The sequence below is a fragment of the Rhinoderma darwinii genome, chromosome 3 (assembly GCF_050947455.1).
Source record: "Rhinoderma darwinii isolate aRhiDar2 chromosome 3, aRhiDar2.hap1, whole genome shotgun sequence".
Classification (NCBI taxonomy): Eukaryota; Metazoa; Chordata; class Amphibia; order Anura; family Rhinodermatidae; genus Rhinoderma; species Rhinoderma darwinii.
In genome coordinates, this window is record NC_134689.1 from 166,029,569 (window position 1) to 166,173,747 (window position 144,179).

Below are 144,179 nucleotides of genomic sequence, written 5' to 3' on the forward strand. Positions count from 1 at the left end.
CTTTAGAGAGAAGCTTAAAATTATTCTTGGCCCGGCAAAAGTGGGCAACCTTATAAATGACAGGGAAATGAATTTTATGCTGACGGAACACCCACAGACAGCAACCTTCTACAGTCTCCCAAAGGTGCACAAAGGGGTAACTCCCCTTAAAGGCCGCCCTATTGTGTCGGGGATCAACAGCCTGACGCAGAATTCCAGCCTATACCTGGACCAGGTCCTTAGACCTTTTGTGGTGTCCCTGCCATCTTATGTGAGGGACACCATGGATGTGCTGAGAAGGTTGGAGGGTATACGCTGTGATCATGGTGTGCTGCTAGCGTCCCTAGACGTAGAGTCTCTGTACAGCTCCATCCCACACAATCACGGATGTAGAGCTGTTGAATACTTCCTGAGGGACAAAGGAACAAAGTACCAGGCCCATAATAAGTTCATCATTGACCTGCTGAGATTTGTCCTAGAACACAACTTCTTTTTATTTGATAAAAAGATCTACCATCAGCTCCGCGGGGTGGCCATGGGCAGCCCTTGTGCCCCCACCTTTGCCAATCTATACTTGGGATGGTGGGAAAAGGAAGTTGTGTTTAGTGAACTAATGGATAGATGGTCAGCCTATATATTACTCTGGATCAGATTTATTGATGACGTGCTGATCCTCTGGACTGGCACTAAGGGGGAGTTTCAGGAATTTGTTGAGGTCTTGAATGCTAATGAGCTGGGACTCTTTTTTACTTCTGAAATCCAGGATACTAGAATTACGTTCCTGGATATTTTGATCTCCAAGACGGATTCTGGAACCATACAGACGAACATGTACCGCAAGGAAACGGCAACGAACAGTTTGTTGCGCTGGGAAAGTTGGCACCCGACAAACCTCAAAAGAGGAATACCGAAGGGCCAATATCTCAGGGCACGCCGAAACTGCTCGACTATCACCGACTTCAGGGTCTCTGCACGGGAGCTGGAGAACAGATTTAGACACAGGGGATACCCCAGGAATGTACTAAAAGGGGCATTTCAGAATGCCCTGGGCTGCAATAGGAATGACCTCCTAAACCCTAAACCGAAAAAAATGGAAGAGGAATCCATCAGGATGATAGGTAGCTTTGATTCGGCGAACATTGAGGTGAGGGAAGTCCTTAAACAATTTTGGGGTATCTTAAAAGCTGACCCGGACGTAGGGGACCTGGTGGGGGATTACCCTCTGATAACATACAGGAGGGGACGCAACCTGAGGGATCGTCTTGTTCACAGCCATTTACAACCGCAGACTCAGGTCAACACTTGGTTGAAGAGTACTGAAGGGACCTTTAGATGCGGGACATGTAAAGCTTGCGAGTCTGTATTGTGCAGTAGGAAATTTACGAGCACTAAAACTGGAAGAATTTTTGACAACAGGTCATTCATTAATTGTAAGACGAAAGGAATTGTTTATCTTATCACATGTAAGTGTGGTCTACAATACGTGGGTAAGACTGGTAGGGAGTTCAGGAGGAGGATTCGCGACCACATAGGGGATGTCAGAAGGAAAGTGGACACCCCGGTGGCGCGACATGTGTGGTCATGCCATGATGGGGATTCCACAGTTCTGGCCTTTCAGGGAATCGAACACGTTAGACCACTCCTGAGAGGGGGGAATCTGGATAGAAAGATTATACAAAAAGAGGCGGAATGGATTTTCCGCTTGCAGACCATCAATCCTCATGGCCTGAATGAACAAATTTCCTACTCCTGTTTTCTCTAATTTTGGGGTATGACCGAGCGCCCTAGTTGTTTTTTGACGGGGCGCCTCTGGGCAACTATAGGGGGTCATTTAGTGACTCTTTTCGGAACAGCGCCCCTTGGTTGTTAACATATCTATCCTTACTGGTCTTGTATGGGCAATCTGATCTATGATACCCAGGGCCGTTGCCATTCTTAAGAACTCTGTGGCTTAATGTGTATCTACGGTGCGGGACAACGTAGTCATTGATTTGACAGTCCGTGCCCCGAGATTTGCCCCTGGTGAGTGCGTTATGTCCCACTTGTTCCTTCAATGTGCCTGGTTGCGTGGGACAGTGGTGGTGAGTACAGGAGGGGAACATGATCGTTACCCATTCACTCTGTGTTTTTGTCGATTGACATTACAGGAGCCGCGTTTAGTGTCCCCTGGTTACTATGTACACTCGTGTTGTCCGGACGCCCTGATTGGTCGGCAAGAAGGAGGCAAGCCGCCTCCTGCACGTCACAGCTGTGCCGTGTCGAACTTGGATTGGCGGCTGCCCCCGATGACGACGTCGGAAGGGCGGGCTCTTAACCTTAAAAGCCCATGATTTCTCCGGCGCGTGTGCGGCCAGTACATCAGAGCCGTATACGTGGCTGGAGGTTAAAATAAGCACACAAACAGTGCTATCCAGTGTTCTATCTTTAGAATTTAACTACCTATGTTTATCAATCCCTAATGAGGTATTGCTTTAGTGACAATGCTGAAACGCGTAGGATCTTGATACATTGACATTTTTGGCAAGAGTGTAGCGAATCAATATATCATAAATAGGGAGAGTTAGTCCTGGGTGTTTTGAAACATACCATTACCCTGGACACTTCCCTTTTCGTCTAGCACTTGCTTATGCCTGTTTTCTTGGAAGTAGTGGCTGGTTGAGCCATTTTTAACAAATTGATAATAAAAATATTTTAATCGTTCTTTCAGGCGGTGAATCTACTAATTAATGTTTATGAACGACATCATATATCGAAACTACAGTGAATTTTTGTTTGTAATATGCTGTAGTCCCTGATGTAGGGTATGGCTAGTATCCATCTAGGATTTTATTATTTCCACTCACGATGGAGTTATGAAGCAATTTCAATGAGGTTCTACTGCTACCATTCTATATGTGCTACATCATATACATAATATGAATATGTATTTAGTACTAACTTGTTTCTCGGAGATCTGTGAAATTCCCTAAGTTAAAGTACTCTATCCTAATGACAGACTCTCTATAATAGACCACTGTTAAAATAAAAACCTGACTACATTAACATAAGAGACACAAGGTGGTAAGCATGGAAGAAGCCTTGATGGCAGGCAGGAACATGTTAATGTGCTATAGAAGGAAGACAAAGACATGGGCAAGAGTAAGGGTATGTTCACATGCTGTATTATCAGCCGATTTTTGGGGGGTAAACGCCTCGAAAAATGCCTGAAAATACAAAGGCTGAGCACCTCCAAATATCTGCCTATTGATTTCAATGGGAAAAACAGCATTTCGTTCTTACAGGGCATTTTTTTTTACGTGGCTGTTTGTGTCAATATAAAAACAGCTCCAAAAAACGCATCAAAATACGTTTGATGCTTTAAAAAATGGCTGAAAATCAGAGGCTGTTTATTACGCTCTGTATTTTACAGCCCTTTTTTACTTTAGAGTGTGAACATAGCCTAATAATGCAGTGGTCAGTCATTGAAAGTGAGTGCATTAGACCGAGCTGTAGCATCAGATATGAACTCACAGAATCCACTGGAACCCATATTTACCCCATCTACAGTCTGGAGAAAAGTGGTTTTCATGGCGCAGTCAACTGCACTATTGAATCCATCAAATAAACAGAAACCTTACAGAACGGAGACAAACTGAAACCATTAGCAACAGAAAAATTACCATTGAAATCAATGGTAATGCAAACGGAACAAATGGTTTCCGTTTGCCTTTCCGTTGATGGGTTCCTCCGACAGAAAGCTCCAACGGAACCCATCAACGGAAAGCGAACGCTGATGTTAACAGGCCCTATGAGATTACATGTTGTGGTCAATTCTACAAGCTGATTGGAACAATCCAGCAGTTTTTCCCTTTGGTTTATTTTATCTTTGTATTGTTCTTTGTATTACTTCTATACATGGAGGCTATTTATGTCATGTTTTATTTTTTAATGCATCTAAGTTTTACAGAATTGTTCAACATATCTAAGACTTTTGCATTAGCCAAGTTATAATTATATTGATCTGGTTTTGGTTCAAAATAAATCACAATGTGTTTTTATTTTAGCAGCGCACACCACAAAACAGGCTAAACCATAGGATAGTAATAACAGGTTAAATCAAGTCAATTAAATTCATGTGACTGTCAAACGCTGTTATAGTAGGAGCAGAGCTGGTTGTACTGGTACATATTTCTGTTTCCCTCCTAATTTCTGTCTCTTATGGATTTGCTCAGTACAGATCTGTAATGTAGTGTCCTTCGCCTGCTATAGAGGCACATAAGTTTTTTTTTTCCTCATGGTTTCTGTATGAATCTGTGACAACAAAATTAGGGCATATTCCATCGCTTGCCATTTTATGGTGGCATATCTCCTAGGGGAGAGAAGAATACAGTGCCTCATGGAGTGTCTTTGGGTCCGTGACAAAGACATGTAGACTCCGAGGACTCAATGTGTGTATTACATTTCCGAGCACAGCATGAGTTCTTATGATGTTTTGTCCCCTAGCTAAAAGCAGCTCCCTCTTAAAAATGTGTAATAGGTTTCAAAGAGGTGCAAAAGCTTTTTAATTTAAGGGTATGTTCACACGCACTGTTTTCAGACGTAATTCGGGCGTTTTACGCCTCGAATTATGCCTGAAAAAACAGCTCCATTACGCCTACAAACATCTGCCCATTGCTTTCAATGGGATTTACGATGTTCTGTTCCCACGAGGTGTAATTTTACGCATCGCTGTCAAAAGACGGCGCGTAAAAAGATACCCGCGACAAAGAAGTGCATGTCACTTCTTGGGACGTTTTTAGAGCCGTTTTTCATTGACTCCATCATCCGTAAAATACGCAGCGAAAAACACGAGTTGTTAAAAAAACTTCTGAAAATCAGGAGCTGTTTCAGGCGAAAACAGCCCCGTAATTTCAGACGTATTCTGCTACTGCGTGTGAACATACCCTAACAAAGCAGCAGTAAAATATATAAAGTAGGCTTATGTAGAGGATTGATTACACATTTTAGAAAACAGATGCACTCCGTGTCTCCACACTTTGTCAGAAATAAATCATTTGAGGGTTGTTGTTTTTTTATTCTTCTATGCCTGTACTACCAATTTCTCATTATAACCTCCACTGGTAAGTGCTGGGCTGAAATGACAAGTTCTGACAATCCATCAGCCTGATTAGACTTGTTGTTTATACAAGCTTGTATAGCTGTAGAGCTGCAACACTGTCATTTCAGTACTCTGGTGTAATCTATACATACTTTCTTGTAAAGAAAGATTTACATACAGACTATGTTTGCACCTTATACATAGTAAACAGAATGTTACCCACAAAGAAAGGAAGTTCTTTCACTAGGCTGCACATATGTTCATGTTCCTGCATGGATTTCCAAAATCCGTTATCAGTGCAGGGGAATAAGCTAAATATGAATACACGGTGATAGACTGATAGCACCAAGGTTACTGTAAAAACAGGTAATACCCAACATGTGCCTATATATAATGTAATAATTCTAGTGTCCTGGTAATACACACTCTTAGATGAAAGCCCTCAAACTAGATCATAAGGCTCCTACTAGAGATGACCCTGTGGTCAGATATCCGGTAGGACATGAAGTTTAATGAACCAGTCTGTATGTGGTGTAGACTAATGATCCCAGTGAATTTCTCATTTTGACCTCAGACCTATAATAATTTTCAGTTATAAACCTTCTCAAAAGACAATATGATTCTGCAATTATTTTTTCAGTAGGCAGAAGAACATATACTTTCATTGTACAGGGACACCAACTCTAACAAAAGTGAAACATTGGCCAACTAAGACCCCTCAAAATAATATCCTATACAAAATTAGTATGTCTTCTAGTAATGTAAGAATTTACTGTATAGTGCTAATGCAAAAATAATAATGGGAAAATAATAGGAAAATAAGCTTGGTGAAAATCTGTGTCCTCTGTGGAGGTGAGTGGTCTTTACATATCTATATCACATATCCTCTGCTAAAAAAAAAAAAAGCAAACTACAGAATATTGGGAATGAATGCAGAAATGCTGTGTAAACAGTCTGTTGTATACCATAAATTACCATTATTAATAACAAACTAAAACATGAAAAATGCTGGTAGAAGGGCAATGATCACTGTTAATGCAGGTATGAAAAATTATGGTGAAGGTAGAGAGTGAAATCTATATAACAATCAAAAACCAGAAATACAAAAAACAGGTTAGGGGTAAAAGTTTTGCTGCAAGGACAATGAAAAACAAAAATCAAACATCACAAAGATAGTGTTGATTCTTTATTGATGTGTGACAGGTAAACATCGTACATGCACTACGTTGTACACATTACTCTGTATACAAGAATTGAAAGGTTCATGACTGTGGAACTTCGAAAAGCCAGATGATAAAGCTAGAGGTAAAAAGTAGTAACTGGAAATTCGATATATAAATTTATACACATTAGATCGGATTACAATTGCTTCACATCTTGTAGTACACACATAGGAAATGATACATAAAACAATAAAAATTGAGTCCTACTAAAATGGTCTCTATAGCAAAGTGAGAAACTAATGCCACACATGTAGCCTCAATAGGTTTAAGGGGAGAATACCTAAATGCCCTATTTCATAGACTAGGAGATATAAAAATACTGACCTGTAAAACTTAGCCATTTAATTTCTGTGGCAAGCTTTAAACAGTTAGCCAATCGGTAACTTGGCCGACAATTATCACCTTGGACTCTCCCATTCAGCCGAATGAGCATGCTATATCAAAAACCACTGGGACAAGTAGTTGGCAGATACTGCTTCCACGGAAATAAATGTTCTTAGGCAATAATCCAATCTCTCCAGTTTCTTGCTAGGGGGACTTCCTAGCAGTTCTCATAGACATTAGATTGTCAACAGATTCCATCAAAATCCATGTGACCCGCCAACACAAATCTAAGGTCTATGGCCACTTAAGAAGCAAAAATGATAAATGACAAATCTCTGAAAAAGTTTTACTTGCATTATTTGGACAACTGAATTAAAAAGAAACTACAAATAACCCGCAGTGGAAAGGAAATATATCAAAATGACCCATATGTTCTGTATAGACAGAAATCTATTATAATGGATATCTTCAGCTAAGTACCCAATGCTAGAGGCATATTAAAATAAAAAAAATAATTAAATATTTAGCATACTGCAAATATATCCTAGAGTTCTTTCCTATTTATTTATTTTTTTTTTTACTAAAGTACAAGGTTAAAGCATTTTAAGGTGATATGCGGGTAATATTTAATTTGGAAAAACGGTTCTAGTAGTATCGCTTCTTAAATTCTCAGTAAATAGGACTACACGTAGAAACACAACCATATTCTTTTAAAGAATATCTAATCCCAATAGTTAACCTCAGAACAAAATTCCGGTTTGCCAGGATTTGCATTTTTGATATATGAATTATGATAATCCAGGTACATTCTAAGGCTGAATTTTAAATACCATGATATTTTTAGGAACGTTCAATAGGGTAAATATAAGCTGATAAAAACACAAGGGGGTTGCAAAGTTTTTGCCATTAAATCTTGCCATAGATCTTCCCAGACCTGATCAGAATTTCTGCTGATTTCCAGTAGTTATCAAGACACTGGTCGATGGATGAAAGCATCGCTATAATTCTAAGATTTGTATGCAGAAAGGATTTTTTTTTAACTGCCAGTAGGCTCTCAGTAAATATTCACAAACCTCCTCAGTACCCTCAAAAATCCATCAAGAGAAATAAAGTACATAGAAGGCAGGGAGGAGGGGGATGCAGCTGCAGTTTTTTCTCTTTGTGTCTGTAAGACTGCATGCTGTGAGATGGGAAGAAGATCATAAGTGGGAAGACATCTGACTGCTTGAGTGCGGAGCACGGCACTAGCATCAAACCCGGAGTAGCTTACTCACTAGGCGGGCATGGAGAGAGAAAAATAGCATTTTACAAAACACAGATCAGATTCAACATTTCTGGCTGCAGTACATCTAATACATATCTATAGCTGCATAAGGAGTGATTTATTTTGTATAGTTATACTATAAATGGGTATACATCAAAATATATTAAAAGAGATGGCAATGGTGTTCGAAAATTATGCATTGCTGCAACAAGTATTTTATCATCTATTTTATTTTTATAGCGCCAATATATTTCGCAGCATTGTACAGAGATTGTAATGACTCAACACGGTCCCTGCCCAACAATTTAAACTCCAATTTGTCCTACTGTATCAGTATGTTTTGGAGTGTGGGAAAAAAAACAGGGTTACCTGTAGGAAACCCATGCAAACATGGAGAACCGACAAACTCCATGCCGATGTTTCCCATGCTCAGATTCATACCAAGGACTCCAGTACTGCAAAGCAACAATTCTAACCTCTGAGTCACCGAGCTGTCCACATCTAGTAGCTGATTATACGCTACAATAATAACCTTTATCAGTAATAACAGAGAAATATGTAAAAGCTGGTCCAATACTTCCCCCAAATGGAACAAATTTTAACTGGGCAACAATTATTAATTTTAGCACCATAAATAAAACAATTATAGTAAACTATCAGCACATGCTGGCAGATTGTTAAGAATAATCTTTACATCTATGGCCATCTTTACTGTTTAACAAACTGCAGTTAACAACAATAAAGAGTTAAATATTGTTGGTCTTGCACATTTACCATATGTGACAACTACAACTCAACTGCACTTACAAGCCATTAATCATAAAAGTGAAATATTAACAGTATCATAAACATACCACCTTAGACACCTCAAAGACCCAAGATATTGATTTAAGTATCTCTATAAAGAATGAATACCAAATCTCGCATACAAAAGATGTTTTAAGGGTTAATAAATGATAGCTTCCTTGAGACGTTAGATCTACAACATGAATCTGAAAAGTTCTGGGCCTTATCATCACCAATACATTTGTAGGATGCCTAAAATTGCCCCTTTCTGGCTGTTAGATACAAGTTATTGCCATAGCTTGCCAGCTTTAACGTTGGGAGTCCTGAGATTTAAACACATGAATTAAAATCAATAAGAAGAGGGACATGTGAGAAAATAAACCGGTGTGAAAGTATTTGGTAAAATGAATGGGGAGGCCTGCAAACATACCTAAAGGGGTACAGTGATAAATTAAACTTCGGACGAAAACCGCTTGAAATAGAAAAATAATACACTTTACTAGTTGTTCATTATTAAAAACTCTGCAGCTGTCCCCCCTTCCAAAAAAAAAAACGGCAACTATATGTAAGCAATATGGCCACGTTGAAGTCATCCAGTGTCTTCGGTGATGGACAGCAGCAGAGCTTTTAATGAAGACCAATGTATATTCTTTGTATATTTCAAGCAGGTTCTCATCCACAGTTTATTAATCTCTACTTCAAGACAATCACGTCCTGCTACAAAATTATTGATATAAGCGTATATTCACATGTAGTGACTAAATACGTCTGAAAATACGGGAGCGGTTTTCAGGCAAAAACAGCTCCTGCTTTTCAGATGTTTTTGTAGCAACTCGCATTTTTCGCTGCGTATTTTACGGCTGTTTTTGGAGCTGTTTTTCAATGGAGTCAATGAAAAACGCCTCCAAAAACGTTCCAAGAAATGTCCTGCACTTCTTTTGACGAGCCGTCATTTTACGCGCCGTATTTTGACAGCGACGCGTAAAATTAAGGCTCGTGGGAACAGAATACCGTAAAACCCATTGAAAGCAATGGGCAGAAGTTTGTAGGCGTATTAGGGGCGTTTTTTCAGGCGTAATTTGAGGCGTAAAACGCCCGAATTACGCCTCAAAACACCGCGTGTGAACATGCCCTTAGAAGCTCACTACATATCCAGTGTGTATAGAAACGATGATTGGAAAGGTCACTAGTACTATAAGGTAAGGAAAAAGTACTGCGTATGAGGCAGATTTACAGGAAGTCCACATCTGACCTGTGTGTGTTTTATATACTATGGGAAATATGAAAAATAAACTTTATGGATCTACCGAACACATATTTAGAAAATAGAATTAGTTTTATTTTCTGCATGTATATAACTCTCACCATTTTTGTATCTCAACATTTTCAGGGGACTAAATGTAGAAAGATCTACTCAACCTCAGCTGTGTGACTTCTGTTATGATCCACTTTGTAACGTCTTTTTAATAGGAGTTTGGTAACTGGATAGAATAGAACAGCATGCTCCGCTATCCTGGGCATCAAATGGAAAAATGACAAAGTGGGTAAAAGATTTTCACTATTATTTGACCGGCAATGTCGGGTAATAGATAATTACTACGTGGATATGGTCATAAACATTGGATCTAGTGTGCCCCATCATCTGAACTGCATAAAATACTTTACAATCACTGAATACTACAATGTTATAAATGGGGAGCAGGGAGCTCCTCATAATGTAGAACAGCGTTATTGTCTAGCATGGGAACCATTTCCAGCTACCATCCTAGCAAATCTCTGTATACAAACCTTAGACCAACATCCTTTGAATTATTAACAAGTCCACAGGGACTTTAGTACACCTTAAAGAGGCTCTGTCACTACATTATAAGTATATTGTACATAATATGATTGGCGCTGTGATGTAGATTACAGCAGTGTCTTTTATTTAGAAAAACGATCATTTTTGACGGAGTAATGACCTATTTTAGCTTTATGCTAATTACTTACTTAATAGACAACTGGGCGTGTTTTACTTTTTGACCAAGTGGGCGTTGTGGAGAGAAGTGCATGACGCTGACCAATCAGCATCATACACTTTTCTCCATTCATTTACACAGCACTTAGTGATCTTATTAGATCACTATGTGCAGCCATATACACACACACTAACGTTACTCAAGTGTACTGAGACTTAATAGACATCACCCCCAGCCAGGACGTGATGTCTATTCAGAATCCTGACACTTCGCTAACGTTTGTGTGTCATTTACAGCACAGCACATCGAGATCACGCTGGGCTGTCATTTACAGCGTAATCTCGCGAGATTACGCTTGCTGTGCTGTAAATGACACATCACATTATGTAGGAGATAGGGCACTTATAATGTGGTGAAAGAGCCTCTTTAACCCCTTCCCCCTGCTGGCATTCTGGGCCCTAATGTCCAAGCCATTTTTTAGATTTTTCCATTGTCACATTCGAAGAGCTGTAACTTTTTTATTTTTGCGTCGGCATAGCTGTATAAGGTCTTGTTTTTTGCGGGACGACTTGCAGTTTTTATTGGTACCATTTGAGAGTAGATGCGACTTTTTGATCACTTTCTATCACATTTTTTTTAAGTCAGGATTAACAGAAAACAGCAATTTTTCCATTGTTTTTTATTTTATTTTTTACGGCGTTCACAGTGCGGGTTAAATAATGTAACAGCTTTATAGTCGGGGTCGTTACGGACGCGGCGATACCAAATATGTGTAACTTTTTTGCTTTATTGTAGTTTTTTTTAATAGTAAAGCAGTTTGTAAGGGGAAAAGCTGGGTTTTTCATTTTTTTTTTTTCACTTTTTTTTTTTATTAACTTTATTAAACTTTTTTTACTTTTTTACTAGTCCCACTAGGGGACTTCCCTATCCTCCGATCGCTATTATAATACACTGCAATACTTTTGTATTGCAGTGTATTACTGCCTGTCCGTTTAAAACGGACAGGCATCTGCTAGGTCATGCCTGCGGCATGATCTAGCAGGCATTCGCTGCAGGCAGACCTGGGGGTCTTTATTAGACCCCCGGCTGCCATAGAAGACACAGACACTCGGCGATTTTATCGCCGGGTGTCAGTGAGATGAGAGGGAGCTCCCTCCCTCTCTCCAAAACCATTCAGATGCGGTGCACGCTATTGTGCACCGCATCTGAAGGGTTAAACAGGTGAGATCGATACTAATATCGATCTCACCCGGCAGAGCAGGGACGCCCCCAGCCCTCAGCTGCTTCTGGCAGCTGAGAGCAGGGAGATTTCACGGCTCCCTGCTCTGTTTACTTTATTCTACAGCAGCGACGTAGTTTGTCGGCGCTCTAGAATAAAGCCCACTAATGACCGCCGTAAAAAGACGTATCGGCGGTCATTAAGGGGTTAAATCATTAAGTCCGAGTTGCAGATAGATCAAGGTTGGTCAGTTATATAGACGTAACATAGACAATACTGTTAAAAGCAGCAGCCATAAAAATTCAGCATTATGACCAACCCAACCCAAAATGGCAGAACGATTTAGTAGAGCTCTATTTATAAATGGATCACCAATGTCTTTTTGTTTATAAATACCAATAGAGGACAGCTCGAGAGTAAGATAACTTTAGAGCCAATATTTAACACCTCCTCCTATCTGTATTTCATGGTTTGTTTTTTGTTATATTGAATGTATCTAGAAACACATAAAACAAATATCACATTGTTTAAAGCATTTAATTTATGTACATATTCACATATATAACCACAACTGGCTGTATTAGTATCCTAAATGAAAAGCAATCATAAACTCTATAGGAAAAAAGGGGTGTGAACGGTCATAAGGGAAATCTGTCCCCATATTTTCCCATCACTTAGACATATATTGTTGTCTTGTTCTATAGTAAAGTATATCCTATACCAAAATGTAAAATATATATATACTTTACAATTCAGTGGTGCTTCCTTTAAATATATTGTAAAATCTATAGCGATCCAAATAACCATCTAAAATAAAACTCTAATATGTTATGTAAATATAAAGAGAACTTAGAAGTTCAATCTAAAAGACATGATCATTTGTCAACACTGAGCAGTGTGGTGCAGAACACACAACTAAGTAAAGTACTTATCCTTATTGTATAACACAATGTTTTTGCTAACACAGCAGCAAGCTGCAGATGTATGTGGTCATTTTGGGAACAATCATCTTAACACTTAAGCTGAGATACAGGGAAAAGGAACAGTAAATATATGTTTGGCCATAAAATGTACCAGTATATATGGAATTTGCAGATTATGTGGTCAAAGTATAAGAAGCGCACACCATATTTCCTAAACCTCAATTTTGGCATTTGGTCTTAGAAATGACTAAATATTTACTAGTTCCATGTTTCATTATAGACAAGAAGCTCGTTCTTTCCAATATTCAATTACAATGTTTCCTAATGAAATCCCAATGACAAGTTTGATTTTTTTTCCCCCGCTTGTAAGGAAATTAGAATATTGGTTCTTGCTCAAACCATTACACATAAATCATATATTACTTCAATAATAATTAATCGAAAGGGGATTTTCATCTTGAGCCACTTCCTCCCAAACGACTGAAGGCAAGTTATCGGGTGTCCCTTAGATACTTCCAGACCCAAGTATATCTATACCAGCATAAGGAGTATTGTAATGCAAATGTATTTGTTTTATTTATACTTTGCTATATTCCATATGCACTCACGTCTTGATGGAGATCAGATAGCTTTCCTTCAGCTGTGTCGGTGAATGACGCACAAGGTGAATATACCTTTTACTACCTCCAGGATTTTACAGAAGTGGTTTCTAATTGCCTGTTCAGAGAAAGTCAAGTATCTGCTCAATGTATGAAGGCCAATTGTAGCTTCTAGTGTAGTATAGTGCAGTTCCATATATCGAATTGCAACAAGGATGTGTATTTACCTTTTTTATTACACTGTAGAATCAATATAATTGCATGTAGAACAAGAAACATTAGAGGATAAAAAACAGGCAACAATGTACAGAATACATTTTAATAGGGTTATATTCTCTGGAATACCCCATTACATCTTTATGCACCCTGTAAAATGGTGTTTCAGAGTAGAGATTACATTGTCAGGCTGGGTTTGTGAGAACAATATAGAAAGCTGAACGTTTCAGTAGAGTTGCACCTGGCCGATGATTCATTCATCTGGATAATAGACATTTCCCAGGACCATAAACCACATTCCACTAATCCAAGAGAAATAATACGCTTACAGACTTTGCATTTATCTAAATCTGTGCTTTGTGCCACCCAAATACAAAGACTACACAGAATTTTAAATATCAATAAAGTCAGGAATCATTTTAAATTATATATATATATATATATATATATATATACATATATATATACATATACACACACACATATATATATATATATATTCTACATATTTGTTTTACATAATTGCAATGTTCTTATAACACTTTATAAACAAATACCGAGCAATTTCTGCCAAATTACTGTGTACTACAGAACATCAACCGGAAAAATTATATTAGATAAAGATCTATTCTACCAGTGGTATCATTTTAGACAATAATGAATAGCAAAAACTAAAACATGTAAAATAACAGGGAAATACATGTTTTAACATGAAAACATATGTTACAAGGCACATTTACAAGCTGCAGCCATGTTCTTTGATGTTTGGCTATTAGGCTTGTAGCGAGGGACAAATACACTGGACTTATCATCTCAGGTAAATTTACAAAGTCGAAGAAACAAATCACAAAGTTAGGATCTACCTATACACAAAGTACTGCTACCTACAGTTTCATAAGAAAGTCTAATGTCTATGTTTAGGTATGTTGAGCTGAGCTTTCTAATATACTACTTGCATCTCAAGGACCACACATTAGGGAGGTCTAGTGTTGGTGTACACAAACATATTATAACAGCAAGTCTATGGACGCGATGTCTACACAGACCTCATTACATGTAGTGTGCCCACAGAGTGTTGTATGGATGGTGTGAGGCTATAGGACAAGACGACAGTAAAAAGTACAATAGAAACGTTCAGAAATGTATGTGCTAGAAAATTGTAAAAAAAAAAAAAAAGATTCATAGAACTACTTTAGGTATATTATATTGTCCACAAAATATTACCCTGTAAACATCTACTGTGTGAGTTAATATGGTCAAACTGGAATGGACTATATCCTCCTAGGCATATTAGGCATGTTAATTACAGCATTTTTAGATATTTTATTGTTATTGCAATATAAACGTGAGACCCAAAGGCATTGAACCGGTACAGGTAAACAATTCTGACTTCATGGTGAGCATCAATTACTCAATGTGTATATATATATATATATATATATATATATATATATATATATATATATATATATATATATATATACACACACACATATATACACACACACGCACACAGTACCAACGCTGTAGCAGAATTTTGCTTTCAGGTAGCGTTACATGGGGAGAGGACAATAAACAGACAAGTATTCTGTACACTATATATAGGACATTGTATTTAAGCGTCAATCGCTGCCCCATCTATGATTGCTGTATTAACAGAATGTGGATGGTTTTGAAGAATATGAGAAAATAAATGAAATAGATTTAACATGTAAAGATTCCGAATCTCCAGACATGAGACATTCCTTTCTAGTGACTGGGTTTACATTCCTCTTCATTCACCCTTTGTCCTCGGGGAATTTCTCTATGGGTGGGGCTATTCAGAGTGGCCATTATACTTTTCTTAGGTACACTTGTCTTACATGCATTTAACAAGATATACATATTTCGTGAGTTGTCACTCCTATCATAAAATGGGAAAGATTATGTGTCCAGATAAAAAAAAAAAATGAACTGCACAGGATTATTAAACTTTAACGGTCGCCAAATAATAATTTCCCTGACCGTGCAAAATCATTTTCGTCCCAAAGATCTATAAACCCTCAAAATTCGGTGCAATCTGTTACCTCTCACAACAGTCTGTAAATAATAAATATACAATTTTAGTATTTTATAAAATTTAGAAAATCATTGGGTACACCCCTTCATCGAAGAGGTTGCCTTAAGATCCCCTTAACTAAATTTCGCCCACGACGCTACCCCCTCACATCTCAAGAAAAATCAGTAGTGTTGTTTCGACAGCAAATTGCCAAACTGTCTTCTATCTTGTCAGCTGGCCAACCACTTTCAGAAGGGTCTTATTTTCTTGCTTTAGCTGTTTATTTTCTTCTTCTATATCATCCAAATCCTTAAGAAAAAGAAGCATTCAGTAAAATAACATTCATTTGGAGAAACGGTTTTGGAAAAGGCAGTCTACTAAAATACATAACTCACATTATTTAAGAAGAAGAAATATTAAAAAGTGAGGGATAAAAGGATAATAGAAAAGCATTATAAAGCAAACACTGAGGGCTTTACAGTTAATGCCATACAAAATACTCCGCAGACTACAAGCATAACTAATATTCCTTCATGTCTTGTAGTGAGAAATTCACAATGCTTGAACTGATATTTTTTTTTGCAACAAAAGCATGAACGAATGTATTGTGTGTGTCTATTACAGGTCCTCTCTTTTTGGATGCTTTGATCTGGTCATTAGACTTTGACATTGCATCACTCCTCTTTGTTGTGAATAACATATTCTGACTAATTGTTAGTGTCAAAAGCAGTGATAGAATAGAATGCATGCCATTTTGAGGGAGCCTTCTCACTCATTGATCGATTTGTTGAAAACCCTATATTGATCCTATCTTTAGGGTTTTAGATTTTAGAACCTAACTGTACCACCATTGCAGGACAGTGCTGTGTTTATCTGCACACACATCTTCATACAGCATTTACTGTACACACTGAAAAGCATGTTCTAAGGACATTCATACAGTGTACGGTAAGGGCATACATGTGTAACACATATATATATATATATATATATATATATAGAGAGAGAGAGAGTAAAAAAAAAAACAATCAACACTCAGGGTCTAAGTTGTAAATGACAAAGAACTATTACCTACCCATTAATAAGAGAAGGATGATACTGTTACGACAGCACATAGCAGCGGAGAATACTGGAAATGCAATTAATACTGTAGCATATATGAAGATGATAGCAGCCACACAACAACAACTAAAAATAAATGGCTGGCAAAAATCAGGACTGCATAAAAGGATTTGGGAACCAAACCAAAAACATATCCCTTTCTAGGGCACAGATTACTAATAGAAAAAAATGGTAGGGTTGAAAGTAAGGAGGGGAAAGTTATAATCCCCATCCTATTATGCTCATTACTTTGTAATCCCCTATCTACTTTTATGGTGTTAGCTTAAATTGGGTAAAACTCGTCCAGGCTTGGGGTCAGATTTCCGATGTACCGGTGTCTTTCTGTGCAGCATTCTCAGTAAGGGCTGTATTTTGTAAAGGCACCAAGGGCTGGTGCCTAGGACAGCAGAATTTATAGGCCAGCACTATAAACATGAGTGCTTTTTATTTTATTTTTTAAAGCAGCTGTTGCCACCTCCTACAGATACAGTTCTCCTTGCAGTTATCAGCGCGTGACCCATACATTACATGTCACAGCCAATCAACCAATGAGTAGCTGTGTAGTTGTGACATGCACTGCTTTACCTATCCATACAGAGACTTATGTGAGTGCATTCTTGACACGAAGGAGAAACCTATCTGCACGTAAGCTGCCTTTACAACTCTTGGCGCCCCCTTCCCATGATGCCTGCTACCCACACTGCTTCTTTGCACTTCTCTTTTAGGACAGAGCTTAGTGGCAATTGTGTGTGTGTGTGTGTGTGTGTGTGTGTGTGTGTGTGTGTGTGTGTGTGTATGTAAGTATGTATTGCGTGTGTATGCATGTCTATTTAACTTTATGTAGTGAGTGTGCACAAAGTATCACATGTCTTCAGTATAAATACGCCTGATCTGAAAGGCCCCTAAGTCTACAACACCACTAAGCAAGTAACATGAAGACTAAGGAGCTGTCCAAAGAGGTTAGAGATAAAGCTGTGGAGAAGTATAGATCAGGGTTGGGTTATAAAGAAAAACATCACAAACTTTGAACATCCCCTGGAGCACCATTAAATCCATTATAAGAAAATGGAAAGAATATATCATGGCTACAATCCTGACAAGAGGAGGCTGTCCACCAAAACTCACCGACTGGGCAAGGAGGGAAATAATCAGAGATTTAACAAAGACACCAACGACAACACTGAAGAAGCTCCAAAGATCCACAGCAGAGATGGAAGTTTCTGTCTATAGGAGCACTATAAGCCATACACTCCACAGAGTAGGTCTTTTTGGAAGAGTGGCCAGAAAAAAAGCCACTGCTTAAAGAAAAACATAAGAAACACGTTTTGAGTTCGCCAAGCAGCATGTGGCAGACTTCCCAAACACACGGTAAAAGATGCTCTGGTCAGAGGAGACTGAAATTGAATTTTTGATCCATCATAGGAAACGCTATGTGTGGCGCACACCCAACACTTCACATCACCCCAGGAAAACAATTTCTACAGAGAAGCATGGTGGTGGCAGCATCATACTGTGGGGATGCTTGTCATCTACAGGCAGTAGAAAACTAGTCTGGATTAAAGGAAAGATGGATGGCAGTAAAAACAGGGCAATTTTTGAGGGAAATCTGTTTCAGTCTGCCAGAGATTTGAGACTAGGACGGAGGTTCACCTTCCAGCAGGACAATAACCCTAAACATACTGCTAAAGATACAGTGGAGTAGTTTAAGGGAACACATTTAAATGTCTGAATGGTCGAGTCAGAGCCCATACCTCAATTCAACTGAGAATCTGTGGCATGACTTGAAGACTACTGTATACCAACGCAACCCATCTAACTTGAAGGAGTTGGAGCAGTTTTGCCTAAAAGAATGGGCAAAAATACCAGTGTCTAGATGTGATGAGCTAATAGAGAGAGGCCCCAAGAGATTTGTATCTGTAATTGCTGCAAAAGGTGACTCCACAAAGTATTTGTTTTTCAGGGTGTGAATACTTATGCACATTAAAATTCTCTGTTTTTTGTCTTAATTTTTGTTTTCTGTCTCAGTAAGAAATATTTTGCAACTTCAAAAGAGGTAGGCATGTTGTGTAAATCAAATGGTACAAACCCACAAAAATTCATTTTAATTCAAGGTTGTCCACATCAAGAATCGCTCTGCCCCGGGACTCTGGCCTGGGGAAGCTCCTGACATCACAGTCCATATATGGACAGTGATGTTAGGAGGTTCCACAGGGCTGGAGTCCCCAGGCAGAGTAATTCTTGATGCTTCCTCTGCCCAGGGACTCCGGTAGAGGACTGCGACATCAGTAGTTTCTCCAGGTTTGGCATCCCTGGTCAGGGTGTTTCTTGATGTTTCCTCTGCCCTATGACACCAGCCCTAGGGAAGCTCCTGACATCACTGTCAATATATGGACAATGACTTAGGGAACTTTCCCAGGGCATACAGTGACATACGTTGCGGCCTTCTGGCGTATACCTCCAACGGAAGGCCAAAACGAGATGTGAACTGGGCTAAGAAGAACATTAGCTGAAATTGTTAAACAATGTCTGGTAAAACCTAAAAGAAGTTAGGATGAAATTATTTTTTTTTTTATACATACACGCCCACGCGCCCACACACACACACACACACACACACACACACACACACACACACACACACACACACACACACACACACACACACACACACACACACACACACACACACACACACACACACACACACAGTGTGGTATACTGGGGCACTAGGGACTTTATTACCACTACTGGAATTTTTCTATAAAATAACAAATAACTTTTATAAGAAGTAGTATATAGTATTCATTATTAACCAATATACTTACTCTGTTTAGTAGGTCAATTTCCTCCCTCATTTTCAGAGTAATCTCTTCTTTGTCTTGCATCATCTTCACTAATCTTAGTTTTTCTTGCCTCTCTTTTGCTAGCTCCTGTGAAACATACATAACAGGTATGTTCATTTTCTTTTACACTTCAATGATTTGGTTAGTGGGCGGCTGGGGTGAAACGATGTCTTACCTTTTCCAGCTCCTCAATCTTTTTTTCTAAGGAACTTCCCTGGCTAGAAGTTGCGTCCGTGCTGAAGCGACTACTCGTTGTCCTGTCACTTCGAGTGTGGTGATTTACAACGTCATCATCGGGGGCATTATTTACACTGTACAATGTACAACAAAATAGTAAGAAATTATATTCAAGAAAATAGGTTTTAATGCAAAACAATACATTGCATGCTCCATACAGACTAATACCTATACATATTAATAGCATATATAGGTTTACAGGCATTAATAGGTTTACATGCAATGAAAAAAGATTATTTTTCTTCTTTTTACATTCAGTATTATTTGACATTTATATATGGATTTAGATTTTACATGCCTGTTTTTTTAACCAATTTGACACCAACTAGTGGTGTGAATATTGATATTGTATTATTTAGACATTACCATTTAGTTACGATTTAACACATATTGGGTGTATGGCTTAAACAAATTAATGGGATAAATCGGCTGTGTGACATGGCTGCATTAAAATCAATGCACTTCTATGGGGCTATTCAAACTGCAGTTTTTTGTTTTTGTTTAAACGAACCGCGTGAACAGCCTGTGAAAAATAGAACATGTCTATGAGGGATCTGTGAACTCGGGTCCCACATGGGTGCAAATTGGCAGTGAAAACCGCACAATTTTTGAAAGGTAAGTCCTACCCCTTATTACTATGATAACTCACAACTCCAAAAGGAGAACCCCAGATTATAATCTCAGGACAATACTGTGTGGATGCCAAGATAAAGTCGTCGTCCCCCCAAAACTGTTCCAATCATTATTGGTCACAGCAGATGACTCCCACACTGCAAACTGGTGATGCCCTCTGTAATACCAGCATAGCAATAACATTCATATGAAATGACCCATATTATTGCACCCTCACAGAGAATCACATATAAGTATATGGAAGCAAAATGGCAACATCCATGGAATAATTTCAACCAACAGAGAAATTACTCCTATTGACAGCCAATAAGAAAAATAACCAGACCATTCAAATGTGAAGCTAACACAGTTACCAAACAAATGTGCTAGTGTCTACATTCTGAGGTCAGAACTGGAGAAGTCTGTCAGATATAAGAAATCTAAGGTTGATCACTTCTATGAGGACATGTGCGGCTTTCAGGAATAGTGGCAGAAATCTAGTACTATCCCAGTGAACCATGGACACTAGTCTGACATGAGATTGGAGAGTAAGACATGATGAGAAAAAGGCCTCTCCTTTACCATTTCTCCTAGAAATGTATTAATATATTGACAACTGTGTATTACTATTCCCTTGTCCCTACAGTCTCACAGTTAGCACTGATTGGACAGTGATTGACTATGTAGGGACAATCCCCCGACTAGTAACACTCAGTTGTCAATTTAGTTATAAATTTCTATGAGGAATAACAGAGGAATGTCACAACGTAGAATTCTAAGAAAATATGTTCCAGAATTGTTGTTAAATGGGGAATACAAGTATTTACTAAAATAGACATGTCATGTGACCGGTCCTCATTAAAGGGAATGCTTAATCAGAAAAATTACATTATTTCTATCAGGTTGTTATTATTATAAAGGCCATTCTAGTGTGATGGAAAACTGTTCAGAACACATGCTGCAAAAACTGCATTCAGATGTATATTTCTACAATTTATTTAAACGTGTCTGCCGCATCTGAACATACCCTATTTCCTGTACCCTGGTACAAATTCTAGTTTACAGTTGTGTTGGCAACATTGTCTATACATCAATTGCCAATTAAAGGCAGATTGATTAAATTCCTTGTATAACATTACCATAAAAATTATATGATTCAAATTTTGCAAGCACAATTATTGGTAGAAAAAAGGTTTTAAATTTAAATTTATTTTTTTATTCAGTTTCTTGTTTAATATTTTGCAAATTCTATTCAAAATTCAGTGCCATCCTCAAATAAAACCGTATTATTCTCGGACAACTCTTTAAACAACTAGATTAAATATTGTTTTATATTTATTGGCATTGATTCTCTGTATCCAACATACCACACATGGGTAACTTATCAGAGAATTCGATGTATCCCTAATTTCACTATGTAAATAAATGGGTTAATATGATTACTTACAGTACGAACAATAAACATTCTGTACTGCTTAAAGCAATTGTAACCCAAACAGAAGTAATGATTGCAAGAGTTCTATTGTTAATGTACCTAGGCCAACTGGCAAAATAGATTGTCTTAACGTGACCTGTAGACAGGTTTTCCAAAACATCAGTCAGAACAACATTTATTCTACAAATCAGATGAGTGATCATGATTGGGGAGACGCTGTTTAACCGTTGGCTTGTGCCGAGTAAAAATAAGACAGCTGTGCCAAGGAAAACAGTTAGAAAGCCATACTGGACAATTACTATTATCTGGGACACTGTGTATTATCTTATCCCATTAAGCCTGCAACATTTTATTTTTAGAAGTACTATGAGACCAAACAGGCTGTAAAACTATCTGGTTTGGGAAAAAAAACAGATTAGTAATATTTCCCACAAATATATTTTGGTTTAGTATGCAAAGCGGACACGTAGTCTTAGCATTTGCAATGACTAAAGAGAAAAAAATGATTGTTTTCTAGGTCTTAAAGGCTATTTAAATGATTTTTTCAAAAAAAATTTGTATAATAATAAAAATGTCTATCAGTGTGTTTGGGGCAACTTTCTAATTACGATTTCTGAAAAATTATTTGTACTTTTTGATATACAGCTGCTTTGTATTATGTATACAGAGCAGCTGTATCTAGCACTGAGACCTGAATCCGTCAGGTCAGCGGGACTGACGGGTTCCGTGTCAGCAGGTCCTGCGTGTCAGAGACCTGTTATCCATCACATCTAAGATATGAACTTAGATGTAATTGGTAAAAGCTCGATCCTGCGTGTCAGAGATGCAGAGGACCTGCTTTAACTGAACCTGTCAGTCCGCGCCAGGTCTCAGCGCTAGATGCAGCTGCTCTATATACACAGGATACAAAGCAGCTGTATCTCAAAAAGTAAAAATTATTTCTAATAAAAAGTATTTTGAAAGTTGCACCAAGCACACGGATACACCTTTTTTTAATATATTATATAATAACGATTTCAAAGGTGTACACAGCCTTCAAACGAACCATACAGGCCAGATTATAGGCAGCTGAAAAATCTGACCATTTTCTGGTGACTGTCAGTGTCTTTTCGTGACATGAATGATGCTGAAGACCGACATCTGTGGAAAAGTTGATCTGCCGAGTTGCATTTTTGGTATTTTGTAGTGTGCAGTCCTTCGAAAGTTGTTCTTGCCAATTGTCAGATTTGGATCCCCATCAATAGAAGCCCAGATCAAACCACAGATAAAGTCCATCGATCGTCAATTTGTCATTTTAACGGAAATCACTGTATGGCTAGCATTATACAGGATTCCACAAGTCTTTTAGGACATTTCGTTCTTTCTGTATATTTTTAGTGCATTTCACAGTGTAATCTAAATATAGTGGTAATTAACTTTGCAGGAACATATTTGACAGTTAGTCCCTGTTCAGACTAAGTTTTCTGCAAGCAGAAAAAAATCTGCCTCATAACTCCTTCAAGAATTTTGAGGCAGATTTTGAACTGCTTGCACGGTTTTCGCTGCGTTTTTCACTCGCGGCCTTTGTAGCGAATGCAAGGACTGCGGCTGAAAAACCGCTTAGAAACTCGCGCCGCAGGTTTTTTCTCCCTCCCATTGATTCAACGGGAGGTCAGAGACGGACACCGTGGCAAGAAAGTACATGATTCTTTTTTTTTTTTTTTTCTTCGTGAGTGGCTAACAGCTGCCCAGGTTGAAAAATTCCTCAGCCTCTCATTGAAATCAATGGGGGGCGATTTCGGACATTTTTTTGGCACAGATTCCGACCCGGTATCCACATCAAAATCATCACCAAAAAATCTAAGCTGTTGGTTCAGGTCTGTGGACTGTAGACAAACCACAATCTACATGCGGCCAGCCGCTATACCTATACGCCGATATTCTGAAGCAGAGTCACTACTTGCAGTAAGTGCTTGCTGAAGGTCAAAACTTGACCGAAACGTCGCACATGCACATTGACAACAACATTTAAAAGATTTAAGAATTTCACTCCAATTTGGTGTGCCGAGTACTTTTTTGCAAATATTGTCGAATTGGGTCCCTACTCGTGCACCCACCATCACCTAGTGCTGTCCGAACCTCTGAAAACATGTAGACAAACGACAGACTTTTTCCATGGGCAACCAGCAAAAATATTGAAAGCAGCTATGTATGGCAGTACATAACAAGTGCAGCAAAATATTAACAAAAGCCCTTTTATACAGGCTAAAGATTGGGCAAATGAGTGTTCATATGAACGCTAGTTGCGATCATTGACCTGTGTAAACAAAATAAAGATGAATGGGCAAATGCTTGTTCATCGGCTGATTGTATTGTTTATGCAGCATTAAATATCGTTTTCAACAGCACATCTCCCTGTGTAAACAGGCAGATGTGCTGCTGACATTGCTCATCTCCATACATTACTGATCATAAATCCTTATGAAAGGAGCAAACGAGCGCCGATCAACAAGATGTGTCGTTGAATGTCGCTCGTTTTCACGGCTTATATCGAGCCATGTAATAGGACCTTTACTCAACCTTTCGTATAGATTTAAACTGCAAAACGCCCAGGTTGGAAATCCTTATCTGCTATCAAGCATGGCAAAGTGGCACCTATCCATAAGACAAAGAGCTTTCCTTCTGAAGCACATTATATAATGGTCAGCTGAAAAATCATTGGCTACAAGCAAAGCATATTAAAAACGGTCTATTATACAGAGGATACAAGACTTCTCTCGTGCCTCCCCTCTCTTTTGAAACTTCCTCTCTTATTACATCTGACACACCAAAAACTTTCTGTAAACTCACCTCTTTCAACAAGCGTCCAACCTAGGCCTGAGCCAGAGTGGGACATAAAATCAGCCCTGGCATTTTAAAACACAAAGGCTCACCTACTGTCCATGCAATATGTTTTGCGCTACTGAGATATTCCATAAATTATTAAATCCCACTCAACTGTTAAATGGGAGCAGCATGTGATGGACTGAATGTATACAGCGGTCATACAGGAACGGTGCCTGATACTCTGTTATAAAATGTTTGAGCAGCACATCATATTCTTTAGAGTGGTGCTATATAGTGTACACAGTACAGTACACAGTATTTGGGGGCATACAGTAATGGGTGTAAATTGGCCAGAAGCAGACACAATATTGGTGGTAGCAGCAGGATGGCCGTGTTAAAGGATTTGAGGGTTTGTGTTGCTATCAAGATGATGATAAAATTCCAGTCATTGACACAAGGCCTGAATCTAACACCTGGATTTATGAGCCACTACATGGACACACATCACATCCCCCATCAGACTGACTCCAGATGCCTTAACTCCTAAGTCATCACCTCTATAACCTCTGTTTTATTGCCCCGGCTTATCTTAATGATGTATCACCTCATGTACTAATTGTCTTTGTGTAACATCTAAATGTTGTGCTTTTTTCGAAGTCATTCATTTGTAAACTGCCTGAAGAAGGAGCCTGTGTGCTCTGAAAGCCACATATAGAACTTTTATGGTTAGCCAATAAAGGTATCATACCTTCTATACTTTTGTCTTTTTTGACACAAAGGTATTTAACATTGCATGTTGCTATAGAAGATAGGGATGGGCTTCAGAAGTGAGAGATCACATATGTCTAGGCAGCAAACTTTGCAGCCATCAGAAGAAGTCATCATTATGGTTTGGGCCGAATGGAGAAAATGGGGAAAGCGGGTATAGTAATATTTGGTCATGATCTGGTGCTATTATTCAGTCACTGTATGGTGGTATTGTTTGTCATGAAATGGTAGTATTATTCTGTTTTCACTAAATGGTGATATTTGGTCATGAAATTGTGATATTAATTGCTCACTGTATGGTAGTATTATTTAGTCACTGTTTGGCAGTATTATTGGTCCTGAAATGGTGGTATTAATCGTTCACTGTATAGTTGTATTATTTAGTCACTATTTGTTAGTATTATTGGTCATGACAAGGTGGTATTATTTATTTCTCAGTGTATGTTGGTAGTATTCAGTTACTATATGGTAGTATTAATCCGTCCCTATGTGATGGTAATCTGTTGTTCTTGTATAGTGGTATTATTCAGTCACTGTGTATAGTATTAAATAGTCTTATATGTAGACTAGTGTCTGTGACAAGCCAATTACAAACATTTATGGATACAAATTCCCCAATACGGAACAGGACTTTGGAGAAATAAAATCCTACTCTATTGAACATCAAGACTCACCCAGCCTTGTTCACCACTACTCTTCTAGGATCAAAACGCCAAAACTAAAGCACATTTTGTATGTGACAGCAAAAGTGGCAGTGCCTAGGGCAGCATGAGCTAGAAAACACAGCCCTAAAAAACATTAACAACCACCTATGGAACAATACCTTCACACACTACAAAACAAACATAAAAAAAAGTAGCCTGTCTGCTAATGAAAAACATATCTTGGCAGGCAACTCTACTGCAATAAATGTGAGGTCTCCAAACATTAACAGGAATTTAGGATACTTCATTTGACCATATTTAGGATTGTTCATTTCTTTTTTGGTATTTAAAAAATATGTTAAATGTAGGCAGAATTATGTGCCAAAACATGCAGATATTTCCGTGAATTTTAGAAATAGAAGAAACAGTGAAACAGTAATAGGAAGAGTGTGGGATTCCAATGTAGGCATAATGTAACCTGCACATAACAATACTCTGGGTTTTCTTTACATAAGCCATGCTAGGATGTGACTGGACTGATAACAAAACAAATGCTAATGAATCCTCCATACTATTCTAACCAGACAAGATGGCTTAATTTGCTTGCATGGCTACATTTCCTCTTAGAATGTTTTTGGGAATTTTTTACATTTTGGATAATATAAATGAATTTTAAGTACAAACAAACAATGTGTATACTGAGTCAAACTCCAATAAAACAACATTTCCAGGAATGAAGAAGTCTTATCGGAGTTATTTATTGTACTTGCCAGGACATAACTGATTGTTGCAATGTATCTCAGAAGTTTGCAGTTTGTAAATCAATATTAATGATGTTTCATAGAAACAAGAAAAAGGACTTTGAATGATGATCTTGTAGATATAAGAACTGCTTTCAAACATTACTACTATATTCTCCATTATCATGAATTAAAAGTAACAGATCCCTATCAATCTGCTTTAAGCTAAGGGATCTAGAGTTTATATACAACATTAATCGTACCTCCTGCAACGGACTACATGCCATGTTATACCATGCCCAAGGTGCTGACAATTTAATCTAAACTTTGTATGCATTGAAAAAGACCTTAAAACCTTGGAAGTTTATTGGGTAATAAAAAGACAATGTCCTATGTCCAAATTATACAATGGACTATTACTTTATTACAACCGCCAACTACTCTACAAAGACTGACAAAGCCCAAGGTGTTTATATGTAGATGACATGTGATTACTTCATTATATCCATAAGCTGTGGATTAAAGAAGGTACAATATACAGTTATAACCTCTATATAAGTATTTTATGGATGCTATACAATTTTGACCCTCTAGGAATAAAGAGGAAAGCTGAATTTAAAAAGATAAATTTCAACCCAATTTCACAGCAGAAAGAAATTCTATTGCTATATAATATCATGAAGGCAATTTAAATAATTCAATCTACTAGAACTGCTCTGACTTTCATAGGGTGCACCATTGCGGTTGCATCCATCATAGGCGGAGAATGAAGTTATACAATCGAGTACAAGGTGTTCAGCTCTAGCTTACTGAACCATTCCCACTTCCCTCTAATAAAAGATTAGACTATATTGATCGCTTAAAAATCTCATGGACGTTTTTTGTGATCACTCAGGCTTAAGTGATTTTATGAGCAGATCTAAAACGAATCGCTGCAGAACATTAGTCTGTACTCAACAAACAGCCAGTAACACGGAGCCCAAATACTTCCATGACAAAGCCTGTATACTCAGTGTTATTTACGAGGTAAAGTTGGACCGATAATGCAAAAGAGGAATACAGACCCCTCCTGGCTTTGGTTCAAACCACCACCACTTTATAATTTGTAGGCCCTATCCTCTTATAAGAGAGAATAGTAGTATAGTTTGCTCCCCTTACCCCATAAAAGAAAAGTGGACGTGGACAGAAAAAAACTATATACAGGTTCAGGGTGAAAAGCAATGAGCTAGGACCTGATTCTTACTCAGCCACATTGCAGCTACAAGCAGATATGTCTTTGGCACATATGCACATGTCCATCGACCCTGAAATATTTAGGAAAAACGGGAGGTGGTTGGATGTGATCATGGGTGTCTCATCCACCTATGCTCCTATAGTAGAAAAAAGTGTTAAAATCAGATATAATTTACAACTGGCTAAAGCAAAGAAGAGCTGTATGGTAAATTGTATTGTATAGGTTTTAGGACACTTGGGAGCTGTTATGTACATATATAGCACAATTTATTTCACATATTTCATAATGGATCATTTTACATGTTTTTCCTTATGCTTACCTCTTATATCTGTTTGGCACATTTCTTTCCTAAGAAAAGAACAAATAAATATAAATCAATGGTAAAATAATAAATAAGTGTTCATTCACAATGACTAAATGTTAAATATTTACCCATAAAACATCAATATATGAAAACAAGTACATGTGGATTTGAAGAAGAGCTGAAAAGCAGTTTTCTTTAGCCAAATCCAGATTTTCACATCAGCATAAAACAAGGAAATCTGACCGAGTATCCCACAACCCATCTAATGTACACCAAATGTACTGTAACTCTGGTTTATGTGACTTGCTGAATCATGTCTGCTTCAACCGCTGAAGTATCATGGAGCAAATTACACATTAAGATGCATCCAGAAGTACAACATCCAGCGTACATTCATTATTCTGATCAAATATGTAATGTTACTTGTAATACAGTATTCCGACAGCAGTAAAGCAAAGAAATCGGCGACTGTCACATTACATACATATATACGTACGTACGTACGTACGTACGTACGTACGTACGTACACCCACATATATATATATATATATACACACACATACATATATACACACACGCATACATACACATACATATATACACACACATGCATACACATACATATATACACACACACACACACACACACATACATACATATATACATACACACACACACACACACACATACATATATATATATATATATATATACATATATATATATATATATATACATATATATATATATATACACACACACACACACACACACATATATATATATATATATATACACACACACACACACACTACCGTTCAAAAGTTTAGGGTCACTTAGAAATTTCCTTATTTTTGCAAGAAAAGCACAGTTTTTTTCAATGAAGATAACATTAAATTAACCAGAAATACACTCTATACATTGTTAATGTGCTAAACGACTATTCTAGCTGCAAACGTCTGGTTTTTTAATGCAATATCTACATAGGTGTATAGAGGCCCATTTCCAGCAACCATCACTCCAGTGTTCTAATGGTACATTGTGTTTGCTAACTGTGTTAGAAGGCTAATGGATGATTAGAAAACACTTGAAAACCCTTGTGCAATTATGTTAGCACCGCTGTAAACCGTTTTGCTGTTTAGAGGAGCTATAAAACTGACCTTCCTTTGAGCTAGTTGAGAATCTGGAGCATTACATTTGTGGGTTCGATTAAACTCTCAAAATCGCTAGAAAGAGAAAGATTTCAAGTGAAACTCGACAGTCTATTCTTGTTCTTAGAAATGAAGGCTATTCCATGCGAGAAATTGCCAATAAACTGAAGATTTCCTACAGCGGTGTGTACTACTCCCTTCTGAGGACAGCACAAACAGGCTCTAACCAGAGTAGAAAGAGAAGTGGGAGGCCCCGCTGCACTACTGAGCAACAACACAAGTACATTAGAGTCTCTAGTTTGAGAAATAGACGCCTCACAGGTCCTCAACTGGCAGCTTCATTAAATAGTACCCGCAAAACGCCAGTGTCAACGTCTACAGTGAAGAGGCGACTCCGGGATGCTGGCCTTCGGGGCAGAGTGGCAAACAAAAAGCCATATCTGAGACTGGCTAATAAAAGGAAAATATTATGGGCAAAACCACACAGACATTGGACAGAGGAAGATTGGAAAAAAAAGTGTTATGGACAGACGAATCGAAGTTTAAGGTGTTTGGATCACACAGTAGAACATTTGTGAGACGCAGAACAACTGAAAAGATGCTGGAAGAGTGCCTGACGCCATCTGTCAAGCATGGTGGAGGTAATGTGATGGTCTGGGGTTGCTTTGGTGCTGGTAAAGTGGGAGATTTGTACAAGGTAAAAGGGATTTTGAATAAGGAAGGCTATCACTCCATTTTGCAACGCCATACCCGGTGGACAGCGCTTGATTGGAGCCAATTTCATCCTACAACAGGACAAATGACCCAAAGCACACCTCCAAATTATGCAAGAACTATTTAGGGAAGAAGCAGGCAGCTGATATTTTATCTGTAATGGAGTGGCCAGCGCAGTCACCAGATCTCAACCCCATAGAGCTGTTGTGGGAGCAGCTTGACCGTATGGTACGCAAGAAGTGGCCATCAAGCCAATCCAACTTGTGGGAGGGGCTTCTGGAAGCATGGGGTGAAATTTCTCCCTTTTACCTCAGCAAATTAACAGCTAGAATGCCAAAGGTCTGCAATGCTGTAATTGCTGCAAATGGAGCATTCTTTGATGAAAGCAAAGTTTGAAGGAGAAAATTATTATTTCAAATAAAAATCATTATTTCTAACCTTATCAATGTCTTGACTATATTTTCTAGTCATTTTGCAACTCATTTGATAAACATAAGTGTGAGTTTTCATGGAAAACACAAAATTGTCTGGGTGACCCCAAACTTTTGAACGGTAGTGTATATATACAGTGAAGGAAATAAGTATTTGATCCCTTGCCGATTTTGTACGTTTGCCCACTATCAAAGACATGAACAGTCTAGAATTTTTAGGCTAGGTTAATTTTACCAGTGAGAGATAGATTATATATAAAAAAAAAACAAAAAAAAAAAACAGAAAATCACATTGTCAAAATTATATATATTTATTTGCATTGTGCACAGAGAAATAAGTATTTGATCCCTTTGGCAAGCAAGACTTAATACTTGGTGGCAAAACCCTTGTTGGCAAGCACAGCAGTCAGACGTTTTTTGTAGTTGATGATGAGGTTTGCACACATGTTAGATGGAATTTTGGCCCACTCCTCTTTGCAGATCATCTGTAAATCATTAAGATTTCGAGGCTGTCGCTTGGCAACTCGGATCTTCAGCTCCCTCCATAACTTTTTCGATGGGATTAAGGTCTGGAGACTGGCTAGGCCACTCCATGACCTTAATGTGCTTCTTTTTGAGCCACTCCTTTGTTGCCTTGGCTGTATGTTTCGGGTCATTGTCGTGCTGGAAGACCCAGCCACGAGCCATTTTTAATGTCCTGGTGGAGGGAAGGAGGTTGTCACTGAGGATTTGACGGTACGTGGCTCCATCCATTCTTCAATTGATGTGGTGAAGTAGTCCTGTGCCCTTAGCAGAGAAACACCCCCAAAACATAATGTTTCCACCTCCATGCTTGACAGTGGGGACGGTGTTCTTTGGGTCATAGGCAGCATTTCTCTTCCTCCAAACACAGCGAGTTGAGTTAATGCCAAAGAGCTCAATTTTAATCTCATCTGACCACAGCACCTTCTCCCAAGCCCTCTCAGAATCATCCAGATGTTCATTTGCAAACTTCAGACGGGCCTGTACATGTGCCTTCTTGAGCAGGGGGACCTTGCGGGCACTGCAGGATTTTAATCCATTACGTCGTAATGTGTTACCATTGTTTTTCTTGGTGACTGTGGTCCCAGCTGCCTTGAGATCATTAACAAGTTCCCCCATGTAGTTTTCGGCTGAGCTCTCACCTTCCTCAGGATCAAGGATACCCCACGAGGTGAGATTTTGCATGGAGCCCCAGATCGATGTCGATTGACAGTCATTTTGTATGTCTTCCATTTTCTTACTATTGCACCAACAGTTGTCTCCTTCTCACCCAGCGTCTTACTTATGGTTTTGTAGCCCATTCCAGCCTTGTGCAGGTCTATGATCTTGTCCCTGACATCCTTAGAAAGCTCTTTGGTCTTGCCCATGTTGTAGAGGTTAGAGTCAGACTGATTAATTGAGTCTGTGGACAGGAGTCTTTTATACAGGTGACCATTTAAGACAGCTGTCTTTAATGCAGGCACCAAGTTGATTTGGAGCGTGTAACTGGTCTGGAGGAGGCTGAACTCTTAATGGTTGGTAGGGGATCAAATACTTATTTCTCTGTGCACAATGCAAATAAATATAATTTTGACTATGTGATTTTCTTTTTTTTTTTTTAATATAATCTCTCTCTCACTGGTAAAATTAACCTAGCCTAAAAATTCTAGACTGTTCATGTCTTTGACAGTGGGCAAACTTACAAAATCAGCAAGGGATCAAATACTTATTCCCTTCACTGTATAATATAATATAGTGTACGAGAAAAAACTATACACTCCAGAAAGGTCCATTAAGAATTCTATGGTTTTATTTGCCCATGTTTAAAGCCAAGTGACATTTCAGTTCCACCATGGAACTTTTTTCAAGTCATGTTGGAACTGAGTGCTGGAGTGCTGCAACCTTTTTTCTCATATTTTGAGCCTTGAATGGTTTGCACCCACCACTTTATGTGTATATGCGTGTGTATACCGTGTGATGTTTACCAATATCACACGGTAGCTTATGAGAGGCAGATGCCACTATATGGCATCCCTCACAGGCATTTGTTTAAAAAAATACGTCATAAAAAGGGTCATGAGGGTTCATAACGGATGCCATTTTACAGAATATAATTTTTTCCACTAAAAAAAACAGGGCCTAACATGTACAATATGTACATAGCCGCTCCCATTTATTTAAGAAGTGTTTTCAGAATTTGGGTTCTTCTGATATATCTGTGAGATTTTTCCGTTGTACACCTTTGGATACATGTATTTCAGTGTGCTTATTGGTTAGCGGAGTCAATCTGCACCGTGACCTGCCAAACAGAAGGTCCATGTGCTTTTTGGTTAGCGGAGTCAATCTGAACAGTGACCTGCCAAACAGAAGGTCCATGTGCTTCTTGGTTAGCGGAGTCAATCTGCACCGTGACCTGCCAAACAGAAGGTCCATAGTTTCTCAGTGCCCTTGTCCCTACTGTATCATGGGTTTGTTATTTTGTTAGGCTTCTGTAGCATTAATGGTCTGTATGCTAATACAATGCATTGAAAACAATTGAACTTCTTTTAAGTAGGTTATCTAAATAAACAGAAGAGCTCAGTTTGTGATATTCCACATGTGCCAAATACAATGTGAAATCTGGGGCTATTGAACCTATTGAGTTATATTACCTAAGTAACTTACTGTACGGCATTATATAGGAGAAAACTAAAACAACAACCTCTACTCTAATATAGCTGTAGCTACACGTCATTTTACACAGGAAAAACTTCAGCATATTATTTCACAGTCAGCATAATCAAACGGACAAAGAAAATTGAGAAAAATATTTTTAGATCTTCCAAGAAGCATCACAAAAGAAAATAATTCTAACATTTTACAACCATTAATTTTCTGTGAATAAGTCCTGCACTGTATTTGCATGGCTAAACTACAGAAATATGGGTCAAAGTGGTACTATGGGGCATATTTATTAATACGGGGGCACCAGTATTCATTTTCTATGCAGGATGCATTGTATTGACACACGTTGCATGGATGAATATGGCAAAGATACTGAGTGCCGACAGCTTTCCCTGTCCTACGACAGGGTCTCACTGCATGGGAACTGGTCACTAAAAAGCAATGGGATAAATGGTGGATTTCTCTAAACACAATTTTCTAACCTGATCCTAAGTTCATTGCATATAAAATAACCCTATTCCATAATACCAGACACTTTAAAATAATGCATCAGTCTGGCATATTTGTCTGTATATTGGATTTAGGATCCAGTGATCTGGGTATGTGTCATACAGTCTAAAATAAATAGCTAGTTTTGTTTTTAAATCCTTTGTCGCGATCTATATGTTATTCAATGGATCTTTTCAATGCGCTACATGTGCTTTGTATATGTTAAACAGTTTACGGATTACTACTAAACACTTAAAGTGTACCTATCATATCAGAAGTTGCATAAATGTCAGGGACCTCAGTGGTTGTCCCCCATAACTCTATTGATCGACGAGGTCACAGGGTTCTACTAAATGGTAAGCTCCTTAGGCTCTCATCCCCTTCTATTGGCTGTATTTTAAGCCCTAAAGATGGACCATGTACCGTCTTTGCATTCTTCATCTCATGCTTTAATGACGCAATGCTACGAGCTTGTCATAACTGAGCTACAAAAAGCTTTTTATTTTTAAAACAGAAAGACGCCGTGTCCTAGTTCTGGAAAGAATTTACAGTATAAAGTGGTTATTTTGAATACAATTTACACATCGGTAGAAATTAAAATTCTTTCATACTCCCAAAATAACCACCAAAATATAATCAGAATGCCTTTACAGAGTCTGCAATAGACTGTTTACATCCGTGTCAGTTTCTAAACAATATTTCTTCATTCTTGGGAGTTCAAGTGAATACAAAAGGTTAAGAAAAGCACAAGAACAATCTGTCTCTCTCTGCACTTATCACATATCTTTAAGAGTCCGTTGAAAAAAACAGAAAATGACGCAGGGAGGCAGAAAGTTGTATTTGTTGCACTTTTAAACCAGGTAAGGAATTAGCAGGCCATGAAGTATTATATATGTTACATTTGCTTCAAAAATCGATATAACAATACTGCACTTAAAGCATTGTGCTAGCTTCTGTAAGAGATCGCATTGTAGTGAAAAGAAAATGACATTATATAAAGCTGATCTGTCCGCTCAATATGCTGCCCTATATAAGGGAAGCATAATAAAGCTGCAGGTCCGTAATACCATTAGCCAAAATATAGGGCTGCACAATTAATCAAAGAAAACGGTTTGAACTGTACCTGCGTCCTCAGCTCCCTGCTCCACCATTAACTATGTAATGCCGGCCGTGAGCACAGAGGCGCGAGGCAGAGACGTCATGACGCCTGTCTGCGACGAGCCACACAGACCGAAAGAGTAGAGGGATCTCCTCCACTTGTCATGGGAACGGGGTTAGGTGAGTATTTATTTTAAAAAATATATATATTAGGCACTGTTGGGGCATTATACTGTGTGGGGGCAGCTTTAGGGGCATTAGACTGTGTGGGGGCAGCTTTAGGGGCATTAGACTGTGTGGGGGGCCGCTATTGGGGGAATTATACTGTGTGGGGCAGTTATGGGGGCTTTATACTCTGTGTGGAGGGCAGCTATGGCAGCATTATACTGTGTGGGAAGGCACTATAGAGGCATTATACCGAATAGGGTGCACTATGGGGCATTCTACAGTGTGGGGAGGAACTATATGGGCATTATTCTGTGTGGGGAGGCACTATAGGGGCATTATACAGTGTAGGGGCACTATGGGGTCTTATATTGTGCAGGGAGCACTATGGGGCAATATACTGTGTGGGGACAGTGTCAGGGGGTATATTATATACAATAGTATACAAGAGGTTCAGGGGATAAAAATTAATTCAATTGCGTAGCATGCAAATAAAGATCATGGTATGAAAAAAGGTGTGTGGTCTAAATAATCATTCAATAATCCTAACCGAGGTTATATGTTCAATTAATCGTAATTTTGATTTAGGTATAACCGCCCAGCCCTAGCAAAACAGCACAACATTTTTGTGCCATTTGGCCAATAAAAAAATAAATAAATTTAAAAAAATATAATAAATTTTTTTTTTAAAGAAAAATCGATGAATACAGTGGACTCCATTATGACTAGCTATGTAGTATAGTTCAGTTTATGGAAGATGTTCATAAATTACAAGCCAATTTAGACACACAGTGTTTGGGGATCCACTTGGCAAATGAGGTTTAATGTGGATAAATGTAAAGATATGCATCTGGTTACCAATAATCTGCATGTATCATATGTCCTAGGGGGAGCTACATTGGGGGGAGTCACTTGTTGAGAAGGATCTGGGTGTACTTGTAAATCATAAACTAAATAACAGCATGCAATGTCAGTCAGCTGCTTCAAAGGCCAGCAAGATATTGTCGTGTATTAAAAGAGGCATGGACTCGCGGGACAGGGATATAATATTACCACTTTACAAAGCATTAGTGCGGCCTCATCTAGAATATGCAGTTCAGTTCTGGGCTCCAGTTCATAGAAAGGATGTCCCTTTTAGTTGGAAAAAATACAAAGAGCAGCAACTAAACTAATAGGGGCATGGAGAACCTAAGTTATGAGGAAAAATTAAAAGAATTAAACCTATTTAGCCTTAACAAGATAAGACTAAGGGTGGACACAATTAACTTGTATAAATATATGAAAGGCTCATAAAAGAAATATAGTAAAAAAACCTGTTCCATGTAAAATCCCCTCAAAAGACAAGGGGGCACTCCCTCCGTCTGGAGAAAAAAAGGTTTAATCTCCAGAGGCAAAAAGCCTTCTTTACTGTGAGAACTGTGAATCTGAGGAATAGGAGGAGCTGGTCACAGCAGGAACAGTAGATGGCTTTAAAAAAGGCTTAGATAATTTCCTAGAATGAAAAAATATTAGCTCCTATGTTAATGTATAGAATTTTTGTTTCATCCCTTCCCTTTTTTCCATCCCTTGGTTGAACTTGATGGACATATGTCTTTTTTTTAACCGTACTAACTATGTGACTATGTAACTTGTCAGCTTTGCTGTATAGATGGGGATAGTATGAGCAGAGTCATCTCATAATTATTAGTGGGCATTGGATTTAATGACAGCTCTATTCTAATGCTAGAGGCATAAGTCAGGATAACAACATTAAGGGGAGTGGGACTGTACATCACTTTCTGGAGACTAAGGCCCCATGCACACGAACGTAAAGACACCCGTAATTACGGGCCGTAATTACGGCACGTTTTTACGGGCCCATGGACTTCTATTGGCCATGGGTACCTCCCCGTATGCTTACGGGAAGGTGCCCCCTGCCGTTGAAAAACATGGAACATGTCTTATTTCAGGCCGTAATTACGGCACGGGCAGGCCCATAGAAGTCTAGGGGGCTCTCGTAATTACGGGTGACGTGTGTGCACCCGTAATTACGGGAGCGTTGCTAGGCGACGTCAGTAAATAGTCACTGTCCAGGGTGCTGAAAGAGTTAAACGATCGGCAGTAACTCTTTCAGCACCCTGGACAGTGACTATCACAATATGGATCAACCTGTAAAAAAAGAAAGACGTTCATACTTACCCAGAACTCCCTGCTTCTTCCTCCAGTCCGGCCTCCTGGAATGACTTTTCAGCCCATGTGACCGCTGCAGCCAATCACAGGCTGCAGCGGTCACATGGACTGCCGCATCATCCAGGGAGGTGGATGTCAAGAGAGGGACGCGTCACAAAGGCAACGGCCGGGTAAGTATGAATTTCTTTTACTTTTACCTCGGAAAGGGCTGAACCTTCTCTCTATCCTGCACTGACAGAGAGAAGGGCTGCCGATTTACTGCAGTGTAATTTTGCAGCGAAAACATGCGCGTAAATACGGGTGGAATACTGGTGACACCGGACCCGTATTTACGGGCATGGGTCCGTAAATACAGGTGCAATACGGGTCGAATACGTGTGACCAAGGACCCGTATTTCCGCCAGTATTTACGGGAGGACAAAAATACGTTCGTGTGCATGAGGCCTAAAGGGCCACTTTCACATGGCAGTATTCTGATCAGCATTTTGTTTCCGTATTTGTAAGCCAAAACCAGGAGTGAGTCCATAACATGGAAGTGGTAAAAATCTTTTGATTATATTCTTCTCTATGTAGGTTCCACTCATGGTTTTGGACTAAAAACACTGATGCAAAATACTGACGACATTGTGTAAATGGCCTAAAAGTCTGACATTTTTGTGTCAATTGACTACCGTTCATGTCAGCTTCCACAAAGCACACAAAAACTCTGCTGCACTGTCGATGCAAACAATACAGGAAGGAAATGCGTGCATCCAATATACAGAGTAGACTGAACGTCCGGGTCCTATTACACAGCCCGATATGGGCCGGGAAAAACGAGTAACTATAAACGAGACAGCTCGTTGATCGGCGCTTGTTTGTTCCTTTCACAAGGCGCTATGATGAGTAATGTATGGGGACGAGTAATCGTTACTACTCATATGAACGCTCTTTTGCCCGATCACTGGCCCGTGTGAAAGGGTCTTCAGTCTAATATGCTTACTCTCCCTAATCTATCTGGAGAAATCAAGAGAGCTAAGCTGTGCCTCTCCACATGAGCCTGTATTTCTACATTTCATGAACTGCACTTGGACACCACATCCTGTTGGGTTAGCATTACTGTGGACAATCTCTCACTCTGTAATTTAAATCCTTGCTCTAAGCAACATCTACTTGTTTGGATCATATGACTGAACAATTTTTCTGACTTGCATTAGTTGTGAGTACAGCTGTGCTTTGTCGATTTGTTGTGAGTTAAATGTTATTTAATACCTTAAAGGGGATGTCACAACACGGGAATGGTTGGCACAGCTCAACGCAAAGTTCTAAGAAAAGATGCTCCAGAACTGTTATTTTATTGAGGAATCCACGTATTTAATAAAACAGACATGTCAGGAGAGCAGGCAGGTTCTCTTTATGGGACCCATACTATAAGTGTTGCTTGTGCTAAATCTCACTAGAAAGATATATTAGGCTTACAAGTCTACAGTATTCATGAGTAGAGCAGTCTCCCGCTTCTCCCACCAATGACTGACGCACTCCTTTATAATGGAACTTACTGTATACATTGAGACTGTTGTGATAGCTCAGTGGACTTGTACTTGTAATGTGTTACCCTTAAAGGACGCCAGAGGGAGAGGGGCAATTTTTTAACAAACAATATATTAAAAAGTCCTCTTATTCTTCAAGAATGAAAGTGCTAAGTAAAAAACAAAACACATAAAACCTGTCCGGGACAACCACGTTAAAGGGGTTTTCCCATTCGGGACATTTATGGCATATCCACAGGATATGCCATAAATGTCAGATAGATGCGGGTCCCACCTCTTGGACCCGCACCTATCTCTAAAACCGAGGCCCCCTAACCCCCGTTCTACCGCTTTGTGTTGCGGCTGAAGCGTGTGATTTCTGACCATGAAGAAGAATGTCTGTAAGTCCCATAGTATTGAACGCCAGTTACGGAGGCATGCAAGCTACGCTGTTTCCGTAACTACCATTCAATTCTATGGGACTTACGAAAACAGCGTAACTCAGCAAGCTTCGCTGTTTTCTTCCTCATGGTTGGAAATCACACGAGTCAGCTGGAGCAGAGAGGGGTAGAACAGGGTTTAGGGGTCCCCCGTTCTAGAGATAGGTGCGGATCACAAAGGTGGGACCCACATCTAACATTTATGGCATATCCTATGGATATGCCATAAATGTCCCGGATGGGAAAACCCCTTTAAAGTGGTTGTCCCGGACAGGTTTTCTGCGTTTTGTTTTTTACTTTGCGCTTTCATTCTTGAAGAATAAGAGGACTTTTTAATATATTGTTTGCTAAAAAATTGCCCCTCTTCCTCTGGCACCCACTGAACTAAATGCTGCTGCTTTTAAACATTGCAGCAATGCTCAAGTCTGTTCATGAGGCCCCCCAACCCTCACAGTATGTGCAATGTACAAGACAATGTACAGGAGGCTTTTTGCTGCATCTGAGGCTTCACTCGCTGCAGCCATTTCCCATATGTGACACGGCTGCATCGGGGAAAGCCTCCCTGTGCAATGTATGGGTGTCCCATACATTGTACACACTTTGAGGGCGGCCATGTATGAACTTGAGTGCCGCTGCATTGTTTAAATGTAGCAAAGCTCAGTTCTGCAGGTGCAGTAGGGTTTGTATGATCCGATTCATTATCGAACATTTGTAACCAATTCCGAGGGAGTTGTAATAGAGAAAGAATCTGTCTGTTATTTGCCCTTAAAGTATAATATCAGTATCAATACCTAATTTCTTGTATATAAGGGTAATTCAGAAGGAATGCAGTAATGAAATTATGGTTACAAGTTCTGGAAAAAAAGTCATTGTTTACATTGAAAAGCCACATGATCTGCATTACAGTAAACACAACCGGCACAGAAAGGGTTAACCGGCTAATATGCTGATAAATGGGGGCTCCCGGAATGAAATGTATAGCTATTTGCATGTTTCAATAATATACACAGGAAAGGGGAATAATGTAGATAGTTTGCCTGGAAATGGTTTAGTTACTCTACATTCTCGGCAATATTAAAGAAGCACAAGGCATTGGGCAGGCAGGCGGCACATAAGACTACAGTTTACTAACTATAGAGCATGTACTACATCACATCTCCACATTCTTGACATACCATTCATTCACAATTAAAAACACATCTCAAATTCCAAAGCAGACTCACCAGGCAATTCTGTTATCATTTATACACCCACCCGGGATCTCACAAGAATGAGACTTGTAAAAAGCTAGAAAATGCCATAACTTTTCTACACACAAAACCTCCGTTTCGGATTTCACTGCATGACCGGCGCCAAGGTAGTGTCCTATACAGAACTTGTCTAGGTGGATCTTAACGCATGTCTTAAAGGTGTTACACAGCGAAACTTGAAATGTACAAGGGGGTAAATATTTATTATATGTATGAGCGAGACCAAAGTCTTCAATGAAAAAGTTGCTCCATGCTCAGATGACATTTTTAACCATATAACAATCCTATCAATATAATCCACAAAATAAAAAACATAAAATTATATTAAATAGTTGTCAAATTTATTCATAAATTTCTAGGAGGAATAACAGGAACTGTTGATCCAGAATCTTAATTTCATAGGGGATACAAGTATTTACTATAACAGACATGTCAGGAGAGGTGACGGGTCCTCTTTAGTGAAGAATTTATTATTTGCCGCTATAACAACATAACTAGACTGTGAGACCCATTGGGGACAGATATTATTGTACAATATAAGCATACATATAAATATAAGCTCACAGGACATAACTGGAGTATGAAGTAGATAAAAATCATCTACCTATTTCCAAAATACCTGTAGAAGCACAGCTGGCAAAAGAAATGTTTGTTGAATTGGATTTCCAATTAAAGTGATGTTAAAAATCAGTGGGCTGTGGCAACTTTCATGATTAGAATGAAAATGAATGGATTATCATAATCAGCACTTTAACATGGTCAATCTGTAACCCCCTTCAGGCTGCAGCCATTTTTTATGTCGACAATTGTAGAAGGGCTATTTTTTATTTATTTTTTGAAGGACAAGTTGTAGTTTTTAATTGAATGTACCTTATAATGTACTGGGGAAAAAAACAGCAATTCCTCTATTTTTTTTTTTGGGAAGTGGGGGTTTGTTTATACAGAATTCACCCAGGGGTGAAAACAACAGGTTAACTATAGATCTGGTATCGCCAAATTCATATCGACCCACAGAATATAGTTTGTTTCTTTTACAAAATATAAACAATTTGTTAAAAATACTAACATTATTTGTTTTGTGTCGTCATATACGGAGAGTCCTAACTTTTATTTTTTTCCGTCGATGGAGCTTTTTTTTTTTTTTTTTTGCAAGCTGTAGTTTTTACTGGCACCATTTTGAGGCACGTACTTTTTTTGATAACCTTTTATTCGATTTCTGTAAGGTAAGGTGACCAAAATAACAGCAATCTTTGCGTTCTTCTTTTTTAGCATTCACCCTGCAGGTTAAATGATAAGGTTATATTGTAATAGTTTGGACTTCTACAGACACGGCGGTACCACGATGTTTGTTTTTTACATTACTTTAGGGGGGAAATGCGTTTATTTTTTGCTATATTACTAAGAGCTTTTTTGTTTTTTTAGTCCCACTAGGGGACTTGAATATGCGATCGTTAGATTGCTGGTACAATGCACTGCAATACTTATGTATTGCAGCGTATTGTGTTTTTTTGTGTCCTCCTATCTAGCCTTGTCAGGGCTTAATAGGAGGACCAAGATTGCAAATCTAGGGTCCTCATTAGGCCCCCAGGCTTACATGACAGCCATCCTCACCCCGTACTCGCGTTGCGGGGGGGCGATGGGAAAACAGAGGGCAGCCCTTTGTCTAACGGTTTCGATGCTGTGATCACTAAGGTTTGCGGCATCTAAGAAGTTAAACGGCCGGGCTATGTGTTATCTCCGATCCCAGTTGCCGATCCCGGCATATCGAGCGGGCTCAGTCCGAATGCCCACTCTATACACCTCCCCTCATAACTATTATGTACATCAAATGTCGGGATTGGGTTAATGTCTAATCAAAATGTACACTAGCTACAGTACATAGGTAAACCAAGGGTCAGCTACAGCAATAGAGGAATTGTTTATTTTGGGTGGCATTATGCTGCAACTTATAGAGCGGAAGTTGTACACGTATTTGCACTTGGAGTGACCATCAACATGTCTATCTGCTTTCAGCCCAAAGGAAGCCTAGCACAAAAGATGCATAGTACAAATACATTATACTTATCTGAGACAGAGATTGTTACTCATGGTAAATAAGCACAAACCTACAGATAAAAGATAGGTCTTCAGAAATAGCGCTACGCCTGGCCATGGCCTAGTGTTTTAAAATCAGAACATAAATATAAAGGCTGGTGAGCGGGACTGAACAAAACCGTGATAAATAATAATTCTCACCGATTGCAAATGGTCGCTTGGGTCTATACTTAAGGATTCATTCTGAAGTGTATTTAGCTGGGTAACAGCATCTTCGGTCTTCCTTTCTTTCTGTCCAGATTCATCATCATCGTCATCTTCAAGGCTCTGCAGAAATAAAACAGATGAATGAATTGGTCTATTCAGCGTGACTTTAGATACAGTAATAATGAATATATCATGTTGAATCGAGTTGTAAGCTTTTGGAAATTTTTATCCAGAGATTTGTAATCGGACTCTAGTGCAGAAATACCCAGCATTCATACAAGATTACTGAAGTAAAGGGGTTTTACACTGGGCAATTATCGGGCAGACAAGCGTCGTATCGTATTAAAAAAGTAAAATATTATCAATGTCAGCAGCACATCTTCCTATGTAAACAGGGAGACACGCTGCCGACATGATAATATCGTACGGGGACGAGCGATCGGAGTAATGACCGCTCGTCCCCATCCATAGCTCAGTGTGACAGGAGCAAAGGAGCGCCGATCAACGATGTCTAGTTGATCGGCGCTCGCTGCACCGGCCGCTTATCGGCTGGTGAAAAAGGGCCTTAAAAACACACAAAAAAAAAGTTCTAAAAACATATAATTATATTATCATACTAATCTAGAGAAATGCTGCATGGGAAATAGCTTCAGCCTGCAAGCTAATAAACTAAAGTTCATCCTTCAGCAGGACAACGATCTCACAAAGCCAAAGATTGAGGTAGCTCAAGAGAATAAAGCTGAAGGTCCTGCACTGCGCCAGTAAAAGTCCTAATCTCAATCTAATTGATATTCTGTGTCACTATTTAACAATGCCCATCCATAAATACCATCCACCTAGCTTTAGCACAGTAGAAGAATGCCCCAAAATCACTTGGATATGAAATCCTGATTTATTACGTCAGCACCCACAAAACACAAAGGGGGATACAATTGTTTAGTCAAGTGGAAGAGAATAATTAGACACTAAAACGTGAGATGGTGTCCCACGACAGGCTACACAGGCAGCAATTGCTCCGCAAACATGTACTGACACACTGCATTTTCTCAAGTCACTGACACGAGAGGTCACATAGGTTACACGCTTTATGCTGAGAATCTAACAAAAAGCTCAAGAATCTCTTCTTTCTGCCAAAGCAAACTTTATCTTCTCCTTCTCACACTAAATTATAAAACTGGAACTGCTAACATGACAAACAAGAGTATAGACAATAAAAGTACATGTATGTGCATGTGTGTGTGTGTATATATATATATATATATATATATATATATATATACATACATACATACATACATACACACACACACACACACACACACACACACACACACACATACACACATACACACACAGAAAGGCCACTTTATTATAGATACACATCTAGTAGTGCGTTGGACCTCCTTTGGCCTTTGATTTCAACACCTAGTGGAATCTTTCTGCAGGAATATTGGACCATGCGAACAGGATAGCGTCTCGCAGTTGCTGCTAAAGTGTCCTTTTGCCATTGGGGCAAGAGCTGCTATGAAGTGATGAGCTTGGTCAGCCACATTGCTTAGGTAAGCCCTGCTGTTGATCCACAGGTATCAGGGGACCCAGTGTGTGGCAAGAAAACATTCCCCACACCATTACTCAACATCCGTCAGTCTGAAATGTTGACACCTGACAGGAAGAGTCCATCGATTCATGCTGCTTGTGCCAAATTCCGACCCTCTCATCAGTATGGGGCAACAATAACCTGACTTCAGCTGACCACGTGATCTTTTTCCACTGCTCGGTGATCCAATTGTTTCAGTCTTTTGCTCACTGGAGTCTTGTCTTTCCGTTCCCTTAGACAGCAATGGCCCTTGAACTGGTCATCTTCTGTTATAGCCCAGCCATGCTAAGGAACGACAAGTTGTGCGTTTGGATAGTTGGAGCACCAACGTTGTATTCGGCTACAATTTGCTTGACTGTGAACCACCTGTTCATCAGAACAATTCTTGACATCCTCCTCTGATTATATTTTTGAAAGATTAAATTATTTTACCTGTCAAAACCCTTAAATGTATAGGCCAGGGGTGGTGAATGATTTAGTGTATCTAAATTTGCATCAACTTTTCTTGGACATTTTCTTGGGATCTAAGGTACCAATAGGGCTGGGGCTACACAGTGACAGTAAATTGCTGTATATTGCCAATTGCAAAAATTGCAACATAATTTTAACACAACTAGCGCAATTTACAGAGAATTTCAGTCCCCATGTAAACTAAGCATAATTATGAACACAAATGATAAGCGCTGAAGAGTGACAGCCAGAGGACCACCATAACAGTGACAGCAGGAGGACCCATCAAACCAGTGCCAGGACCATAACTATGATAATGAGAAAATACCCTGAGGGATGTTGTCTCTAGGTGGAAAAATGTAAACCACTGTGGTGTGGTGGGCATCGGCAGCAGAGGAGCAGTCAGTGCAGCATTACCACTCTCACCAACCTCTTGAAGCTGGGACAGAAGGACAGACATATAATTTGTTATATATAATAATATAAAATATGCATTTTAAACATATGAAGCTATGCTATGAGTAAGAACCTGTTCGGTTGGAAACGCGTAAGTGTCCTTCCTAGAAAAGTTTTAATTTGTTTTTAGAGTGATGAGTTATAAAGTTTTGGATTTAATTTTATCGAGTGCTAGACCTCCCTTTTTTCAACATTATTCCATATTTTATCTGTTGCCGACGCAGAGTTTTTGCAGTCTACGGGTACCGAATGGAACTACAACATGGCGTCAGAGACATCTGAGGTGCATGGTGAGCGGACCAACACCCTTTTTTTCCTTTTGTGTTTTTCTCCCATTTTAAACATATGTCTGTGTTCCATACAAGTGTGCCATTCCTGTGTACATGTCCCATTTTAACTGACAGGCAGGGAACATATTTGAATAATTTTTTTTTTAACACTCAAAAGTATTAAGGCCAAAATCTGTAACTATAGGAATATAAATAATTTAGTAGCATATACCGTTTACGTTTTATACCCATCTATCAACTCTGCCCATCATTTAGTAATGAGGACACCATTTAATAATTTACAGCCAAACAGGCTACAAAGAGAGGAAAACAAAAACTCAACTGGCGCTAAAGTGGAATCTTCACAATAATTTGTGAAACAACTAAAATTACAAGTTACGGTACCTATGCTTACTGGATTTCATGCCTCAACCTGTGAGGTCTCATAACAGATACAGAGCTTTCACTATTTCTAAGATGAAATTACATTTACAGCAGCTTCCAAAGACCAAACTTTGCGTCTGTTCTATATCAATATAGGCTGGGCAAATGTAAGATACGGTATTAGGTATCCTTAAAACTATTACAACATTTAAAAGAAAGTGCCCCTTCTAAAGAACATTTTTGAAAATACTAAAAAGTAAAAATACACACATTTATTTATATATATATATATATATATATATATATATATATATAAATAATATTATATTAAATGATATGTAATACATACAGACAGCTGCCTGGGAAACAGAAGTGTTTTATTCCAGGGGAGGACAAAATACTGATGTCTTTAGGAGCCAGGCAGACCATTGAAAGAGTCAATTTTCAGTAAGAACTTTCATAGACAACAACAGAATACAACACAAAAAGCAAGGTTGTAGGAGCAAAATTTGTAGAAGCATTTGCTATCTGGCTACAAGAAATCATTGGTCACAAATGGAATACTGGTGGAGATGGCCAGTCTCTCCACCAGTGCCTTGTGCGACATATTGATTAACAGGGCAATGTAATAGATGAAGTACAGCCGTCATAGGACATACTACCTTGGTTTATTCCCTGCACCCCATTTTGCCAACTCAAACACTTCCGCAAAAGTCACAAAAAAATTAAACTGGCGCACAAAAAACAGTGCCACAAAATTCTCACAACTGTGACTCTAAAATGTTGTTTCAATACCTCAACGGAAAAAAATAAAAAAAAGCAGACACTTTTTGTAAACAGATTAGTTTACCTATTAATGATCACGATAAGCCTTTTTCAGAGGCCATTAGTTGGCTGGATTTTTAGATGCCACATTTGAACATCACTATTGCTTTGTGTGGCTGCAGGTAGGAGCCCAGCTGTCTTTGACAGACATGTCAATTTTTAGATTTATGCTAATTCGTTTCTTAATAGACAACTGGGCGTGTTTTTACTTTTTACCAATTGGGCGTTGTAAAGAGAAGTGTATGACGCTGACCAATCAGTGACCAATCAGCGTCATACACTTCTCATTGTTCCAGCCCATCTTTTTTCACTGCACAATCACACTGGAACAATGGGCTGGAACAATGAGAAGTGTATGATGCTGATTGGTCACTGATTGGTCAGCGTCATACACTTCTCTTCACAACGCCCAGTTGGTAAAAAGTAAAAACACGCCCAGTTGTCTATTAAGAAACTAATTAGCATAAATCTAAAATTGCTCATTACTTGCTCAAAAATGATCGCTTTTCAAAATAAAAAACACTTGTTATCTACATTACAGCGCCGATCAGATTATGTAGGAGATAGGCCACTTATAGTCTGGTGACAGAGCCTCTTTAAGGCTGGGTTCACAGTTTTTTGCAGGCAGAAAACCTGCCTCAAAATTCAGTTTGGACATTTGAGGCAGATTCTGCTCTGCCTGCACGCCGATTTTCGCCCGCGGCCATTGAGCGCTGCGGGCAAAAACGCCGCGAAATATGCTTTCTCTGCCTCCCATTGATGTCAATGGGAGGTCAGAGGCGTAAACGCCTGAAGATAGGGAATGTCCCTTTTTCCCGAGAGACGGTTTTTCAGCTCGCGGGAAAAAAACCGCCTCCGCCTCCCATTGAAATCAATGGGAGGCATTTCCTGGCGTTATTTGGTGCGTGTTCCGACGCGGTTTCCACGTTAAAAAAAACTCTGTGTGAACTCCCCCTAAGGCTTATTTGCTGCAGATTTTTTGCAGATTTTTGAGCCAAAGCCAGAAGTGGATCCAGGAGGATGGAGAAGTATGATTTCTTCATTTGAATTTCCCAATCCCTTTTAAACAACTTCCGGCTTTGGCTCTAAAATCTGCAACAAAAAAAGCGATGTGTGAACCCAGCCTAAATGAGAGATTCCAGCTCTCATTTTCAAATGTGCTTTGGAGAATTAAAGCTGAAACCTAATTAGTTGCGAAGGGAAATTCCTCTCTTCCTGAGCGCTAGTTTTGATAAAGCTCCCCCAATATGGTAAACGAGTGCTTCATGTAGTATAAGGGATGCGGCGGTGCCGCTTTCTGCATTAGGATGAAACAGCTGTTAGGCCTAGTAATAATCTTAGGTGAACACCAAAATTGCCTCCAGTAAAATTCAGCAAGACTGGGACATGGACACCGATCTGCTAGTGGGAATAATGCTGGCAAAATATCAAATGTATTTCATGTTCATTATATGTGTTTGCTGAACCTTTCCCCGATTATCCCCCCTAGAGACATATGGAGATAATAAAATGTGCCGCAGCAGCAGTACAATAAATGTCCATGATAATGAATGTAACACAAAGTTTATGCTGAATTGGGAAATGCAAAGCATGTGCTTGTATTATACAGAGGATTTGGGGAAGCGAAAAAAAAAAAACATTCCTTAAATATCTATTGGAGGAATGTTCCTCAGATGTGGTGGTGAAGCAGTTCCCTTATAAGGTTAAAGCTTTGTATTCTGAGCTCACAAGATTGTTCTTATCTACTCAATGGGACATTTTACATTGCACGCTCCTTTATGATGTATTCCAACAGTAAAAAAATAAATAACTTTGGAAATTAAATTCTGCATAAATCTATAAATTAATAAAATAGAAGTACCCAGTGCCCAATTTATATATAAAGATACAGTGTCATTCATGTAATATAATCTAAAATTCTTTTCACACCATACATAGAAGTAAATCTCTTCACTCGTAAATAAGGCCATATACTCTGACTAGAGCTCATCATAATTTGACCTTACTATTTGGAAAACGCATGACACTTGTAAGGGATATTAGGGGAGTAGCACCCAATCAAGTGTCTATATCATTTTCCAACAGAACTCTAGTTTCCACGGCAACTACTCCACTTCTTCCCGCACCGGTTTTTATAAATTTCCCCTCTCCACTTCCGGGACAATAAATATTAGTTACCATAGGAGGGCTACTACGGGATTCTGTTCTAGGACTCTTCCTTCTAAGTTTGTTTGTACAAGATTTATGAACTGGAAAAGCAAACGGTATAAACTGCAGTTACTGAAACATTGACAGATTTGGAGATTAATTTGTTTTGATGCGGACGTTAACATGAAAAGTCAGAAACAATTTGGATTTGCTGAATATAATATTTACACTTGCTTCAGTGCTGGATGATGTGGAAGTAGATGGTATTTTAGAAAAGTACTTTGAGAGTAGTTGTAAAACAGATAATCTGACACTCTTGAAATAGTTCATATGCCGGCTGCTGCATTTGACAGACTACTGAATGTTTTCAGTACTATTAAGGTGTCGTACAGAACACCCCAAAATCTGCCAACACCTTTTAAACTTCGGTTTGACTTTTAAAGTGGACACAACACTCTGCTCTTTATACCATCTGGCCAACTGGGTAGTTTTCTTAGAACGGACTTATTAGCAGGAACTCCAGTCCATGAGGATTTATAGTCAGGGGCGTAACTAGGAAAGAATGGGCCCCATAGCAAACTTTTGACTGGCCCCCCCCTCTCCTAGGTGCCACTCAAAGCCCCCCTTGTAGATAGTTCCCCCTGTAGATTGTGCCATACATCCCGCCCTGTAGATAGCACTATACAGCCCCCCTTGTAGATAGTGCCCCCCACCTCCCCCTTGTAGATCGTGCCCCCCTGTAGATAGTGCCTCCCCTTCCCCTTGTAGATAGTGTCATACAGCCCCCCTGTAGATAGTGCCCCCCACCTCCCCCTCTCCCTTGTAGAAAGTGCCATATAGCCCCCTGTAGATCGCGCCATACAGCCCTCCATGTAGATAGCGCCTCCATCTCCCCTTGTAGCTAGCGCCCCCACCTCCCCTTTGTAGAATATCCATACAGTCCCCTCTGTAGAAAGTGCCATACAGACCACCTTCCTGTAGATAGCGCCCCCCAAACAAAGAAACTTTATACTCACGTAGGCTCCATTGCATCATGCCGCGGGTCCCGTAGCAGCTGCTATGGCTGCTACAGCAGTAGTTACGCCACTGTTTATAGTCTAGATCAGAGGTCCACAACCTTTAATGCCTTGCGAGCCATAGTCAACTTTCAGTGGCGGTTGGGAGCCACATTTAAAGGGGTTGTCCGAGATAAATTTTTATTTAAAAGTTAAACACACAATACACACATTAAATATTCCCTAATATACTTACCTGTGCAATCTTGCTTCTGTTCTCCGTTCTGGCAGCTCTTTTCTTCCGATCACCTGTCTTCTGACGTCACGTTTTCTTCCTCCTCCACTGTCGTGTCGTGTCCCGATCACATGGTCTCGCCCAAGCGAGACCTCGGATGGGACACGACACGTCACTGGAGACGTGTCGTTTCTGCGGGTGCCCGCCCAGCCTATGCAGCTTTTTTTCCACTGTGAGCGCGCCTATGCGTGTTCACAGTGAAAAAAGTGAAGAGGGACGGCACCTGCGGGAATGTCGGGTCTCCGGCTGTCAGTGACTGCCGGGGACCCGGAGGAGAAGATAGAAGCAGCTTTCGCTGCTTCTGTCTTCTCCGATGTCTTCTTACGCAGCGTTCAATGAACGCTGTGTATAGGAATAGAGAGAGCAGCAGCGGCGCTGTCTCTATTCCTCCCGGTGATCATGTGACTGGTCACATGATCACCGGGTACCGTTAGTGGCAGACTGCTGCTGGGTCTAATCAGACCCAGCACAGCCCTATTAGTGACAATCGTCACTATGAGAGGGCTGATTTCCCCTGTAACTGGGGCTGCTGTGCAGCTCCAGTTACAGTGGAAAAACATGGTGTAAAAAAAAAAAGAAAAAAAATATATAAAGTCCCCCAAAGGTCTTTTTTGACCTTTGAGGGACAGACAACAATAATAAAAAAATAGTAAAGTACAAAAAAAAATTAAATAATAAATACACATAAAATACCCACCCCAAAAAAATACCGTTCCCCCCGCCAATCATTGTTGTAACGCTAGCGCTGACCCAATTACCCTAATATAGACATGTAATATATAGAAATTTACGGTAGACAATGACGATCACAAATAAAAGGTCTATTTTAGGGTAAAACTATGTTATTACCAAAAAAAATAGCTGAAACGTAAAAAAGCTTATTTTTTTACTATTTTCAAACTTTATGAATGAAAATTCTAAAAATGGCAAAAAAGGTGGGTACAAAAACGATAAAAAAATAAACCTCCATTGTCTACGGAAAAAACGTCGCAAAAATAACGTCGTTAGCCCAACAAATTAAAAAGTTATAGCCATTTAACTAACACGTGCAAAAAATGGCTAAACGGTGTCTGGTCCTGAACTAGATAAGATCTTCTGGGGTCCTGTATCTAAGCCTACATTGTTAGGCTTAGATACAGGGTCTAACAAACAGTGTCACACATGGAGCCTGTATCTAAGCCTAACACAATGTAGGCTTAGATACAGGACCCCAGATGACATTCTTTTTATTCCTGTATAAGGGTATGTTCACACGGCCTATTTACGGACGTAATTCGGGCGTATTAACCCCCGAATTACGTCCGAAATTACGGCTTGAAATCGTTGGCAAACATCTGCCCATTGAAAGCAATGGGCAGACGTTTGTCTGTTCACACGAGGCGTATATTTACGCGTCGCTGTCAAAAGACGGCGCGTAAATAGACGCCCGCGCCAAAGAAGTGTCATGTCACTTCTTCAGACGTAAATGGAGCCGTTTTCCATGGACTCCATGGAAAACCAGCTACAGTTACGTCCGTAATGGACGCGGCGTTCAAGCGCCTGCACATGCCGTTACGGCTGAAACGACAGGGCTGTTTTCTCCTGAAAACAGCCCCGTAATTTCGGCCGTTACGGACGCTGCCGTGTGAAGATACCCTAAGATTAGTGTTTTGGGGCCCTGTATCTAAGCCTAACATGTGGTATTCTTAGATACATGGCCCATGTGTGACACTGTCTGCTTGGGTAATGTTACTAAGGCTACCTTGTGGTAGGCTTAGATACATGGTCTAACAGTATCACACATGAGCAGTGTATCTAAGCATCCCTCTTTTTTTTTTTCTTAGTTATTATGTGTTTTTTACAGGTTGGGTCCTTGGTACTACATCAGGTTCAAGGACTACTTCAATGACACCTTTTTTATTTTTAATAAAATCGTTAACCAGTGTTGTGTGTGTTATTTTATTACAATAAAATCAGGCGCATCCCATGGAAGCACTTCCGTGGGACGAGCGTGATTCGCGCAACAGCAGTAAAATAATGAATGTAAACAGAAAAGCACCACGTGCTACAAACATCCAGAGTGTCATAATGATGGCGGCTGCGCGAAAACCGCAGCCGCGCATCTGTATGAACATGACACGGAGCTGTCAAGTGCATTTTGCGCATGCAAAACGCCACCGTATTTGTGTGCGCAAAACGCACACGCTCGTTTAAATCCGCCCTTATGCATCAGTGTGCTTTTCGATTGTCATGTGTTATTCACGCACTCACAAAGCCAGCCCATTTTTTTCTTCTTTTTTACAACAAATTGCTGTGTAAATCACGCACCAAACACGTGTGTGCTGTTTGTGGTTTTCACGCATGCATTGACTTCAATGTGAGTGTAGGTGCATGATAACGCACCAATAGAGGACATGCAGTATGTTTCACGCAGCGGACTCTCGCTGCATGAAAAGTCACACATGTGTCAACGGCCCCATTGAAATAAATGGGTTGCGTGTGTTGTGTGTTTTTTCAAAGCACAGCACACAGACTTGATTCACGCTAGTGTAAATCGCGCATAAGGCCCCATTCACACCACGTCGAAACCACGCACAGCACACGCGACCCATTTATTTCAATGGGGCCGTTTTCACGCAGCGAGAGTCCGCCGCGTGAAACATACTGCATGTCCTCTATTGGTGCGTTATCATGCACCTACACTCAAGTAGATGCATGCGTGAAAACCATGCACCAAACAAGCGTGTTTGGTGCGTGATTTATGCTGCAATTTGTTGTAACAAGCATTAAAATCGAGCATTAAAACTGCCTTGCGGGAAAAAGAAGTAACATGCTCCATCTTCGGGCGTTTACGCCTCTGACCTCCCATTAACTTCAATGGGAGGCAGAGAAAGCGTATTTCGCGTTGTTTTATGCCTGCGGCGCTCAATTGCCGCGGGCGAAAAACGCCACGGAAAACGACGCAAAAAACGCAGCAAAAAAAGCCACAAACGCCGCAAAAAACAGACGCAAAAAAAAAACGCAGACAAGGCTACGATAAATGCCGCGAAAAACATCACAAATAAAGCCGCGAAAAAAGCCCCAAACAAAGAGGCAAAGAACGCCACGAAAAACGACAGGAAAAACGACACGAAAGACGCAATGAAAAACGCAGAAAAAAAAACGCAAAAAAAAGACGCGAAAAACGATGCAAAAAAGGCTACGATAAACGCCACGGAAAAAGCTGCGAAAAACATCGCGGAAAAAGACGCGAGAAACGCCGCAAACAGAGGCAAAGAACGCAGCGAAAATCAACTGGGAAAACGACACGAAAGACGCAACGAAAAACGCAGCAAAAATAGGCGCAAACAACGACGCAAAAAAAGAAATGATAAACGACGTGAAAAAGGCTACGATAAACGCAATGGAAAACACAGTAAAAAACATCGCAAAAAAAGACGCAAACAAACAAGCAAAAAACGCCAAGATAAACTAAGCGAAAAACGCCCCGAACAAAGCGGCAAACAAATACGCAAACAAAGCCGCAAACAGCGCACAAAAAACGCCGTGAAAAACGACGCAAAAAGACGCAGGGAGAGGTAAATCTGCCGCAAACTTCAAGACGGAATTTTGAGGCAGATATTCCTCTTGCAAAAAAACTCTGTGTGAACATGGCCTTAGTGGAGAGAGACATGAGATAGAAGAGGGTGGACGAGGGTGAGGGTGGACGAGGGTGAGGGTGGACGAGGGTGAGGGTGGACGAGGGTGAGGGTGGACGAGGGTGAGGGGAGACACGAAGAGGTTTATAGACCTGAAAAGAGAAAGAAAACATAAATGTGAAAAACATAATGGGGGGAGAACATTTGCTCATCATCCTTCAAGAATGTCAGCAAGAAGACAAGTCCAGTGAAGGAGGTCAGCGGTAGGAGCAAGGACAGCTCACGTGAACTCTTGGAAGGTACGTGCACGCTCATTGCAGCCTGCAATGAGCGTGCACGGGAAAAAAGTTTCATAACAAGGAAAGATCAACAAACCAGAGCTGAACTGCATGCAAACAAACTGTGCTGAATTCAAAAGAAATGTGCTAAGTAGAATTTTTTTTAAAATAATGCTTTATTTAGGTTGTCTGTATAAGGGGTAATGTAGGACACAGTTTTTGAAAAAATGTTGGTATCTCGGACAACCCCTTTAATGAAGAAAATGGAGCGGAGAAATTTTATTAATCGAGAAATAAGAAATCATGAAATAGCAAACATCTTCTGTAATTTGACACACTGATATTATGGTATATATCTAAATTGGCACTGTTCACAGGTTAGGATATATCTGCAATATTGCCAGCGTAATTGTCGTATTGTAACCAGTAAGAATGGCCATAAATGAGGGCTCCTATGGTGAGCCTCAAAACTGGGGTTCAAGAGCCACGTCCCTCCAGACCCACAGGAGATGATGTACAGATGGCACAGATCAGTGACAACACTATGTAGAAAACATTACAAAGAAATAGTTGAGAAACTGGTAAAAGTTGGTATAATTAGTAATATGCAGTGGATATGACTGGAGGTATGATGCCTGATAATAAGTTCTACATCAGATAATTTTTCTTGCTTGCTCATAAATCCATTTTAATGATGGTCATGATCCCCTGAAGAACGCTGGCCTTCTTCCCCACATGGAGTGTTTTGTCTATATAAGTGTCCATTGATATTCCACAGATAAGATACATTATATATACACAGACACATACACATGTTTCAGTATTAACTGGTCTGTCAAATCTAGATGATAGATCGCTAGATAGATGCAGTTCCATATAATAAAATACTTTCCAATGTATTTATGCTATTCTAAAAGTTTTGTTGCTCAAAAAAAAAAAGTGTAAAGGCCGGGTTCCTATAGGTTGGATACGCTGCATAAAAACTGCGTAGCGTATCCAGCCTGGAAACAGCAGCACTTTCCGCCCACAAAACTGCATCACATTGTGGTGTGTTCTTTTTTTACGTAATTTCCGCTGCAGATTTTTTTTTTTTCATACTTACCCCCTCTCTCTCTTCCCAGTTTTGCATTCCAATTGAACTCAATGGGGAAAATCCGCAACAGAAAAATCAATGAAAACGCAGGATAAATGGACATGCTGCAGATTTAAATTCCGAACCGCATGTCAATTAATTAATATTTACGCTGCGTTTTTTTCCCCGTAGTGTGGGCATGAGATTTTCTAAATCTCATCCGCTTTGCCGCTACTGTAAATGCTGCGGAATTTCCACACGGAATTCCGTTGCGGAAATTCTGCAGCGTTTACGCTACGTGGGAAACCGGCCTAAGTGTTAGCATGAAATCCTACTTGGTTGCAAAATAAAGTTCCAGAAAGTGTCATATATTAGAATGTGTTTTTCAGAATCCTACTCAAGCCATAATGATGGCGTTAGTAAAACAGAAGGCTGAGTGAGCAACTAAGGCGAAGGAGGAATGTTTTCACAAACACAATCAGTTCACATTCCTCCTTACATGGCGACAAAATTCTCTTGAATGAAAGGAAACCAGAGCTTCACATTGGAGATTGACTGGAAGCAGCCAAACACTTGTGATTCTACATAGTCCTCGATAAACTTCACAAACTAGTAACAGATATGATTCCAATCAGTTCCAGACGTTATTTAATAACATCTGGTTAATAATCGCCTGGATTAATAAAAACTTGAGCAGCGCCTGCTTATATTTTTCTCTGAATTTATTGGCTAGTTTTACTAACAGTTATCGTTTCTTCTCTGACTCATAACTCAAGCTTATAAGCTTTCACTCAGATAAAAATGTTTATGACTGACAAACATGAGAACCTGGTTACTTTTATTACCAGCAGTCCTTATACCTTGTCCGTGTAATTACAGCAAATGGCAAAAGATCTACTCTATAACATGATACTGCCTATTTCAATATGTTACTATACGGGTATGGTTTATGAAGTCAGGCAGGAGTGTGCGACCTGTGCTGTCACTCTGGGTGTATCACCTCCCCCTGATAGCCTCCCCCGAGCCTTGTGACCACCATGAAATGTGTGGCACGGTTATTAGATTACTTTATGTATGGAGCTGTGTGTTGGCATTATGTGAGCACTGGATGCTCGGATTTCCATTGTGTTGCAGTGTGGGATGTAGCGACACTGTATATTGTTGTTTCAACTGTATGACAGTGTTATTTAGCCAATGTAGGGCACGGTTATTTGGGCACTATAATGATTATTGGTTATTTGTCCACTGTATGACTGAACACAATAGTGCCACCAGAAGGTACTATACAAGGTATCATTCCACATAAAGCAGGTCCTTTATGAAGCCACCTAAAAGGTCACACCCACACAAAGTTCAGTTTCTGACTTGTGTCTCATAATCATCATCTATCTTAGGGTTCAATCGGGACGTATATTTATAGACTTATTTTTTTTTGTACCAGCAATAATGAGCTCTAGTAATGACATTATTACATCTATGTTTCCATAATATGTTAAAGAAAACCTTCAGCAAAAACAGAGCTTTCCATCATGGCATAGCCCACCTGATAGTCTATCCAGCTCTGCGCTTCTTTTATGTATAATGTACTCCCTTCCCTGCATCCAGCACCCGGTTTGTTTCTGATCAGACATCATGGAATCTTATATTTTACCCTGCTTTCTCTTCCTTTGGGCTATCAATCCCATGATGCCTCAGTACAGCATCACCTGAGCAGCTAGAGGCAGTACCACCTCTGCTTGCTGGGAGAAGATTGGGATTATCCGTCCCTCTACATTCTCCTATATAGACTAAGAGCTTATAAGGATACAGTCAGGGAGGCTGAGCTGCGATCTTCTCCATTATAAGGGTATATTCATGCAGGGCATATATGCTGCGTAAAAGGTACGCAGTTTATCCGCCCTAGATCCCGCAGGAAATTCCGGCCAAAAAAACACACCAAATTGTGGAGCAGTTTTTCGGCCAGAATGTCCGCTGAAGAAAACAGCAGGTAAAGAAAAAAAGCCTATACTTACCCATAGCGACGAGTCGCTCGGACGTCCTGTAGGCCGGCCTCCTGCAATGATATTTCATCCCATGTGACCGCTGTAGCCTGTGGTTGGCTGCAGCAGCCACATGGGATGAAACGTCATCCCTGGAAGCCGGGCCGGACACAGAAGCAGAGAGATCTGCATACGTTTTTTCTGAGTTGTAATTTATGTGGCGGAATCGCAGCTTTTTCGACACGCAAAAATCGCAACATCTGCTATTATTGCGGGTATTACCTCACCAGTGAATTTAATGGGGAAAACCCTCAACAGAAGACCTGCAAATCCGCAACATAAATTTGTGTAATTGCTGCATATTTGCTACGTGTTTTCCCCATTGAATTCAATGGGAGGTAAAACCCGCAACCAATAGCAGTTGTTGCATGTTTTGCGGTGGGTTCACAGTGAAAAATCTTATACTTACCAAGAAGTCTGTGTTCCTCCGTCCAGCGGGGCGCCCCTCCTGGGATGACGTTTCATCCCATGTGACCGCCGCAGCCAATCACAGTTTTCCGCAGCGGACATTCCATGCGAAAAACTGCACCACAGTTTAATGCGCTTTTTCGCCCGAAATTCCCTGCGGCGCACAGGGCTGATACGCTGCGTGCTTTTTCGCAGTGTAACCGCGCTGTGTGTACACAGCCTAATTCCGCTGCAGAAAAATTTTACCATTTCCTGCGTTTTTTACTGCAGAAAATGGTGCGGAATTTGCTGCGTTTTCAATGCTGGGAGATGGTGATATGTCCTCTGAAAAATGCAGCAATTCTGTCCACTTTCCACAGCAGGAATTGACATGTTGCTGTACGAAAAAGACGCACTGCAGGTCAGTTTCTGCAAGGAAATTTTACGCAGCGTATGGCTGAGATTTGTTAAACCTATTCCGCTGCGTATTTTCCATCTGCAATTCCGGACGGAAAAAAACGCAGCAATTCCGCTTCGTGTGGAATAGTAAATTCTGGCAAAGTTGATGCTTGGAAGTGTAGTGAACTGGAAACATGGATTAGTCACGCTAGTGATGTGGGCAAAGTTATCTGTGATATTTGGTTTCACAGGTCAGACTCCCATCTCCCCAGAGAAACTCATCAGAGATAACTAAACCAAAAGAAAGGAATGGGACTTGGAACGTAACTTTGCTTTTGGTCACTAAGTGACACACAATCGCATTTGTTTACTAAGAGGTGCCAAGTGTTAGCGGAAATAAACTTCCATTTATTATAATGGCAGCGCATGGAAGAGCCGCCTAAAGTCTTTATTTGCCAAAGCCCGCTAAGCATATTTTCGTTCCGAACGTCTTTCACACCAGTAATACAAGTCTTATTGTATCTGCATTTAAGGGCCTTTGATGTGAAAGTTCTAACATCTTCTGGCTGTTTTACACTTCACACAGTGAGAGGAATTAGATTTCATTAGGTTTGGTGACATTTTCATCTCTAAAGAGCAGATGACAGCATTTCCAGGCATTGCTGACTAAAGAAATAGCTGAGCAAACATGCTCCGGCAATTAAATAGCTATACCAGTAGAACACGTTAATGTGCTGCGCGCGAAAAGTAAAAGAGAAAATTATCATTACAAAGACAAAATTCGGATTCCATTTAAAAAAATGACATACAAAATTGTACCCGTAAAAACAAATTGCAGTCTTGCATTATAGATTAATTGGAATACAGAAATGTGAGTGATGCTTGGACAGGGCATCGTTCCGCACTTAATGTGTATTTATTGGGGGAGGCTCACATGGTGTGTGTGTGCGTGTGTGTGTGTGTGTGTGTGTGTGTGTGTGCGCGCACTACTTTTGCACAATAAAAAACAATTTTTATTCCGTTTCTTGGAAGACCAGATGAACAAAAAAGCATTTTTGGGCTTTTTTTTTTTTTTTTTTTTTAATGGCGTTCACCGTACGGGGAAAAATAACATTTTATTTTTATAGTACAGGTGACTGCAGTTGCGGCGATACTAATTATGCGTAGCTTTTTAAAAAACAAAAAATAATAAAAGGACTTCATAAGGGAGGGGAAAAAGGAGATTTTAGTTTTTTTCGGACTTGGAATATTTTTTTTCTTCTAAAACCTTTTTTGTACTTTTATTAACTTTTTTTGGAACTAGCCCATGCAGCCCTAGCATCACTCATAAAATACACTGCAATGGTCCACACATAGCGTAAACACTGTGGATTATCTGCAACGGATTTCATTGTGGAAAATCCTCAGCATAACATAGTAGCAGCCGAGTGGATGAGATTTGAAAAAAATCTTTTCCACAAGCTGCGTAACAAATACTCGGAAATTGAGCTGCGGAGCGGTTTTTTGTTTTGTTTTTTAACCCTCAGCAAGTCAACTTATGCTTTGGAAATGCTGCTTTTCTTTAGCGGGTTTTCCCCATTGAACTCAATGGGAAGGTAAAACCCGAACAAATAGCAGATGTTATGATTTTTGCGGCAGAAAAGATGCGATTCAGCCGCAAAAAAACACAACTCATGATTAAAAAGATAAATAAATACATAAAAGATAAAATTATATATATATATATATATATATATATATATATATATATATATATATATATATATATATATATATCTGCCCTGTGTGAACATAGCTCAATTTGTATTGCAGTGTATTATGCCAGTCAGTTTAAAACCTGGAGGCCACTGTTAGGCCCCTAGATGCCAAAGCAACCCATCGACACTCCACGATTGCGGCTCCAATGGGGTGAGAGAGGGAGTTCTTTCTGATCCTGGCCACAAGAGCAGAGTGTCAGCTGCAGAATACAGCCGGCACCTGCAGGTGCACCCCGCACCATCACTGTGCTGTAATAGTACGTCGGTTCCCAGGATCTGCATAGTTCCTGTCCTGTGATGTAATATTACCATGAATGAAGAATTTATGCATAAAAACTAATTTTTACATTTGCTTGATAACCATAAATCATTATAGTCCTGTGCTCCAACTTCCACTGTTAAAGGATAGAAATTACTCTAAAGTATGTATTTAAAGTGCAACTCGACAAGTTTGATTAGTGCTTCCCCAACCTCATATACTACACTTTAGAAATGTACATCGTCTTCCACGAATGTGTTAAAACTATACACTGCACACAGGTAAATAGCTACTATGCTACATTTTTGGAGAGTGCACAGCATACAGTGTTTAAAAATACAATTTAATATTTATACATATAACTTTGCATCAATCATTGATTAGAAGCAAAAATTGCATGAAAATGAAACTTTATTCAAGCAGACCCCTTCTGCAAACAAATTGTACTCTGCAAAGACCAAGACGTCAGGGGTTGATACATACCACACGTCTACATTTACAGGTGCGTGTGCTTAAGGCTGGGTTCACACGACCTATTTTCAGACGTAAACGAGGCGTATTATGCCTCGTTTTACGTCTGAAAATACGGCTCCAATACGTCGGCAAACATCTGCCCATTCATTTGAATGGGTTTGCCGACGTACTGTGCAGACAACCTGTCATTTACGCGTCGTCGTTTGACAGCTGTCAAACGACAACGCGTAAAAATACAGCCTCGTCAAACGAAGTGCAGGTCACTTCTTTCAGACGTAATTTGAGCCGTTCTTCATTGAACTCAATGAAGAACAGCTCAAAATTTACGGCTGTCAGACAAGCCTCGCAAAAGGAGGAGGAATTACGTCTGAAACGAGGCAGCTGTTTTCTCCTGAAAACAGTCTGTCTTTTCAGACGTAAATGCCTGCTATCGTGTGCACATACCCTAAGAAACGCCCAAACCACAGGAATGCCCCAACCAATTTTTGCATGAAAATTAAATTGGGGGTTACATAGGTATAAATAAGTTTTCATTCCCCTATACAAACTCTAATGTGGTGTTCACACATCATGGTCAAATCCCTTTTTTTAAGCAAAACTGCTCCATTTTTTCTGTGATTCTGCAAATGAATTAGACATTTCTCTCTAGTGAAAACCCTTATTGCTAGGACTGTAGTGTGTAACGGGTATCGCCGGAGAAGCGGTGAGCAGATTTTAAACTAAGATCGGGTACGGACAGGATAGGGACAGTGTAAGGCCTCCTTCTAATCCCTCCTTTCTTCCTCAGTCACCTTCACCTAAAAACATCTCTTGAATATATACCCCCTCCTTCCACATTGATACTAATCCAGGCCCTAATAATTTTTCACCTCGATTAATGTAGCTCACTACTCACTGGCATGCCACCAAATAAACTGGCTTTGCTTCAACCTGCCTGCTCTGTTAATGATGCATTGATCGCTCTGTCTAGGGGTTATATGAACGCTGGTTCCATGTTTCTTCTAGAATTCATTTAAAAAAAGAAACATGTACTCCACTAGTCTACAAAGTTCTCAACATACAAAGATCAGTCATAACATTAAAACCACTGACAGGTGACATAAAAACATTGATTGTCTCGTTACAATGGCATCTGTCAAGAGGTGGAATATATTACACAGCAAGTGAACAGTCAGTTCTTGAAGTTAACGCATTGGAAGCAGGAAAACATGCTTTGACAAGGGCCATATGGTGATGGCTAGACGACTGGGTCAGATCATTTCCAAACGGCAGGTCTTGTGGGCTGTTCTGGTATGCAGTGGTTAGTACCCACTAAAAGTGGTCCAAGGATGGACCACTGGTGAGCTGGCGTCAGGGTCACGGGCACCCAAAGCACGTTGATACATGTGGTGAGCGAAGGTTAGCCGGTTTAATCCAATCACATAGGCTAGCTACTGTAGCACAAATTGCCTCCAAATTCCCCTGATCTCAATACGATCGAAACATCCGTGGGACGCCCTGGAAAAACAAGCCTGATCCATGGAGACCCAACCTTGCAACTCACAGGACTTTGTATCTACTGCGAACGTTTTGGTGAGAGATACCACAGGACACCTTCAGATATCTTATGAAGTACATGCCTTCATGGGTCAGAGCTGTTTTGGCAACACGAGGGGACCTACACAATATTAGGCAGGTGGTTTCAAATGTTATAGCTGAACGGTGTATATTTCAGCCCTCTCCATTTACCAACCCACTTGTGCTCATTACGCAGCTAATGACCCACAGCTCTCATCCTTCCACTTTTGTCTGCAGAACTTCTCTCGTGCTGCACCCATTCTGTGGAACTCATTGCCCCAGGTCATGAGACTTGTTCCTAACATTCCCAGTTATGTGTTTGCCTTGAAAACAAATTTATTTATGGAGGCCTGTGTCACATAATTTTATACAGAGTTCCAGCAACACACAACCTGACCACTTCTACTTTATACAGAATATACATGATTCACCCTTTATGGCTATTGATGTTTTTTTTTCCTTAGGGCCTGTTCACATCACCGTTCGCTTTCCGTTCCAGGGTTCCATTGGAGGTTTCCGTCGTGTGAACCCCGCAACGGAAAGTGAAACCACAGCTTCCGTTTCAGTCACCATTGATATCAATGGTGACGGAAACATCGCTAATGGTTTCCGTTCGTCACCAGTCCAGCAGGTTTCCGGTTTTCCGGCGGAATCGATAGCGTAGTCGACTCCGACGGAACGGAAAGTGAACGATGATGTGAACAGGCCCTTATTTATTTTTTTTGTTCTGTCATTTGGGCTTGCGGTGGAAGTTTATGCGATGAGGAATAGAATATTGGACTAAATAACTCATTGGTTCTGAACCAGTCACATTACCACAGACATTAGCATTATAGCATATATTATAATGTACACATTGACACTATCCAGTATCATCATGACTTTGGATACAGGTGAAACAGCTATATTCATGGACTGCTGGTTGAATAATCACAAAAAGAAAGACAAACATAAGGCTTTGGAATTTCATAAGAGGACTTTTTTTTTTTTTTTAAAGTGTCCCCCAGCCTTGGTTTGCCTTTCCTAATACCCCCTATTAACCCCTTAATTTCTTCCTGACCGCCCACTGTCTTTTGACGTCAGGCGGTGCAGGTGCTTAATCTACAGAGACGTCTTTTGGCGTAGCTGTAGATGAGGCTGATGAGCGCTCTTGTGAGTGCTCATCCTCTAAGCAGCTTACAGCTCCTGCTCTTAGAGCAGCCTCCTGAATACAGCTGGGGTCGGAAAACATTCGGACCCCAGCTGTTTAACCCTTTGATTACCCAGGTCAGTGATCGGGGCATGATCAAAGGGAATTCTACTCTTTGATTGCATCACCGGGATTCCGGTGATACGATCAAACACCAGGGAATCCCTCTGCAGTCAGCCCTGGGGACCTAAAAAGGACCCCAGGGCTGTCTGTTCCGTTTGCCTGCTGTTCGGGCACACTATGTGCTGCCCGATCAGAAGCCTGTGTCATAGTGACACCGTGTCATGTATTAGCATACAGGAGTATGCTAATACATTACAAGTTAAAAAAAAAAAAATTACAAATAAAGTTATCCCTTGATGGGATTAAAAAAAAAAAAGTAACAAATAAAAAAAAAGTCCCAAAAAGAGTCTTTATTTTGCATAAAATAAATTTTATTGCCCCTACACTAAATAAAAAGAAAAAACCTACACATATTAGGTATCAACACGACCGTAATAACCTGAAGAATTAATCTAATGGGTTATTTAGCATGAAACGTGAACGGGATAAAAAAGAAACAAGAAAAACTATGCCGAGAATCGCTTTATCCTATATTCACGCCGTAAAAAAAATATTTTTTAACCCCAAACTGTGGGGGAAAAAAATACAATTTCTCTCGCATAAAACAAGGCCTCATACAGCCACGTCAATCAACAAATAAAAAAGTTATGGCTGCTGAAAGGCAGAGAGGCAAAAACAGAAAAATTGAGCTGGTCATTAAGGTCTTTTCAGGCCCGGTCATTAAGGGACACAGCCGATTTCATCAAATCTGACATGTGTTACTTTATGTGGTAATAACTTGGGAATGCTTTCACCTATCCAAGTGATTCTGAGATTCTGAATGTACAATAATCCATTATTTCTCAGTAAATATAATCTTTAATATCACACAGCAACTTTGAGTATATTAGTATAACGGCAGATATGGACAACCATAATGAAGCAGCAATTTACCGTCCACGTCACCCCCTTAATGCACGTCCCTCCCGCAGTTCTACTGAACAGCACATCACTTTAGAACCCTTTGTCGATTTAATTTCAGCTCTCTTGAAGCTACGGGGATCCAGGTCTTGCGGACGTAACATGGATGCTAAAATGTGGCCGCATTAGTTGAACACTTTCTAACTAGAAAAGTGGTTTTGCAAATTTGGGAAATGTATGCCTCACTACTCTGTTTTATATATTTATTTATTTATTTATTTAAGTTTGCTTTTTCTGTACAATTTAGTTAATTCAATTGTATTTGCACTTTCGATAACCCCTTTAGCTGCATTCATTGCAGCTTCACTTACATGTGGCTTCTTTTAAACTATGCAACAGTGAATTGATAGAATTTTACGCTACAGCAATAGGCTCTCTGCTATAGCCGGCTGCTGCATGTAAAGGCCCTTTTTACACTGGTCAATTATAGGGTCTGAACGTTCATAGATCGTTGCCAGTGTAAACTGGGCAATAATCAGCAGATCGTTCATCTGCTGAATGCATAGTTTTAAATGCATAAACTTTTATCGTCGTCGGCAGCACATCTCCCTATGTAAACAAGGAGATGTGCTGCCGACACTATAGAACTGTATGGGGATGAGATATCGGAGTAACAAACACTCGTCCCTATACATAGCTCCTTGTGAAAGGAGCAAACGAGCGAAGATTAAAAAGCTGTCTCGTTGATCGGCGCTCGTTGTTACGGCCAAAATGGGCCCTAACACAAAACAGTAAATCAGTGGTCGTAAAGAAAAATTTATTTCATAAACTTATAGTGAAAATTCACTTATAACACTAGGAATGTAAACCAACCATATTGGTTATTTACGTGATCTATCTAGTGGTACTCATCTAAAAGTAAATGAAAAGCATAGGTTTACTTTTAAATATAACCTAAAAAATAAATGTAAAAAAAAAATAGCAACTTTGCTAATACTATATTGTAATTGTCCAGATATAAAGCCTGTATTTCTTCTGAGATTTCTTCTGATTTCTACTCAAACCAGTTTGATGACTATACCTACCTTTTACATAAATATCCTAAATGTAATGATTGTGCTAAAAAAATAAAAATAAAAAAGGGGGCTTTCTGAGTAAAGGGTAACAGTTTTACCGTCTTCTAGAAAAAGCACCACTCTTGTACATGGGCTATGTGTGGTATTTCAAAAGCCCCCGTTTCTGTAAGAATGCAGCCATGTTTTTCCAAACTCATACAATCCCTTTAAGAGAATGATAAATATAAGAGAACGATTGACCAAATCAGAATTTGTCTGAAAGCTATTTCGCTCTGAATCCCCATTACACATTCACATTTAGACAAGCCAAAACGCATATTTTGGGCAAGTTAGGGTAAGGGTCCTTTTACACAGATCAATAAAGGCCTGAAAACGAGCGCCGATCACGGAGACAGCTTGTTGATGAACGCTCGTTTGCTCCTCTCACAAGGAGCTATAAATGGTTATGCATAGGGATGAGCAATCACTATGATGATCGCTCGCCCCCATGCATTTCCATCATGTCGGCAGCACATCTCCCTGTTTACACAAAGCGATGTGCCGCCGACAACGATAATATTCTTTGCTACATAAATGATACGATCAGCCGATGAACGAGTGTTCATCAGCTGATCGTTGCCCTGTGTACACAGGGCAATGATTGTGAACGAGCGTTCATATAAACGCTCGTTTGCCAGATAATTCACCCGTGTAAATGGGCCTTAACATAGATGTGTTATTTCCTTGGAGGAAGTAAGATAAAAAAAAATTGACAGACTCTATACTTAGGCAAATTATATAATTAAAAGGGTTGAAATCGAATCTACCAAATTCACATTTCCCAGTTCAGCTGTCCCCATATACATTGTAATTGTCAGTGTATTACACTGAAATCCATTAGGGGAATCTCATATCAGCTATTATACAATATATCCAGGAGAAAGAAAAAAGTAATCAGAGAAAAACGGTGTACAAGCAACGTACCTAGGAGATTTGAGTTCGGGAGAAATCCATAAACAATCTGCAAAAAGTAAAAGGAACTTTTGGCCAGTTTTTTTTTGCCCCACTAGAGGACTTGAAGGCCTGCACCACTGATCGCTATACTATTACAATGCACTTATGTATTGCAATGTTTTAGAGCGGTCAGCAGGACACTGTCAGAAAACCCATTAGGCTTCTGTACTTGGCAGATCAGGAGGCCATTGTTAGAACTCCGGTTGCCATACCAACCATCGTCACCACCGCGTCTCAGGGGTGCCGACCGGCTACAAACCCCATAGATGATTGACCACGGCATCTAATGGGTTAATCAGCTCGATTGGAGGCAAGCTCCGTTCCTTATCCTTATACAGCTGAAGCCCGGCGGTCATGGCGCGGGCTCAGCTTCTGAGCAGGCGCCATCACCGCGACATAACTGTACTGTGGTTTGCCAAAACCACTTTCCGACTGTCAGGAAGGGGGTTAAAACTGAATTTCCCTAGTGTTTCCTTCAACATGAATGCCAGCATAGGTATGCTTACAATTTTTTAGCCTACTCCTTCAAGTGGGTTAGCGGTGTGGGGGAAAACAAGTCATGAGAGACTGCCTTTAATAGTAAACAAACCTTCCAAAGCATATTTGCATCTAAATACAGGTCATTGGCCTTTTCTGTCAAGTTGTTCATTTTATGGAGCCAATTTGAGTAATATCGGTTTCTAGAAAAGACAATTTATATGTCCAACATAAATGCTCTAACACAGGTCAGTTTGTTTGCCTAGGCTCCTGCATAGTTAATATGCCAAGCTTTGCAGAAACAGCCACCATCTCTTATGAGTGTAACGGCACCGGCTGGCCACAATTCGGTAGGACTAGACATCACCTATAGCAATCCCAGGACTACAGTAGGGATGAATGGTCAACCAAACAGACAGTCGACGGGAAGGGAAATATGTAGCACGTACCACAATACTGACAGGCAACAGGGAGACAAGAAACAGGGACTCACCGATTGAAAACAGAGATGGGATGATATCAGATGAATGATGGTAACAAACAAACAATAGATGAAGATAATGGCAATTAAATGGATGATGTTAGATGATAATGGGCTAACCCGGGCTTACTTGCCCTATAACTATCCCTGGATCAATCCCTACTCTCTGACCCTGACACAACTATCCCTCACTGTCCCAAACACTATCCCTAATGGAGTCTCGAATCTGCAAACACTGTCCCTATTAGGCCAAATTCAGATGGCCATGACACGGCATCACATGGACGCATGTATTTCAACGGCTGTTTCAACGGACCGTCTGAAGGGTCCGTTGAAAAATAGAACAAGTCCTATTTTCTTCTGTTTTCACGGATCCCTCCATAGACTCAAGTCTGTGGGCATGCAACTTGGGAAAACGGCCTTACATGTAAAATCTGGCCTTACAGCCCCAGGAAAACACTAGGAACCAGAGGAAATAAAAACTGCCCAAACCAATCGCAAAACTCAGGGAAACTAGGAAAGCAGAAAAGAAAATGACAATGAAACAGGACATGCAATGTTAAATACTTTTGTGCCAAAAAAGCTAAAAGTATAGTAGGTATGATACCTTTATTGGCTAACAGAAAAATGATATATGAAAGCTTTCAGGCACACAGACCCCTTCTTCAGGCAAGTTTACAAATGAGTGACTTAGAAAAAAAACACACAACATTTAAGATGGTACACAAAGACAATTAGTACATGGAGGTGATACATCATTAATATAAGCCGGGGCAATAAAACTGAGGTTATAGGGGTGATGACCAATCAGGTTGCTCTAAACGAGCCACAGTGACTCACCTCAGTGTGGTTATCTGACCAACAATGATGAATGAGCTGTGCAGCTGTTGCCTCAGAAACTGCCCCAGCTACTGCTCAAAAGCTGGTAGATGACGAGGAATAGACTTGCTGCTCGTAACAGTACATCCCCTTCAGGAAGGGCTAAAGGGCCATTAGCACTGGGTTATTCCCGATTAGAAACATGAAATGCTCTGATTAATTTGTCAGCATGAAGGTTTCTAGCTGGTACCCAGGACCTATCCTTTGGACCATGAACCCACCATTCTACAAGATAATGGAGCGGTCTACCACATCACTTAGAGTCAAGGATCTTCTCTACCATAAACTCTGGCTGACCATGTACCAGAACAGGTGGCGGTTTAGGAACAGACTTCCTGCAAGTAGACACAGGCTTAAATAGGGAACAGTAAAAGGTCCTGTGAATTCTCATGCTTCAGGGCAAATCCAACAAAAAAGAAACTGGATTTATCAGTCTTTGTATCCTAAACAGGCCAATAAACCCAATAAGCTTGCCACCACATGGTTTCATCAACCTGATGTTCTTAGTGGAGATACTCTATCTCCCACCTTGAACTTATGTGGCCTGCAGTGGAGATCAGACTTGCATTTGGAATAAAGGGCAGCTATACCTAAAGCCCTATGGACCTTATTCCAAACGGACTTCAGCATCCTGACCCTCTGTCTGTAAAATAAAACTGAGAAACAGGAGTCAGACACGATTTATAATAGAAAATTAGAAAAATATAAAATTTTATTACCAAAATTTAAACAATGAGGGGATATAAAATAAACAAAGGATCCAAAAACAAGATTGGACTGTATAAAGGGCCACATAGGTATATGGATTAATACCACAGCAATAGCACAGTAATTAAAGCATACGTGCAGAGTGAAAAGTGCATGGTATTAACCCCTTAATGACCGGGCATGTTTGTACCTTAATGACCAAGCCAGATTTGTCAAATCTGGTATGTCTGACTTTATCAGAGAATAACTCTGTGAAAGTTTTGAATATCCAAGTAATTCTGACATTGTTTTTTCGTCACATGTTGTACTTTATTTTAGTGGTAAAAGTAGACTGATACGATTTGCGAAAATTAATTAAAAAATAGAAAAATTGAAGAAATTTTGTAAAAATTACCATTTTCCCCTATTTTTAACTGCAATATGTCACATATGTACACACATACTGTACAATTTTTTTTAATTAAATATATATTTCTATCTCTTTACTCCATTTTGGCAGCACTTTTGAAAAAATAAAATAAATTTTCAGCAATTTAGAGGACTTACAAATTGAATAATAATTTTATAAATTTTGAAGTACATTTTGTTTTCCGGCACCAAGCCAGGTTTTCAGAGGCTCATAGGTCTCAGAGTGATGGAAACCCCCACAAATGACCCCATTTAGAAAACTAGACCCCTTAAGGTATTTACCTAGTGGTATAGTAAGTATTTTGACCCCACAGTTTTTTGCTAAATTTAATACATAGCAGGTGAAAAAAAAAAATTTCACTTTTTTTCATAAAAGTATCAGTTTGAAGACCAATTTCTTTGTAAAGCGACCATGAGAATGAAGAAACACACCACAAAATCTATCACCCTCTCTCTCCTGTTTTCAAAAATGCCCCCATTGTGACCCTAATGCGCTGCCTGGACACACGGCAGGACCCAAAATGAAGGGAGCACCCGGAGGCTTTCAGGACTCATATTTTGCTTGAAAATGTTTTAGGCTCCACTGTACATTTGGAGAGGCTTTGAGCTGCCAGAACGATAGAAACTCCCCATAAACGACCCCATTTAGAAAACTAGACCCCATAAGGTATTTATTTAGGGGTATAGTAATTATTTTGACCCCACAGTTCTTTGCTAAATTTAATGCATATCAGGTGAAAAAAATTATAATTTCACTTTTTTCATAAAAGTATTTGTTTGAAGACCGATTTCTTTGTAAAGCGACCATGAAAATGAAGAAACACACCCCAAAATCTATCACCCTCTTTCTCCTGTTTTCAAAAATACCCACATTGTGGCCCTAATGCGTTGTTTGGACACACGGCAGGGCCCCAAAGGAAGGGAACACCCGGAGGCTTTCAGGACTCATATTTTGCTTGAAAATGTTTTAGGCCCCAATGTACATTTGGAGAGGCTTTGAGCTGCCAGAATGATAGAAACTCCCCATAAACGACTCCATTTCGAAAACTAGACCCCTTAAGGTATTTATCTAGGGGTATAGTTAGCATTTTGACCACACAGGTTTTTCGCTAAATATATTGAAATTAGTCTGTAAGAATTAAAATGTACTTTTTTTCTGAAACAACATAGAAATTTTTATTATTTACAAGTAATAACGAAGAAAATGCACCCCAACATTTGTAAAGCAATGTCTTCCGATTACGACAATACCCCATATGTGGTAATAAACTGCTGTTTGGACCCACAGCAGGGCTCAGAAGGGAAGGAGCGCCATTTGGATTTATGATTTTGCTGGAATGGTTTTCGGTGCCATGTCGCATTTGCAATGCACTGGAGGGACCAAAACAGTGGAAACCCACCAAAAGTGACCCCATTTTGGAAAAACCTTCAAGGAATTTTTCTAGGGGTATAGTGAGCATTTACACCCCACGGGTCTTTTGCAGAGTTTATTAGAATTAGGGCGCGAAAATTAATATCAACATTTTTTCCACTAAAATGTTGCATTTTCTCATTTTCACAAGGGATAAAGGAGGAAAAAAACAACCATTTTTTTATAAAGCAATTTCTCCCGAGTACGGAAATACCCAACATGTGGTCATACGTTTTTTCATTAGAAATGAATTAACCCTTTCAGGACTGATCCATTTTTTGCTTTCATATTTTAGATTTTCACTCCCCGCTTTCCAAGAGCCATAACTTTTTTATTTTTCCATCAATAGAGTGGTGTGAAGGCTTATTTGTTGCGGGACAATCTGTAGTTTTCATTGGTACCATTTTGGGGTACATGCGATTTTTTTTGATCACTTTTTATTCAATTTTTTTGCAATCCTGAGCAAAAAACAGGAATTCTGACACCGGTTTTTTAGGTTTTTTTTTTGCGGCGCTCACCGTACGCAATAAATGACATTTTTAATTTATTCTGCGGGTCGGTACGATTACGGCGATACCATATGTATATAGGTTTGGTCCTTTTTTTTAGCGTTTCCGCAATAAAATGACTTATTTATAAAAAAAAAAAATTCTGTGTCACCATATTCTGAGAGCCATAATTTTTTAATTTTTTAGTCAAAAAAGCTGTGTAAGGGCTTGTTTTTTGCGGGACGGATAGAAGTTTTTATTGGTACTATTTTCGGGTACATGCGACTTTTTGATCACTTTTTATTCTTTATTTAGGGAGCGGTGGTGACCCAAAAAATTGCGATTCTGTCGTAGTTTTTTATTGATTTTTTTTGGGGTGTTCATCGTGCGGGAAAAATAACATTATAGTTGGGTTCGTTACGAACGCGGTGATACCAGATATGTGTACTTTTTTAACGTGTTCATTTTTTTTCTATAATAAAAGTCTTATTATAGGAAAAAAAGAATTTAGTGTTTATAGAACTTATAACTTTTATTTTTACACTTTTTTTAAAACATTTTTATTACTTTTTTTTACTTTTTTAACTTGTCCCACTAGGGGACACTTAGTCTTGCAGCTTTGATCGCTGCTAGAGTACATTACACTACACACGTAGTGTAATGTACACTGTCATTGTGACGTGACTGTCACACTGACAGGAAGCAGAGGAACGGCCGGAGGCTGTTCCTCCGAGGCTTCCGTGCATGGCAACCCGGAGGTCATTATCTGACCTCCGATTGCCGTGACAAGCATCGGTAGCCCCCACGATCACTTCGTGGGGGCTGCTGATGTGCTTCAAACCACTTAAATGCGGCGACGGCAATCCGTCGCCGCACTTAAGGGGTTAACTGCCGAAATCAGCGGCGATGGTCCGCTGTCCGGCAAGACTGATGTCTCAGCTGTCGGGGACAACTGTCAGCGCGGGTCTGTCACTCTGTGTTTACACAGAGTGACAGTTTGAAATGCGGACGAAAATGTACGTCATGGTGCGGGAACTAGCAGCCGACCATGACGTACATTTTCGTCCTTGGTCGTTAAGGGGTTAATAATAAAGGACGGGTAGTGCCAAGTCTAAATAAACAGAAGAATCAATGCTGTTACATAGAGCTTAACCAACCTATGAGAAAGCAGAAGAGGTAAAAAGTAAGTACAGACAAGAGGGTGATACCATCTAAGAAATAGTAATGAACGGACATATCTGAACAGATGTCCAAGTGAATGCAAACATAATAATAATAATAATAATAATAATAATAATAATCTTTATTTATATAGCGCCAACATATTACGCAGCACTTTACAATGTAGAGGGAACATGAAAACAATATCAGACATTACATAGTGACAAAGTTCATTTACAATTCAAACCTGGGGAGTGAGGACCCTGCTCGCAAGAGCTTACAATCTATGAGGACATAAGGGAGACACAAAGTGTAATAGTGTTTGTTCTGTACAATGGTCCGGCCATTTTTATACACATGCGGTGGTAACATAAAGCTGCATGAGCCGGTCACCAGCCAGTATCCGTGTATGACGGACATGAAGAGAAGGAGTGTGAGGGAATCTTATTCTGATGACTAATCTAAATGGAGGGCCATGGAAAGGAGTCAGATTAGGGAATTTTATAGGCCTGTCTAAATAGATGTGTTTTCAGGGCACGTTTAAAACTGTGGATATTGGGAATTAATCTGATTGTCTGGGGTAGCACATTCCAGAGGACGGGTGCAGCACGAGAGAAATCCTGGAGACGGTAGTGGGAGGTTCGGATTATGGAGGATTTTAATCTAAGGTCGTTGGCAGAACGTAGAGCCCGAGTAGGGTGGTAGACAGAGATGAGGGAGGAGATGTAAGGAGGTGCAGCACTGTGGAGAGCTTTGTGGGTGAGAGTAATAAGTTTGAATTTTATTCGGAAGGGGATGGGCAACCAGTGCAGTGACTGGCACAGATTAGAGGCGTTGGTGTAGCGGTTGGTCATAAAGATGAGCCTGGCTGCTGCATTGAGGATAGATTGGAGAGGGGAGAGTTTAGTGAGGGGAAGACCGACTAGTAATGAGTTACAGTAGTCAAGACGAGAGTGAATCAGAGCAACAATGAGAGTTTTGGCAGTTTCCTCCGTAAGAAAAGAGCGGATTCTGGAGATGTTTTTGAGGTGAAAATGACAGGAGCGTGAAAGTGATTGTATGTGAGGAGTAAAGGAAAGATCTGAGTCAAAAATAACCCCGAGACAGCGGGCGTGCTGCTTAGGAGTTATGATAGTGCCACACACAGAGATAGAGACATCAGGTTTAGGGAGGTTAGTAGATGGTTGGAACACAAGGAGCTCAGTTTTAGAAAGATTCAGTTTCAGATAGAGAGAGGACATGGTGTTAGAGACAGCGGACAGACAATCACTGGTGTTCTGTATTAGAGCAGGGGTGATGTCACGGGAAGAGGTATATAATTGGGTGTCATCAGCGTAGAGATGGTACTGGAAGCCAAATCTGCTGATGGTTTGTCCAATAGGAGCTGTGTAGAGAGAAAAGAGGAGTGGACCTAGGACTGATCCCTGAGGAACCCCGATATCAAGGGGAAGAGGAGAAGAAGTGGAACCAGCAAATGACACACTGAATGAGCGGTCAGAGAGATAGGAGGAAAACCAAGAGAGAGCCGCGTCCTTGAGGCCAATAGAGTGGAGCATGTTAAGTATGAGTTTGTGGTCTACAGTGTCAAAGGCTGCAGAGAGATCCAAAAGAATCAGGAGAGAGGATTTACCATCCGATTTAGCCGCCAAGAGATCATTTGAGACTTTAGTAAGGGCAGTTTCTGTGGAGTGTAGAGTGCGGAAACCAGATTGTAAGGGGTCAAGAATGGAGTTAGCAGAGAGATAGCGGATAAGGCGAGAGTAGACCAAGCGTTCCAGGAGTTTGGAGATGAAGGGCAGATTAGAGACTGGTCGGTAGTTGGCAGCGCTGGATGGGTCAAGTGTTGGTTTTTTCAATAATGGGTTTATAATGGCATGTTTAAAAGCGGAGGGAAAGATACCAGAGGAAAGAGAGAGGTTAAATATTTTAGTGAGGTGACTAGTGACAGCTGGGGAGAGGGACTGGAGGAGGTGTGAGGGGACAGGATCACTAGGGCAGGTAGTAGGACGAGAAGAAGAGAGAAGCCTCGAGACTTCTTCTTCAGTTATTGGGTCAAATGCTGAGAGTGAAGAAGAGGGAGTGCGGGGGGGAAGGGGATCGATGTTACTAGGGGACTGGGAGATAATATCATGTCGGATGTTGTCAATTTTAACTTTAAAATAATTGGCCAGGTCTTCAGCACTGAGATCTGTGATTGGTGTCTGCACTTTAGGACTAAGGAGGGAGTGAAAAGTATCAAAGAGGCGTTTTGGATTATTAGATAGTGTGGAGATGAGAGAAGTGAAGTAGACTTGTTTGGCGCGGTGAAGGGCAGAGTTGTAAGTTTTGAGCATAAATTTGTAATGGAGGAAATCTGCATCCAAATGCGATTTTCTCCACAGTCGTTCGGCACATCTCAAGCACCGCTGAAGAAAGCGGGATTGAGGCGTGTGCCAGGGTTGTCGTCGTCTTTGTCGGGTGGTTCGGAGTGTAGTGGGGGCTGCTTCATCCAATGCATTTTTGAGAGTGTTGTTATAAAGTTTGGCAGCCAGATTGGGACAGGAGAGGGAAGAGATAGGGGACAATGAGGACTGTAGACTGTCTATGAATTTCACAGTGTTAATGGCATGTAGATTTCTGTATGTCTGATACGTAGGGATGACCTGAGGAGGCAGAGAATATTTGATAGTAAAGGAGAGAAGATTGTGGTCAGAAAGCGGGAGAGGAGAGTTAATAAAGTCAGAAACTGAGCAGAGCCGGAAGAAGACCAGGTCAAGTGAATGCCCGTCTTCATGTGTAGGAGAGTTAGTAAGTTGTGACAGACCGAGGGACGAGGTTAAAGATAGAAACTGGGAGGCAGATGAGGAGATTGGGTTATCAATGGGGATGTTGAAGTCACCCATGATGAGAGTGGGTGTTTCAGAGGATAGAAATTGTGGAAGCCAGGCAGCAAAATGGTCCAGGAATTGGCGGGGTGAGCCCGGTGGGCGGTAGACAACTGCCACTCGGAGGGGAAAAGGGTGAAAGAGTCTGAGGGTGTGGACTTCAAAAGAGGGAAATGTGAGTGAGGGGACCGGGGGAATGACCTGGAAAGTGCAGTGTGGGGAAAGAAGTATACCTACTCCTCCACCCTGCCTGTTCTCAGGTCTGGGGGCATGAGAGAACTGGAGACCACCATAAGATAGAGCAGCAGGGGAAGCAGTGTCAGACAGGTGTAGCCATGTTTCTGTAAGAGCCAGAAGGTTGAGAGAGTTAGAAAGGAATAAGTCATGAATAAAGGTGAGTTTGTTGCACACGGACCGAGAGTTCCAGAGAGCACAGTTAAAAGAGACAGGAGAAGACCTACAAGGAATGGCAAGAAGATTTGCAGGGTTTCTATGTGTGGCAGGTAAGTGGTTGAGCTTGGCAGAAGAAAAGGGAGGCCCAGGGTTGGGAGAGATGTCCCCTGCAGCTAATAGCAGGAGAATTGAGAGTGACAGCAGATGGTTCTGTGATTTATGAGAGCGTTTTTTATGTTGGGCAGTGGGATGAGATGGGTTAAGTTGACTGAGGAAAGTGAATAGTGAATGGGAGCTGTACATGGGTGAGGCCAGGATAGAAGGACTGATGCGGACTGTGTTTGGGCAAGTCTTAAATGGGCGATAGGATTGAAAACCAAGAGCAGCTATAATGATGAGAGTGGTGGCAAACATGTTTGTTTACAGATAGTTAGAAATCTAATATTGAGAGCGTGGGCTAGTTTGTCTGGTTTGGTAATGCAGCTTACCTGTCACTGACCCTGTCCAACTGCCATGTATAACTGCCAGGACACTTTGACAGTATGGCACTTAGACAGAGATGACTTCTGCCGTCGTGCCCCCCTGCACGAGTGCCTTCCCCTTATGCTACATCTAAATTTATAGGGGAGTAGATGCTCAGATCTAGGCCTAATTAAGCTCGTTCAGCTATTAATCAAATCAACTAGACACATGAGGTGACAAGCTATGCAGATATAAACAAACAAACTAGCAGGTCTGGATGCTCATAAAACTTAACGACGATCAAACACTTTGACAAAACTTTGAGATAACATTAGACTATATAGCAAGACAGGAAAGCAGAGTACCATAAAATAAAAGTTTCAGCTTTTTGAAATGCAGCTACAGCAGGGATGAGGTTCATGCAGGAATGAAATGGATTATATACCATAACATGAATCTAAATGGAATCCCAAACAAAAGTATATGACCTGGCATGCCTTACCCATGAGTGTCAGATGCATTCAAGTGGCCCAGAAAGACAGAAGCGCCCCGACACGCATTTCGCACATACAGCTTTTTCAAGGGGTGAAAAAACAGGTGTAAAAGGAAAATACATTAGTGGATACATGATACAAATTATTATATGCAAGTTCTGCCCTCGGCAGAAACGGAGACCAATCATTCTGTAATTCTGGGACGTAACATTGGAGCTATTGCTCCAAAAAGTCGGATTCACCCTCTCAGTTTGCAGGTGATAAGCAGTGCAGAAGATCATCGCAAAGCGCAAATTAGCACAAAAAGCACTCCAAAACCTGGCTGCGAATTGGGAGCACCTGTCGGGCACAATGTTTTCAATTGTTTCAAGACAGGGATGGAACAAGATTATGATTTCAGAAAGATGATGGAAACAAACAGATAATGGGTGAAGAGAACAAGCTAACCCTAACCAACTTGCCCTATAACAATCCTTGGATTGCTTCCTACTCTGGGACCCTGACATCACTAGCCCTCACTATTCCAAAAGGAGTTCCTAATCTGTCCCTAACACAGCCCCCGGAAAACACTAGGAACCAGAGGCAATAAAATAGCACAGATTGCAAACGAAGGGAAACCAGCCATGCGGGTAAAGCCGCAGCTCATGAATATGCTCGGCTTGCTGCTGCAGGAGATAAACAGGGAGTTTCTTAAAACTACTGAATATTACAGAGTAAGTGTCACACTGCTGGAATCAGGGTCTCGTCACTACTTTAGCTGCCCTCAGATAGGGCAGCATAAACTTGGTGACAGATTCCTTTTAAGAAGAGGCAGACCAATCAGGTAGCTCTCTTTAAATGATCCACAGTGACTCACCTCAGGGTGGTCATTTGACCTACACCACTGAATTAGCTGTGCAGAAGTTGCCTCAACAACTGCCCCAGCTCAAGAGCGGGGAGATGCCAAGCGTGCAGGAATAGACCTGCTGCTCATAACAATAAGTAGAAATGTCTTGGAAAGTTGAGTCAAAAACGCTATAAAATCTATAAAGGCGGCCATTATTGGGTGCCACTTTTGGAAAGGCTAAATATAGGTTTTAATGTAGTGGACAACTTAAAGGTTCTGTAAAGGCTACATTTTACACATAACAACTTACAATCTTAATTTTTAGCATCTGCTGAGTAACCAACTATTACAAGTTTATGTCAAATCTGGGATGATCTAAACTACAGATTCCATTTCTTAGTAAGAAGAGACTAAGTATAAAATAAGAATTCCAAAGACAAGGCTGGCATTCACCAAGCATTTATTATTCTACTCTTGTACCACGCGTGCACAGTATGAAAATGCAAAACCAAGGAAATGGACGAGGAAAGATCTTTACTTCATCGAAACCCCAGCGCTCCTCTAAAAAGCACAGGGTCAGTCAGATAATTCTGTCACCAGAAAATCCATTGTAAAATGGAGCAAGTAGAGAATGAAAAACTGCATTCACTTGAAGGAAAGAAGCCATGGTATTATTTAGAGAAAAGACATCCTCCTTCATGTATCAACCTTCAAACTCACCCATAAAAAAAAAAAAAAAGGTCTTTCTAAAATCTGACTTCAATACTGACAAATTATAAGAAATTAACTCAGGGACCAAAATAGGCAATACTCATATCTGCATTGGATGTGAACAGAGCCTATAAATATAGGCAGATTTTCTTATATTTACTGTGAAAAAAAGTCAAGCATCCAGTGCTACTTTTTTCCATCAAAATGATGGACACCATGCCAGAACCTATTATAAGTCAATGGGATCCATCGGGGGCATTGCTGTCAGTCGTATGATGGAATCGTCACAACCCGAATTCCAATTTCTGCTCCTAAGGCGGAATAGGAAAATAGAATTCACAACACTAATGTGAACAGAACCGTAGAATGTAATACTTGTGCTGCAATATAGGCCACTGTGAGGCACTCTGTTCTCCCCTAGAAGCAATGATTTTAGGGGAGAATAATTCTGCAATATGGCATCAGATGGAACATGCCACAACCCTAACCCTACAGACTCGAATTTGAATGGCCGCTATTAGGAGATGCACTCTTGATGAGACAACTCTTTAATAACAGATGTAACCATCAGCCCACACTGGATCTCTACACACTTGGGAAGATCCAGCATCATCACTATAACCGAGGAAAAGTGCTGGTGATGTGCATTCAGGAGCACTGCCACTTACTTTCTGTGCCAGCTACCAGGGAGGGTAGCCACGCTAGACCAAGGAATATTGGACATTTGAAAATTATTCTTTACAGCACTGTATGGGTTTCATAAAGAAACAAAATCCTTTTTTTTGGTTATGCCCACACATTCATTCAATTTACACTACATATTTATCTTGCTGGATAAGCAATTCTTGGTACGATTCACTCCATTACAGAAACATGAAAGTAAAAGAAAATCGGGTAGATACAGCTTCAGCCAAGTCAAACAGCTTGAGAGATCAGACACACTGTGGAAAGATGAAAATATTAAAATGAATACGCTGACAACATCCAAACACTCACATGATGTACACACCCAAGCAGAAAAACATCAGAGCCCAGTCATACGTCTACAAGCTTGTCAAGGTGACCCGGAATAGAGGAGACACAGGAGAAACTAATGAAATAAATAGAGCCCATTTGGCTACTAACCAGGTATACTGTAAAATATTTATACAGGTAAATAATTGAAAGGGTATTATAGAAGGGATATGGTGCTCCGACTCCTACTGGACCACTTTTGAAAGAGGAAGTTTAGTTACGTCAATCATTAGTGATTGACCTGAAGTTCTTGAGGTGGAAGAATGTGCTTTGTCGGTGGGAAAACTAGCAAATAGTGAAAAGCAGGGTTGTACTGGATGCTATCAGTATAGTGATCTGCTCTACTGTCATATCAGACAGCTATATGGCTCAATGCTGTATACATAAGTGATTTAGATATCTGTATAATCTGTGTTCAGACATTGGAAAGTACCGATTATACAGGTGTCTTTTAAATATTTGACACGTATTGACAGTATAGATCTATTTGATCAAAGCCTTTGCCTTTAACCCTTTCATGCAGACAATCTGTAGATGCACATCCTAGCCGCATATGCCCAGTGCAGTCAGGGCGTGAATCTACAGTCCTCTGCTTCAGACGGAATAGCACTGAGGAGAGCGCTCTGACGCCGGCGGTGTGAGTATCCCCAGCTCACCAGCAACCTGATAGCTGGACCAATTGGTTTGGCTTCTGATCATGTGATCACCATGATTAACCCCTTCCCTCTTTAGCCACTTTTGACCTTCCTGACCGAGCCTCATTTTTCAAATCTGACATGTGTCACTTTATGTGGTAATAACTCCGGAATGCTTTCACCTATCCAAGCGATTCTGAGATTGTTTTCTCGTGACACATTGGACTTTAAGTTACTGGCAAAATTTGCTCGATATATTCAGTATTTAATTGTGAAAAACACCAAAATTTAGCGAAAAATTAAAAAAAATTAGCATTTTTCTCAATTTAAATGCTTGTAAGACAGGCAGTTATAATACACAAAATTGTTGCTAATTAACATCCCCCATATGTCTACTTTATATTGGCATTGTTTTTTGAACATCCTTTTATTTTTCTATGACATCACAAGGCTTAGAACTTTAGCAGCAATTCCTCACATTTTCAAGAAAATTTCAAAAGGCCATTTTTACAGGGGCCAGTTCAGTTGTGAAGTGGCTTTGAGGGCCTTATATATTAGAAACCCCCAAAAAGTCACCCCATTTTAAAAACTTCACCCCTCAAAGTATTCAAAACAGCATTTAGAAAATGTCTTAACCCTTTACACATTTCACAGGAATTAAAGCAAAGTAGAGGTGAAATTTACAAATTTCATATTTTTTTGCAGAAATAAATTTTTAATACAATTTTTTTTATAACACAGAAGGTTTTACCAGAGAAATGCAATTCAATATTTGTTGCCCAGTTTCTGCAGTTTTAGGAAATATCCCACATGTGGCCGTAGCGTGCTACTGGACTGAAGCACCGGCCTCAGAAGCAAAGGAGTACCTAGTGGATTTTGGGGCCTTATTTTTGTTAGAATAAATTTTAGGCACCATGTCAGGTTTGAAGGGCTCTTGCGGTGCCAAAACAGTCAAAATCCCCCAAAAGTGACCCCATCTGGGAAACTACACACCTCAAGGAAATTATCTAGGGGTACAGTGAGCATTTTGACCGCACAGGTTTTTTACAGAAATTATTGGAAGTAGGCCGTGAAAATTAAAATCTAAATTTTTTCAAAGAAAATGTAGGTTTAGCGATTTTTTTTCTCATTTCCACAAGGACTAAAGGAGAAAAAGCATGTAAAATTTGTAAAGCAATTTCTCCCGAGTAAAACAATACCCCACATGTGGTAATAAACGGCTGTTTGGACACACGGCAGGGCTTCGAAGGGATGGAGTGCCATTTGGCTTTTGGAGATCACATTTAGCAGGAATGGTTTGCGGAGGCCTTGTCACATTTACGAAGTCCCTGAGGAGACAAAACAGTGGAAACCCCCCACAAGTGACCCCATTTTGGAGACTACACCCATTGAGGAAATTATCTAGGGGTATAGTGAGCGATTTGACACCACAGTTTTTTTGCAGAAATTATTGGAAGTAGGCCCTGAAAATAAAAATTTAAATTTTTTCAAAGAAAATGTAGGTTTAGCTTATTTTTTCTCATTTCCACATGGACTGAAGGAGAAAAAGCACCACAAAATTTGTAAAGCAATTTCTCCCGAGTAAAACAATGCCCCACATGTGGTAATGAACGGCTGTTTGGAGACACGGCTTGGCTTAGAAGGGAAAGATCGCTATTTGGCTTTTGGAGATCACATTGAGCAGGAATGGTTTGCGGAGGCCATGTCACATTTGCAAAGCCCCTGAGGGGAAAAAACAATGAAAACGCCCAAAAAGTGACACCATTTAGGAAACTACACCTCTTGAGGAATTCATCTAGGGGCGTAGTGAGCATTTTGACCCCACAGATGTTTCATAGAATTTATTAGAATTGGGCAGTGAAAATAAAAACAATCCTTTTTCTTCAATAAGACGTAGCTTTAGCTCAAATTTTTTCATTTTCGCAACAAATAAAAGGAAAAAAAAGAACCCAAAATTTGTAAAGCAATTTCTCCTGAGTACGGCATTACCCCATATGTGGTCATAAACTGCTGTATGGGCACACGGCAGGGATCAGAAGGGAAGGACCGCCATTTGGAGTGCAGATGTTGCTGGATTGGTTTCTGGGCGCCTGTGGGCCCAAAACAGTAGAAACCCCCCAGAAGTGACCCAATTTTGGAAACTACGTAGTAGATTCACTGAAAATTGGTAATAAATGTCGTTCAATATTGTTAGATATGATTCACCGCCTGGAAGAACGATTAAAAAGTAGTTTATTAGTTGTATTCATAAAATTGTGGCTCTACCAGCCATTGATACCAGACCAGGCATAGGCAAGTGATTTAGGAAACTACACCCCTCAATGCATTTACCTAGGGGTGTAGTGAGCATGTTAACCCTGCAGGTGTTTTGTAGAAATTAGTGTGAACTCGATGTTGCAGAGTGAAAATGGGATTTTTTCCACAGATATGCGGACAATATGTGGTGTCCAGCTTGTGCCACCATAACAAGACAGCTCTCTAATTATTATGCTGGGTTTCCTGGTTTTAGAAACACCCTACATGTGGCCCTAATCTCTTGCCTGGACAGTCGACCAGGCTCAGGAGTGAAAGAGTACCATCTAAAATTGAGGCCTAATTTGGCGATTTACAAAGTATTGGTTCACAACTGCAGAGGCTCAGATGTGAAATAATAAAAAGAAACCCCTGAGAAGTGACCCCATTTGGAAACTGCACCCCTCAAGGCATTTATTAAGTGGTGTAGTGAGCATTTTCACCCCACAGGTCTTTTCCATAAATGAATGCGCTGTGGATGGTGCAAATTAAACATTTATATTTTTCCCTAGATATGCCATTCAGTGGCAAATATGTCGTGCCCAGCTTATGCCACTGGAGACACACACCCCAAAAATTGCTAAAAGGGTTCTCCCGGGTATGACGGTGCCATATATGTGGAAGGAAACTGCTGTTTGGGGACGCTGTAGGGTTAAGATGGGAGGAAACGCCATTTGGCTTTTGGAGCGTGGATTTTGCTTGGTAGTAGTTTTGTTTGGAGTCTTACTTGTGTTTCCGTTTATAATGTAGGGAAATGTAAGCCGGGCGGAGTATATAAGGGGTATAGTCAGGTGGTATAATAATGGGGTAAAAAAAACCAATAAAATGATCCATAGATGTGTGTTACGCTGTGAAGAATCCTTTCTGCACAGGCCGGTGTCGCACTGATATATGGCGTCCTTTATTATCCCCCTTTTGATCCACACTCCGCGCCTTTGCAGTTTCGGGAATTTTGCTGGGAAGTGTTGTCCTGGTATAATACGGGAACCGTCGCTTCCAGCAGATATGTTTGGGCTCTCCCCTTCCTGGTTCCCTAATTTTAGGTTCTTGATAAATCGCCTCTTCAAAACAGAAGAAATGTTCCCCTCGGGCACAACTGCGTAAGATACAGCTGAGATCCGGTGATGATGGCACCGGCTCAGCTTCTGAGCAGGTCCCAAACATTCGGCGTATGGGTACGTCAAGATGCGGGAAGTCAATGCTTTCCATGACGTACCCATACGGCAAATGTCGGGAAGGGGTTAACGAATCATGGTGATCTCTTAAAAGTTTGTTTGTAACAAACTTTTCATGCTTGTCCTCGCCTCCTTCACTCTGTCACAGTGTTTCAGAGAGGAGACTGATTGAGAGAAGGCAAGAGAAAAGTGTATAGTGTATTTTTCTATATATAATGTATATAAATAATAAAATATACACACTTTTACGTATATAGAAAGTATATACAGTACTTTATATTCCCTGTGCCTTTCATTGTTAGAATAGGCAAGCAGGCATAGTAGATAAGGCTATGTTCACACCTGCGTTGTGTCATTCCGTTGTTTGGCTCCGTCAGAGGAGCAGAACAAGGGAATAATGGAACCAACGGACACCGCCGGTTGCCGATGGAATCCACTGGCTTTACTAGGTTCCGTCGTCTATCCGTTGTGGTGTCCGTGATTTTACCGGACACAATAGCATAGCATGCTGCGCTATTTTCTCCGGTAAACCCTGCCAGATCTGCGACTGAGGACCCGAACTGAGCCTCTGACACAGATGTGAATAGAGCCTTAGTTAAAAACTAAAAAAAAAATGGTTAAGTTATCAAACATAGTTCAAAAGTTATAACAGTGTAAAATAATATATGCCAAAACTTTACATTTAGGCCTGGTCATTGAGGCATCGATGACCCTTGGTCCTAAAAGGGTTAAGATGCTACCATGGATTTTTAAAACTTCAGAAAAAAAGAAAAATACATTCATCCACTAACAAGTGGCAGAATGATAAAAAAGCCAAATGTGTAATTATTCTTTAGGAAATCCGCTTGAAAAATGGCACAAGGGTCATTAATATATTCTTTGGGCATTATGGGATGAATGTTTATAGAACTGCCGCTATGATGATAGGCAAGAAAAGGGCCATTTCTGTGTATATGCCTAGAAGTGAAAAGCAAGGATTAATCACAATGACTTAAAGAGGCTCTGTCCCCACATTATAAGTGCCCTATCTCCTACATAATCTGATTGGCGCTGTAATGTAGATAACAGCAGTGGTTTTTATTTTGAAAAACGATCATATTTGAGCAAGTTATGAGGTAGTTTAGATTTATGCTAATGAGTTTCTCAATGGACAACTGGGGTGTTTTTACTTTTTACCAACTGGGTGTTGTACAGAGGAGTGTATGACGCTGACCAATCAGTGACTAATCAGTGTCCTACACTTCTCATTGTTCCAGCCCAGCCTGATCCACAGCACAGTGTGATTGTGCAGTGAAAGAAGTAAACACGCCCAGTTGGAAATAAGAGAAAACACGGCTCATTTGCATACATATAAAATTGCTCATAACTTAGCCAAAAATGATCGTTTTAAAAAAAAAAAAAAACCCCCGTTACGGTTATCTACATTGCAGCGCCGATCACATGCAATAGGAGATAGGGATTTGATAATCTGGTGACAGAGCCTCTTTAAAGGTGAATGTAACTTATTTATATGTAAGGTCTGTTTTCACTTTTTGCTCTCTTACTTAAAAGGAAAGAATCAGCTTTGTTTTTACTAACTAAAACTTTTTTTTCTAATCTATTTTTAATTTTCTTATTGTAATTTTTTTTAAATTCTATTTTCAGCATATGATTATTGGGCAGCCACCTTGCCTGAGTTCCTTCTCTGGTCTGTGAACAACAATTCAGTGATCTGCTTTACAGCAGCCACATGGACATTTCAAAACAGTTGTCTGGAGCTGACAAACTTTTATGGGAGTTGTGTCTATTACCTATTGGCAATGGTGTGATCCTCTGTTATCTGCCTGTAGCTAAATAATAGAGGTGTAACATGCCATTGTAATCCTGGCTATGATAATGAGATGACTGCTGAGAAGTGATCTCTACAGAACAGGAAGTGTCAGTCTATTATGAATGGTGGATCCTGTGTTATCTATATATAGAGGTGTTCCCTTTCATTGCAATCTTGCCTGTGATGATAATGAGATGACTGCTAAGAAGTGATCTCTACAGAACCGGAAGTGTCAGTCTAATATGAATGGTGGATCCTGTGTTATCTATATAGATGTATTACCTTTCATTGTAATCCTCCCTGTGATGATAGAGATGATTGCGGAGAAGTGATCTCTACAGAACAGGAAGTGTCAGTCTATTGTGAATGGTGGATCCCGTGTTATCTATATATAGAGGTGTTCCCTTTCATTGCAATCTTGCCTGTGATGATAATAAGATGACTGCTGAGAAGTGATCTCTACAGATCAGGAAGTGTCAGTCTATTGTGAATGGTGGATCCTGTGTTATCTATATAGAGGTGTTGCCTTCCATTGTAATTCTCACTGTGATGATAATGAGATGACTGCTGAGAAGTGATCTCTACAGAACAGGAAGTGTCAGTCTATTGTGAATGGTGGATCCCGTGTTATCTATATTTATTGGTGTAACCTATCATTGTAAGGGTATGTGCACAGGTAAACTGCATTTACGTCTGAAGTTACGGAGCTGTTTTCAGGAGAAAACAGCTCCGTAATTTCAGACGTAATTGCTCGCCCTCGCATTTTGCGAGGAGTCATTGACGGCCGTAATTTAGAGCTGTTTTTCATTGAATTCAATGAAAAACGGCTCAAATTACGTCCAAAGAAATGTCCTGCACTTCTTTGACGAGGCAGTCATTTTACGCATTGTCGTTTGACGCGTAAATTACAGGTCGTCGGCACAGTACGTCGGCAAACCCATTCAAATGAATGGGCAGATGTTTGCCGACGTATTGGAGCCGTATTTTCAGGCATAAATCGAGGCATAATACGCCTCATTTACGCCTGAAAATAAGTCGTGTGAACCCAGCCTTATTCTCCATGTGATAATAATGAGATGACTGCTGAGAAGTGATCCCTACAGAACAGGAAGTGTCAAACTATTGTGAAGACTGCAATAATTTTAAAACATCGATAATAAAATGGAAAATTAGAAGAAAAAGCCATCAAGAGTGTAAAAATAAATAAATAATAATTTTATGACACTACGTTCCCTTAAAGCTAGTCGTATACATTAGATATCTGAAGGCACCACGGACTATCTAACAGTTGGATTTTAAACCGTCCAATCCTTTATATGCCTGGGAGATAAGCAACACCAGAAATTTTTTAAATTTGCAGCAAAACATTGTGGTGTTGCCATGATTTTCCAAAAATCGTAGCAAAAGAACGCAATAAGACATCAACGTGTGAATAGACCCTTATTGAAGTAATATTTCTGTTTGAATGCAGGCATGTTCTGGGAGAGCAGGTAAAGATGTCTGTCGGAAAAATTACTGCGTTAGGCAGAAGTTACAATAGGGTTTATTAGGAAAAGCCCTCTAAATTTTCATTCCCTACCTTATCCAGGTAAATAGTATTACATTTTTATTTCCATTTGATTTGGTTCTTTTTGATTACCACCTATTGACTATATGGATATTATATAACTTTTTCTTCCCACGTGCTTGGGTTATTCCCTTATTCCTCAAATATTATCATTAAGATCAGGGTGAATCTAGGGTGTAATAGAAAGGTTCGAGTGCGGGATGCTCTTATCAGGGCGGCTGTTCTGCAGTGTTATGCAGGGGTTAGAATAGGGTGGAAGAGTGATAGTTTTCCATATTGATATTCCCCATCTCCCCGCTACACCACTATATTAAATTCACTTGGGACTGGTGTATTACGCTTTTTTCAAATATTAAAGGTTACGTTTTAAGTGGTGGCCCTATATAACATAAAATAATCCATTTACCTTGGTCCAGAACAGGTGTGCGTAACCTACTGCCTGCAAAGCCTTTCTCTGTGTGACTGGCACGGTTATAGGGGTCCAGTGTGGCTGACATTAACAGGGTCACTGTGTGGTTAACACTACTGTGGGAACGGTGTGGCTGGTACTGTTATAGGGGGCATAAACGGTTACTGTGTTATGCCTAGCACAGGTCCGAGGGGGCAGTGCATGACTGGTATTCTCTATTTGGTGCCCTTTGAATTGCTCGGTCATTCACTGCTGCACTTGGCATAGTGCAGTGCACCAGATTTTCCCAGAGTAATTCTTTAAAGGGGTATTCCAATCCGAGATATTTATGGCACATTCCCTGATCGACACTTCAGAGAGAATGCGATGAAGTGGAGTCATGGTCACACATGTGTAATGTCATCTCCATTTTAGTTTATGGAAGTTGCAAAAGGCCCCTAAAAGTGGAACTCTGCCAGACATTTATGGTGTGTACTGTTAGGGCGGGTTCCCACATAGCGTAAATGCTGTGGAATTTCGGCAACGGAATGCTATGCGGAAATTCCGCAGAATTTACAGTAGCAGCAAAGTGGATGAGATTTAGAAAATCTCATGCCCCCGCTGCAGAAAAAAACAGCATCATAAACGTTAATAAATTGACCTGCATTTTCGTTGCTTTTCTTTTGCGGATTTTCCCCATTGAATGTAATGGGGATGCAAAATCCGCAACAGAAAGCCATGAGTTGCGACTTTTGCGGCGGAATCACAGCGATTCCCCCGCAAAAATCGCAACTCAGGGATAAAAAAAAAAAAAAAAAGCATACTAACCGAGAACTCTTTCCTTCTTCCTGCAGACCGGCCTCCTGGGATGATGTTGCATCCCATGTGACCGCTGCAGCTGATCACAGGCTGCAGCATCACATGGCCTGCAACATCATCTTAGGAGGCCGGACTATGCAAAGAGAAGAGGGAGGGGTTAAGTATGAACGTTTTGATTATTTCCGCAGCAGAAATTCCATTCGAAAAACCGTACCACATTTTTCGGACGGAAGGTGCTGCGGGTTCCAGGTCGGATACTCTGCGTGATTGTTATGCAGCATATCCGACCCACGGGAACCCGGCCTTAATATGACATAAATGTTCCAGATGAGGACAACACTAAGTTTTATTGAGGCCCTTGGGAGCAGTACAATCTGATAAATGAGACTCTCTGACCAGAAATGGTTGTGCACCCCTGGTCTTGAACATCTTCTGATCCAGTATGTATCTTTACTTCATGGTATAATGCAACTAAAAATCATGGAAACAGAACGGTACTAATGTAAATTAGCAACATAGTAACACTTTAAATATCCAAAACTGGAATGCCTTGGTAGGGGTTAAAGTAAATAGAATATACTGTAGTGTGTGTGTAAAAATCCAGAACCACAGAGGGAATACTCAGAGGTAATACAGTGTCAAGTGTATTATTCATGAGCAGTTCAATCTAATAAATAATACAGCCCTTCAGAGTCACCTGTGCATTTCCCTTACCTAATAATACTTTACTATAGCTCTGTTAAAGCTTCATCCATGTTACAGATCCAAATGTTTGGAATACATTAGCACAGTGTACTGTTGGATCTGTGTGTAAAAATAAATAAAATGTGCAGCTATAAGGCCAAGACATAATATAAACAGAGAGTTAGACCATTAGCGACATAAATAAACTAAGTATATTTCCCATTTATAACTCACACGTGTGCCTTACATTAAAATGCATTGCCCACTGCAGTTCAGCTGAAAGTTAAAGGGGTTTGTACAGGTTGGGGGCTGACAGGTTTGACAGGATAGGTTATCAGTATATGATCGGTTGAGCCGGCTGCCTCGGCGCGCCGAAAGCTATGCAGTGGTCAGTGCCGGAAGCAGACAGCTCCGGTCACAGTATAGTGGCCGTGCTGGGTTACTGCAGTTCTGAGAACGGCCGCTATATTGTGACCGGAGCCATCTGCTTCCGGAAGGGACCCCTGCATAGCTTACGCCACCCAAAAGCTGATCGGTGCGGGGTTCGGGTGTCAAACCCACACCTATCATATACTGATGACCTATCCTGTGAATAGGTCATCAGTATGAAAAACTGATTGGGAGCTACATCTGCATACATGATGACTTATTCTGAAAGTTTAATTAGAATGATGGGTACCAGAATCTGGGAGGTGCCTGCAATCTAACTGAGATGTCAATTGCAGTTTTTTGGGCAAGTGACCGGTCCTCTTTAAGCAAATCTTTCATACCAAATTGCGGTACCCCATGTGAGACTTTGTAAGATGGGGGGAGTAGCTCATATTGGGGCTAAGATGATGCACCAGTGTTTTTGTTTTCAGTACGGGACAGTTGTCCCGCAGCGAGGCTGGGACTCCTAGCATCGTACAGAACTATGATGCTAGGAGCCCGGCTCCCTGCAGTGTGTACGGTCCGGGACTTGCGGCCGAAATACGTTCCGTCCATTACGGACGTATCATGCTCATGTGAACCCAGCCTAACTATTACTACTACCTACAATTCCAGTTGTATGAGATTAGGATAAAAAGAGTCTCTAATGGGGCTGAGTTGTATTATCAGACACAGCCCATGGACATAAGTGGTGATATTTCTGGGGAAAAAACACTTTTTCTTATCTTATACAAAGTAGGAGCATTTATATTCCGAAGTGCCCACCATAAACTATTCAGCCAATATCACTGATGATATACAGTATTTTATGTAGTCAATATTTTAGTGTGCAAAATCACCCACATTTTGATGGAACTGCTGTGTTTCCTTTATTGTAAACAGCATGCTAAATGTACAAGATTATGTACGCCTGTCAACTACACATAGCAAGCACAAGCATTTCATTTGGTCTTCCAGAATTTGTGTAATTGCAGCTTATAAACAAGCGGGATCACTAAGAGAACTGACGGATGACCAAAATATTATTCATGAAGCACAATCCACATCCAGTGACGGCAGGTTACAGAAATAGTTCTACTTATTTAGCTGTCAGGTAATGAAGTATTCACACATTGAACTTGGGACCTTCATTCATGTCATGGTGTCTAGACTGATGACATGTTCATGAATGTAAAAAGAAAATCCTAGCCATAGTAAATTCAATTGAAAAGTTAAAAAAAAAATTACTGATATTACTGTAGCTAAGTATTATTTCTCCTTTGATATGCAGAGATTGACGCTTGTAGGCGGTTATATACACACACACACACACATCTCTGATGTCCGTTAGCGTCCTCCCCATGGCAATCATATTTCCTTTAGGAAGGGGTGCGCCAGAATGTGAACTCTGTATAGGGAGTAATTGGGCTTTCACATATTCATTCTTTGAAATGTCGGAAAACGTGTTCTTAGTAACTAGAATAAAATAGTGTTTTACTTGATATGGCCTGATAATTGCTATAATAAACTATATTTGTCACTGAAATATGCGCCAGCCTTGTAGTGATGCCAATATGATTTTCCATTACTAAGGACACCACCCCTCTTCTAGTCTTAGACATGTGCAGTAGCTATATGCACGCGCGCACCATCATGTTTTTACAGGCATCTAATGTAGTTCTTGTATGGGCATTTCTATTCTTTAGACATGAACGCCATAATAGACAGCATGGTTCTGTGAGAACGTATGATTTTTCAAGCAGTGATTTGATAATAAAATTACAGCTGGATATCAGCAGATGTTGATATTGGGAATTAACTACATGTATGAATATATACAGTACAGTGCAAAAGTTTTAGGCAGTTTTGGAAAAATGCTGCAAAGTAAGAATGCTTTCAAATATAGAACTGTTAACAGTTTATTTAACATTGAACAAAATGCAAAGCGAATTAACAGAAGAGAAATCTAAATCATATATATGGTGTGACCACCCTTATAGTCAGGTATATGATTAATTATACCAAACAGGTGATAATGATCATCATTTTCATATGTGGGTTGAAACACAATCATTAACTGTAACAGAAACAGCTGTGTAGTAGGCTTAAAACTGGATGAGGAACAGCCAAGCTCTGTTACAAAGATGAGGTTGTGGAAGACAGTTTCCTGTAATAGGTCTACCATGGCAAGACTGAGCACAGCAACAAGATACAAGGTAGTGATACTGCATCAGCAAGGTCTCTCCCAGGTAAGAATATCAAAGCAGACTGGGGTTTCAGGGTGTGCTGCTCAAGCTCTTTTGAAGTAGCACAAAGAAACAGGCAACCTTGAGGACTGTAGATGCAGTGGTGGGCCAAGGATACTTTGTGCAGCTAATCAAGGACACATCATGCTTACTTCCCTTCGAAAGATGTCCAGCCGTGCCATCAGCTCAGAACTGGCAGAAACCAGTGGGACCCAGGTACACCCATCTACTGTTCGGAGAAGTCTGGCCGGAAGTGGTCTTAACGGATGAATTGCGGCCAAAAAGCCATACCTTCAATGTGCAAACAAGGCCAAGCGACTCAACTATGAAGGAAAAATAGGAATTGGGGTGCAGAAAAATGGCAGCAGGTGCTCTGGACTGAGGAGTCGCAGTTGGTTTGCCGAAGGGCAGGAGAGCTGTACAATAACGAGTGTCTGAAGGCAACAGTGAAGCATGGTGGAGGTTCCTTGCAAGTTTGGGGCTGAATTTCAGCAAATGGTGGTGGGGATTTGGTCAGGATTAATGGTGTCCTCAATGCTGAGAAATACAGGCAAATATTTATCCATCATTCAAAACTAATCAGGGAGGCATCTGATTGGCTCCAAATTTATTCTGCAGCAGGACAATGAAACCGAAACATACAGCCAATGTCATTAAGAACTATTTTCAGCGTAAAGAAGAACAAGGAGCTCTTGAAGTGATTATATGGCTCCCACAAAGCCCTGATCGCAACATCATCGAGCCTGTCTGGGATTACATGAATAGACAGAAGGATTTGAGGGAGCCTAAATCCACAGAAGATCTGTGGTTAGTACTCCAAGATGTTTGGAACAACCTCCCTGTTAAAGTTCCTTCAAAAACTGTTTGCAATTGTACCTAGAAGAATTGATGTTGTTTTGATGTCAAAGGGTGGTCACACCAAATATTGATTTGATTTAGATTTCTCTTCTTTTCATTCACTTTATATTTTAAGTGATTAAAAAACTATAAACACTTCTATTTTTGAAAGCATCCTTACTTCACAGCATTTTTCCACAACTACTATATAAACTCCAAAAGCAATTATAAGGCGGGCTGGGCACTGTTCACATCTGGGCTTCTATAGTAAAGAGAGGGGGGAAGGAATAGGGATAAAGTTTCAGTGCATTAATGTATATTAGGTAGCCCTAGCCTTACCCATAACAGCAGCAAAAGGTGACTCAATATTTGCTCCTCCACATAGATCCCAACGCGCGTTTCGCTTCCGATGCTTCCTCAGGGGGGGTGTGTTGGGGTCTATGTGGAGGAGCAAATATTGAGTCACCTTTTGCTGCTGTTATGGGTAAGGCTAGGGCTACCTAATATACATTAATGCACTGACACTTTATCCCTATTCCTTCCCCCCTCTCTTTACTATAGAAGCCCAGATGTCTATGGGGTTTAATAACTAGGAACAGAGAACCCACTATTGGGTTCAAATATATACCTACTTAATCACTTACTCTAGCCTACAGTACTCATATATACAAATCAGCAACTCATATATTTTTTGCTCCATTTATCTTACTGGAGTCTTGTCCTTATGTATACTTTTAATATATTGTCTGTTACATGTGTTTAATAAATATCTATCATTTTCTCAAGCAAGATAGCTTGAGAAAGGTTCCTGTTGAACCAAAACGTCGCTGTCTTGAGGTGAATAAATCCACCCTGTTTTCATCTATCTTGAAGTCCTGGTGCCGTTACTGCGCTCTATGTTTTTATATATATATATATATATATACACATATATATATATACATACACACACACACACATATATATGTTATTAATTTTTATGTCCGAGAAGTTTTTTTACACTGATAAATCGTAACACATGGTTCTGCAGAATTTTATGGTTATATTAATGCACTTTTTACTGATTGTATATCATGAATTTTACTAAATATGCACTAATTAGCACATGTTTTATTGCTTGTATAAGGCTTCATTAAGCTGGGCTGAAATGATGCAGAGTTGATTAAAGTCCACTTGCTTTTTCACTAAATATACCAGAGTGCTGGCATTCTTTGCCTGTTTTACACTCTATTTATACTGGATCAGTGTTCAAGGGCTTACACCTGAACATCCTCAAAAACACAGTGCTGCTTTTTTTTAACTTGTATATTAGATATTGGCCCAACCGGTGAACCAGCAACACGTCATGGGTGGACAGGACTCATTGATGTGTGTGGGGAGAGAAGCATTTTCTGATTGCCTGGTCTAAATTTACACTATATATATATATATATATATATATATATATATATATATATATATATAAATAAACATTCTTGGTACATGTCATGCGAGAGTGGTGGAATGTGCGGAGTTACTGTAGCCTAACAATAAGGCAGCATGTGCTACTGCTTTCATCTATGTATGCTGAGAAACCAAACACCTACATGTAATGTTTATGAACAGACTAGACAAACACAGGTGCGGGCTCTGGAATGTCAGGCATTATAATTCCATTAAAGGTCACCGTATACAGTGCACCATCCAAGTCTGGGCTGAAACCACAATGTGATAATAAAAAGGGGAGTGTGGGTGTATATCATGTTAAGAAGGATCTATGGTGATAAAAACAAAATGTCAGGAAATAATTAATGAGTCACAACAATCTTCAAGACTTTTAATAAAAAGAAATAAACCCATCATCAGGCTCCTAAGAAAAAGAGTAAAGAAAATGTTCAAAAACGTAGTTCATTCTTCCATGCAGTAAACCCATGTACAGATATATTCCAATAGGTAACTAACTAGTCACTAAGAGCATTGAAAAAAGAACAGTGGATGCTCATGCGCGTCTGGAAGAAAATAGTGTCCCTGGAAAACCCCTTTAAATACCACCTGGAAATTATGTTTTATATGTTGTAACTAACTTATATTTAGATTTGGACACAATCAGAAAATATATATAATAGTTTGTTATATTGTATCAGTCTAAGCAACCATTTGTCAGCTAAACAAAACCACGCAAATAATTCTTATGTCCTGGAATTCTAACAGATAGCAATTGCCTAAACTGAATCATGGAAACCGTTAAAGAAATCAGACAATGGGTTCCGTTAGGCGCAGTTGGTTTCCTTCATGCAATATCAGGGTCCTTATGACTGAACAGAATACAGGAAAAGCAAGCGCATATGTGAACTAAGGCCCCATGTACACAACCGTATTTTTCATCAGTAATTACGGACCTATTCATTCCATTGGCCACAGACAACTTTCAGTATTTTACTGATGGGTGTCCGTGCTGAAAAAAATATAGAACCTGTTCTATTCTTGCCTGTAATTACGTCACGGACTCTCCCGGGCGCTTCCGTAAATACGGACGGCTACTGATGTGCATCTGTAAACCGTCCGCATTTACGGAAGCATTGATATGCAACATGTTGGTGACATAATTTGCAGCCTCCATCTTTCTTTACGGATCCGTATATACGGATCAAATACAGGTGACTACGGATCAGTATTTACGGGCAGATGAAAATACGGTCGTGTGCATGGGGCCTGAGGATGGGTTTCAGGCTCTGAATATAAACAAGAATGATTTCATTCAATGATAGCAAGCAGAGCACTTTAATAATATGGCCAGGCTAGAATGCGTATAGGAAGGGAAGTGACACTGAACTATCACTCCCAGAACTAATGTAAAAAATGTGTACACAGTGGATGTATATGCACCAGAGAGGACATGTCGGATATGAGTATTAATTAAATTCAGTCAGAGGTGCATGAAAGGTCTGTGTTTTTAAGTGCTGGTATATACAGCGATTCTACGTATGAGAAGCGTACTTTGACTTGTAGAACAGTAGATCGCCAAACAGTAAAGTACCCAGTAAACAAAACATAAAAACTAGTGATAGGGAATCTATTTTATGACGACTAATGTTCAATGATAAATCATAGAGACGAACCACACAAAGATAGTTGGTTAGTTACGGACATGGACTATGCAAAGTTAAATAGATATGTCCAAAACAAAAACTTGAACAAGAATCTACTTACAATGTATGAAAAAAGAAACTATTACTTGATAGTTCAGACACATTAGAATTATGAACTTACGGATTACTTAAAAAAATAAAAAACACGCCATGGTTTACAGTTTAGTTCAACAAAAAAAGCGCAGACAATTGCACAAGTTGCAAAATGAATTATTGCCTAACAGGTAATGAAGAAGCTACAGCTATGGCAACAAGAGAGGTACATTGAAAAAAAAAAACATTCCCAATATCCGACCCTGTTGAATCAACATTATAAAAAATGACAGCCGCAAGCGAAAAGCCGTATTGCATTGCAGCTGTTACACTTTATTATTTCCTACTGGATGACTGTTGGAAAGCATTCGCACAGCACTACCTCGATCTACCTTTCCTACAAGAAAAAAAAAAAAAAGAAATAAGTATGTCTACAGCAAAATAGTAATGTGACACTGCGAGACAGTGCCGCCGGAGCCGGAGCCTAAAAAGCCGGGAAATAGTAAATGTCTTCAGTTCTAAAGAGAATCTGGACTGACACATACCGATGGGACTAAAAGCACAGCCTATCTAACAAGTTGGTGCCACTTAGAGAGGAATTCTTGTTGCTGCACGTTGCAGCTTACAGATACACTCAGTCATGCTCATCTAATGCCTCCTCCTATTTGGTTAGAGCAGCTAAGTCGCAGGGGAATCACTTTCAGTAATAAAGTTCATCAACTGAACTCCTAAAAACACTCATCTTGTTCCAGGTCAGTGCAGTTACAGACGTCTGTCTCTTGACATTGATGTGTGTTCAACAGTCTTTGATCTCCAATATGAGTTACATTTTATTATGGGGAAAAAAGAAAAAAAAAGGAGGAACTGGGAACATTGGAATTTGCAACCACATCGTTTTAATTTATCACACATCAAAGCCTTACCGTACCACCAGAAACATTGACTTCTCGTGCCGCTACTGTAACTGGTGGGGATGGCTCTCCATAGTTGTCCCAGGTATCTTCATGGATTACTTTTACAATGTGCTAGGCAGAGCCACGTGGCTCCAGCAGCCTGCCACTGTGGTCCACAGATAAACATCCGAGGACTTTGCAATATCTTGGTAGCTCCTACAGTAGATAGGAAGGACTGGCTCTTGTAGTTTACATTATTTTGGCCTCTTGATCTGTCAAAAAATACTGTAACTGCATGGTGACAATTTAAAGTTGTGCCAGCCACGACAACATTGTAACGGAGCACTGATGTGAAGAGCCACCCAGACGTTTGTATACAAGACAATTGCCAACCACTGATGACCTGTAGAGACAGCGGTGGTCACCAATACAGGAAGTTTCTGACAGCTGGTTAGAAAAAGGCATCAGAACATGCAAGAGGGGGAGATCTGTAACTATACAGCAGCAGGTTGCAAGGCATTTTACAGTCACGACAGGTAGTTTTGAAGGTAGAGTTAGGCATTTAAGGGCATTTGTCACTAATTTTGGGGTGTAATCAGTATTAGTTTATGATATAATCCTTTGTCGGCATCCAGTAAATAATACCAATTTTATTTTATTTTTTATGGTCTTTGTGCCATTTTTCAGTAACATTCACACTGTAGTGATTGAGTCTATAAGGTCGGCACCAGTCTGAATCAGTCTAAAGACTGGAGCTGCAGTCAGTACTCGGACCAATCAGATTCAGCAGAGTACATAAAGTCACATGATCGACAATCAGCTGATGAATCTTGTATTCTAAGGGCGCTGAACAAGGGCGGGCAAAACCCCCCTAATGAATATTCATCAGCCATTTCGTTAAGATACATAAATAAAATTAGGATTGCTGGAGTGTAAGTTACTGGAAGAAAATCACAGTCACGAAGAGTAGAATATATTTAGCACAAGGTTCAATAACGAATGTTTCAAAGACAAAGAGTCTGTCACCAAAATGCATTTTTTCTATAAGTATAAATATCAGAAGTAGATGAAAATGTTCAATCATTAAAGGGTTGTACAGGATTAGAGAAACATGGCCGCTTTCTTCCAAAAACAGCACCACACCGGTCCACAAGTTATATGTGATATTGCAGCTAGGCCCCAGTCGCTTCAATGGAGCGGAGCTGCAATACCAGACACGACCCATGGACGGGTGAGGCACTGTTTCTGGAATAGCGCAGCATGTTTTTCTAATCTTGTAAAACCCCTTTAAAGATTTTAGACTTAAAATGCATTCATATAATTAATATTCCAGTTATGCAGCATTCTCCGTTTTATTTCCAGAACTCTTGTGCTCTTTTTTTACTTATAAGATTCACCATGTGTACAACGTACTGGGCTGACCAAACCAGGTTCCCCCATCACTTAGAATACATTGACAGAGTCTAAAGTCTTTACATAATACAGGCAAACTGGGATCGAGAAGGGCATAAATACTAAGTTCTCACTTTCCTCATTCGTGTAGAAGGAATGCATAAACATGTAAAGAAGAAGTCAAATTGACGGCTTTTCCTAATTTCTGCTGGTTTTAAGTTAATTTAGTCACATGACAAACTCAAAAAAGGCTACAGAAAACTCTTTACTTGATGAATGCTCAGAGGCAAGTAATACACGCCAATGTCTGGTATGGTAGCGGAAGAAATTTGAGATTTTGATAAACAAAAAAAGGTTTTTTTTCCTCTTAAAAATGAAAATGTTAATACAATGTAAACACAACCATAAAAAATAATTTTTAAGAAAACTGAATTAGCTATACATAAAATTGCACGGACATTAACAGTTATCATGAATGAAAATGACGAATTGGAAGGTAATTACTATTTGTCTTGGTAACACTATCAGTCTTAAAAGCGTGTGTATGCTGGAAGGGTGTAATGTTTATTGAGTCACGCCATTTCTCAAAGCTTCTTGATGGGATGAAATATTTTTTTCCGGCAGGTACTATAAATATAAATTCACTATAAAGTTATTTAATACAAAAGCAGAATTATTAAAATGGATATTCCCTCTAATTACACGTCTCCAGCCATGGCAAGGTAGTAAATCATCAATGCTTCCCTTCCACAACACAGGAAGACTTGTCAAGGTTAAGGGGAGGGGGGGGGGAATTCCACCAAAAATATTAAATTGTTCATATATTAGTAAGTCAGTTAGACCATAAGTGAAAGTTTGGCAATTATGGGTTTTTTCCCCTAACTAAGATATTAGGGAAAATTTATCAACATTTCACTGGGGCAAAAAAGTTGAAAATGTCCAAATGTTACAATTTGCATTGCAAGTTGCAAAATTTAGTGTTATGTTGCCCTTGCCACTTTTGTGTAAGGTGGCGTGGTTTCCAAAGAGGGGGAAGAGCCACAGATGATTGACAATTTTATTATAATTTATGCCAGAAAAATTGCATAAATTATAGTGGAAACCTACACCAGTTCCTAGCTGGGCCCCTATACCTTTTACCCCCCACTCCCACAGGATGTTGTAGGACCCTCAGCATGCAGAGGGGACCCAGAGGGGAGATGAGGAGCGGTGAGATTAGGTTTTTTTTTATGTCCAATTGGGAAGGGGAGAATGGTGCATGGCCACGGTCATGGCCAGCAGGAAGATGCAACAGATGCATTGAGAGGTGTGCGCCTCTTTATAAATCTGTCATATCTTACTCCAGCAGGGCGAATATGAAACGTCAGGTATAGTAAATCTACTCCATTAACCTTTTTGTCTTCAGTTGTGGCAATTTTTCAACAGTGACCACAAGACTTGCAGTCGTATCGGTTGTTTCTTTTGCATGAACTTCTCAGCAACGGTTGGTAAAACTGTCACTTTGTTATTGATAGAACATGACGACAAAATGACAGCTGGTCATCAGTTTCTGGAAATAATTCACCGGTGACAACCAATATGAATGCACTTCCTGAGGTCACTTTGGCAAAAATCGCAACAGGAATAGAAACAATACAATCTCTCTCTGTAAGTAAAACCAACATAGTAATCAAAAGTTGGTTATTGCTCTAACTTTAGATTTACTTATATGAGAACTTGGCTTCTCTAATGCATAAAAGTGGAGAATCCTAAGATCCTCTGCTAAATCCTGCCATACTTAGCTAAGAGAGTATTTATTACAAATGACTGGGTAGATTACTGAAGGAGTCATTGTCTTGACAGAAGCAGGCTTGGAAAACCCTTGAGATAACTGAGATACACTGCCAACTAGCAACCATTTTTATTGCCACATAAAAGATGCCATTAGCCAGTAAACGAGCATTTGCTCGTTCATCGGCTGATATTTGCCATGTTTACACAGGGCAATGATTGTGAATGTGTAAAAACGCCTTTACTGTTTTTGCTTGATTAGTATACAAACAGGGAAAAAATAAAAATAAAAAACTCCTCCAGGTGTCAAATTTGACAATAAAGTTTAGTATAATAATATGGATTGCATGTAGAGAAGCACTGATCTAGCATTCTTCTCTAGATGATGTAAATGTTGCTGAGTCTTTCTGTATTCAATGTTTGACAAAGATCTCCACTTTGCTTGGTGTCCAAGCGTGACAAAATATTTAATCTACGCAGGATTGCCCTGGGGGAAAGGACAGCCCAACAGCTGTACCACATACACTGACAATTGTGCTGCAAATACAAAGGAGTGGTGTCAGGCCTCAGAGCTCACGGTTCATTCCACACTAAAAAAAATAAAATAATCACAAAGGTGTTGTGTGCCCATGAAAACTGCACATGCAGGTCTAGAACATTCATAGATTCAGTAATATAGATAATGCTGCTGTGTTATATATAGTGCATGGACATTGCCCCACATGTATTTTTGTCAGACAACAAGTAAACTAAACACTACAATTATAGCATGTACTAAAACCAAGCAAGGGACTCTGCCGTATTTGCTGCAGATTTACAAGCCTAGTTTGGCCTTTAAAGATGCAGCGATATATTTTTTATTTTTTTCCCCTTCTCTGAATTTTTAAACATTTTTTTCCCCGTTAACATAGCCCTTTAAGAGCTTGTTTTTTTTTGCAGGTTGAGTTGTATTTTTTAATGACACCATTTCGGGGTAATTCTAATGTTTTGAAAAAAACAATTATTTTTTTTAAAGAGGAGAATGGGGAAAAAAAACAAAAACACAGCAATCCCTACATTATTTCTTGGGATTTATTTTAAGGTCGTTCACCCTGCGGTATAAATAATATCTTCATTTATTCTGAGGGTCATTACAATTACCGAAATACTAAATTTATACAGTTTTTATGTATTACTACTTTTGCGCAATAAAAAAAACCTAATTTGTTTTTTTGTCCCTGTATTCCAAGACCCATAAAATTTTTACTGGATGAAACTTTAAGAGGGCTTATTTTTTTGCAGGACAAGTGGACACTGGTACCTTTTTGGGGAACATGTGACTTTTTGATTACTTTTTATTCAGTGTAGCTTTTTCATTCTTTTTATTTTTTCAGTAATAAAAAAATTGTTCAAAAGGGGAAAAGTTTTTTTTTTTCCCTTTACTGTTTACATTTTTTCTAACAAAAATAATAAGTAATAAAAACGTTTGATCTCTAGCATAACACACTGCACTACTTCTGTGATGCAGTGTATAATACTGGCCAGTGTTACACTGACAGGGCACCTAGTAGGTTCTGCTGATAGCAGCTACAGATAACGTGGGCACAGATCCTGAGCCCACGCCATAATAGCACGGCATGGTGTGGGAACTACCAGCTCCCCACTTTGTACTGTTAAGGTGCAGTGCAGGAAGGGGTTAAAGAGGCCCTGTCACCACATTATAAGTGCCCTATCTCCTACATAAGGAGATCGGCGCTATAATGTAGGTGACAGCAGTGCTTTTTATTTAAAAAAACGATCTATTTTTACCACTTTATTAGCGATTTTAGATTTATGCTAATGAGGTGCTTAATGCCCAAGTGGGCGTTGTACAGGGGAGTGTATGACGCTGACCAATCGGCATCATGCACTCCTCTCCATTCATTTAGGCAGCGCATAGGGATCCTGCTAGATCCTTATGTGCGGTCTTATACTAACACATTAACAATACTGAAGTGTTTAGACAGTGAATAGACATTCCACGGGATGTCTATTCACAATCTCTGCACTTCGCTACTCTGTCTGTGGTAGTTACAGCAGAGGAAGCGTGATCTCGCGAGATCTCGCTGTAAATGACAGGTTACAACGAGATCACGCTTCCTCTGCTGTAACTACCATAGAAACAGTAACAAAGTGCACATATTGTGAATACCCCCCCCCCCCCCCCCCCTACGTGCCAGAACAGAGTTGCTCTGGCAAACCCGGGGCATCCATGCCTTACATGATTGACAATTCATTTGAATGGCCACCACATAATGCTACATTTTGACTGCCGCGGCCACTGCAGGGAAAACGTATGCCTATATGTGGCTTTCCCCAGCTGTAACAGCTGATCGCAGGGGGGTGAGAGAGGCCAGACAAGTGGCTATCAACTGGCTGTGGCTATTAACGGGGGGGATGAGACCTTTTTAACTAACGTTCCAGAAAGGTATCCCCAAATAATACTATAGCAAAGAGTAGTGTGCCACGTGACAAAATTGTGTGTGTTTTGCCTGAAACTACCGTACAGCTTTTCTTCAATGCGTTTTTGTCCGCATGGTAATTAATACACACGGCACACTACCGACGCCTGCCGGCATATGAGAATGCACCCTAACAATCTTTCTATAGCTTCACGTTCAGCTGGTAAGGAGCAGTACAGTAATTGTATCACGTCTCTCCACTTATAGAAGAGACTGCCATGACATGGATAAGACTTCCTTTGTCAGAGTTTTGACATATATTCCACTGTACACTGTAACAAAATGAAAAAAATAAAAAAAATGGCCCCTTGGATCCAGCAATTAGAAGGCCATTCTTTCACGGGCACAGACTGTTCTTAATTATAAGTAGATTGCACAATGAAACACATGATTATAGGAAAAGGGCAAACAAACTTATGTAATGAGAAAAAGCTCTGAAACATCAGAGAAACGCTGGTCCCATGTAAATCATCTCATTTCTGGGAACATTCACCATAGTAAATTCATATTAATCAATTGCTCGGACTACTGGGAAAAAAATTTCAATCAGTGACATTACCATGTCTATTGCTATTTTCTATACACGACAGTAGAAGGCGATGGATCTCAATGTAAAGTATGAAATCCAGTTCACACACATACATATATACACACACACACATACATTTCTATACATACATAGTTATAGCTTCCACAAGTTGAAGACTAGTAGGTACAGTTCCTTACAAAAGAATTTAAGCCCTTGGTGCTTTTCCTGTTTTGTTGATTTACAACCTTTAATTAAAAAAAAATTTTACATTTGATTTTTATGTAAAAGACCTGACAAAATATTCCAAATTGTTACAGTGGAATAAATAAAATAAATAAATATTTAAAAACTGAAAAGTTGTGAGTGCATAAGGTCTGGTCAAACCAAATAACTTAAGAAGTCACATAACTAGTTGAATAATGTTCCCCTGTTTACAATCAAAGTGTCACATGACCTGTCACATGTCGTCAGTATAAATACGCCTGATCTGAAAAGCCCCAGAGTCTACAATACCACTAAGCAAGTAACATGAAGACCAAGGAGCTGTCCAAACAGGTCAGAGATAAAGCTGTGGTGAAGTATAGATCAGGGTTGTGTAAGAAAAATAATGATCCTAAACTTTAAATATTCCACGGAGCACCATTAAATCCATTATAAGAAAACAGAAAAAATATGTCATAACTACAAACCTGACAAGAGAAGACCGCCCACCAAAACTTACAGACCAGGTAAGGAGAGCAATAATCAGAGATTCAACAAAGACACCAACGATAACACCGAAGGAGCTCCAAAGATCCACAGCAGAGATGGAAGTATCTGTCTATAGGACCACTATAAAGTGTATACTCCACAGCGGAGATGGAAGTACGACAGAGTGAGCCTTTATGGAAAAGTGGCCAGAAAAAAAAGACATTGCTTAAATAAAAACGTAAGAAAACAAGCTTAACGTTCGCCTAATAGCAGGTGCCATTTTGGCCATCATGGGAAATGCTATGTGTGGCGCAAACCCAACACTTCCCATCACCCCAAGAACACTATTCCCACAGTGAAGCATGGTGGTGGTGGCAGCGTCATGCAGTGGGAATATTTTTCATCAGCAAAGACTGAAAAACTGGTCAGGGTTAGAGGAAAGATGGATGGCAGTAAACACAGTACAATAATTGAGGAAATCCAGTTTGCCTGCCAGATATTGGAGACTGGGATAGAGGTTCACCTTCCATCAGGACAACGATCCTAAACATACCGCTAAAGATACACTGGAGTGGTTTAAGGGGACACATTTAGATATTTTGGAATGGCCGAGTCAAAGCCCAGACCTCAATTCAACTGAGAATCTGTGGCATGACTTGAAGACTACTGTATACCAACGCAACCCATCTAACTTGCAGAAGTCGGAGCAGTTTTGCCTGGAAGAATAGGTAGAAATCCCAGTGTCTAGATGTGATGAGCTAATAGAAACATACCCCAAGAGACTTGTATCTGTAATTGCAGCAAAAAGGGCTCCACAAAGTATTGACTTTCAGGGGGTGAATACTTCTGCACATTAACCCCTTAATGACCGGGCCATTTTGCACGTTAATGACCAAGGATTATTTTTTGTTTTTTCACGGTCGCATTCCAAGAGTCGTAAAAAAAAATTTATTCCGTCGACATAGTCGTATAAGGGCTTGTTTTTTGCGGGACGAGTTGTATTTTGTAATTGTACCATTTTTAGATGCTTATAATATATTGATTAACTTTTATTAACTTTATTTTAGGAGAGAATTGAAAATAAGCAGATATTCCAGCATTGATTTTCACGTTATAAATTTACACCGTTTACTATGCAGCATAAATAACATGTTACCTTTATTCTACGGGTCGGCACGATTACGGGGATACCAAATGTGTAAAGGTTTTATATGTTTTCCTACGTTTTCACAATAAAAACCCTTTTAAAAAAAATTACTTGTTTTTGCATCGCCGCATTCCAAGAGCCGTAATTTTTTTATTTTTCCGTCAATGTGGCCGTATGGGGGCTAGATTTTTGCGGGCCAATGTTTCGTTTTCATTAGTGCTATTTTGGGGTACATAGGACTCATAGATTAACGTTTATTTTATTTTTTATGGGGGGAATGGAAGAAAAGAGAGAATTTTGCTTTTGTTTTTTGCGTTTTTTTTGGACGCCGTTCATTCGGCGGTTTAATTAATGTGTTCATTTTATTAGTCAAGTTGTTACGATCGCGGGGATACCATATATGTGTATGTGTATTTGTTTTGACACTTTTACTGAATAAAACCACTTTTTGGGCAAAATTAAGTATTTTTATTTGATTTTAACTGTCATTTTTTTTTTTTTTTTTCACAAACTTTATATAACTGATTTACATTTTTTTTTTTTTAGTCCCACCAGGGGACTTCACTATGCGATCTGCTGATCACATATATAATGCTTTGGTATACTTAGTATACCAAAGCATTATTGCCTGTCAGTGTAAAACGGACAGGCAACCTGTTAGGTCATGCCTCTGGCATCGCCTAACAGGCAGATGCTGAAGGCAGACCTGGGGGTCTTTGTTAGACCCCCGGCTGTCATGGAAACCCGATGGCGACCCACGATTTCTTTTCGGGGGCGCCGATGGGGTGACAGAGGGAGCTCCCTCCCTCTGTCAAACACATTAGATGTCGCTGTCGCTATTGACAGCGGCATTTAATGGGTTAAACTGCCGGAATCGGAGCGCGCTTCGATTCCGGCAGTTGCAGCAGGAGCCAGGCTGTGTATAACAGCCGTGCTCCTGCCGCTGATCGCGCGGGTACAGTGTCAGTACCCGCGCCTTCACAGGACGGATATATCCGTCCTCCTGCGCGAACTAGCAGCTGCTGAGGACGGATATATCCGTCCTTCGGCGTTAAGGAGTTAAAGTTCTCTGTGTTTTGTCTAAATCATTGTTTTTGTCACGGTAAAAAATATTTTGAATCTTCAAAGTGGTAGGCATGTTGTGTAAATCATAATGTACAAACTTCCCAATAATCCATTTAAATTCAAAGCTGTAATGAAACAAAGCAGGAAAATCAGCAAGGCAAAATAGAGCCAAATAGTAGGCATTTATGCCATTGGTTATTTGTAGAGGTGACCAAATAGAAGCTGCAGCGATAACTACAGAATTGTTGTTGTGTCACGTGTAACACATATCGTGATAAATGGCCTTTCCTATCACAGATCCTATCCGATGGCATATTGTGGGCATCCATAGAATGGTAGGTGCCGTGGCCCACTTCAGCTTTTTCTCTGGCACAGTGGTGCTTCTAACTAGATGCCACTGTAACACAGCGTCATACAAGTGAATATGCCATATCTTACTATGGTGGGAAAACCCTTTAACCCGTTAGTGACCGCCCCATAGTGTTTTTACAGCGGCCACTAATGGGCTTTATTTCGATGCATAGGCCTTTTTACGGCGCTGCATCGGAATAAAACAGAGCAGGGAGGCGTTAAATCTCAATGTTCTCAGCTGCCAGAGGTAGCTGAGAGCTGGGGGCGTCCCTGCTCGAACGGGTGAGATCGATATTAGTATCGATCTCACCCGTTTAACCCCTCAGATGCGGCACTCAATAGCGAGCGCCGCATTTGATTTGTTTTGGAGAGAGGGAGGGAGCTCCCTCTCTCTCCCACCGACACCCGGCGAGAAGATCACTGAGTGTCTGTGTCTTCTATGGCAGCCGGGGGCCTAATTAAGGCCCCCAGGTCTGCCTGTAGTGAATGCCTGCTAGATCATGCCGGAGGCATGTCCTAGCAGATACCTGTCCGTTTTACACGGACAAGCAGTAATACACTGCAATACAGCAGTATTACAGTGTATTATAAATGCGATTGGATAATCGCATAGTGAAGTCCCCTAGTGAGACTAGTTAAAAAAAAGTTTCATAAAAAGTTAAATAAATAAATAAGTGAAATAAACAAACTGCTTTATTATTAAAGAACAAAAGAAAGTAAAAAAAGTTACACATATTTGGTATCGCCGCGTCCGTAACGACCCCAACTATAAAGATATTACATAATTTAACCCACACGGTGAATGTCGTAAAAAAAGAAATAAAAAACATTGCAAAAATTGCTGTTTTCTGTGAATACTGACTTAAAAAAAATGTGATAAAGTGATCAAAAAGTCGCATCTACTCCAAAATAGTACCGATAAAAACTACAAGTCGTCCCGCAAAAAAAAGCCATCATACAACTGCATAGGCAGAACAATAAAAAACGTTACGGCTCTTCAAATATGGAGACACAAAAACAAATAATTAAAAAAAAAAAAAATAATGTGTTTTTACTGTGTATACGTAGTAAAACATTAAAAATCTATAATTTTGGTATCGTTGCAATCGCAACAACCCACTGAATAAAGTTATTGTGTTATTTATACCACACAGTAAACGGCGTAAATTTAGGACGCAAAAAAGTGTGGCAAAATTGCAGGTTTTTTTCTATTCCCCCCACCCAATAAAAGTTAATAGAAGTTAATCAATAAATTCTATGTACCCCAAAATGGTGCTATAAAAAATGTCAACTTGTCCCGCAAAAAACAAGACCTTATTTGTTTCGAGTATGTCTTGGACCCTGTGCTGCTCATATATATATATATATCTCACACTCATACATACATACATATCACAGGCTGGACATTCTTTATAATGACTTACTTCTGCTGATGGGATATTGACCACCCCTGTAGATCTTCTTTTTTCCCGGAGTTTTCTCTTCTCGATCTGCCCTTTGCCTTTCCTGGCACTTGGGCCACTGCAGCTTTTCCCTTTGTCTTTGGTCTTACTTGGACTGTCCTGAGACGCAGGTGGAGGCGATTCATCCGGCGTTGCTCCACCGGTTCCACCATCTTGTACAGGACCTGCGGCTTTCCTTTGCGGCACTACAGAGGTGCTAATAGACAGTTCTTCATCCGTCCTCCTGACGGCTGGAGCTTTGAGCACAGATGAGGCAGCAGATGCTTGGTTATTGCTATTTGATGTATTGTTACTGCTGCTACTGTTATTATTGTTCATCTCGTTGCTACTTTTATTGACTAGATCTATTGCCCCCGGAGTCCCCGCAGTCTCAGCTGCTAACATTTTTGCCCTCATTTTCTCCCTCTTGGCTTTCCACTCTTCCAGGAAGTCTGTTGTGTTAGAAGAAGATGGGGTGTGTGACCTATAGCCGCCGCTCGCCATGTTCTCTCGCTGGGTCTACCTAAGGATCTCCAGAAGTGAAGGACATGAAATGGGCACCTTACAGAGCGCAGAGAGGCAGGTAGAAGACGGAGCCAACCTAAAAGAAACATACAGTATTAATAAGGAAGAATCAAACATACAAGATATTCAATGATATAAATAGACATGTAGCAGAGCTGACTTTAACGTTCAGCACGGGTCGCTGTGCAGTGATCTGTGGATTTATACTGGACTGGAAGTGAACAATGCAAGCCCAAATGACAAGTTCTGTGGTAATAGAATTACCCCACGTTTAATAAAGATGGAGGTGTTGGTAATAGGTTCGCAAACCCTTTCAGTGGGTCATGCAATAACCAAGAGCCTGTAGTGAAGGTAAGTAGGCGCAAGAATCTTATGCGGTATAATGGCTGGAGGAAAGCGCTTTCTGAAGAAAGTGTGTGCTGTGTATTGCCCGATACAAATGACAAATTCAGCTCCGCTCCGAATTTATTGGCAATCGCGTACAAATATGCATATGACCATATTTTGCTAAAAACGTTCACCTGGGCACCCAGAGCGGCACTGTTTTGGTGCCAGGGAGTCTGACGGTAACTTGGCCTTTCATACTGCACTAATCTCCTTTCTAAAGAAGAGGCAGCAGTAGTTTTCTGCAGATATTGCGGTCTCCATACAAACTCACATACACCCTGCTTAGATCAGACAGACAAACTATTACTGGCTGCTGTAGTAACAAAGATTATAGAAATCAAAATCCCAGGGAGGAAACAACACAGAGATCTGCCCTTTCCTTCTAAATATTTTCCTGTTCTACAAAGAAAAGAAGAAACAGAGCAGCCAGAAGCTATCAGGGAATGAAATCACAAGCTTGGCTTACTACCAATACAGTAACTGGGCATTTATCAGCCGTGCCAATAATACAAAGTGCCTCCGCCATGTAGTCACATCACTAGCCCTGCTTGCTTCATTACTCTATACCCCCCTCAAGCTGTCAGATATCAGTTTTCATACATAAGGCTTCCATCTTTATATAGCGGTATAGCTATATGGAGTTCAGTGGCCACTGGCCCCCTACTATGGCCCATATAAGAGGACAGCTATAAACGCTCGATGATGTCATCACGCTGGACGGAGCTACTCCACTTTTCATATTAATGACATCATATTTTGTAAATGGAATCATGCTCTTACATACAGATGAAGCAGGGCTGAGTTTCTTCATTGCCACTACTGTGATAGTATTGTATGTTAGTGCAGCTTTACATAGGACTGCATGTATGCAGTATTAAATACCAATTTCTGTGGTCCCAGGTCTAGCATTTTCATCAGGATCCCACACCTCTGGTTTTATCCAATGATATAACATTTGATATAAGAAATCCATGTAATAAAAGCTCCAGCTTGATCTGCCCCAGGGCAGCAGTGGGTGACAGGGAAGTATCAACATGGCACCAGTAAGCCATACACTAGTCACAATGACATCAGCATATGTGGCACAGTGGAGATGGCTACACGTCAGATAACCTTCTCCTCATTACCTAATAACTTATCCTCCAGCCATAGCAGCAACCGGGACAAGCTGTTAGAAAACTACAACTTTCCTGATAATGATAGCAGTAGTCGGTCTCCCCATAGCTGCCGTCCCCACCTCCCTGCAGCCATAAGTGGCCGCACCGGTTCCCTAGCAGGAAAAGCTTCGGATGCCAGTTTCATAGCACCCTCTCCTCATGCAGTAATAACGCGCTCAGGTGGTGCCCAGTCCCCAGCAGCGTCCATTACCTGTGTCGCAGAAGGGCGAGCAGGCACACAGTTGTCAGTCACCGGGCTTACAAACTCCAGGGCAAGGTGCGGCGAGTACTCGTTCACTCACCTCTCACTGGCTCGACTCGCGTCCCCGGAAGAAGCCGAAAGCTCCCGAGCATTTCCGATGGTGAACGAGCTCCGGCCGCGCTGAGGGAGGTGACTATTGTGGTCGAGCGTTCCCGGAATATGCGAAAGTGGTGGATGGACCGTGATACAATGAGGCCCCAGGGAACTAACGTGTCACATACATGGCGTCTGCATGTCGCTTGTTATACAGTCACTAGCGCATCCTTCATGTATGAGACTAGAAGATTCTGTGTCAGGACGGTCATACCCTCCAATATGAAATAAAAGAAATACTCATCCCGGTATCTATTGTCCTATATGTGGTGTCCACAGAGCAGTGACAACTCCAGAAGTGCTATACAAAAATGGGAAGAAATAATGAATATCACTGTGATAGTTATATTCAGAATTAACCAAATTTAGGGAGCTTAAAAGGGTTTTCCCATCAGGGACATTTATGGCATAAATGTCAGATAGATGTGAGTCCTATCGGCCCCCCCCCAAACCCCGTTCTACCTCTCTATATTCTAGACGATGCGTGTAATTACCGACCATGAACAAGAAAAAGGCGTAGCTCGCTGAGCTATGCTGTTTCCGTAAGTCCCATAGAACTGAATGGTAGTTACGGAAACAGCGTATCTCGCATGCTGCGCTGTTTCCGTGACTTCCAGTCATTACTATGGGACTTACGGAAACAGCATAGCTCAGCAAGCTACGCTGTTTTCTTCTTCACGGTCGGGAATCACACGCTTCAGCCGAAACCCAAAGAGGTAAAACGGGGTTTTAGGGGACCCCGTTCTAGAGATAGGCGCATGTCCCAGAGGTGGGACCCGCATCTATCTGACATTTATTACCTATCCCTGGCTTAGGTAATAATGGTCTGATCGCTGGGGGTCCCACCGATCATGAGAACTCCCTGTTTCTCACTGAATTGTATTGAGGAGGATCCGGAATGTTGCGGCAATCAAGCATGCGCCCGCTGCTCTATTCAATGTTTATAGGGCTGACAGAAACAGTCGAGCGCTATCGACTATGAATGGGGTTACAGCACACATGTTCGGCTGCTGCTCCAATTAATGTCCTCACTGCGGTAGAGTATTGGCGATGTGGAAACTACCAAGCGAACTTAGGCCCCCTGCACACGGCTGTAGCTGTAATCACGGTCTGTGATTATGGGCGCGGACAGCCACGGACAGTCATCCGCATTTGCGGGCTGTGCTCCTATTATAAAGTGAGCACGGTCCGTAAAATCAAAAAATAGGGCATGTCCTATTATTTGCGGATGCTTTCTACGGCCCGGACACCTTCCCGTAAATATACAGGAAGGTGTCCGTGGGCAATAGAAATGAATGCATTCATACTTTGATCCGAAATTACGAATCCGTAATGCGTTTTTTGTCTCTGTAATGCTGCAGTTCTGTTGCGTTTATAAAGGAAATAATTGATGGACATCGTTTTCACCCGTGTTGAAGTTTGTTCGGTGCTTCCAGTATATAGTTCATTACAAGGCATTGCAGAACGGTTTGCAAAAACGCACGCAGTTCAGCAACAACATTGGCAGCGCGGTCATTAACCGCATGCGGTCGGACATTATGAAGATGCAGTTAACTGCACAAGAACACATTGTAATATTATAATAGCAGCCGTCTGTCCATAACACAAATTTCACCATTGACTTCTATTGAAAAATGACTTGCTGCAGTTTAAAAACGCACCGTGTGGCCGCACCCTCACTGTCAGCACTGATTGGACATTGTCAGTCTGTGTAGGGACACACCCACAACTCGTAACACCCAGCTGTCAATTTATTCATAAACATTTTAGGAGGAATAACAGAGGAATGGTACAACATAGAGTTCTAAGAAAGGCTGCTCCAGAATTGTTATTTCATGGGGAATACAAGTATTTAGTAAAACAGACATGTCAGGAGGGGTGACAGGTCCTCTTTAAAGGGTTTTTCCAGTTAGAAGAAATTGGTGGCCTATGAAGTATAGGCCATCACTATCGGTGTGGGTCCGACTCTCAGCAACTTCGCTGATCAGCCGTTTTAGAAAAGGCTGCAGCGCTCGCATGAGCACCGCAGCCCTTTCAAAACAGCTGATCGGCGGGAGTGCCGGGGGTCGGACCCTCTCCGATCAGATATTGATGCCTATCCTGAGTATAGGCCATCAATTTTTTCTAATTAGCCAACCCCTTTAAGTGTATGGCAGCTTTGCTGAACCATTGATCGTAAAGGATTTTCTGTTGTTCTCTAAACTTTTATGTGACAGTGGAAACGAATGAAGAGAAACAATTGTTTCTTGAATGTTTTACTGTAAATGGAGCATTCAGTCTTCTATGTATCATTTTTTTTGTACATGGAATCTAGTGTTCTGTTGAAAGCTGATTAGCTAATCAGCAAAGGGAAGGCAGGAAAGCTTTATTAACAATGTATTGCTTACTATTTAAGGGTTCACACTGTGGGTATTTGTTGCATTTTAACCCCTTGCGTACCTTCTCCGCAATAGTACGTCGCAGGCCGCTCATTGCGGAGAAGGTAATAAACTATTGCGGAGAAGGAATAAAGTAAACAGGTTGTTTATACTGCACAGAGAACGCTGTTAAAAAATTATAAAAAAAACTGTCAGAGAATTTCTGTTTTTTGGTCTCCTCACCTCACAAAAAATGGAATAAAACCTGATCAAATTATCGCATGTACCCCAAAATGATACTAATAAAAACGGCAGCTCATCCCATGAAAATCAAGCACTCACACAGCTCGTCAAGGGAAAAATAAAAAGTTATGACTCTTGGAACGCAATAATGCAAAACGACTGTAATGCCGGGGTAGGGAGACCTAATCTACCCGCCTCTCAGTCCCTGCCTACTTGCAACGGCCCGTCCTAGGCGACGGCGTACAACTGGGCGACGGTCCCTACGCTCACTATGTGCATGACAGACAAACAGGCAAGGGTACACAGAAGCTAGGGGAACGGGGCAGTTGCCCACGGCAACACCGTGAGCAACAAGAGTAGTGAACAAGCCGAGTCAAACCAGGAGTGTACGAGGTACCAAACGCAGAACAGGAGAGTAGTGAACGAGCCGAGTCAAACCAGGAGTGTACGAGGTACCAAACGCAGAGCAGGAGAGTAGTGAACAAGCCGAGTCAAACCAGAAGTGTACGAGGTACCAAACGCAGAGCAGGAGAGTAGTGAACGAGCCAAGTCAAACCAGGAGTGTACGAGGTACCAAACACAGAGCAGGAGAGTAGTCAGTAAGCCAGGGTCTATATGGAGCAGAGGACAAAGTACAAGCAGCAGCAGAGCCAGGAAACAGACAGAATCACAGGCAAAGGAGGAGCAGGAAGTGAAGGTATAAATAGACAGAGGGCGGGAGTTAGCTCCGTCTGGCCAGGCTGTGATAGGCTCTCCCACTCCTCAGCCTCCCAGCCTGATTGGTAGAAGGAGCGGTCACTCGATCAGACTTAGGAGCAGGTGCAGACTGACTAACCACGGGCGTCGACACAGAAGCTGTGTCTGGCAGATTCTTTACAACGACGGCCCAGACTAATTTATATGTGTAGCAGTTCTAACCCCACGTCATCATTTGCAGCCCCCACTGGTAAACCCTGTAAATGCATCGGAAACTATGACATTTTGGGGTCTGTGCTACATATGGGGCTAGTGAAGAAGTCAAAGATTAGTGCGATTCCTGCACCCAAAAATCTGTCCTGTACATAAAAGATTGGTTCAAAGCGTACGTCACTCACTATACATGGATAATTAATTTTATTACTCATTCTCCCCATTATTACATCATCCTATTATGACCTGTTGCATTCCGCCCAGCTTACATATACCCTGATGTACTCCACATAGCTTACATATACCCTGATGTACGCCGCCTAGCTTACATATACCCTGATGTACTCCGCCTAGCTTACATATACCCTGATGTACTCCGCCCAGTGTCACGGGCACAGGGTATGTGGACCCACTAGGCCGCTCCGCCGTAGCGGGGAGGCAGCTGACCAGGTCACAGTCTAAGCAGAAGTAAATGGTAGACAGTATGCTTGGGTACCTGAAATAGTCCGGGCGGTGGCTGTGGCTTCAGCACGGATGGAGGCAGGTGCGGCAAGTGGCGCCAGACGTGGCGGGCAGTATCCGATGACACTTGACGTGGCAGATGGCACTTGACGTGGCAGATGGCACTTGAACGCGGGTAGGCACAAGAACAACACGGAATACAGGAACGGTAACAGGGCACGGGTAACAGCTGGAACGGGAGACACTAAAGAACCATTTGCGAGACAGACTGGGAAAGACTAACAACGCTCAGGCAAGGATTAGAAGGCCAGGGGCCTTCTTATAGACCAGGAAATCGTGGCAGTTGATGGTGATGACGATTTCCTAATTGCGCGCGCTGGCCCTTTAAGGCCGGGCGCGAGCACCCTACGGGATCCAGCCGAATGGAGCGGAAGTGAGCGCTGGCATCTCCTAGGAGGGAGACTGAGGCCAGCGCTCACAGATCCATGGCTGCGGGCGTCGGGAGGTGAGTAAACCCGATGGCCCGCGGCCATGGGCGCTACAGTATCCCCCCTCTTACGCCCCCTCTTCTTGGGGCCAGAGTGAGAGAGGAACTTTTTAATAAGAGCAGGATCACTGAGTTTCTCTTCTGGCTCCCAGGACCTCTCCTCAGGACCAAACCCTCTCCAGTCCACCAAATAGAAAGTCCTTCCTCCTACTCTCTTGCGGTCCAGGATCTCCTTTACCTCAAATACATCAGAAGGACCGCTGGGAGCAACTGTGGGACTAGAGGTCTTGCTGTAGCGGTTCAGGACCACTGGTTTCAGGAGGGACACATGGAAGGAGTTAGGGATTCTGAGGGTAGGAGGCAGCCGCAGCTTATAGGAGACCGGGTTAATTTGTTGCAGGACCTCGAAAGGACCAAGGAACCTGGGAGCGAACTTGTATGAGGGCACTCTCAAGCGAATGTTCCGAGAGGACAGCCAGACTTTAGTCCCCGGAAGATACTGAGGCGGCTCTCTTCTAGTATCTGCCTTTCGCTTCATGCGTTCGACCGCCAGCAAAATAGAGGACCGGGTCTGTTGCCAGATTTGCAGGAAGTCCCCATATGCAGAGTCAGCAGCGGGCACCTGAGATAAAGTCGACACAGGAAGAGGGACTCTGGGGTGTTGACTGTACACGATGTGAAACGGAGTGGAAGTGGTGGACTCACTTGTGTGGTTATTATATGAAAACTCCGCCCATGGAAGAAGCTGTACCCAGTTATCGTGCTGTGAAGAGATGAAGTGGCGGAGATAATTTTCCATGATCTGGTTGATCCTCTCAACTTGCCCATTGGACTGGGGGTGATAGGCAGAGGAAAAGTCCAAACTCACATCCAGGAGTTTACAGAGGGCTCCAGAACTTGGAGGTAAACTGAACCCCCTGGTCGGACACAATGTGAAGAGGCAAGCCATGCAAGCGGAAGATGTGCAGCATGAAGAGACTTGCCAGTCGAGGAGCAGAGGGTAGGCCGGTCAGCGGGATAAAATGTGCCATCTTAGAGAACCGGTCCACCACCACCCAGATGGTGTTGCATCCTGCTGAGAGAGGAAGGTCCGTGACGAAGTCCATAGCAATGTGCTGCCAGGGGGCACTGGGTACAGGCAGGGGTTGAAGCAGGCCGGCAGGCTTGCTGTGAGCCACCTTGTTAGAGGCACACACCGTGCAAGCAGAGACAAAGTCCAGAACATCCTTAGGTAGCGTGGGCCACCAGAAGTGACGAGCGACCAGGTCTTGGGTTTTACGGACACCAGCGTGCCCAGCCAGTTTAGAACAGTGTCCCCAGCGGAGAATTCTTTTTCGGTCTGCCAACCGAACAAAAGTTCTCCCCGGAGGGATATCTCTAAGCTGCAGAGGATTGGCGGTGACAACGCAGGATGGGTCTATGATCATCTGAAGGGACTCCACCGTGTCTTCTGTCTCAAATTATCTGGACAGGGCATCGGCCCTCACATTCTTGTCAGCGGGACGGAAGTGGAGCAGAAATTGGAAACGGGTGAAGAACAGTGACCACCTGGCTTGACGGGGATTCAGTCGTTGAGCAGACTGAAGGTAATTAAGATTCTTGTGGTCGGTGAAGATCAGGATGGGGTGAGCAGCGCCCTCCAGAAGATGTCTCCACTCCTCCAGGGCCAATTTGATAGCCAGTAGCTCCCGATCTCCAATGGAATAGTTGCGCTCAGCAGAGAAAAACAGTCTTGAGTAGTAGCCACATACTACTGCCTTTCCTTTGGAGCTCCTCTGGAACAGAAGTGCGCCTGCACCAACAGAGGAAGCGTCCACTTCCAGTGAGAACTGCTGAGATACGTCAGGGTGATGGAAGATTGAAGCTGAGGTGAAGGCTTTCTTGAGGCTAATGAATGCGGACTCTGCCTCTGGAGTCCACACCTTGGCGTTCACACCCTTCTTGGTAAGGGTAGAGATGGGGGCCGTCAGAGAAGAAAAGTTCGGAATAAACTGCCGGTAGAAATTGGTGAAACCCAGGAACCGCTGTATGGCCCTTCGGTCTTGAGGACGTGGCCATTCCAGGACAGACTTTAGCTTGTCAGGGTCCATCTTAAGGCCTTGATCCGAGATGACATAGCCCAGGAAGGGCAAAGACTTCTTTTCAAAGGTGCATTTCTCTAACTTGGCATACAAGCGATTCTCTCTTAGTCGCAGAAGAACTTGCAGAACATGCCTCCGATGGGTCATCAGATCTGGGGAGAAAATTAGAATATCATCGAGATAAACTACAACACACGTATAGAGGAGATCTCGGAAGATGTCATTAACGAACTCCTGAAATACTGCGGGAGCGTTACACAGTCCGAAGGGCATCACTAGGTATTCGTAGTGCCCATCGCGGGTGTTAAATGCCGTCTTCCATTCGTCACCCCGGCGAATCCAGATTAGATTATAGGCCCCCCGCAGATCTAGCTTGGAAAAATTTTGGCTCCTCGTATGCGATCAAACAGCTCGGAAATGAGTGGCAATGGGTACTTGTTCTTGACCGTGATCTGATTGAGACCACAGTAATCAATGCAGGGTCGGAGAGATCCATCTCTCTTTTTAACGAAGAAGAATCCTGCCCCGGCCGGGGAGGAAGATTTTCGAATAAAACCCCTCTCCAAGTTCTCCTTGATATAGGCTGACATCGATAAAGTCTCTGGCAAGGAGAGAGGATATACTCGTCCACGGGGAAGAGAAGCATTGGGAACCAGTTCAATGGGACAGTCGTAATTCCGATGTGGAGGCAACGTCTCAGCCTCTCGTTTGCAAAAGACATCCGCAAAACTGGCATACTGAGAAGGTAGATCGGAGAGTGACTGAGGCAGAGGAGGCACAACAGGACGGACTTGTGACAGGCAATGGCTATGACATCTGGAACCCCATCGAAGAACTTCTCCAGAACTCCAGTCGAGTGTCGGGGCGTGTAGACGGAGCCATGGCAGACCCAGCAGGATAGGATTGATAGCCTTGGGTAGTGCCAGGAAGGAGATCTGTTCCGAGTGAAGAGCTCCGACCCGTAGTGTCAACGGCTCAGTGATGAGCATGATCGGATCAAGTAACGGTAGATTATTCACAGAAGCAACTGCCAGGGGTCTCTCCAGACGGACTGTGGGTAGTTGAAACCGGTCCACTAGATCCTGATGGATAAAATTAGCGGCCGCTCCAGAGTCAAGATAGGCGGAAGAAGGATGTGAAGTCTGTCCGGTGACGATGGCCACAGGTATAGACAATTTGGAAGAGGTTTTAACGTTTGGAGACGTTCCACCTAGAGTTGCCTCTCCAATCAACCCTAGGTACTGGAGTTTCCCGGTTTCTGTGGGCATTGGCGCACAAAATGACCCTTGAGGCCACAATACATACAAAGTCCAGAGGAGCGTCTGCGCTGCTTCTCCTGTTCAGATAACCGGACTGTCTACCTGCATGGGTTCCTCAGGTAGCGCACTAGGAGTGGACAATAGTGGTCTCTGGGCAGAGGGTGCTGGTCTGTGGACCCGGCTCTCCTGACGAACCTCTTGAGAGCGCTCCCGGATTCTCATGTCAACCCGGGTGGCTAACAGGATGAGGGCATCCAAGGTAGAAGGAAGGTCGCGGGCTGCCAGTTCGTCCTTGATGTGAGAGGACAGTCCCTGCCAGAAGGTCGCCACCAGTGCCTCATTGTTCCATGCCAGCTCGGCTGCTAGGGTACGGAAGGAGATAGCATACTCCACTACTGTGGAGCCCTCTTGCTTGAGGGTCAGCAGAGTGGCTGCGGCAGAGGATGTTCGACCCGGCTCCTCGAACACGGCACGAAAGGACTGCAGGAACAAGGCTAGGTCCGCGGATACAGATCCTTGTTGCTCCAAGATTGGGTTTGCCCATGCGAGGGCCTTGCCAGCGAGGAGGGAGATAATAAATGCCACTTTGGCCTCCTCGGAGGGGAAGAGATGAGGCCGTAGCCTAAAATGCACCGTGCATTGGTTGAGAAATCCTCTACATGCTCTGGGGTCACCGTCGTAGCGAGGAGGAAGAGGCAGAGGAACTGAGGATCCGGAACAAACAGGGGGAGCAACAGGCAGTGGCACGGCAACAGCTTCAGGGGGAAGAACCAGGGGTGGAACAGCGAGTAGATCCAGGCAGACCAGGATAGAATTCACCGCCTCAAGGAGTTGATCCTGACGTGTGCGTAGGTCATGCTTCTCTGTCTGAATCTTCTGTACTGGGGTCTTGGGCTGGCCAGCGGGTTCCATGGCCTGAGCGTACTGTCACGGGCACAGGGTATGTGGACCCACTAGGCCGCTCCGCCGTAGCGGGGAGGCAGCTGACCAGGTCACAGTCTAAGCAGAAGTAAATGGTAGACAGTATGCTTGGGTACCTGAAATAGTCCGGGCGGTGGCTGTGGCTTCAGCACGGATGGAGGCAGGTGCGGCAAGTGGCGCCAGACGTGGCGGGCAGTATCCGATGACACTTGACGTGGCAGATGGCACTTGACGTGGCAGATGGCACTTGACATGGCAGATGGCACTTGAACGCGGGTAGGCACAGGAACAACACGGAATACAGGAACGGTAACAGGGCACGGGTAACAGCTGGAACGGGAGACACTAAGGAAACATTTGCGAGACAGACTGGGAAAGACTAACAACGCTCAGGCAAGGATTAGAAGGCCAGGGGCCTTCTTATAGACCAGGAAATCGTGGCAGTTGATGGTGATGACGATTTCCTAATTGCGCGCGCTGGCCCTTTAAGGCCGGGCGCGAGCGTGCGCGTGCACCCTACGGGATCCAGCCGAACGGAGCGGAAGTGAGCGCTGGCATCTCCTAGGAGGGAGACGGAGGCCAGCGCTCACAGATCCATGGCTGCGGGCGTCGGGAGGTGAGTAAACCCGACGGCCCGCGGCCATGGGCGCTACACCCAGCTTACATATACCCTGATGTACTCCTCACAGCTTACATATACCCTGATGTACTCCGCCCAGTTTACATATACCCTGATGTACTCCGCCCAGTTTACATATACCCTGATGTACTCCGCACAGCTTACATATACCCTGATGTACTCCGCACAGCTTACATATACCCTGATGTACTCCGTGCAGCTTACATATACCCTGATGTACTCCGCCCAGTTTACATATACCCTGATGTACTCCGCCCAGTTTACATATACCCTGATGTACTCCGCCCAGTTTACATATACCCTGATGTACTCCGCACAGCTTACATATACCCTGATGTACTCTGCCCAGCTTACATATACCCTGATGTACTCCGTGCAGCTTACATATACCCTGATGTACTCGGCACAGATTACATATACCCTGATGTACTCCGCACAGATTACTTATACCCTGATGTACTCCGCACAAATTACATATACCCTGATGTACTCCACATAGCTTACATATACCCTGATGTACTCCTGATGTACTCCGCCTAGCTTACATATACCCTGATGTACTCCGCCTAGCTTACATATGCCCTGATGTACTCCGCCTAGCTTACATATACCCTGATGTACTCTGCCTAGCTTACATATACCCTGATGTACTCCACACAGCTTACATATACCCTGATGTACTCCACACAGCTTACATATACCCTGATGTACTCCGCACAGCTTACATATATCCTGATGTACTCCGCACAGCTTACATATACCCTGATACACTCCACCCAGCTAACATATCCCCGATGCACTCCGCCCAGCTTACATATATCCTGATGTACTCCGCGCAGCTTACATATACCCTGATGTACTCCGCACAGCTTACATATACCCTGATGTACTCTGCACAGCTTACATATACCCTGATGTACTCCGCGCAGCTAACATATACCCTGATGTACTCCGCCCAACTTACATATGCCCCCACATTATAAACTGAAACACCAGTAAAACACTAAACTACTACTACTACTACCAAGCAAAATATGCGCTCCAAAAGCCAAATGGCGCTCCTTCTGGGCCTGGCAGTGTGCCCAAACAGCAGTTTATGACCACATATGGGGTATTACCGTACTCTGGAGAACCGCTTAACAATTTATGGGGCGTATGTCTCCAGTGGTACAAGCTGGGCCCAACACATTGGGCACTGAAATAGCATATATGTGGAAAATGGCCATTTTCAATCTGCAACATCCACTGTGCACTAATTTCTGCAAAACCTTTGGGGGTCAAAATGCTCACTACACTTCTAGATGAATTCCTTGAGGGGTGTAGTTTCCTAAATTGGGTCACTTCTTGGGAGTTTTCACTGTACTGGTACCTCAGCGCAATGCAACATGGCGTCAAAAACAAATTTTGTAAAATCTCCACTCCAAAAACGAAATTGCACTTTTTCCGTTTAGACCCTTGCCGTATGTCAAAATACCCATTTACAACCACATATGGGGTATTTCCCTACTCAGGAGAAATTGTGTAACACATTTTGGGGTGCCTTTTCTCCTGTATTCCTTGTGGAAATGAAAAATGATGAGCTAAATCTATAGGTTATTGGAAAAAAAATATTTTTTTCATTTTCACGGATCAATTCTAATAAAATCTATAAAACACCTGAGGGCTCAAAATGCTCACTACACCTCTAATTAAATTCTTTGAGGGGTATAGTCTCCAAATTGGGATCACACCTGGGTAATTTCTACTGTACTGGTACTTCAGGGACTCTGCAAATGCGACATGGCCCCCAGAAACCAATTCAGCTAAATCTGAGCTGCAAAATCCAAATGGTGCTCCGTCCCTTCTGAGCCCTGCCGTGGGTCCAAACAGCAGTTTATTACCACATATGGGGTATTACCATAATCAGGAGAAATTGCTTTACAAATGTTGAGGTGCTTTTTCTCCTTTATTCCTTATAAAAATTAGAAAATTCAGGTTTTTTTTTCAAAAAAAAGGTCTCTTTTCATCTTCACAGACTAATTCCAATAAATTCAGCAAAAAACCTGTGGGGTCAAAATGCTAACTATACCACTAGAAAAATTCCCTGAGGGGTTTAGTTTCCAAAATGGAGTCACTTTTGGGGGGATTCCACTGTTTAGGTCCCTCCAGGGCGTTGCAAACGTGACACGGCACCGAAAACCATTCCAGTAAAATCAGAGCTCCAAAATCCAAATGGCGCTCTTTCCCTTCTGAGCCCTGCTGTGGGTCCCAACAGCAGTTTATTACCACATATGGGGTATTTACGTAATCGGGAGAAATTGCTTTACAAATGTTGGGGTGCTTTTTCTCCTTTATTTCTTGCAAAAATTAGAAATTTTTACGTTTTTCCAGAAAAAAAAGTAGATTTTCATTTTCACAGACTAACTCCAATAAATATAGCAAAATACCTGTGGGGTCAAAATGCTAACTATACCCCTAGATAAATTCCCTGAGGGGTGTAGTTTAAAAAATGGGGGTCACTTTTGGGGGTTTCCACTGTTTTAGCACCACAAGACCTCTTCAAACCTGACATGGTGCCTAAAATATATTCTGAAAAAAGGAGGCCCCAAAATCCATGAGGTGCTCCTTTGCTTCTGAGGCCTGTGTTTCAGTCCATTAGCACACTAGGGCCACATGTGGGATATTTCTAAAAACTGTAGAACCTGGGCAATAAAAATTGAGATGCGTTTCTCAGGTAAAACCTTCTGTGGTACAGATTTTTTTTTATTACATATGAATTTTGTAAAAAAAAAATGAAATTTGAAAATTTCAGCTCTACTTTCCTTCAATTCCTGTAAAACGCCTAAAGGGTTGAAACACTTTCTGAATGCTGTTTTGGATATTTTGAGGGGTGCAGTTTTCAAAATGGGGTGTTTTGTGGGGGTTTCTAATATATAGGGCACTGAAAACCACTTCAGAACTGAACTCGTCCCTGAAAAAAATAGCTTTTTGAAATTTTCTTAAAAATATGAGAAATTGCTGCTAAAGTTCTAAGCCTTGTAACGTCCTAGAAAAATAAAAGGATGTTCAAAAAAACGATGCAAACATAAAGTAGACATATGGGAAATGTTAATTAGTAACTATTTTGTGTGGTATTACTATCTGTTTTACAAGCAGATACATTTAAAATTGAAAAAATCATAATTTCTTCAAATTTTCTCTAAATTTTCGTGTTTTTCACAAATAAGCAATGAATCAGCGTTTGCAGGTAAGTAGCTACATCGACTTACCTGCAAACGCCGATGCTGCTGCAGAATCAACTTTTGAAAATTCACTGAAGTGATAAATGAGTAAAATGTATAATTTTTATTTCATAGCTATCTAAAAACAGGGGTACAATCACTACTGTGAAAAGCCCAACCGTGTATTTAAAAACGTATTAAACACAATACTCCCAGTCCTAGTTCGTTTGCGAACCCTTTGTGACTGGGTATGTAAACAGAGATATCAAAATATGGAATCAGCGTATAACATTGGTAAAGCAGTGGTTTGGCCCCTCGTTCACACAGGAGCCTGCGTTAACCGCACCAGATTCTCCCAATGTACAGATGCACAACAATGCCACTGCCCCCTACGCAAAATTCCCTCACTTCACCCGACTGTTCGCGTTTCTATACTTATCATCAGGGGTCTGTCAGTTTGGCCAGGATGCCAGCGATATTTCTTCAGCAGCAGGTATTCTACTGCACAACACGGAAGCATGCACGTATAGATGTCAGCGGCAGAATCAACTGTAGCCTCTGGTGCCGATGTGTCCTCGCTCGTCTGACACGATGCAGGACCTGGGGAAGTGATGTCACAGCGTGATCTGCCAGAAGCTGGGCATTCTGAAGAGAAGTGGATGATACTTCTCGTCAGAACGCCCAGCTAGTAAAAGTAGTAAAAACGCCCCGATTACGCACATAATACACGCCCACTTGGACTTTTGCAAGCCTCATTTGCAAGCCTCATTTGCATAAATACAAAAATGGTCATAACTTGGCAAGCCTCATTTGCATAAATACAAAAATGGTCATAACTTGGCCAAAAATGCTCGTTTTTTAAAAATAAAAACGTTACTGTAATCTACATTGCTGCGCCGATCTGCTGATTTTAAATTTTACCATGCGCATACACAAAGATCAGGCCTATGAGTTTATTTCAATAGGGAGAGGGGAATAAGCTGCTGCTAGACACTTCTGGCAGCAACCTATCTCCCGTGGAAGCAAAGGATAGGGCATGTTGAAATCCAACATGCCCGATCCTTTTTTCTCTTAAATCTGCCATCCGGGGACAGTCGTGTGGCCCTGATACACATTAGCACATCGCCAGGTTCAGCCAGGCTTTGTTTTATGTGTACTTTAAGATAAAGCACTTATGGACAGTTTATTATTTGTTGTCTGCAGAAAATCTTTATGTTTATGACCATTATTTAGAGTCTATTGAGATGAGCGATGTTCACGCTTATGTATTGTCCGAGTGTAGCCTTGACAGCACACAGACTAAACACTCAGTGCTCATGTAGCCTAAATGCTTGTCCCATGGGCCTCCCCTATTTGAATGTGCTATGGCTCAATAACTATGGTAAAACCACAAGTACCAGCATGCCATAACAGCTTGCAGCTTTCACGGCATATTGGAACACACAACAGTCAACAGACAACAGATAGCATTGTGTAGTCCTTATGGTACTTTTACACGGCCCAACGTTGGCTATGGAAACAAGTGAAAAAATAGAAAAAATTATTACAACAAGTTCGCTCACCGCGGTAATTCATGCAGTTGATTGATTCCACATCCAAATGTTGCAGGTGCTTGAAGATACTCCCAAAGAAATCCTGAATCGACAGCAGGTATACAAGGCAATTGAAGTGGACAATAAATGGTGTATCCAGCACTCTGTATAAAAAATTATGGCTTTATTCGGTCATTTTAAAACAGAAAGGCTATGTTCACACGCAGTAACCAAAAACGTCTGAAAATACGGAGCTGTTTTCAGGTGAAAACAGCTCCTGATTTTCAGACGTTTTTGTAGCAACTCGTGTTTTTCTCTGCGTATTTTACGGCCGTTATTGGAGCTGTTTTTCAATGGAATCAATGAAAAACGGCTCCAAAAACGTCCCAAGAAGTGACATGCACTTCTTTTTCGCGGGCGTCTTTTTACGCGCCGTATTTTGACAGTGACGTGTAAAATTACACCTTGTGGGAACGCGATTGCAAGCAATGGGCAGATGTTTGTAGGCGTAATGGAGCAGTTTTTTCAGGCGTAAATTTCGAGGTGTAAAACGCCCAAATTACGTCTGAAAACACTGTGTGAACATACCCAAAGATTAAAATAATAATCCCGGGACCATGCTTACGTGTTTCAAACCGCTAGGGCTATGACGAAGGACCCTAGCAGTCTGAAACGCGTAAGCGTGGGCCCGGGATTTTTATTTTAATCTTTCTGTTTTAAAATGACTGAAAAAAAGACATAATTTTTTATACAGCGTGCTGGATACACCATTTATTGTCCACTTCAATTGCTATGGAAACAAGTGCCGATCAAAGAGACAGGAAGATGTGCTGCCGACGTTTACAGGGAGATGTGCTGCCGACGACGATAAAAGTTTTGGCATTTACACAGGGCAATTATCTGTGAACGCTCGTTTGCCCGATAATTGGCTGGTGTGAAGGGCCCTTAGGTTTTGTTCACACTAGTGTCACACTAATGTCTTCCGTTCTAATGGAGCCATGATAACTATCACAGATCTGATTACAAAAGGACCACAGCAAGTCCGACAAATCCCATTGACATAAATGGTATTCGTCGGGTCTTATTCATGGGTTTCCGATATTTTTGTAGTCTGCATCACTATTCTTGCCGTCAGAAAGCAACAGAAACCCAGCGCCAGTGTGAGCAGAGCCTTATAAATGCAACTCATTAAATTGGGCCTTGAAAGGGTTATCCGACGGCGATAAAAAAAAAAAAATGCACCAAACACCCATAACATTGATCTACACTGTATTTATATTATTTTCATCCTAAACTTCCTGGTTCTAGGCCGGACATCGAGTTATTCTTTAGTTCTTATCCTACATGTCCCATGATGCTCTTCATTACTCTTATCAAAGTTATCTCTGCCCCCAAGAAATTCCTCTGCTTTTCCTCCTTTATTCCTCTGCCCTTTCTATCCTGAATGTGCCACATTTCTCTCAGATGTCAGAGGTAAAACTACTTGTTAGCATCCATTGAACCCTTGTGGCGGACGACTCTCTTCATGCATTTAGCTGCTGGTGATGTCAATATCCAGTGACGTTAGTGGCTTTTATGGTATCGCAATCCTCGGCCGTAGCGCAGAATGAACCTGGAGGATTCCCAAAATCACTTAGACCCTGCGCAGGCGCAATTAGGTATTGATGCCGGGGGCTGGGTTTTCTAATCAGCTACAGCCCCTTTCGGTCACATGGGGAATTATGCACCGACAACAAGTGAATTAGGAATAAGTTCAATGTCACGAGTAGCGGTATCGGCGCGTCATCACTAACAGGAAAACTACAGAAAGAACGGATCACGTGACCGCAGTGCCGACAGACTGTTTGAGAAACGAAATATAAAGTATATTACAAAGGGATTTATTATGTATTGAATAAGTGTTTAAGAGAACATTTTTGTTCTCTGGATAACCCCTTTAAGGATGCAGCAAGCTTGTTTTTTGCAGAAAGATTTGTATTTCTTGCACCATTTTGAGGTACATGTGATGTATTAATTAACTTAAAAAAACAGCAATTTTGCCATGTTTTTGGGGATTTATATTTACGGCATTCATCATGCATTATCAATAACTTTATTCTGCAGGTCGTTACAATTACAGCGATACCGAATTTTTATATATTTTTTTATTACTAGTTTTGCATAATAAAAACTTTTTATTACAAAATAATTTGTTTTTGCGTCGACTCATTTCAAGACCTATAAAAAAATTTTTTGCAAATTCGCCACATTTGATCTAATTGTTAAAACCACAGCACAGTTTAAAAAACAAACACACATTGTGTACAGTGAGCAGCGTGAGGTTCTATTCACACTGCATTTGCAGTGTTTGTCGGAGGTATACGTCGGGAGGATTTCCCTACATACAGCTCTGACAGAGGCATTTGTTGATCATAGGCTCCCATGTTGAAAAAATGTATACTACGTGGCATAAATTTTCTGCGGGATGCCTCTGTATGGAATAGCGCAGAGGGCTACACTATTCCATACAGTTGAAAGAAAGGTATACCGACATATACTGACAGAGGCCAAAAGAGCATTCTTTTGGCATCTGTCAGTTGAAAAGGGGCCTGTGGATAAGTTTGGCTTAGTCGCCGAGTGCTTTCTCGTCCCATATGCCAAGTAGACACTGCAGACATAGTGGGAATTCAGTCCAACAAGAGAGAGGGACAAGACTGCACAACCACTTTATATACATTGATCTGTTGCTGCTAAGCAAAATTTATAACCATGAACATTTTGATCAAATTGTATAAGCCCAGTTGCCACTCCACAGTGACCTCTTTTAAGAGGGTCCCTACTCTATTAGATGCAGTATAAAATGGCAACCAATTCCACCGCAACACAGCACCTGTAGGGGGTGCAACGCAGGTGCCCAATAGCACCCATGCTGCCAGACTAAGCGACCTTGGCTGTACGCCCCATCCCCGCACAGACAGCACCACTGCAACAAAGACCACCAGACAGTTCAGCCTTAGGTAGGTAGGAAGTTGCAACTACAGTCAGTCAGGCTACAAAGAGGTCTCAGGTTACCTGCTCACCAAGCATTTTAATCCTATCCCATGAAGTACAACTCCACAAGAAACTGTGAAGTAGTAACTGGAAATGTAATTAAAGTGTAGATAAATGTTTGAAAAACTTCTGACATGTCATACAAACATGTTAGAAGTTTGGATTGGTGAGGGTCCGAGCACTGAGACTCCCAAAAATCTCTAGAACAAAGCAGCTTATGCTTTCGTGTAAGCGCTCAGTTGCTTAGTTTCTGTTCGGCTTTTTCCGGAAAGCCGATGTATCGGAGTACAGGCTCATAGACTTTCTATTGAGTCTGTACACGATACATTTATTTCCGGAAAAAGCCGAACAGTCACGAAGCGGCTGAGCGATCACACGAGAAATTCAGCTGCTTCGTTCTAGCGATCGGTGGGGGTCTCAGTGCTCGGACCTCCACCAATCCAAACTTCTGACATGTCACTATGACATGTCAGAAGTTTGTCAAATGTTTAGCTACACTTTAATATTTTAACAATAAATGTTTATTTTTGGATGTTATAATGTATAAAATCCATATAGTACAAACCAGTCTACAAGGATGCTAGTCCCCAGTCTTCTACTGTTCATTTAGTACAGTGATTCCCAACCTTATTACCATGTAAGAGTCCTTGAAGAATATTTCTATTCCTACCTCAAAAATCTTGTCATAGGGAGCAGGTAAAACATTCTATAATTCTTACCCAGCACTATGTTCTAGCTGATGATGACTGTTTTGCCAAGCATCTCTAAGCAGGTTGAAATCAGCTTGTCATTTCTGTAAGGGTGCAGTCACACGTGGCGTACTTGCCATGTATTTCCGTAACGTAAAGATGCCCTGCAGAAAACTTCACGATGTAAGCCAATGGGAAATGGGCCTAATTTGCAGAATATTTATCCCATTGGACATTGTACAGTTTGTACATTTGGACATTGTACATCTGCAGCATATTTTTACACTGCGGAAATACAAGGCAAATTCGCCAGATGACTGTACCCTAAAAGTTAGAGCATCTGCTGCTATGTTGTACAGAAACAATGGCCTGGTTCTGAGGAATCACATTAAACTCTGGTTGGGAAACATTGAAGTAGTAACTGCTCAGTTCACTAACATAAGCATACGACACAAGGAAAAAAGAAGGATATTGCACCACAGCTTATGTTTCCAAACAAACATGAATGCAATCCATCCAGTTCTACACACCTGATATTTTCACATTTCAATATTAATCACCTGCTTCCTTATGTTTTCCTGCAAGTACAATCAAATTTCATCTGTACTCTTTACCTATTGTACACAAATAAACACAACTATTACTATAGTGCATTATATATATATATATATCTGGCAGTCTGATTGACGCGTCTGGGATTGGCGAGTGCCAGAAGTACGTTACCTGCCTGACTGAGTTGTGCCAACTGTAAAGTTTGGTGGAGGAGGGCTAATGCTATGGGGTTGTTTTTTCAGGGATTGGCCTAGGCCCCATTTTGGACAATTATATGCTTCCAGCTTTGTAGGAACAGTTTAGGGAAGGCCCTTTTTTATTCCGGCATGACTGTGCCCCAGTGCACAAAGTAAGGTCCATAAAGGCATGGTAGGGTGAGTTTGGTGGGCAAGAACTTGAATAGCCCACACAGAGCCCAGACCTCAACCCAATCGAACACCTTTGGGATGAACTAGAATGGAGATTGTGAGCTAGGCCCTCTCATCCAACATCAGTGTCTGACCTCACAAATGATCTTCAGGATGAAAAAATTCCCACAGACACACACCAAAATCTTGTAGAAAGCTTTCCCAGAAGAGTGGAAGCTGTTTTAACTGAAAAGTGGGCACCAACTCCATATTAATGCCTATGGATTTAGAATGGGATGTCATAAAAATCTCCTGTATGTGTAACGTGCAGGTGTCCCAATACTTTTGTCTATATAGTTTATATACCAGTAAATTAAAGTTAATAATTAAATGGAATGAAAAAAAGTAACATTATAAATCCCCCAAGATAGGACGTCTATAACATACCTGGGTATAACAGTTGGCTGCACCCCAGAATCTATACATAGATTAAACTTCCTGCCCTTCCTATCAAAAATGACACAAGAATTGGACTGTTGGCAGTCTCTTCCTCGTTTTTGGGTCGTAATCATTTACTCAAGATGAGTGTTTTGAAATTGTTATACCTGATACAAACGATACCGTCTTATAAAAGCATTTGGGTGTCAAGAGACTCGATACAGCTATTTTGCAACTTTTTTGGGGGATATATGCCCCTGTATACACCACTATAAACTGATGGCAGCTTGGGAGAATCTTCCTAATATTTGTGGCTACAACTTGGCGTGATTGATTGGGTAAATGCCTTGAGCTATTACTAATAATTTGAGCTGGAATCAGAGTTCAGACATCCATGGGATCTTTGTGTCCTATCCCAAACTAATGTACAGGCCCTGCCGTCAGAAGTTAAGAGATCCTTGGTGCTCAGGGATAAGATCGCTTTGTGGAATGTGGTACACAAACAACTCCTAGTTGTCCTTTCAAATATCTAAATACTTACCATTGTGAAATCATCCCGAATTCCCCCAGGGTAGGGAGCGCAAATTATTTCTAGAATGTCGAAGTAGAGGCATCACCACAGTTTTCATCATCTCTTACATGATTTTGACCAGCGCTCATATACCAAAGATGAGATAATTCAAAATATGGTTTACAACCTGCACAGTGTCTACAATAAGCGCAGATACAGAGTTTTTTCTGTGACCTGTTTTGTAAATGTTAGTAGTAAGGGACAATTAGGGAGTAATTCAAAATGACATGGATGAAATCCTGGTCTCAGGGAGTGGGGGCACTTCAATATCAGTGTTGTATAATCGCTTGAAAGGGGGTACTTTCAATTATTTCATGCGACTCCTTCTTTGATGCCTGGGCTAAACAGCTTAATAATGCAGAGATAGGAGATAAAATTCTCCTGGTGTGGAGAACAGTTCGCCGCCATGTTTTGAATGAAGTATGGTGGGGAAACTCATTAAAGAATTATGCATAGAGCGATCTATGCATTTAACTTACCTCTGACTCCAATAAGCTGGATAGGATAACTCATTGCCTTAAATGTAATACTCCTAAAATTGACATATCTTAGTCTATGGCAATTTAGAATGGCCCAATCCTTTTGGTCTCAGGGCAAGGCGTTGTTCCACAAGGTGTGGGGTATTACAGTGCCCCTCTCTCCATCTTTAGCTATTATCAAGACATGGGGTCGACTGTGCAAGCATACCTGCAAGCAACTGCGTTCTTAGTCATGGCTATGTCTAAGAACGAAGATGGCGTTTGAAACGCGTAAGCGTACGGGACCTCTGTCTTGGTGCGCTGGGTGAATTTTTAATGTTTATACAATAATGTCCTAAGATTGCTTCATGAAGTGCTGGATCATACCTTTTGTTTGCTGTAGGAAGACGCAAGATCCGTGCGCCGTATCACTGATGACACTGCACACCAATGAGCTGGAAAAATCTTTCTATTTTATTATAAGTGGCAGATACCTGCATATTTTAATTAATACTGTCAGGTTGCTAAGAAATGTTTGCTGCAATACTGGTTGCAATCTTCGATGCCAACTATTTACACACGGACAGACCAATTCAAAATTGTACTTAGTTTAGAGATGGAACAACAAAGATAAACAGATGGAACATTTCTTTAGGAAGTGGAGATATTTTAATACAACTTATTACATGCCATCAGAGATTGCACAGTATATGTCACTACTGTATTTACATGAATGTAATGACTGAACAGCTTCTCTTTTACTATATGTTACCCAGAAATAGTAACGTGTGGGCAGTGGCGTAGCTATAGGGATCACAGCGGTCGCAATTGCAACCAGGCCACAAAGCCAGGGGGCCCACGACCCCCGCACCACGTTTATTAGAAGTTACTATAGTAACAGGGGCCTATGTAATAGACTACACGGGCCCCTATTACTTTATTAACAGACAATATACTTACCCTCCTCATTCCCGAGTGCAGCGGAGGTCCTGACGTCTCTTCGCGTCAAGACGCTGTACTCCGCGCACAACGCTGGATGGCGTCAGGACCTCCACTGTGCACGGAGCCGAAGAGAAGGGTAAGTATAACATTACTGTCTGCTGGGGCTCTGAATCTAAGCCTAATACATGGTAGGGTTTGATACAGGGCCCATGTGTGATCCTGGCTGATGGGCCTTGTATCTAAGCCTACCACATGATCGGCTTAGATACAGGGCCCCGGCAGACAGTAATACTGTATATCTATGTCTTACGAGGGTTGTGTGGGGATTTTTTATTTCAATAAAATATTGTTTCAATATTTTTTTTAAAACTTTATTACTACCGCCTTAATAATGGTCGCTGGCTGATTGACTGCCCCCATTTTTCATAACTAGCCAGATACAACACAGCAGCAGCAGGCTAGCATTATCAGGGTGGGAAGGGCCAAGGCTTCTGGCCTTTCCCAGTCTAATATTACCAGCCTACGGCCTGCCCGGTACCCGACCATTACTACAGATGGTCGGGTACTGGCTCTTCCCGGCACCCCTTGTGGCGTTGGGTACCAGGGTAATGATGCGGTAGTGCTAGCATTTTCACTGGCTAACATTAAGCCCCGCCTTAGTAATGGACGCGGTCAATCAGCCATTACTAAGGCGGTAGTGATAACGTTTGAAAAAATACAGGACATAAAAAAAATATTTTACTGAAATAAAAAACCGCCACGCAATCCTCGTTGCCCATTTTATTGAGAATAAAAAAATGCCGTCATTGAAGTAGTCCTCGAATCCGAAGTCCAACAACAGAACCTGTAAAAAAAACTCAAAACTAAAAGAAAAGCAAACCAATCATTATACTTACCTTTTCTGGGCGCTGCACTGGAGCCGCAATGTCAGCGAGCTGGGCCCTATATCTAAGCTTATCATATGTGATAAAGTCTGCTGAGCCCCTGTATCTAATCCTATACCTAGCTATAGGGTTGTAGTGCTATAGATATGCTGTCTCCTATATATATATATATATATATATATATATATTTTCCCCTTTCACTTTTTTCAAATTTTCTTATGTTGAGGCCTTGTGCTTAAATAAAAAAAAATCAGGTTTTTCCTCAACATTCTGCTCTCAATACCCCATAATGACAAAGTGAAAACAGAATTTTAGACATTTTTGTAACTTTATTAAAAATTACAAATTTCGCATGGACACAAGTATTCAGACCCTTTGCTAGGACACTTGAAATTTAGCTCTAGGGGCCTCCCGTTTCTCTAGAATATCTTTGAAATGTTTCTACACCTTCTACACCTTGATTGGAGTCCACCTGTGGTAAGTTCATTTGATTGGACATGATTTGGAAAGACACACCCCTGTCTATATAAGGTCTCACACCTAACAATGCATATCAGAGCAAAAAACAAGTAATGAAGAGGGAAAAAACTACCCACAGAGCACAAAGATAGGATTGTGTGGAGGCACAGGCCTTTATAAGGGTACAAAAAGATTTCTGCTGCAGTGAATGTTCCCAAGAGCACAGTGGCCTCCATAATTCTTAAACCATCACTGCAGCACTCCACCAATGTGGACTCTATGGCAGAGTGGCCAAAAATAAGCCTCTCCTCAGTAAAAGACACATGAAAGCTCGCCTGGAGTTTGTAAAAAAAAGCACCTAAAGTACTCTCAGACTGAGAAACAAGATTCTGTGGTTTGATAAAACCAAGATTTAACGTTTTGCCCTTAATTATAACCGTCATGTCTGGAGGAAACCAGGCACTGCTCCTCACCTGCCTAATACCATCCCTACAGTGAAGCATAGTTGTGGCAGCATAATGCAGTGGTGGTGTTTTTCAGGGGCTGGGATGGGGAGACTGGTCAGGATTGAGAGAAATATGAATGGAGCAAAGTACAGATATATACTTAATCAAAACCTTATCCAAATCCTGTTGAGATAATCAAACATCTAATGAAAAAATTACTTAATGATGGCCAACAGGGAGGCTTTATCAGCCAGAAACAAATGGACTTCATTTACATTGACCAACAAATTACTCCTATAATTCATGCACTCCCAAAGATTCATGAACAGACATTTCCTCCACCAATGAGACCGATCGTTTCTGGTATTGGATCAATTCTTGAGAGACTATCTGAATGGTTAGACACACTGTTACAACCATTGGCACAAAAAACACCCGGCTTCCTCAGGGACACAAAACATGTCCTAAACTTGTTACACAACAAATGTTGGGATAAGAAATACAGTTGGCTCACATGTGACGTCGTATCATTATATACATCGATCCCACACCATATAGCCCATGCTGCCCTTGATTACCATCTGACGAAACACAGTACATATGATAAAAACTTCCAATCTTACATACTGGACGTACTCATGTTTCTCCTAACCAACAACTACTTTCAATTTGATACAAAATATTATCTACAACTCAAAGGTGTATCCATGGGGGCAAAATTCTCCCCCTCAGTAGCAAACCTGGTCATGGCATGGTGGGAACAATTCCATATTTTCTCCACCGACAACATACACAGCCACTGTATTGAATGGTACGGAAGATACATCGATGATATATTGATTATCTGGAAAGGGGATATCGATATCATCCCCACGTTTGTAGAAGCCCTCAACAACAACGGCTGCAACCTCAAATTTACCCACTATCATGATGCCACCAATTGTAATGGATCTGCCAGGCACTACGTCTGTGGAGACTCCCACGGTTAATCAGTCGACACCTGAGGCCAGACCTCTTAGACTGACACCGGCTCCCACCAATCAGGGTGGCAGGCTCAGGAGTGGGAGAGCCTATCGCGGCCTGGTCAGTCAGAGTTAGCTCCGCCCCCTGTCCATTTATACCTGCAGTTTTCTCTTCCTCATTGCTTGTTATTCTTTTGGATTCCTGGCCTCTGCTGCTTGCTCCAGCCTGCTTCTGCCGTGCTTCTGCCTTGCTGCAGTTCTCCTTGACTTGACTTGCTTTGCTTTGCTTTGCCCCTGGCTTGCTTCTGTCTCCGTGCCCGCTCGGGTTACTCACTTCGTCCTGGTCCTGACTGTTCGTTCGCCGCTCCGTTTCCTCGTGGCGTTCCGTGGCTACTGCCCCTTCCCTTGCGTGTTCCCTGTTTGTTTTCCTGTGCACTTAGACAGCGTAGGGACCGCCGCCCAGTTGTACCTCGTCGCCTAGGGCGGGTCGTTGCAAGTAGGCAGGGACAGGGCGGTGGGTAGATTAGGGCTCACTTTCCCTTCACCTCCTTCCTGCCATCACAGAATAACAAGCCCTTACCTAGTCTACCATTTCTCCTACACTGTCGCTATCATGGACCCCCTTGAGACCCTGACCCAGCAGATGCAGGGCCTCTCCCTACAGGTCCAGGCCCTGGCCCAAAGGGTTGGGCGCACCACCTCACCTCTAGAACCCGACCTCAAGTTACCTGACCGGTTTTCAGGGGACCGTAAGACGTTTCTCTCCTTCCGGGAGAGTTGCAGACTATATTTCCGCCTTAAGCCCCACTCCTCAGGTTCCGAGAACCAGCGGGTGGGTATCATCATATCCCGACTCCAGGAAGGGCCCCAAGAGTGGGCCTTCTCCTTGGCTCCTGACGCCCCTGAACTTTCCTCTGTTGATCGTTTTTTCTCTGCCCTCGGACTCATTTACGACGAGACTGACAGGACTGCTTTTGCCGAGAGTCAGTTGGTGACCTTACGTCAGGGTAGGAGACCGGTTGAGGAATACTATTCTGATTTTAGGAAGTGGTGCGTAGCTTCTCAGTGGAACGATCCGGCCCTAAGGTGCCAGTTTAGGTTAGGATTATCTGACGCCCTGAAGGATCTGCTGGTTAGCTACCCCTCGTCTGACTCCCTTGACCAGGTTATGGCCCTAGCAGTACGACTTGACCGACATCTCAGGGAACGTCAGCTAGAACGCTTCAGTGTGCTCCCCTCTGACTTTTCTGCGATCCCCCCCGAGGTCCCGCCTCCTCGCCCCTCCACGGAGGACTCGGAGGTACCTATGCAACTCGGGGCCTCCATGTCCCCTCGACAACGTAGGGAGTTTCGCAGAATGAACGGTCTCTGCTTCTACTGTGGGGACGACAAGCATCTACTGAACACCTGTCCCAGGCGCAAGAATAAGAAGCCGGAAAACTTCCGCGCCTAAGTGATCATCGGGGAGGTCACTTGGGCGCACAGGTATTTCCCGTCAATGTGAAACGCAATAAAATTTTGCTTCCCTTTCAGGTCTCGTTTGCTGGCCGGTCTGCCACGGGCAGTGCTTTCGTGGATTCTGGCTCATCTGCTAATATCATGTCTGTGGAATTTGCTATGTCTCTAAAGATGCCTTGTATTGATTTACCTTATCCTATCCCTGTAGTAGGAATCGACTCTACTCCCCTTGCTAATGGTTATTTTACTCAGCATACTCCTGTTTTTGAACTCCTGGTTGGCTCCATGCATTTGGAGCAGTGCTCTGTACTGGTAATGCAGGGATTATCGTCTGATCTGGTTTTAGGCCTTCCCTGGTTGCAGTTGCATAATCCCACGTTTGATTGGAATACTGGGGATCTCACCAAATGGGGTAATGAATGTCTTATGTCATGTCTTTCTGTTAACTCTATTTCTCCCCGGGAGGAGGTAAACACGCTTCCTGAGTTCGTTCAGGACTTCGCCGATGTGTTCTCTAAGGAGGCCTCCGAGGTGTTGCCCCCCCATAGAGATTACGATTGCGCTATCGATTTGGTGCCTGGTGCCAAGCTTGCTAAAGGTAGGATATTTAATCTTTCATGTCCTGAACGTGAAGCCATGAGGGTGTATATCCAGGAATGCCTGGCCAAGGGTTTCATTCGCCCCTCGACTTCTCCTGTAGGTGCTGGCTTCTTCTTCGTGGGGAAGAAGGATGGTGGTCTTAGGCCGTGCATTGATTATCGTAACCTGAATAAGGTCACTGTAAGGAACCAGTACCCACTTCCTTTGATTCCGGATCTTTTTAATCAGGTTCAGGGAGCCCAATGGTTTTCTAAGTTCGATCTACGGGGGGCATATAACCTTATCCGCATCAAAGAGGGGGATGAGTGGAAAACTGCGTTCAACACACCCGAGGGTCATTTCGAATACCTGGTCATGCCCTTTGGGTTGTGTAACGCCCCTGCTGTCTTCCAGAATTTTATTAATGAAATCCTGAGAGAGTACCTGGGTAATTTTCTTGTTGTGTACCTTGATGACATACTGGTGTTTTCCAAGGACTGGTCCTCTCACGTGGAGCATGTCAGGAAGGTGCTCCAGGTCCTTCGGGAGAATAATCTGTTTGCTAAGACTGAAAAATGTGTCTTTGGGGTACAGGAGATACCATTTTTAGGGCAAATCCTCACTCCTCATGAATTCCGCATGGACCCTGCCAAGGTTCAAGCTGTGGCGGAATGGGTCCAACCTGCCTCCCTTAAGGCGTTACAGTGTTTTTTAGGGTTCGCCAACTATTACAGGAGATTTATTGCCAACTTCTCGGTCGTCGCCAAGCCTCTTACGGACCTTACCCGCAAGGGTGCTGATGTCCTCCATTGGCCCCCTGAGGCCGTCCAGGCCTTTGAGACTCTCAAGAAGTGCTTTATCTCGGCCCCCGTGCTGATTCAGCCCAACCAAGAGGAGCCATTTATTGTGGAGGTTGACGCTTCCGAGGTGGGAGTGGGGGCCGTCTTGTCCCAGGGTACCAGCTCCCTCACCCATCTCCGCCCCTGTGCTTACTTCTCTAGGAAGTTTTCGCCCACGGAGAGTAACTATGATATTGGCAACCGCGAACTTCTAGCCATTAAATGGGCTTTTGAGGAGTGGCGGCACTTCCTGGAGGGGGCCAGACACCAGGTAACGGTCCTTACGGATCACAAGAATCTGGTTTTCCTAGAATCGGCCCGGAGGCTTAATCCTAGACAAGCTCGGTGGGCACTATTCTTTACCAGATTTAATTTCTTGGTTACCTATAGGGCTGGGTCCAAGAATATTAAGGCTGATGCTCTGTCACGTAGTTTCATGGCCAATCCTCCTTCCGAGAAGGATCCCGCTTGTATTTTACCCCCTGGTATTATCGTCTCTGCCACGGATTCTGATTTAGCTTCTGATATCGCGGCTGATCAGGGTGCAGCTCCCGGGAACGTCCCTGGGGACAAACTGTTTGTTCCTCTGCAATACCGGCTGAGGGTACTCAGGGAAAACCATGACTCCGCTCTATCTGGTCATCCTGGCATCTTGGGCACCAAACACCTCATTACCAGAAACTATTGGTGGCCTGGGTTGCCTAAAGATGTTAGGGCTTACGTCGCCGCTTGTGAGGTTTGCGCTAGGTCCAAAACCCCTAGGTCCCGACCTGCGGGCCTACTACGTCCCTTGCCCATTCCCCAGAGACCTTGGACCCATATCTCCATGGATTTTATCACCGATTTGCCTCCATCTCAGGGCAAGTCGGTGGTGTGGGTGGTAGTCGACCGCTTCAGCAAGATGTGCCACTTTGTGCCCCTTAAGAAGCTACCTAACGCCAAGACGTTAGCTTCTTTGTTTGTGAAACACATCCTGCGTCTCCATGGGGCCCCAGTCAATATCGTTTCGGACAGAGGGGTACAATTTGTTTCCTTATTTTGGAGAGCCTTTTGTAAAAAGTTGGAGATTGATCTATCCTTCTCCTCCGCCTTCCATCCCGAAACTAACGGCCAAACGGAAAGGACCAACCAATCCCTGGAACAATATTTAAGGTGTTTCATCTCTGACTGTCAATTCGATTGGGTCTCATTCCTTCCCCTTGCTGAATTTTCCCTGAATAACCGGGTCAGTAACTCGTCAGGGGTCTCCCCGTTTTTCTGTAATTTCGGGTTTAACCCAAGGTTCTCCTCCGTCTCCCCTGGTTGTTCCAATAATCCTGAGGTAGAGGATGTTCATCGGGAACTGTGCACTGTCTGGGCCCAGGTTCAGAAGAACCTAGAGGCGTCCCAGAGCGCACAAAAGATTCAGGCGGATAGTAGACGTTCTGCTAACCCCCGGTTTGTCGTCGGGGATTTGGTCTGGTTGTCGTCCAGGAACTTGCGCCTTAAGGTCCCGTCCAGGAAGTTTGCTCCCCGATTTATTGGGCCTTATAAGGTCATTGAAGTCCTCAACCCTGTATCCTTCCGTCTGGAGCTGCCCCCATCCTTCCGCATACACGACGTCTTTCATGCTTCCCTCCTTAAACGCTGCTCCCCGTCCTGGTCCCCCTCTAGGAAACCTCCTGTTCCCGTTCTCACCCCTGAGGGGGTGGAATTCGAGGTGGCCAAGATTGTGGACAGTAGGATGATCCAGGGCTCCCTCCAGTACCTGGTCCATTGGAGAGGATACGGGCCGGAGGAGAGGACTTGGGTACCTGCTCGAGATGTTCACGCTGGGGTATTGGTCAGGAGGTTCCACCTTCTCTTCCCCACTAAACCGGGTCCTCTTAGTAAGGGTCCGGTGGCCCCTCATAAAAGGGGGAGTACTGTAATGGATCTGCCAGGCACTACGTCTGTGGAGACTCCCACGGTTAATCAGTCGACACCTGAGGCCAGACCTCTTAGACTGACACCGGCTCCCACCAATCAGGGTGGCAGGCTCAGGAGTGGGAGAGCCTATCGCGGCCTGGTCAGTCAGAGTTAGCTCCGCCCCCTGTCCATTTATACCTGCAGTTTTCTCTTCCTCATTGCTTGTTATTCTTTTGGATTCCTGGCCTCTGCTGCTTGCTCCAGCCTGCTTCTGCCGTGCTTCTGCCTTGCTGCAGTTCTCCTTGACTTGACTTGCTTTGCTTTGCTTTGCCCCTGGCTTGCTTCTGTCTCCGTGCCCGCTCGGGTTACTCACTTCGTCCTGGTCCTGACTGTTCGTTCGCCGCTCCGTTTCCTCGTGGCGTTCCGTGGCTACTGCCCCTTCCCTTGCGTGTTCCCTGTTTGTTTTCCTGTGCACTTAGACAGCGTAGGGACCGCCGCCCAGTTGTACCTCGTCGCCTAGGGCGGGTCGTTGCAAGTAGGCAGGGACAGGGCGGTGGGTAGATTAGGGCTCACTTTCCCTTCACCTCCTTCCTGCCATCACACCAATATCATCTTTTTAGATCTGGAGCTAAAGGGCGTCAATGGTCAAATCATTTCCACCAAAACACATTGAAAACCTACGGCTACGAATAATATACTACATGCGGAAAGCAATCACACTAGGCATACCATCAAGGCCATACCGGTGGGTGAAATGCACCGTGCTAAAAGGAATTGTACATCTCAGAGCCAATTCGAGACAGAACAAGAATTAATCAAAATAAGACTCCAGGAAAGAGGCTATCCTAAATGGTCACTCAGTCGGGCCTGTAATATCATGACCAAGAAATCTAGAACTCAGCTTCTGGGTCACCATAACAAAACATCTGATACAAGATATAAAGCCCAATCCACCGATAACCCACCTACACTGATTTTACAACAGAGCAATCAGTTCACGCAAATAAAAAATATAGTAACCAACTACTTACCTATCCTTATGGAAGATGATATTTTGCGCACGGTTTTGGCCGGAGGTTGCAGAATAGTGGCAAGGAAAGCCTCTTCTCTAGGCAATGCTCTGTCTCCATCCTTATTCACATCTAACGAGAACACAAAAACAACGTGGTTAGAGACAAAGGGTTTTTATAAGTGTGGCCAGCATCCCTGTAAAGTCTGCTCCCACGTCCAGTCAACTAAAACCTTCAGTGATTCCACACAAGTAGACAGCTTCAATATTCAAAATTACATCAACTGCAATTCCGAATCTGTTATTTACATCATTGAGTGCACAGAATGTCACCTGAAGTACGTAGGCTGCACAAATCGGAAATTTAAAACGAGAATTCTGGAACACCTCAGCTACGTGAGAAACGCAAATATTCTGAATATATCAAATGCATCCAAGCATTTCATCTCCCAACACAACAGATCCACCAAATCCTTCCGCTGCTATGCCATTGAAAAGATTCACCCTTCCAAACGGGGAGGTGATATAAAACACAAAACCCATCTCAGGGAAGCCTACTGGATTTACAGATTAAACACAAGATATCCAGAAGGCCTAAACTTAAGAAAAGAACTAATGTATCAATATTAAACAGTTAACCATAACATCATTACCAGCCTCACATGAGCATAACGTAGGATTAACATATGTCACACAAAACAATATGATCCAACTAACAACATAAGTTCCAATGACACCCTCTCCAAGGTATACACCACCACACTTCCCCAAAGTGGTACATGCATAACATATGTTTTTTGTCATGTACACGTTCCAACCCTCACATCACTCAGCCTCGTTTGTCATAATACATGTTTCCGAATCCCCATGTGATTCAGTTGTGTCCTACCCGCACCTTCCCCACGTTATCCTCATCCCACACATAGAGCGCCTTGCCATACATTACCATATTGATAGTTATCACACACACTGTAAATGCAAAGCATTCTCAATGGTAATGTTCTAGGCTTAACTGCTACTCCTTACATCCTTTGATATTCCGGTCAGGGTCAGCCAAATGAATACCTCCATAGATAAAAAAAAAATATTCACTTCTGATATATTATTAGCTCTCATCCCAATACATGTACTCACTTATAGTAACGCACGTTCATGATGTTTCTCGGGTGACACATCAGGCTCGGGAACTTAACTATGCCGGCCGCCGTTGCTGTCCGATACCCATAAAGAGATCTGAAACGCAAAAAACAAACAAAAATCAGTATATGCTTTAGATACGGACCAACATATGTCTTAAACTACCCAATCCAGGTAAAGAAAGTCCTCATATACTATCGCATACTTACATTCAACATCTAAGTACGGGATCACAGTACGGGATCAAATTACTACTTCCGGTTTGCGTTCCAACGCCTGACAGACGATGACACGCAATCAACAATCAGCTGTTCTTACTGACCAAGCATAAAACTGACAGCGCGCTCTTTTCAAACTATCACAGCCAAGTTTAAGGACGTGGCAGTCGTCCGAAACGCGTAGGCCCCGAGGATACTACACCTCCACTTTCTACACACCCAGGACTACACACAACTGGACTTCCTTTTAACTTATTCCATTAAACTTGGAACAGATATTCCATTTTAACGCTACCCAGCGCTGGATCCTATTTCTCCTTTCTCTGCTTATCCAGAGTGCTCTGGACCTCAGACTGTGCCGAAGGTTCACCTTACAGTAAGACAATGACCCTAAGCACACAGCCAAGACATCACAGGAATGGATTAGGGACAACTTTGTGAATGTCCTTGAGTGCTCAATCCAGAGCCCTGACTTGAACCCAATCGAACATCCCTGGAGAGACCTAAAAATGGCTGTCCACCGACTGTCCCCATCCAACCTGGCATAGCTTGGGAGGATCTGCAGAGAAGAATGGCAGAAAATCCCCAAATCCAGGTGTGCAGACCTTGTGGCATCATACCCAAGAAGACTGGAGGCTGTTATCCCTGCCAAAGGTGCTGGTCACGAACGGTCTATGGACCCACTGGGCCATACCGCCTTGGCGGTAAGGCAGCTGGCCAACAGGGCGCAGGTCAAAGTCTATAGTTTGTATAGGTACCTGTGGCAGCTCGGACAGCAGCAAGGCAGACTAGGGAGCAGGTAGACGTCAGGAGAGGTAAAGCAGGTCAGGCGTGGAATACAGCACGACACGACTTTGGCACAGCACAGTACTCAACCAGGATAGTACGGAATACAGGTAACAGGAACACACTAGGAGGCCATCACATAGACAAACTTAGGAAACAATCAACAACGCTGAGGCATCGAAGCAGGGTACTCACGGGTTCAAAGTTCATCAAAAGTCTGAATCGCGCGCTGCCCCTTTAAGAGTGGACACGAGCACCCTACGGGATCCGGCTGAGGTGAGTGGAAGCGAGTGCTGGCATCTCCTGAGGAGGAGGCTGGGGCCAGCGCTTGCCGACTTGTGGCTGCGGCTGTCAGGGGGAGATTGGAGCTGACGGCTCACAGCCAAGGACATTACAGTATCCCCCCTCTTATGCCCCCTCTTCTTAGGACCAGAGAGAGAGAGAAACTTCTTCAGAAGAGTAGGTGTAATGATGGGGCTAGGGAAACAGACAAGTGAGCCCTAATCTACCCGCCACTCAGTCCCTGCCTACTTGCAACGACCCGCCCTAGGCGACGGGGTACAACTGGGCGACGGTCCCTACACTCAATAAGTGCACGACAGACAAACAGACAAGGGTACACAGAAGCAAGGGAAATGGGGCAGTTGCCCACGGCAACACCGTGAGCAACAAGAGTGGTGAACGAGCCGAGTCAAACCAGGAGTGTACGAGGTACCAAACGCAGAGCAGGAGAGTAGTGAACAAGCCGAGTCAAACCAGGAGTGTACGAGGTACCAAACGCAGAGCAGGAGAGTAGTCAGTAAGCCAGGGTCAATATGAAGCAGGGTCAAATAGTTCAGAAGCTGCAGCAGGGCCAGGAAACCAAACGAGAAGAATCACAAGCAAGGAGGAACAGGAAAGGCAGGTATAAATAGACAGAGGGCGGGAGCTAGCTCCATCTGGCCAAGCTGTGATAGGCTCTCCCACTCCTAAGCCTGCCATCCTGAGTGGTGGAAGATGGAGTCAGTCTCACAGACATAGAAGCAGGTGCAGACTGATTACCTATGGGCGTTGACACAGAAGCTGTGCCTGGCAGATCCTTTACAGTACCCCCCCTTTTATGAGGGGCCACCGGACCCTTTCTAGGTGGACCAGGTTTATTGGGGAAACGAAGGTGGAACCTCCTGACCAATACCCCAGCGTGAACATCCCGGGCGGGTACCCAAGTCCTCTCCTCAGGCCCGTATCCTCTCCAATGGACCAGGTACTGGAGGGAGCCTTGGACCATCTTGCTGTCCACAATCTTGGCCACCTCAAATTCTACCCCCTCAGGGGTGAGAACAGGGACATGAGGTTTCCTCGAGGGAGCCAAGGACGGGGAGCAGCGTTTAAGGAGGGAGGCATGAAACACGTTGTGTACTCGAAAAGATGGGGGAAAATCCAGTCGGAAGGAGACAGGATTGAGGACTTCAATGACCTTGTACGGCCCTATAAACCAGGGAGCAAACTTCTTGGACGGGACTTTAAGGCGCAAGTTCTTAGACGATAGCCACACCAGATCCCCAACCATAAACAAGGGATTAGCAGAACGTCTTCTATCTGCCTGAGTCTTTTGTATGCTCTGGGACGCCTCTAGGTTCTTCTGAACCTGGGCACAGGCTGTGCACAGTTCCCGATGAACGACCTCTACCTCGGGATTGTTGGAACTACCAGGTGAAACGGAGGAGAACCGTGGATTAAACCCAAAATTACAGAAAAAGGGAGAGACCCCTGACGAGTTACTGACCTGGTTATTAAGGGAAAATTCGGCGAGGGGAATGAATGAGACCCAATCATATTGACAGTCAGAGATAAAACACCTTAAATATTGTTCTAGAGACTGATTAGTCCTCGCAGTTTGGCCATTAGTTTCAGGATGGAAGGCAGAGGAGAAGGACAGATCAATCTCCAACTTTTTACAGAAGACTCTCCAAAACACAGAAACAAATTGTACCCCTCTGTCAGAAACAATATTGACAGGGACCCCATGGAGACGCAGGATGTGTTTGACAAACAAGGTAGCCAACATCTTGGCGTTGGGTAGTTTCTTGAGGGGCACAAAGTGGCACATCTTACTGAAGCGGTCTACTACAACCCACACCACCGACTTGCCTTGAGATGGAGGCAAATCGGTGATAAAATCCATGGAGATATGGGTCCAAGTTCTCTGGGGAATGGGCAAAGAACGTAGTAAGCCCGCTGGTCGGGACCTGGGAGTCTTGGACCTAGCACAAACCTCACAAGCGGCGACGTAGGCCTTAACGTCTTTAGGCAACCCAGGCCACCAATAGTTTCTGGCAATGAGGTGCTTGGTACCCAGGATGCCTGGATGACCAGATAGTGCGGAGTCATGATTTTCCCTAAGTACCCTTAGCCGGAATTGCAGGTGAACAAACAGCTTGTTCTCAGGGAGGTTCCCGGAAGCTGAACCTTGATCAGCCGCAATTTCAGAGACTAAATCAGAATCAATAGAGGAAATGATTATACCTGGAGGCAAAATACAAGCAGGATCTTCCTCCGAAGGAGGGCTGGCCATGAAGCTACGCGACAGTGCATCAGCCTTAATATTTTTAGACCCAGCCCTATAGGTAACCAAAAAGTTGAATCTGGTAAAAAATAACGCCCATCGAGCTTGTCTCGGGTTTAGCCTCCGGGCAGATTCTAGGAAAACCAGATTCTTGTGGTCGGTAAGGACCGTTACCTGCTGCCTAGCCCCCTCCAGGAAGTGGCGCCACTCTTCAAATGCCCATTTAATGGCTAAGAGTTTGCGGTTGCCAATATCATAGTTACTCTCAGTGGGCGAAAACTTCCTGGAGAAGTAGGCACAGGGACGGAGATGGGTGAGGGACCTGGTACCCTGGGACAAGACAGCCCCCACTCCCACCTCGGACGCGTCAACCTCCACGATAAATGGCTTCATTTGGTTGGGCTGAACCAGCACCGGGGCCGAGATAAAGCACTTCTTAAGGACCTCAAAAGCCTGGACAGCCTCAGGAGGCCTGGATATACTCTCTCATGGCTTCACGTTCGGGACAAGAGAGATTAAATATCCTACCCTTAGGGAGCTTAGCTCCTGGTACCAAATCGATAGCGCAATCGTATTCTCTATGAGGAGGTAACACTTCGGAGGCCTCCTTAGAGAAAACATCAGCGAAGTCCTGAACAAACTCAGGTAGCGTGTTCACCTCCTCAGGGGGAGAAATAGAATTAACAGAAAAACATGACGTCAAGCATTCATTACCCCATTTGGTAAGCTCCCCAGTATTC

At 41.7% G+C, this 144,179-nt stretch overlaps 1 protein-coding gene across 2 annotated transcripts; it reads right to left on the bottom strand.

Moving 5' to 3' along the window:
• Nucleotides 1–14,078: 14,078 nt before the first annotated feature.
• PAWR (pro-apoptotic WT1 regulator) lies at nucleotides 14,079–109,160 on the bottom strand. 2 transcript variants are annotated; one of them, XM_075855022.1, is made up of 7 exons: nucleotides 109,060–109,160; nucleotides 106,671–107,289; nucleotides 42,646–42,771; nucleotides 28,345–28,373; nucleotides 19,726–19,861; nucleotides 19,533–19,637; nucleotides 14,079–15,915 (listed from the first exon to the last, which is right to left on the bottom strand). In XM_075855022.1, exons 2-7 carry the CDS (start codon nucleotides 107,190–107,192, stop codon nucleotides 15,829–15,831), a joined length of 1,005 nt encoding a protein of 334 aa, XP_075711137.1. In that variant the 5' UTR covers nucleotides 107,193–107,289; nucleotides 109,060–109,160; the 3' UTR covers nucleotides 14,079–15,828. The 2 variants fall into 2 exon arrangements, with proteins under 2 accessions (XP_075711137.1, XP_075711136.1); XM_075855021.1 differs by having other exon boundaries at nucleotides 108,969–109,160.
• Between the last annotated feature and the right edge of the window lie 35,019 nt (nucleotides 109,161–144,179).

What these genes read in the sequence shown, in the direction of transcription:
- PAWR (XM_075855022.1), bottom strand. Translation starts at nt 107,192, where the DNA reads ATGGCGAGCGGCGGCTATAGGTCACACACCCCATCTTCTTCTAACACA. An exon ending in GTGCCAAACAGATATAAGAG is followed by an intron (nt 19,862 to 28,344) that starts GTAAGCATAAGG and finishes TACATTGTACAG; the next exon opens with TGTAAATAATGCCCCCGATG. An exon ending in AGATTGAGGAGCTGGAAAAG is followed by an intron (nt 19,638 to 19,725) that starts GTAAGACATCGT and finishes TATGTTTCACAG; the next exon opens with GAGCTAGCAAAAGAGAGGCA.